The 144179-nt window shown below is 34.9% G+C and overlaps 3 protein-coding genes and 4 pseudogenes across 5 annotated transcripts in view; 6 read left to right on the top strand and 1 right to left on the bottom strand.

The window, feature by feature from the left end:
- Nucleotides 1–59975: 59975 nt before the first annotated feature.
- On the top strand, nucleotides 59976–61552 carry LOC105778088 (uncharacterized). 2 transcript variants are annotated; one of them, XM_052621832.1, is made up of 3 exons: nucleotides 59976–60216; nucleotides 60320–60365; nucleotides 60899–61552. In XM_052621832.1, exons 1-3 carry the CDS (start codon nucleotides 60076–60078, stop codon nucleotides 60961–60963), a joined length of 252 nt encoding a protein of 83 aa, XP_052477792.1. In that variant the 5' UTR covers nucleotides 59976–60075; the 3' UTR covers nucleotides 60964–61552. The 2 variants fall into 2 exon arrangements, with proteins under 2 accessions (XP_052477792.1, XP_012457134.1); XM_012601680.2 differs by lacking the exon at nucleotides 60899–61552 and adding an exon at nucleotides 60455–60666.
- Nucleotides 61553–61627: 75 nt separating this feature from the next.
- On the bottom strand, nucleotides 61628–74621 carry LOC105778087 (F-box protein At3g07870-like; annotated as a pseudogene).
- A 651-nt stretch (nucleotides 74622–75272) lies between these two features.
- On the top strand, nucleotides 75273–76280 carry LOC105775512 (F-box protein At3g07870-like). The gene has a single exon (XM_012598024.1). It carries the CDS (start codon nucleotides 75273–75275, stop codon nucleotides 76278–76280), a length of 1008 nt encoding a protein of 335 aa, XP_012453478.1.
- A 12712-nt stretch (nucleotides 76281–88992) lies between these two features.
- On the top strand, nucleotides 88993–96228 carry LOC128033979 (uncharacterized; annotated as a pseudogene).
- Nucleotides 96229–98141: 1913 nt separating this feature from the next.
- Nucleotides 98142–104777, top strand: LOC105778616 (F-box protein At3g07870-like; annotated as a pseudogene).
- Nucleotides 104778–123837: 19060 nt separating this feature from the next.
- LOC105774993 (F-box protein At3g07870-like) lies at nucleotides 123838–125929 on the top strand (annotated as a pseudogene).
- A 16142-nt stretch (nucleotides 125930–142071) lies between these two features.
- The window catches only part of LOC105775104 (probable LRR receptor-like serine/threonine-protein kinase At3g47570), a 3665-nt gene continuing 1557 nt past the window's right edge, over nucleotides 142072–144179 (top strand). For both annotated transcript variants that reach the window (XR_008190138.1, XM_052622748.1), the window contains exon 1: nucleotides 142072–144179. This exon is cut by the window's right edge and continues 679 nt beyond it. The gene's annotated coding sequence lies outside the window, so the exon portion shown is untranslated.

Raw genomic sequence — 144179 nt, 5'->3', positions numbered from 1 at the left:
AATATCACTAACGATTCTTCTATCCCAGATTCTCAAATACACAGTTGGACACTTACGACAACACATAGATGCAAACAAGTCTTATCAATGCAAAGTACAATTGAATCTGATCGTAAAAATACATGTATCATACCAGACACATCCTGACTTCTAGAATACATCTTTAATTCCGTTTTTGAGCTGAAGCTCATATTTGACTAAAAGAGTATAGTGAGCAGCCCCTAACTCAGTGCTCCTCGGATTCACATCTAAGACACACCCCTATTTAGCTCCAACAATCTCCCGGGTAACGCCTATCACAGTAATCGCAAATCGAAACTCGGTCAGTCTTCACAAGCCTGACTATTCTAACCCGCTTCCTAGGTCGTGGATTCAAATCAATAGGACTAGTACTCCAAACACAGACTTTTGACCCACATATCCAAATTGGGCCCCATTGACCCTTTGCAAATCCTTAAACACAACAGCGTCCCTAACTTTCTGATTACCGCTCTCAAATTCTAGCGTCTTAGCAGACTCGCAAATTTCCAAATTAGGCTAATTGCCACGAGAAGAGAATTCGACTTGAGTCACTCGACTATGTCTAGTATGCCTGTGTCAAACGCCCGAGTGATCTAAATTAGTGTCTCACATAGCCTGGGCACACGATCGTATGGCTTAACACAGTGCCACACATGGCTTGTCACACGGTCATGTGTCCCACACGTCCTACCACATGGCCTAGGACATGGCCGTTTGGTGTCGACAGCCCCATTTCTAGCTTTCACCGTTCGTTGATTCTTCCGATTTTCGTTACACATATTATATGGTTTTGATGTAGAAGCAACAACGATGATCTTGGAACCTAAAAATGACATTCAATTAACTATTCAGACAAAATAATCAAACCAAATCACTAACTAGCATTCAAACCTGAAACTACGTCAAAAATATTCGACACAAAACCCCAAATTAGACAACACACTTACTGATAACCAAATTGCAATTACGCAGATCTTAAGTCGTTGGCTAAAAAGCATTACTCTTGAGAACTTAGCATAACAAAGACTTACGCAAATCAGAGATCTACTCCATATGAAAAGAATATAACTCTGTTCATCAACAACTAAAACACCGAAAAACTTAACAAAGAACACTTACACAATTCAGTTGAAGAATTACAACACAATGAAACTTCAAGTAACAAATATGAAAGGATTCAGACAATAAATTACTAAGGTTAAAGGGAACAAGCAATTTAAAATGGAGGAAAGCAAAAAGAAAATGTAGAACGAAAAAGACGAGGAAAAAAAGTTAGGGAAACATGGGACCTTTTTGGGAAATAAATAAAATATAATTTAGTAAAAATATAAAGCTAATTTATAAAAATATCACAAAATTATTTCCTTATTACTTTCACAGAGACTCGAACACAAGACCAAAGGGTATACAAAAGTTTAACCATTGAACTAGCATGCTTATTCTTAACATTAGTTGGTCGAAAATAACTTATAACCCAAATGTTCAAATATAGGGGTTTAATTAACAATAACAAAAATTCCAAAAAAGGGATTTGAACATAGGACCTCAAACACACATCCAAAGCATCTAACCACTTAACCAAATTAAATCACTTTGCAAAAGTTTAAAATTTTAACTCAAAATCAAAAGGTGATCACTTTTGGTTTCACTAACTCAATTTATTTTAACCTAATTTTTGGCATGTTACACCAATTCACCCCCTTTTGACAAATTTAGTTTGATTATTTGAGTTAATAATTGGTATCAGAGCTAGTCTCTAAAAGATGGTCTAACAACGAAGAGAAAATCCTTGAGGTAGCTCAACCTTCATCAATTCAAACTACACAAGATGACATCTACTTCTGGGTCAATTTTCTATGGTGGATCTTAATCTATCTCTGAACCTCTATACTTAAATAGAGTCAATTACTCCTGTTAGAAGATGAGAATGATGTTCTTTCAAGCTAATGATCTTGTTGCTTGGAACATTATCATGGATGGTCCCTCTATCCCTAAAAGACAAGAATGAGGGCTTTTTGTGCCAAAAATAAGAAAGAGTGGAATAAAAAGGATAAAAGGAGCATTCAACTTAATGCCATGGCCATGCACACTTTATTTTGTGGACTTGGTCTAAAATAGTAGGGTATCATCATGTTCTAATGTCAAGGAAATTGGGGACTAGTTAGAAGCCACTCATTAGGGTCCTAGTCAAGTTAAGAAGTTTGAAGTAAGATTTTTCACACTCAACTACGAAACATTCAAGATAAAGACCGAGGAAGACATCAAGACTATGTTCGATCGATTTACAATTATCATCAATAGGCTCAAATATTATGGGAAATTTATCCCAATGAATAAGTTATGAGGAAAATGCTTTGAAGTTTGCCAAAGTCATGGGAAGCTAAAATGACTACTATAAAAGAAGCAAAGAATTTGGAAACACTTTCATTAGATAATCTTATTAGTTCTTTGCTCACTCATCAGATAAGAACTAAGGAGAGGTCGAAGAAAAAAAATTGAAAAGAAGAAGGTTGGTATTACCCTCAAATCCACAACAATTGAATAAAGTGATTCTAGTGACAATGTGGATGAAGATAAAGAGATGGAAATGTTTACTAGGAGATTCAAGAAGTTTGTAAGGTCCAATAGAGGGAGAAAGTTCCAAAAGAAGAAATGACTCAAGTTTGAATCTACTAAGGAGAAAAACCCTATCATATGCTATGAATGCAAGAAGCTAGGACACATCAAGTTTGATTGTCCCCAATGGAAGAAAAATGGGTCAAGCAAACAAAAGCTCAAGGGTCATGTTGCTACTTAGAGTGATGAGAATTCATCAGACAATGATGATCAAGAAGTAGCCAACTTTGCCTTATGGCCAATGATGATCCTAAGGTAACTTCTAACTCATCTATTTCAAATTCTTATTCTTTTGATGAGTTGCAAGATGTCTATGATGAATTAGGTTTGGATTTTGAATTAATGGTTTCAAAATATAGAAAAACTAATTCAAAAATAAAAGATGAAAATAATTCACTCTCTAAAGTCAAGCATGAACTTGAAACTAAAATAAATTATATGCAAGCTATTATAAATTATTTTGAGAAAAAAAATTGTGACTTGCATAATTTACTTTCTAAAATTCATGCTGATCATCAAAAGCAACTTGAGTTGCTTAAGAGAGCAAAAGCTCACTCTACTCACTCTAACAAAACAAAATTTTGTTAAAATTAGTTTTAATTTCTATAAAAATAGATGTCCCCGAAGTTTTTACAAAGGAAAATTTATTAAAAGTGTATGGGTCCTTAAAAGACTCATAACTACTCAAGATAAGGACATCCTTTCAAAATGGATACATAAATAGACTAAAATCATAGGAACTAATGCTTATGGACCCAAAAGAATTTGGGTACCAAAAATCAAAGTTTATTTTTATGTTTGTAAGAAGAGGGGCATTGCTTCAAGGTGGGGAATTCAAGCAAAAACTCATGGTACCTTGATAGTGGATACTTAAAGCACATGGCTACTGACAAGAGCCACTTTATCAGTTTGAAGACAAAAAGTAGAGGAGAAATTACATTTGGTGACAACTCCAAATGACAAATAGAAGGAATTGACTTTATTGGTAAAAACTCTTCAATTCTTATTGAAACTGTTTTGTATGTCAACGGTCTTCAGCATAATCTACTTAGTATTAGCCAATTGTGTGATAAAGGTCTCAATGCCAATTTTTTAGTCTAATGGATGTAAAGTAATTGAGATTGTATCTAATAAGATTATGCTTGTAGGACATAGGATAAGAAATAATTATATGGTGAATTTAGATGATTTACATTATTCATTCATATGCCTTGTTGCTAAAAATGAAAATAACTCTTTACTGTGGCATAGAAAACTAGGACATGCTAGCATGAGAGTTTGGTATAAATTAGCCAAAAATGACTTAGTTAGGGGTTTGCCTAAAATTGAATTTAACTTAGTTAAAGTTTGCGATGCTTGTGTTAAGGGTAAACATATAAGAGTTTCTTTTAAACCTATTCTCGTATTGATGATGATGATGTAGAAATTTTTAATAATAATGATAAAGTGGATCAATAATCAAGTGAGAAGATACAATGACAAACACCGAAGCTGAATATATTTCATGGTTTTCAAATAAATAAAATAGTGTTGCATTATCCACCATCGAAGCTGAATATATTTCTGTCGCTAGTTGTTGTGCTCAAGTTTTATGGATGAAACAACTTAAAGACTATGGAATTGATATATATATACTATTCCCATCCAGTGTGACAATGCTAGTGTTATTTGTCTCACTAAAACTCTCATCCAACATTGTAGGACTAAACACATTGAAATAAAGCATCATTTCATTTGACATCATGTCCAAAGAGGAGAAATAGTTCTAGAGTATGTAGATAATTTGCATCAATTAGCTGACATTTTTACAAAACCTTTAGACAATGAGAGATTTTGGACACTTAGGAGTGAACTAGGTTTGACTACCTTGCCTTAATTTTGTGTTGAATCTTTTCCATGCAGTTTAATTATTATTTTTTACTTTAATATTGTCTTTGTTTGCAAAAAAACATGATAATACGATATTTATGGCTCTTGTATGCAATATGATAGGGGGAGTTTTAATGTGGTTAATTGATCTATTTTGATTTTATTTGTCTAGCATGATTTACTTTTTATGCACATGAATCATATGCATCATGTTTACTTTGTGCATTTTCATGCATATGAAATCATTAGGATTTATCCTAGAGTCATTTTAGGACACTTAGAACACCTTAGGATTGAAAAATTACGTTATTGAAATTTTTCTGCACTTGGAAAACAGAATAGTGTTTTGGCATCAATACCATTTCAAAAATATCAATAATTTTACAAAAATATTGATACTCGTATAAAAATAATGATACCTACAAGGTTTTAAGGGCACCTACACCGTGTGTTTTCAAAATTAGTTTTAAAAACCTTTTTTCCCTTTCATCCCGAAATTCTTTTTCCCAAGTCTCAAATCTCTTCAAAAATTTCAAATTTTTCGTGAAACCTTGACATTCAAATCCTTCCTAGCACCTTAGCATCAATTTTTCTTCAACATTGCTTCAAGGTTGTCAATATTTCAACAATTTTGAGGTGAAACCTAAATTTTTCAATCTTTTGATTTTATGAAATATGGTTAGAAATATTGCCTTTTTGATGAATAATTGGGTTGATTCGGAATGTATATATTGTGTTCTGTTGTAGGGGGTATCCCCTTTCTAAAACTTTTCTTAACATTTTATTTCAAACCCCACACCAAATGTTTGTTAAAATTCCTAAACGAACTTTTTTATTGTCTCAATGCATTTTTAGTGCTTAGATCTCTAGTATGGCCCTTAAAAAGCATCCTAGAACCAATGTCTCATCGTCAAATCCTCCTAGTGGTTTTAGATCATCTTTCAATTAGTGTTTTCATTCCAATGATGAACGTGAACATTGTAATAGAGACATTGCCTCAAAATGGTTTTAGGTGTCAAGAAAGGTAGATATAGCCATGTTAGAAGGGATAAATTTGGCTTATCTTTCAATTTTGCAAAATTGGGGTTGGATGGATTTTCTCAAAATTTCCTTGCTGACCTTTTATAATCTTGTTCGAGCCTTTTTCTCTAGTGCCAAAATCAAACACGATGAGTTCGACGATACCGTTATTGCCATCACATCTTTTTTAATGAACATCCTCATTTTTCTAACATTGGAAGAGCTTAATTTTTTTTTATTTGCCTCTCGGAGGTAACTCGACGAAAAAGGACCATTCAATCTCACTCTTTTTATTTAGTCCAGATTCACATCCGAACTCAATATTCATGATTGTGTTCTTCATTTGATTATCACTTGAAATTTATGTCCTATTAAGAAACATGCCAAGCTTTGTAACATCGATCATTGGTGGCTCGATTCTTTCCATTCTCATAGGCATCCCAACTTAGCCCTTATTATGTCCAATAACATTACTAAGGCTATCGTAGGGTAATGAATACAAACCTCACCCTTCTCCGTGACACTTATTTGTCATATATTTTTAGGAGGTTAGGCATTAGTACACTTGGAGACACCCCCCATTTCTTCTAATCAACCTATTAGTTATGGGGAACTTCACCATGCCAGTTATCATTATGATGCCAACACCGGTGAAAGGGTCAAGAGTGGTCATCCGACTGCAAATGAAGATGATGACGTCAAAGGCGCATTTGAAGAAATTCCGGCATCCGAGCATGCTCCTTTACCCGAGCATGTTCCTTTTCTGGATACTTCATCTCAAGCTAATCAACCTTCGTCCAGTATTAATGTCGTCATCCTCGACGCTCTACACTCTTTGAGCAACAATGTTCGAGGACTTAGAGATGAGGTTAACTCTCGGCTTTCGACGTTAGAGATGTAAATGACATCTCTCCTCACTCATTTTCCATCAACATCTCCTTTTTCTACAAATAATGACGATTAGAGTAGATTTTTAAGTTTGCATCTTCATATCATTGTTCATAACATTTTCATTATTACTTTGCTTATTTCCTATAACTATGGCTTTTTGAATCTTAATGTTTTTATTAGTATTATAAGATACTTTCGTAATTTTTTTATATGTTTATTATTTCTTTATTTTTGTATATAATCTTGAACTAACCATCTTTTTCTCCTAAAGCTTTATTTGTCTTTTTGATATAACAAAAATGGGAGAAACGATAAATTGATTGATTGATATTATGCAAATTATGTGACCATTTTCTTCAAAGTAAAAATGAATGTCAAATTTTAAATTTATTTCAATTTTTTATTTAGGCCTTAAATTGAAAATGACTTTTATTAAGGGACAATTTATTCAAAAAAATTACCAAATGTTTTGTTATATCAAAAGGGGAGATTGTTAAACTAAACTTTATTTGATAATATGTTTTGATATAACAAATTGAAATGTTTTTGAATAAAATTTAAAATTGAACAAAATTGACAAAATGATTTTTCAAATGAAGTCTAAGAGATAAAATTTTGAATCTTTACTTTGAACTCTTAGAAATTTTTGAAACAACTTTAAAATCAAGTTAAAATGATTTTAATCAAGTACGAATTTTTTTCAACTAGTCAATTTTTTTTTTAAAATAAGTCAAAATAGCTCCAAGCCAAAATAGCTCATAAGTGTGTTACCGTCATAAGATATCCTTAATATTTTTGGGATAAATTCGTTCTCTCAATATAATCGTATTTTATCTCATGGTAACTATTATATCTTTATGAAAAGTCAATTACTATCAAATAGTAATCAAGTCATTCGTCACAAAGACAAATGACCCATGACCACGTTTACTTTTCATCAACCATGTAATGCCAATGAGAGGATATAACGACTCGATTTCCAGTGGTGTCAAAAATGGTGGTTTCGAAACCCCATTCTCTGATGGTAGAGTCCGTGAATATTATAAATTAATAATATTTATGAGATAGATATAGTGTTATTGTGAATTTTGATTTTATAGATTTTATTAATTGGTCAATTAGTCAACGTATGAGTTGTTTGTACCAAAATTCCGTGGTTTTGAAAAATGAGGTATCGAGACCTCGTTCGCATAAAAAAATAATTATTATTAAATATTTACGAGGTTATATTATAGGTGAATTGAATTTTTTATTTTTAATTTTATTGAATTACTAATTACTTAAGGTACAAGGACTAGATCGAAATAGTAATAAAAGAGAAATTACTATGTGCATTTTTAATTAGAACTCATGAAAGGGACTTATATAGTAAATATACCCTTAGTTTTTAAGATGTCTAGTTGAGGAATTGAAATTATGTATATTTTATATTAAAACTTTAGTTAAAATTTGATTATGAAATGAATTTTAGTAATTAAAAGAAAAGGGGAGTAATGGAATGCATGTTTGAGCATTGGTGGCCGGTTGAATTTAGAAGGGGGGAACTTTTCTATGGGTTACTTGGGAACACCACGGTAGGAAAAAAAAGGGGGGAAATGTCTTTTTCTTTCTCATTAGCAAACGGGAATGAAGAGGGGAGAAAAGGTCGAGAGCTCTTGATAGGAACCACTGTTGCATGATAAGTATGATTTTCTTTGCCATCAAGGAGTGGGAAGAAGCAATAATAGAGAAACACAATGGAGCAAGCCAAATAGGTAGTTTCCATCTTGGAGGAATTTTCGGTCAGTTCTTTGCAAATATTTTAAATTTCTTCCTAAGCTGTTCGGTTTTAAGTGTTGCGATGCTTGAGATTGTTGTTCCATGCGACATGCATGTAAGATTTTGATAGTTTTGTTTGGTGAGTGTGGATTAATTTGCTCCTGGAAACCGTGGCTAAATGATGAAAAATGGTTGTAAGTGTGTGTAATTACTGCTGCTGGAATGATGAAGAAAAATCATAAAAACTTGAGGTTATATTACTGCTGAAACCGCTACTTAAACAATTGTTTTCAGCATGTGAATGTAAAAAAATTATGGTGAAGTAAATGGTGTGGTATCGCTGCTCAAATATGTGTTGACGTGTGCAATTGTGACTATCTAATTATGCTGCCTTAATTTGCTTTTACATGCTGTCCAATGTTGTAAATTTTATGACAAATTCGGTTAAGTTTAATGCATGTCTCATTTGAAAATTCAATGCTGTCCAAAGCTGGACATTTCCACGTTGTTCGGGTGAGTCTTTCAAAGGTAACTTTGTTAAATTCTCACGTTTAATTTATGGGTACATATACAAGTAATGTTCGGCTATATGGAATGTTAAATCGAGTTTCAGCAGCTAGGATTGTATGTTATGTTTTTTTACTAATTTACTGTTGTTTGAGATGAAGAGAAATTTAGATTTGAATTTGCTACAATTGATGTTGTGCAGAAGTTAGATATATAGCATAAATGCTATGCTAATGTGTCCAAATCATGTTATTAATATGTTTTGTTTATGCCTGCATAGTTGATGTTTTATATAGTTCATGTGGACAAAGTAGTTATGCTATTAGCCGTTAAGTGCTCTGGATTTAGTGGATGATACATCTTGACCAAGGTAAGACGTATTTATTTCGCGCTGACGCTTAATGATCTACATTATTGTTGTTTGTAATGTCAGTGTTGAGTATTGGGGACCGAAACTCCCTCCTCTTTAAGTTTTATTGGAGTTTAAACATGATGACATTTATTTTAAATAAAGTGAATGCTACAAATTATGAGGTTTGAAAGTTGGAAATTTAGGTAATTAAATGCTGCAATTTATCATGTTTTGAAAGCTGAAATTTGATGTGCTAATGTTGTAACTTATAATGTCTTGGGGCTGTTACTTTGATGATTCAATGTAGTATTAATTTGTTGATTAATCTATGATTATTGTGGTACAAATGAATGAATTTTTAAGCTGTCTGAAATCAGTCAGCTGAATTAATTAAAATTTTCAAATTCTAGTCAATGTAGGCTAGAAAGTAAAATGTTCGAATGTTTTGCTTAAGTGGATTAAATGTGTCTGTAATGCCTCAAAATTTTAATTTTAGGTATTGTGAATGTGAGACACAAACATTTGTCAGCTTTATTGGTTATGTGTTTTGGGAGTGTTTGGGAGGTTCAAAGTTCAATCTAGGACTTTGGCAAATTTTGGTATTTTTATGAATAAACCCTATCTTTGGTCAGTAGGCTTTTAAGTAAAAGTTGGCAAATAATTAACAGAATGGGCCCGTTGGTCTGGTGGATAAATGGAGAGTTGGGGTGAGGGAGGTCATGGGTTTGAATCTTTGGGATAGCAAAGGTTGTATTCTTGCTCCTAATTTCAAGAAGAGTTGTGCTAACTGGGTTTCTGAGTGGTGGATGTGTAGTGAGAAGTGAGGGAACGATTTTAGGAGTGAATTAGGGGATTATGGGGGAGAATATTCAAAATCTAATCACTTTTTCCTTTATCGAAAAAAAAAGAGTCGTTTTTCTCTCCATCTTTCTGACGTTTTCTCTCCCCCATCTCTATCGATTTTTTTTCTTCTTTGCTTCTTACTCGATTATCTTTTCTTTTCTTTCATCTACTGTCGAAATTCCCTTATTCCCCCTAAACCATTCTTTCCTCTTGATTTCGTAGCGTTAAGCAGCACTTGTGCAAATTCAATAAGTCGTTGGGTATCATTTTAAGAGATTATTTTGTGTTCAATAGTCTAATTCCGGAGTGTTGGCAGCAGCATTTTGTGAGGATTAAGGATCTCCTCGTGATTTTCGTAAACGTACCGATTTGAGGTTTTTGCGGTAAGTGCTCATTGTTTTATGAGTAAGTATTTTGGTTTTGGGATTTTAAGTAATCGCAAGGTAAGACTGATTATGGTGTTATTTGTTCAATTATAGGCTTTGGAGTGCTCGGGGACTGTTTTAGCATCAAACAAAACCAAGTGTGTACCCGAAACATAAAAATAAGGGGTTCGGCAAAAAGCCAAAATTGCTTGTTGTTTGGACAGTAGCAGTAGACTAAATTTGAAAAATCACCATAAATTTTTTAAATCGAATTAGAGGATAAAAAAATATGGGATTAAATATTTTTGAGTCTAATATCTCATAGAAGAAACGAAGTAGCAAAAGAATCTCATATTGTGAGATATTTGAATTTTAGTGAGACAGGGTCAGAATGATTTCAGAATCCCCTATCCTAACTTTGGAAAACTATTAAAAATTGTATAAAAATAATTATGGGTTAAAATTTACATTTTTACAATCCTGAATGAGTCTACTTTCAAGAAAAACAAACGGGAACATCATCTGAATTCTGTATGAGAAGATAATTAATTTTTAGTGCAAAAAGGTCAAAACTGTCAGACAGCAAAATAGGGGAAAAGTTATAGAATAAACTGTACTTATTGGCTAAACCAATAATTCTAAAAATTTTATGTAAGAAGACATGTAAGTCTGGTTTTAAGAAAAATTTACGGATCTTAATTCAGAATTATGTATCTTAAGATACGAATAATTTAGTAACAGTAACTCAAGTAGACAACTTTGAAGGATCATATGAGTAAATAGTGGAAACACATATGAATAATTAACTAGCACGGGTTACATTAAAATGGATCACGAGGCCAAGACCAATTTGGGTCATGTAAGCCATATGGGCTTATAGGCTCATTTTTACTGTTTGACTGATAATGTTGCACGGGTCGCCCAAGTCGACTGTGAACCTACTGTAGGGTCGATAAGCTTACCTAGACCCTTAATTGACTGAAATGACTGTATGACTAATATGATTAAGCCTGATGATGTCCCACTGATTTGATATTATATGCCTTGTTTACATGCATGATATTATGTTATAGCATGTCATATATGTATATTGCATTGCATTGGGTTGGGGGATTATAATGTTGGGAGGAAGTGTACTGAAAGGTCTCAAGCCTAATTTACTGGCAGTTCAGCTGCAAATTACTATCTAGTGCCGCATTCAGTACTACTTCGAGTGTAGGGATGAGTGGGTTGATTATATCCCCACATGGTGTGTAGGGTTGGACGGAGATGGTGTGTAGAGACGGGATGGGTAGGATTTTTATGACTGCATATCTGTTACTGCTATTGATACTATGATGGGCTAAAGCCCTACTGTATGACTGTTTTTGTACTGAGATGGGCTAAGGCCCAAACTGGACTGATATTGATACTGAAAAGGGCTTAAGCCCAAAGCGTGATTATCTGTTTACTGTCTATTCATTTGTGTGGGGATTACACACTGAGTTTACGTAAACTCACCCATTCTATTTAATCTGTACAGGTAATTCTCATATTTAGGCGGATCGGTGCGGCAGAGGACTCAGTGGTGGCCACACGACTTCTTTTACAGTGTTTATTACCTATTTATGATTTTACTTCTATTTGGGAGTATTTTGCTGTAATTATGACCTTTACAGATTTTGGTTTAAATTTGGTTTTTATACTGTTTTATGATTTAAATCTGCTAGTGTTAGGTAAAACTCGGGTTTTTAAATGAAATTAATGTTTTATCAAAAATACCACGAAAATGTAATCTGTTTTAAAAGCTTCTGCAAACGAATAACGATTTGAACCTATCAATTAAATGAGCAACACAATTTTCGAACTAATAAGATATTAAGATAAGGAGTTCAATAGAAATGGTTTTAACGCGACGACACGGTTTTCAAACACCCTATCATGTGACATCGCTAGATATGGCCATAACATCAGGGCCGGGTCTAGGGTGTTACATTTAGTTGTATCAGAGCCAGGTTGCAAAACTCAGCTGTGGATGTGGCCTTTTAAGACGTGATATTTGAGAACTGATTTCTAAATGTTTTTACTGAAAGTGTGGTACACCAAGTCTCTAGTGCCGATCTAGTAAGTTTTCTGAAACTGTGAATTGTTTAAACTGAGACTAAAACTGTCTTTGCTAGTATATCTTGAAACTGTTATATGTAGTATATGCTGAGACTACTATAGATAGGCTATACTGAAAACACTTAGAATAGTGTATATTGAGACTGTAGTAAAACTGATAGACATTGATTGACACCGCTATGAATGAAACAAACTTTACACTTCTGATACTGCTTTCATAAAATATCTGTTAATAAACACTGGAATTGTAAACTGATGCATAAAACTGTTAATACTGATAAAATGCAATTAGACAATGAGCACCAGAGTTACTCGCAGACGGGGTACAAGAGACCGTGGTAGAGGCCGTAGAGGTGCTCGAGCTGGGTCTTCGTCATCTGGCAAATTTGGATACGAGTGAGACGTTAGTGTCGCCTGCTACTAAGACTGAGTCTCAAGGTCGCATGGTTGGGGACGATGCATTGTCCCAGGCTATGCTAAGGATTTTAGAGAGGGTCGCTGGGCCCAATACTAGATTTAGGGGCCGAGGGTCAGTTACGGAATGACTCTGGTCCAATGGAGCTGAGCTCTTCAGGGGTGTCACTAGTATCGCCCCTAGTGTGGCTGAGTACTGGATTGAGGCCACGGAGAGGATCATAAATGATCTAGATTACACCCCTAAGTAGAAACTAAAGGGTGCAGTCTCGCTGCTGCAGGACGAGGCTCATCAATGGTGGTTGACCGTTAAGGAGGGCACTCAGCCTGAACGTCTAACCTGAGAGTTCTTTAAGACCAACTTCTAGGGGAAATATGTCAGAGCTAGTTATGTGGATGCACATAGGAGAGAGTTTCTGAATCTTACACATGGGGATCGATCAGTGCCGAGTATGAGGCCGAGTTTCTAAGACTGAGCCGCTATGCGCGAGGTATGGTGGCATCTAAGTATGAGCGATGTGTCCACTTTAAGGATGGCTTTAGAGATGATTTGAGAGTTCTGATAGCCCCGCAGAGGGAGCTAGATCTTTTTGCCCTTGTCGAGAAGGCAAAAATCACTGAGGAGGATATGGAGGTAGTCATGATCAGAGAACGTCGGAACTACTTATCTAATATGATCCCTACACTAGTGGAGGAGAAGTTGGTTCGTAAGGGATGTAAGGTATTCTTGGCCTATGTAAGTGTTTTGGATTCTAGGGATTCTACAGTTAAGGATATCAGAATGATAGTCTTTCCTGATGAGCTATCGGGTTTACCTCTGAATCGTGAAGTGGAATTTGGGATAGAGATCCTTTCTGGTATAACTCCGGTGTCCATCGCTCCCTATAGAATGGCACCGAATAAGCTTGTGGAGCTTAAGGCCTAGATTCAAGAGCTTTTAGATCGTGGGTTCATCTGCCCTAGTGTGTCTCTATGGGGAGCACCGGTTCTGTTTGTAAAGAAAAAGGATGGATCCATGCGTATGTGCATCGACTACAGGTAACTGAATAAATTGACCATTAAGAATAAGTACCCCTACCGAGGATAGATGATTTGTTTGACTAGTTTCGAGGAGTTTTGATTTTCTCTATGATTGACCTTCAATCTATATATCATCAATTAAGGGTTAAGGAGGCTGATGTTCATAAGACGACGTTTAGGACTTGTTATGGTCACTACGAGTTCCTAGTGATGCCATTCGGACTGACTAATGTACCGGCAGCTTTCATAGATTTAATGAATCGAGTGTTCTAGCCTTATCAGGATCGATTTGTGGTGGTACTCATCGATGACATACTGGTTTACTTGAGGACTGGAGATGAGCATAATGAGCATATTTGAATCGTTCTTCAAACTTTGAGGGAAAAAATAGCTCTATGCTAAGTTTAGTGAGTATGAGTTCTGGCTGCGTGAGAAGACATTTCTTGGTCATGTAGTTTTGACTGAGGGGATTCAAGTTGATCCTCAAAAGATTGAGGCTGTGTTGGAGTGAAAGCAGCCTAGGACCGTGTCTAAGTTCCGCAGTTTTCTAGGACTGGCGGGATATTATCGATGATTTGTAGAGGGTTTTTTCATTGATTGCAGCACCCTTAACTAAGCTGCTACGTAAGGGTGTGTCGTTTAACTAGACTGATGCACAGCAAGAGAGCTTTGAGAAGCTCAAGACTGTACTGAATGATACCTCTGTTCTGCTACAGCCGGAGCTTGGAAAAAAGTTTATTATTTATAGTGATACATCACATGTCGGTTTGGGATGTGTGTTGATGTAGGATGGTAAAGTGGTAGCCTATGCATCTCGTCAGCTTAAGCCCATAAGGCGAATTATCTGACGCATGACTTGGAGTTGGCCGCTATGGTATTCACACTGAAAATCTGAAGGCATTATTTGTATGGTGAGAAGTGTATCATCTACACTGATCATAAGAGCCTCAAGTATCTCTTCACTCAGAAGGAGCTAAATCTTAGGCAGCGTAGAAGGATTGAGCTTCTTAAAGACTATGACTGCACTATTGAGTACCACTTTGGTAAGGCCAATGTGGTGGTTGATGCACTGAGCCGTAGGTCTATGACTGATTTAAGGGCGATATTTGCTCGCCTAAGTTTATTTGATGATGGTAGTCTGTTGCCAGAATTACAAGTTAAACCGACGTGGATAGAGCAGATTAAGGGTAAACAAAAAAAGGATGAGTCATTGGGACTTCGTTTCTGACAGGTTGAGAGTGGGAATACCAAGGATTTTGGACTGAATAGCAAAGGGGTACTCTATTTTCGTGAGAGAATCTGTGTACCGAAAGATACTGAATTTAGGCAATCTATACTGCGAGAGGTGCATAGTAGCTATGATGCTATGCATCCTGGCAGAAATAAGATATACCGAGACCTTCGTGAGTTATATTAGTAGTTAGGGTTGAAACGTGAGGTTACTGATTTTATGGGCAAACGTCTGACTGGCCAGCGAGATAAGGTTGAGCATTAGTTACCTTCGGGTTTGCTGCAGCCGGTTAATATTCCTCTTTGGAAATAGGAGTGTGTAACTATGGATTTAACTAATGGGTTGCATCTAACACCCACTAAGAAGGATTCAATATGGGTCATCGTGGATCGATTGACCAAGTCCTCTCACTCTATATTGGTTCATACTGATTATTCTCTGTACAAGCTGCCGAAGCTTTATATTTATGAGATAATGAGACTGCATGGAGTACCGGTTTCGATCACCTCTGATAGGGATCCTCATTTTGCATTCCAATTTTGGAGAAAGTTACATGAGGCTCTAGGTACAAGATTGGACTTCAGTACTGCGTTCCATCCTCACACTGACAGTCAGCCAGAGAGGGTGATTTAGATACTAGAGGTTATGTTGAAAAGTTGTGAGATTGATTTCTGAGGCAGCTGAGAGGATTACTTGCCGCTAGTAGATTTTGCTTATAACAACAGCTATCAGTCTAGCAGTCAAATGACACCTTACGAGGCTTTATATGGTCGTAGGTGTCGCACACCTTCATGTTGGACTGAGTTTGGCGAGCGGCGTGTTCTGGGCTCTGAACTAGTTTCTGATACCGAGGATAAAGTTAGACTGATTCGGGACTGATTGAAAGTGACATTTGATAGGCAGAAGTCCTACGCCGATCTGAAGCGTCGATAGATTGAGTATTCTGTGGGGTTTCGTTTTTCTCAAGGTCTCGCCATAGAAAAAGGTATTGAGGTTTGGTTGTAAGGGTAAGTTGAGCCTTAGGTTTATTGGGCTTTACAGCATACTGAAACATGTGGGACTGGTTGCCTAACAGTTGGAGTTACCTTCGGAATTAAATCGATTTTCAGGACATGTTCCACGTCTCTATGTTGAGGCGCTACCGCTCTGATCCCACACATATTGTTCCTGTTGAGGAGATCGAGGTTAGGTCAGATCTGACCTTTTTGGAGGAGCCAGTTCAGATTCTAGATCGCGACGTTAAGGTTCTGAGAAGGAAATCCATTCCATTGGTAAAGGTTCTATGGCGTAATCATAACACTAAGGAGGCCACATGGGAGCCTGAGAATGCGGTGTGTCAGCAGTGTCCTCATCTGTTCTTATCAGGTAAATTTCGAGGACGAAATTTTCTTTAGGGGGTAGAATTGTAATGCCGTAAAATTTTAATATTGGGTATTGTGAATGTGTGGCACAAACATCTGTCAGCTTTACCAGTTATATGTTCTAGGAGTGTTTGGGAGGTCCCAAGTTCAAGCTAGGACTTGGGTAAATTTTGGCATTTTTATGAATAAGCCCTATCTTTAGTCAGTAGGCTTTTAAGTAAAAGTTGTCAAATAATTATTAGAATGGGTCTGCTGGTCTGGTGGATAAGTGGAGTGTTGGTGTGAGGGAGGTCATGGGTTCGAATCTTTTGGATGGCAAAGGTTGTATTTTTGCTCCTAATTTTGGCAAGAGTTGTGCTGAACTGGGTTTCTGAGTGGTGGATGTGTAGTGGGAAGTAAGGGAGCGATTTTAGGAGTGAATTAGAGGATTATGGGGCAGAATATCCAAAATCTAATAAGTTTTTCCTTTTTCGAAAAAAAAGAGAGTAGTTTTTTTCTCCATATTTTTTACATTTTCTCTCCCCCATCTCTACCGAATTTTCTTCTTCTTTTCTTCTTACTCGATTATCTTTTCTTTTCTTTCTTCTACTGCTGAAATTCTCTTGTTCCCCTTAAACCGTTCTTTCCTCTTGATTTCGTAGCGTTAAGCAGCACTTGTGCAAATTTAGTAAGTTGTTGGGCATCATTTTAAGAGATTATTTTGTGTTCAATAATCTAATTCCAGGGTGTTGGCAACAGCATTTCGCGAGGACTAAGGCTCTCCTCGTGATTTTTTTAAACGTGACGATTTGAAGTTTTTGCGGTAAATGTTCATCGTTTTATGAGTAAGTATTTTAGTTTCGGGATTTTGATTAATAGCGACGTAATACTAATTATGGTGTTCTTTGTTCAATTATAGGCTTTGGAGTGCTCGGGGACTGTTTTAGCATCAAACAAAACCAAGTGTGTACCCAAAACATAAAAATAAGGGATTCGGCAAAAAGTCAAAATTACTTGCTGTTTGGACAGCAACAGTAGACTAATTTTGAAAAATCACCATAAATTGTCAAAATCGAGTTAGAGGATGAAAAAAATGAGATTAAAGATATTTGAGTCTAACTTCTCATAGAAGAAACGAAGTAAGAAAAAGAATTTCACATTATGGGATATTTGAATTTCAGTGAGACAGGGTCAGAATGATTTAGGAATCCCCTCTCCTGACTTTGGAAAATTATTAAAAAGTGTATAAAAATAATTAAGGGTTAGAATTTATATTTTAAAAATCTAAATGAGTCTACTTTCAAGGAAACAAACGGGAACATCATCTGAATTCTGCACGAGAAGATAATTAATTTTTAGTGCAAAAAGGTCAAAACTGTCAGACAGCAGAATAAGGGAAAATTTAAAGAATAAACTGTACTTATTGGCTAAACCAATAATACTGAAAATTTTTTGTTAAGAAGATATGTGAGTCTGATTTCACAGAAAATTTGCAGATATTAATTCAGAATTCTATAGCTTAAGATACAAATAATTTAGTAACAGTGACTCAAGTAGACAGCTTTGAAGGATCATATGAGTAAATAGTGGAAACACATATGAATAATTAACTAGCACGAGTTACATTAAAATAGATCACGAGGCCAAGGCCAATTTGGGTCATGTAGGCCACACAGGCGTGTGGGCCCACACTGGCGAACATCATTGGCTTATAGGCTCATTTTTACTGTTTGACTGATAATGTTGCACGAGTCGCCCAAGTCAACTGTGAACCTACTGTAAGGTCGGTAAGCTTACCTACACCCTTAATTGACTGAAATGACTATATGACTAATATGATTAAGCCTGATGATGTCCCACTGATTTGATATTGTTTGCCTTGTTTACATGCATGATATTATGTTATAGCATGTCATATCTGTATATTGCATTGCATTGGGATGGAGGATTATAATGTTCGGAGGAAGTGTACTGAAAGGCCTCGAGCCTAATTTAGGGGCAGCTCAGCTGCAAACTACTGTCTAGTGCCGCATTCGATACTACTTGGAGTGAAGGGATGGGTGAGTTGATTATATCCCCACATGCTGTGTAAGGTTGGATGGTGATGGTGTGTAGAGGTTGGATGGGTAGGATTTTTATGACTGCATATCTATTACTGCTACTGATACTGTGATAGGCTAAAGCCCTACTGCCTGAATGTTTTTGTAATGAGATGGGCTAAGGCCCAAACTGGACTGATACTGATATTGAAAAGGGCTTAAGCCCAAACTGTGATTATTGGCTTACTGTCTGTTCATTTGTATGGGGATTACACACTGAGTTTACGTAAACTCACCCCTGCTATTTAATCTGTACAGGTAATCCCTAGATTTAGACAGATTGGTGCGGCGGAGGACTCAGTGGTGGCCACACGACTTCTTTTACACTGTTTATTACCTATTTATGATTTTACTTTTATTTGGGAGTATTTTGCTGTAATTATGTCCTTTACGAATTTTGGTTTAAATTTGGTTTTTATACAGTTTTATGATTTAAATCTGCTAGTGTTAGGTAAAACTCGGGTTTTCAAATGAAATTAATGTTTTATCAAAAATACCATGAATACGTAATCTGTTTTAAAAGCTTCCGCAAAAGAATAACGTTTTGAAACTATCGATTAAATGAGCAACACAATTTTGGAACTATTAAGATATTAAGATAAGGAATTCAATGGAAATGGTTTTAATGCGACGACACGGTTGGACGTTACCTTTCGATTTGACTTGTTTTTTCTGGAATAAGTGGAATTATGCATATATCGCTATCTTCTTACTATTCAAACCACAGTTTTGAAAATGTCGTAACTTAGAAAATTTCGCTGCAAAAGACTAACCTTCATTCTAGGTACCATCAATTGAAAGTAAAGGAAGTTGATATGCATAAGACTGCTTTTAGGACTCATTATGGTCATTACGAGTTCTTTGTGATGCCATTCGGTTTGACGAATGCTCCGGCTACATTCATGGTATAACAACCCATTTTTCAATGGTTTCGAGGTCACAAATCCGACAAGTGTGTTCTTAAATTTTATCATTTAATATTTACAAGTCAAATATATTATTATATTGAATTTTCATTTGATAATTTTAGTTAATTGAACGAAGAGTTAAGTACAAGTGGTTTGTCCTTAAAGTTAAGTGGTTTTGGAAAATGAGGTATCGAGACCTCATTTCTGTAAACAGAGCCCGTAAATATTTTTATTTAAATTTGGTCCATAAAATTTGATGTTTGGATAATTAATTAAGGAAAAATGACTAAATCATAAAAGCTACAAAAATTAATCTCTATTAATTTATACGGGTTAAATGGGTATAAAATGAATAATTTGATGGTTTTAAATGTCAAATATGTCATAATTATTGATTGTGGATGGTTAGTAGTGGCGTTTAATGAATTATGTATTAAAAATTAAATTATTTTATTAAAATAAAAATGTTAAAACATGAAAATAAGCATGAATTGTCATAATCTTCTTTTTTCTTGTTTCTCTACCATCGAAACACCATTGTTGAAAGAACTTGGAGGTTCGGTCTTCTTGCATGTGAGTTGATTCTTTACTCGGTTTTAATAATTTTTATGTTTTTGAAATCATTATAACTTAATTTAGCTAACCCATGAACTAATTTGTAAACTATCAAATATTGTGAGTTATGCCATGAATGAATTTGTTATGATTATTAAGCTTGATAGTTAAATAGGACTATTTGGTAAAATGATTTTAGTTAATTTTAAGGTTTAAGGACTAATTTGTTAAAATAGTAAAATTACATGAAATTCTTGTGAAAAATTGATAAATATTGGCTATATAGGGACTATATAAAATTCTTCTAGCATTGATTTGGTTAAATTCGATAGATTCAAAAGTTTTGGGTTTAGGAACTAAATTGAATAAAAGTTAAAAGCTTAGGGTAAAAATATAAAATGCTGATTAAAATGTCAATTACATGAATTTTAGTATTTAAAAGTATTTGAACTGTATAATTGAATTAAGTTATTATATATATCAAGAAACAAATCAACTGGACACAAATTGTGGAAAAACGAAGTAAGCGAAATAGTCATCGGCATCGCGTTTGTAATTATTTTTTACTAGGTAAGTTTGTACATTGATTTAAATTATTAATTTCTATTTTTATTCATATGTTAATTATTATTCATGATAGAAATGAGTAAAATTTATTGATATATAATAATTAGAGAATTGAACTAAATTACAGTGTTAGCTAAATTGATAATTATATCTGAAAAACGGGATCTATATGGATGTGTACTTGTAATGGTATAATATGAATAAGATTATATTATTTGGATTTATAATGTGGCCCGTATGAACCTTGTGAATACTTAGGATACAAATGACATGTCATTAGGGTTATTTACCGTTTTGGGTGTTGGTTTTGGATGTCCTACCGATGGCTGAGGTTCTACATTTGTTGCGGATTCTCCACAGCTCATATGAGTAGCATTGTGTAGCCTAACATCCTAACCCACAGCTTGTGTGAACAGACCCATTTCGCAGCTTGTGTGAGCATTTACAGATATAGCTCTTGAGAGCAATTACAGTTACAGCTTGTATGAGCATCTTTCCCGTGTATCCGACTTTATTTCATTTGGTTCATTGGGTGTTAAATGTATAAAATGAAACGAAATATATGAAATGATTATATGAAATTAGAAATTGAATGGAGAAACTTATATGAATTATTGAAATGAAATGTGATATACATAATGATTCTGTGCTAAATGTGTAAATGAAATGATAAAATGAAATGTTTAGATGAAATGGTTATACAAAATGGTTATATGAAATGATTACATGAAATGTTATATGAATTGATTATAAGGAAATAGATGTATGAATTGAGACATTGGATATGAATGTTTGAAATGAAATGTGAGTTGTTAAAAGAATAGATGAATGTTGAATTAAGTTTTAAATGTGTTCACTTGTAATGTTCAATGACATGATAACAAAGTTTCATGTTATGTTTATATGAACTCACTAACCTTGTGAAACTTGTGATATCTATAGGTTAATAATGAACTATTGTTCTTGTTATGGTATTTAGTTGAGGAATGTTTAAGTTACAACCGTTACGGTAATTTAAAGTTTTTATTTAATACAAACTTACTAAGCTTTACGTAAGCTTACCTCGTGTTCGTTTTTCTTCCTTATAGATCGTGGAATTCAAGCTGTCGATTGGATTGATTTTGAAGATCACACTATTCGGTAATTTATTTGGTATCCAATTGTTCATTTTGGTCTGGTTATAAATGGCATGTAAATACGGTTTTGGTTATGTATGTTATAAGCACTATGGTTATATTTTGTTCCATTTGAAGTATGTAATATGTGTATTGATGATAATCCTAATTGGTATTTTGGTTGGTTGTGATGTGTGATGGTTAATGCATGATTAGGTATCTAAATGATTTGGACCTTTTTTTGGGCTTTTGGACTATAATTTGTTTTTGGACTTTACCTTTCGATTTGACTTGTTTTTCTGGAATAAGTGGTATTGTGCATATATTATAAAAACTATTTGTGTACTATTCAAACCACGATTTTCAAAATGTCATAACATAGAAAATTCTGCTGCAAAATGAGATGACCATTTAAATGGTTTCTCATAATAAAGTAAATGGTTTTTACGAGGATTATTCCCTAAAATTGGAAAATGATTTATCGAAGTTAGCATTGTTTTACCTCACGATCTCAAATTAAATTTTTGGGTTTTCAAATGAGCTAGTGTAATTCCTCAAGATTCAGCCATAACGTCCAGGCCGGGTGTGGGGTGTTACACGGATTCATGATTTATTCTTCTTGGGTCAAGTCCAATGTGCTACTAGTCCAATCACATCTATGTCTCTACCTTCTGGGAGTCAACCGCTCTGATTTCCACGACAAGACATCTCCCCAATTGGACTTGATAGACGGCATATTAGTCTTTCAATCATTTGCTCATTTTCGATTAGACTAAGGACATGTTTAGGTCGTCTACTATTATAAGCAGTCTTTTCGTATTACAATCCAACCACTTAATACTGGTTAGTATTAGTTTAAACATTAGACAACCAGTAAGCCAATATTTGCTTCTATTTTGCTTTGCATGCAAAAACCACATGAGGACAATTATATAAAGTATAATTAATATAATCCATGAATTATTTTATTAACCAATCTATTCAAAAAAATTACAAGTTTTCAAAAAAAAATATTACACTCAGGGCATTAGATCCAACACTAGAAACCTCTTACCATTTCTATCTTTGATTTTCCAAGCACTAACTCTGGAAAATCCAAATATTGTAAAAAATCACTGAAAGATATGAAGTAAGCCAATATTTACTTCTATTTTGCTTTGCATGCAAAAACCACATAAGGACAATTATATAAAGTATAATTAATGTAATCCATGAATTATTTTATTAATCAATATATTCAAAAAAATTACAAGTTTACAAACAAAAATACTACACTCAGGGCATCAGATCCAACATAGAAACTTCTTACCATTTCTATCTTTGATTTTCCAAGCACTAACTCTGCAAAATCCAAAGATTGTAAAAAATCACTGAAAGATATGAAATGATAGTTTTTTAGCTGAAGTTATCTCTTAAGTGGTTGGAGGGTAAGCATATTAGTGTAAAGCCAGCAGAGTAGGTAGGTGAAAAGGGTGCTAAACAGATATAACAAGCAGACCATAAAGCAATAGCTATTGAAAAGGAGGCTAAAGTGCCCACTCTCATTGGCCCTTCGAGCAATGATGTAGGATTCAATAAAAGAATGATTAATCATCTGACATCCTCTATTGAATCTCATAATCGAATGATAGTCAATATGAGGGTTGAGATAAAGATAATTCAACAGATTAGGGACAGAAAGGTTGCACTAAGGAAGGATCTGCAGAGCAAGTGATCCTTGCACAATTGTTTGCTCAATCTAGTGATCTTGTACTCCTAGTTAGATGATATTATTTCAATCCTCATATTCTTCAACATTTTTTTGTCTTGGTCCAGTCAAAAGAGTATGGATTTTTAACATTCTGATTGGCAAGTTTACTGAACAAAAAAAGGGACTGGAGTATAGATAATGGGGAGTAGAAGTAAATGATGGAAACTAGTTTTGAGTTATTGTTGTTCTCATGCTATATGGGAAGTATATGTCCTTTTGCTATTTTATGAAGCTGCTTAAATTTCTAGATGATGTTGATATTAAAGATGAATTAGACCTTGATATGGTGATGATTTCTTTTTCTTTTGAAATCTTATTCAAACCGGTCTATATAATTGAGATGATGATACTTATTTGTTGATACCGATATTAATGATGTTGTGGCATTGTGGTACAAATATGGGACTATGATATTATGCTATGGTGTATGTTTAATTTGTTGCACTTTAACTTATTCGATGCTTACTTAGTTATAATTTAGTATTTTGATTGTTGGTGAGAATTTTAGACATAACATTGATAGTTAGAATTATTATATTATGTATCAAGTTGAGCTAAGTAGAGTAAGGTTATACTGAGGGGGAGCTATTGTTGATTGTGGTAGTTAGCTTCCTAAATTGTTTGGTTACGTTCAATAAATAGCCAAAGGGGAGATTGTTGAGGCAAGATGAGCTAAGAGTTGCTAAGTGGCACTCGGTAATGCCAACTGCAGATTGCCACTGAGGTGGTTAAATATTTGCCTTATTTGGTTTGTCAATGTAATAAAAATAAATATTTGGACCTGTTAATGTGTTGTTTATTGAGGATATTATGCTCCATCTATGAAAACCAATCCTTAGCTTTTGAAGATTGGATTAGATTCAAGTGAATCAAATTAACCCTTGGAACTTGAAGGATCAATCAAGACTATGCATTATCTTGGAAATCATGTCTTCGATTGATTGTATTTCTATTTTCAAATAGTTACTTTATATTCACTTAGATTGTATGTTAGCAAGTCGAAAATTAAATATATGCTTTGAGGATTTTCTAGGTTCTATATAAGAGTTTACTGAATGCATTCTAATTTGTTCATTATGGAATTACTTTGTGAGAGAGTGAAAATTGTTGTTGTAAACATTGTTGAGTGTTTATTGCCCAAGTTTCCAGAGGGAGGATTTAGAGGTGAGTGTTCTAGTATTTAGGTACAAATGTGAGATCTCTATACTTTGAGAGTGGTAGAGACTGAATCACTTTTTTTATTGTTGATTAAAGAGAATAGAATTACTCACTGAGTTAGGCTTCGCAGACGTAAGGAAATTGAACTGCATAAACAATCCTTTTTGTTCTTTGAGTTTTTGTCTGTACAATTTTGGCAATGCCAAGCCTTAGTGGCAACTGCAGTCTGCCACTTCCATTGCAATCAAGCAACTTAAGGTAGCAAAAATTACTATAATATTGAAATTAATTAAATTAACTAATTTAATCTCCTTCTAACTTTTAAAATTTTATTTTATGTTTATAAATTATCCTTGATGAAATTAACTCAAATAACTCATATTTCTTTGTTTTCTATGAAACTTAAATTTATTTTGACTATATAATCTTGAATCTTCCATGCTAAGCAAAAAACAAAGAAAAAAATCCTTACAATTAATTAAACTAATTGATTGTTCTTTGTTTTGTAAATAAGTAATGAAATAATTTTTGAGTTTTGTTTGGCAAGGAATATGAAATTAATTTATTTAATTAATTGTAAGGATTTGTTCTTTTCTTCTAACTTAGCATGAAAGATTTAAGATCATATAATTAAAAAATCGGGTTTATAGAAAATTATTAAAGATGCGTCCTTTGATTTTATTTTAATTTGGGAACATAAAATAAAATTTTAAAATTTAGAAGGAGATTAAATTAATTAATTTTAATGTTGTCGTAACAAATTAGTTGACACTATTGAGAGATAAATAAAAATTCAACAATTTATTGAATTGATTTTGACGTTTTGAAATTTAAATTTTAATATTGAAAAAAAATTAAAACTCTCTCGAAGGGGTAAAAAGTACAATATGAAAATTTTATTAATGCATTATTTTAGCTTCTACCGTTTTTTTTACTTTAGTCCTTAATGTTTTTTAACCCTAATCAATACTTTAAAAAAATCTTTTTGAGTGAATAAAATAAAAACACTTTAAAAATTGAGTGACCAACTAAATAGTTGGGCAATTTACACAAAAAAGCCATTTTTTTAAAAAAATTACCGAAATGGGCCCATTATTTAATTATTTACCGGAATGGTTCATTTTCTGGCAAATCGTGTCCACATCAGCGCGATGTCAGGGGACGCGCCAGCAAGTCGCGTCCACGTCAGCGCGTTCCGGGGGACGCGATTTTGCCGTTTTTCCCACGTTAGGTTTTTTTGGGTTTTAGGGTTTAGGGTTCAGGCTTTTTAGGGTTTTTAGGTCCTGGAAGAAATAATTTCGAGTTGACGTTTGTGATCAAATAGTACAAAATCGCTTCTAGCAGGATTCTATTTGAGAAGAATTTGTGAAATCGCGCCCTCGTGGACGCGCTTTTGCTACAGTAGGTCATGGAAGAAATATTTTTTTTGACGTTTCTGAGAAAATAGTATAAAATCGCTTCTAGCAGGATGCTATTTGAGAAGAATTTGTGAAATCGCGCCCTCGTGGACGCGCTTTTGCTACAGTAGCATGTTTGGGCTGAGGCTATAAATTAGGCAAAAAATGTTCTCAAAATGCATAAGTCACAGGAGAAAAAATTTAGAGAGGATAAGAAGGTTAGAGTTTCAAATATGAGTGAACGTATTAGTGCTGTTATTTACTACGATGGTGAGGTTTGGCACACCGAGAATGGTGTTGTTTTTTTGTCGGAGAATACGGTGCGACTGGTTTTTAACCAGAACATAGATTTGACAGAACTTTGTAAAAGAATTAGGCGTAAAATTTTCGGAACGACGCCAATGAAAGTTCTGTCTATCACGTATCGATTTTGTTCTTCTGTTGATCTGGTGACATATGACTCGTTCGACATAAAAGGTGCTTGTAGCTTGGAGGCAATGGTGTAGACTTATCTTGCTAGTGGAGCACCTTATATTGAGTTATATGTACAATTTACATCACCAAATGATGTACTTACGGCCGGTGTTCGAGATGTATACACGACCTTTGGCCGACACTCGGTTAGCGGGTTACAAAATACGGAACAGCTCATGTTTGGTAGCGGTGTCGAATGCACATCCCCTGTAAGACACTCTGTCGGTGGATGGGACATGTACGTCGGTGACTCGATGTTTGATGCTGGAAATACGTACTGGGAAACGGCATCAAGTTCTAGTGGGTGGCAATCTACATCCAATTGGGGACGTTATCAAATGCCCAGAAGAAGGGATGATGTACTCCCTACGACATCAACCGGTGAGGGGACCTCCTACGCTGTAGATGATTGTGGGTTAGAAGATGACTCCGATGTGGATCCACCTCGAGAGCCTGGGTCGGATGGTGCAGAAGTTGGCTTATTTTCTGAATCGGAGCCTATTCCAACAGAACCTGTAGATGTTGAAAGGAGTTCAGATGAAGAAGAAAATCCACGATTCAGAGCATACTCACCTCCAGCCCACATGCATAATGTCGATCTGTCTGCAGATGATGCGTTAGAGTTTCCAGATCTACCACACCGGTTGCGTAATCGTACAAGTTTGGGGGTAGATTCCGGTGAATTTGAAGTTGGTAATCAGTTTACCAACAAAGATAGTTTTATTGGTTCTTTGAAACAACATAGCATCAAAAATGACGTTAACTACCACGTCGTTAAATCCAAATCTGATAAGTTTGAGGCGAAGTGTGTGGTCCAAGACGGCACATGTTCATGGAAAATCTACGCCTCGTTAAGAAAAAAGACAGGGTTGTGGGAGATTAAAAAGTACAAAGGTCCACATACATGTGCTGCAGGTATAGTATTGGCGGTTTCTGAATAATACTTTTATTATGCAATGTTGCATTATTTAATGTACTCGGTTTATAGGTGTTTCACAAGATCATCCCAAGATGGATTCAGCTATGTTAGCTAGCTTGATACTGCCCACGGTTAAAGCAAATCCCAGGACTTCAGTGCCGGTGTTAATTGCCAATATTCGTAGCCAAATGGGGTACACGCTCTCTTACCGCAAGGCTTGGATAGCTAAGCAAAAGGCGTTGGAGAAGATGCATAGTGGGTGGGACGTCTCATATAATGAAATATGGGTGGTCCACTCGAGGACGTAGAAATGGAAAGCGAAACCGTGCCCATGACTGCAGTAGTGACAGGCAACCTCCGATTTTTGCTCTCATTGGTCGCGTCACCCCGCACATCTCTCGATATAACGTTGCCAAGACGGCAGACCCCCAACTCAATTCACCGGCTGCTCTAAAATCAACGAGTTTTAGCAGCCATCTTAGATGTACACGGCTCCGTGACTTGTCGGGCATCAGATAACCTCCAATTAATTGAAGAATGTATGCCCGAACATATCGGATTCTTTTAATTTCGGTTGAATCTTCATCCGGATCAGGGAATGTGTCACGTAACCAGCCCATCTTGATCTTACCTCCCTCCATTTTCTCCGGAATAGCGCCCAAAAGCTCGTAGCACACCGCTCCCCAATCGCTAGATTGGGCAGACTCGGTGACTGGGTATTCGTCCACCGGCAATCCCAATTGCAGACTGACATCTTCTAGAGTGATAGTGCACTCTCCACATATAAGATGGAACGTGTGCGTCTCGGGTCTCCACCTCTCGATCAACGCACTGATTAGTTTCGGGTCCACCTTGCATCCCCGGCCTACCGTCGCCACGTGCCGAAAACCCGCTTCCCGCAGGTAGTTCTCTACCAACGGTGATGGAGGACCATGCATATTCCGGATATTGCATTCCAATACTCGATCTACAGACTTTTATAACAAATAATAAATTAATAATTATCTAAAAATGCATAAATAAAAAATTCTTAAATAATATTTAAAAATTAAATTTAATACTTACCATTTTCATTTGTTCCACCTATATGTGATGCTTATCAAGACGAGTCAATTCTCCGGCCATTGCTTAAATCGTACAAATTTTTACGGTTTAAAAAAAATTTAAAATTATTTTTAAAATTATTTAAAAAAAGGGAGTTAAGAGAAATTTAAGAGGAACTTGAGAGAAAATTGAAATTAAATATGGATTTGAGAGAATTTTAGAAGGAAATTGAGAGGAAATTGAGAAGAAATTTGAGAGAGGATTAGTTTGTGAAAAAAATGGGTGGGGGTATTTATATTTTTTTTTACCGTTGGGGGGGCAACGGTCAAATTTTTGACCGTTGCAGCACTGTTCATGCGCGAGACAAATCGCGGCCACGTCAACGCGCTTTGCTGACGTGGATGCGACTTGCTGGCTCATCCTCTGACATCGCACTGATGTGGACACGATTTGCCGGAAAATGGATAATTCCGGTAAATAATTAAATAATAGGTCCATTTTGATAATTTAAAAAAAAATGGGCTTTTTTGTGTAAATTGGCCTAAATAGTTTACCTTTTATTTTTCAAAGTTTATGTTCTAAATGGATGTTTTTTACTTAAATTTTATTAAAAATAAAAAAAATTATTGTTTTCTTCAATACTGAAATAATGAAAATAATATAATACAAGAAAAAAAAGGTATTTAATAAAATTTGATATTGTTTGTGAAGCTAAAAATCATGGGATAATTTCTTTTTGATAAGTGGTAGAGATGAGAATTGTAGAGGAATTGATCATAAATATTTTGTTATTCTGTGGTTCAACATACAATTATAGATATTATTTAGAAAAATCATATAACCATATATTTTAGGGTGAGTGTTTGGTATATTATTTAAGATGTGTTTTAAGAAATAAAATATAGCTTATAAATTAGACATTATATATAAATATATGTATACTAAAAATGAATTTGGTTATGATACATAATGAGAAATTATTTAGTACAGTTTTAAATTCTAAAATAAATTTAAAAGTTGCCAAGTGTTTTATATAATATAGTAAATTTTTTAAATACATGTCAATTTTTGACATTATTAATAAAATTAAAAATATACTACTCATCTTATAAATAATAAAGTAATGGGCCAATTGAGTATTAGCTTAATTGATATAAATATTATTATCAATATAGGAGGACATAGATTCGAATGTGTTAAAGATATTATCTTCATATTTAAAAGTTAGAGAGAACTTTAAACTAGTGATAATGAATTAACGAAGAATCATAATCAATATGAGTTACAAGTGGACTTTGTTTTTCCTTTTATATTTGTTTATGAAAATAAAACTTAAAATTTGATTTTTATGATTGAAATTAAATTTAGTACAAATCAACTCGAGTACTCCACTGATGCCTTTTGTTTTTCATTTCAATAGGCTCACACCACGTGGTTCAATCATAGACACACAAAAGTTTCTACCTTATCCTATTTTATATATAACCTCAAAATCAAAATATTTAATTATTAAAAATTAACAAATTTAAACTGAAACGAAAAACAAAACCATTAGAAAATGAATATAATTCAAACAAATTTAATTAAAAATTAGTTTAAATTAAATAAATTCAAACTTAATTTTATTGTGTTTTAAAATTTAAAAATATAATTTAAATAACACAAGTAAAATCGAAAATCTAAAAATATAAAATAGTATCCAATATCTACTAGGATGATAAAATATAAATCTAAACATATAACAACTATGTGTATATAAGTAATACTCAACTTCATCTAGCTAGACGCTTTTCACGCACTCTCTTTAAAAACGACTTATTTTTCTAAATTTTGAAAGGAAAAAAACCTATTTAGCCAATTAATTTTTTCCAGCATATTTAGCTAATTTAGTTTAAATATTAAGTAAAAATAGTTAAAAGAAAATATAAAATATACCAAAATTTTTATTTTCAAGTTTATTTTACTGTTTAGGTTCGAGGTTTGAAACTATTCCTCCGTATTTAACATTAGGTAATATACAAAGTTTTTATCAATGTCAAAAACTTGAAACAAAAGTATTTGTAGCATACAACTATGGTGACCGAAATCATGTTAGGCTCATAAAATTTTCAATTAGATTGTCATACTATTTTTCGGAAAGGTACTAAGGGTGGATTTGGATGGGCAATTGAGTGCGGTGCGGTGCATTTAGCTTACTTTTTGTCTCATGCTATAGTATCTCTACATTATCTAATCTCACCATCATTATTGTTTTTACATTAATCGCAGGTAAACGATGCGCCCATCCAAACTCACTCTAAGTGTTTAAAATTTTATTTTTTATTTTCTATTTTATTCTTAATACTTTTTAGCCTTAAGTGGTTTGAGAAAACATTTTATGTATTTATTTTTATTTTTAAAAAATAACTTCTAGGTCAAGAATTTGATGTAACACGGTCATGAGCAATCAATTTTTTTCCAAACCAATTTAAATCTATCAAAAAAATAATATAATATAAATCGATTTTTTTATTAGTTTGGTTTCGAAATTTAAAAATCGAGAACTAGCCGACCAAATAAAAAAAAATCGATGCTGAGACAGACAAGACCACCAAAACTGACAAAACCGAAATATAAAAAAAAAACCAAATGTATCCATTTTTTCGGTTAAAACTGACTTCTTCTCACCCCTACCTTGTGCCTAATTTGGAAACCCAGTCGAACAAAGAGCACCACATTGGTCACCAGGATGATCCGAATGATCAATCATACAATCAAAGTGCATTTAAACTTGAGTTATAAACATCAATTAAATAATTCCAAACATCCACAAATCATTACAAACAAAAATCAAGCTTAATCAAGACTTAAAACGTCAATTGTGAGTCTATTTTTTTTAAAATAGGAGTTAAGTCTGGATACTAAATCCAATGTATCGATACATAGTCTCATGTCTCAAGACACAAAATTGTAGAAAAATAAAACTTTAAGTCATGCAAACATGCTTCAAAAGGTTTTCCAAACACACTAGACATATTAGATATGTCAAATTTTGTCCTAATTAACCAAACATGGAAATGTAATCCAAATACACAGATATCCAACCAATTTTTCGAAAAGTGATGTATAAAGCACAATAATATGATATACGATAACAATACTTCACTGCATGTAAAATACAACTTAGCCAATTGATACCTTAAGAATGTGCAGAACACAATGATACAATGCTCCCAAGTGCATTAAGCTCATCCACATATACAACTATGTAAATGTTATGACATGTCAATTATACCTAAAAAGTTTCCAATGTTATTTAATAAGGCTACTTTTAACACAACATTAATCATCAAAACATCAACTAAGTTCTCGCATTTAACATATTTAATAATCATATAAAAAATTCAACATGTCAAATCATCACATACTTCAATCACCAATAAACAATTTAATCACAAAATTATCGAATCAGACCCTAAGCAGTTTATTTAGACAAAAGCATAGAGTATATCTAAAATTAAAGAGCACAAACTGAAAACCGACTACTCCTTTAACACCTTACCCTTTCCTTTTGCCTTTGAATTTTTGACACTTTTTTCACTTTAAAACCACAATCAAAGCAAAAGAAAAAAAAATCAAGTTAGATTATCAAGAATTAACTAACAAAAATCCTAAATCAACTAAAAACGGTACATTCAATGAAGTGAAACTAACTCTACTTTTCTAAGAACTCCATTAAAACCCTAGGACCGGAACCCAATATGAAACGCCTAAGCTCGTGAGATTGATAAGGGTCTTTATAATGAAACACCTGAGCTTGATAACATTCTCCAGATGGGCTTGTCATCATAGATTGAGAGTTTAGGCCCAAAAACAAAATTAACCCCTACTAATTCATCCTTGCTCCAAAATCCATCATCTTGAAGCTTCAACTCTTCTTATCGAATTTTTTTTGTGATAAAGTCTTGAACAAATAAGTTGAAGTGTGACTTTAGCTGATTGGATTTGGATCTTGCGATTGGGCATTGAGGAAACTAATCTCATCTCTATTATAACCTTTGAATTAGACCGAGTTGCTCGTATCAAAGAAGCATATCTGTGTGCTTATTTTTATATCACGGAAATAAATTTTGTAGTAAAAAATTGATGATTGGTTGGCGAGACACAAGCATGAAATAATGAGAAAAATGTCTATATCATCATCCAATATTTGGTGTGTACAATAAATTTCTCTCTTTCTCTTTTATATTTTTACTCATTCTTGTACATATAAGGTCTAAAATCTTATACAAAAATTTATCCACATTTGTTTTTAGACTATTTTGTCAACAAAATAATCTTATATGCCCTTTTTCTCTCTTTGGGTATGAGGTAAAACTGTAATGCCCTGAATAATTTATTTCTGTTTCTGTAAGTATCTGACACAACTGTTTGTCTACTTCAGTGGTTAAGTGTTCTGGGTGTGTGTTTGAGGTTTTGGATTCAAGTTCCACTTTTGATAATTTTGTTATTTTTGGTCCAAGTCTTACCCTTGTGGACTGGGCTTACATAAAATTTTCTATTAATTCATATCAGAATGAGCCTGCTGGTTCGAGTGGACAGGGAGTTAGTGTGTTGGAGGTTCTATGTTCGAATCCCTGAGCAAGCGTGGATGTTAATTTTTGCTTGGTTGTCTAATAGAGTTTCGGTAGAGTTAAAATTCTGAGGGAGTTATGAGTTAGTGGGTTAGTGGGAGTAAAATAAGAGATATGTGGGATATCTTTTATTTTTATTTCTTTTTGCTAAATATTTCTTTCTCCTCCAAAGAAAATCTGAAGTCTAATTTCTTTTGTTTTTCCCTTTCCTGACATTTCTTTTCTCTTTTTCAGCAACCCTCTATTTTATTTCTCTTTCGATTCAGCTCGTGAATCCATTGTTCGATCATGCTGTTGGAATTGTCGGGTTCTCCTTTTGGTTTGGTAAGTGGAACTCTATTGTCGTTAACTTTTGGTTTGGGATTTTAGCGATAACATTCTGTAGTGATTGATTAGTGGTAATTCGTATTTAGGAGTAGATTGTGGAGCAGGGAATTGCACTTCAACTGTTTAATACGCGTTAGAAGTGGTTTGTCATCGATGGTAAGTCAGTTTCGTGTTATTCTTATGTTGAATTCATTAATCAATCTGCTAAATCAATGTTGGGTACTCTGTTTTTAGGTTTCAGAAGGCTCAGGATTATATTTGCATTAAAATCGTACCAGGTGTGTACCCAAAACGCAGAAAATCAAGCTTCGATGAAAGTCGAAAAACCACACTGTCGATGCCACACGGGTGTGTGCCTAGCCGTGTGGTTGGCCGTGTGCGAGACACGACCGTGTGATCGATGAATGTGTGGTCGTGCGCAAGAGATGACAGTGTGATGGTGTGAGTGTGGCCATGTGGACTATACAGGCTAGGCCATGTTGGACATGTGGGCCACACGAGCGTGTGGGTCACATATGCTTGTGAGTCCACACGGGCAAGCCACACAGACATATGGGCTAATATTTCTGAAATTTTTGCTAGGGTCGCACGGGTCATTCTGATGACTATGGGCCTACCGTAAGGTCGATAAGGGCTAACCAAACCCTAGATTAAGTGATTTGTTATTCTGATTGTATGCTCTGAGTAAGACATTGTTATGCATGTCTTATTATTCTGCTATTTGTATATATGATATCTGTATGCGAGTAGGATAAGCATGATAATTCTGTATTTGTAACCTATAATTATGTTATGGGTGGGAATTATATATGTGGAAGAAGTATTCTATATAACGATCATCGCCTATATTCTAGCAGCTTGGCTGCACTTTATTTAATATGTGTCGTAATGGCACGATATGTTGTGTAGGGATGGATGGGTGTTTTTAACCCCATATGGTGTGATGAGATGGTCAAAGTTGGTGTGTAGAGGATAGGGGTAGGATTCTGTATATCTGATCTGCATATTTGTATCTATTATTTGTATCTGAAATGGACATGAGTCCAAATCTTTATCTGACTTTATATGAGATTTTTGTATGCTTTGCATGTCTATTTCTGTTGGGTTACACATTGAGTTTACAAAAACTCACGTCTGTTTTTCTGTTCTGTTCAGGTAATCCATAGACTTAGGCGGATCAGCGCAACGGAGTCTCGCAGTGACTACTAGACTTTGGACTGACTATAGATAATGATTTATTTTAAAATAAGGTTTATTTCTGGGATTTTTGTAATATTTGGACTCTCCAGACTGTTTGAATTAATTTTGGGATTTGGATTTTCGTTTAACACTTTGTTGGCAACGATTACCGAAAAATATGGTTTTTACTAAAATAAAGATTTTCTGAAACGGGATTTTCAAATATAACAATTTCATGAATTCCGTTGTAAAGTACGTTTTGGCAAAAAAATAAACTAAATAACACATTCAATAATAGATATAAACGAATATGAATTATAAAACTTGAATAATTTGACGAAACTACTCAATTTTCAAAACCCTTCTTGTTGACGCCTCTGGATTTGACCATAACATTTGGGCCGAGTTTGGGGTGTTACATTTAGTGGTATCAGAGCTAGGTTACAAAACTCAGGCTGTGAAATTTTGAGTTCCAAAATTTTGTTTCAAAAAGAACTGGTTTTCAAATAATTTGGATAATTTTTAGAAAGTACGTGGTACACTGAGTCTCCAGCGCCGATCTTGTAAGTATTTATGAACTTAGATAGTGTATTCTGAAAACACTATAGATAGTACTTTCTGAAACTGTACTAAAATAGCTAGAGACTGAAACATCTGAAAACATTTTTAAACTTCTGATAATTTTTCCATAAAATATCTGTTAATAAATACTTGAACTAATACAAAAAAATTATAATGTATATAAAATTTGAATTACGATGAGCGCTCATGGAACTCGTAGACGTGGTATTAGTTGTCGCGGTAAAGGCCGTAGGGGCCTCGAGCTGAGTCTTCCTCTCTGGGTAGTATGTCAAAGTTAGATACGAGTGAGACACCAAATTCGCTTGCTACTAAGACTAAGTATCAAAGCCATTCGACTGGGGACGACGCACTGTTCCAAGCCATGCTGAGGGTGTTGGAGAGGGTCGCTGGACCCCATTCTAGATCTGAGGGTCGTGGGTTGGTAACTGAACGACTCCGGTCCAATGGAATTGAGCTGTTTAAGGGTGTCACTGGATTCGCCCCTACTGTGGCTGAATACTAGTTGAAGGCCATTGAGAGGATTATGAATGATATAGACTGTACTCCCGAGCAGAAACTTAAATCTGTAGTCTCTTTGCTTCGTGACGAGGCTTATCAGTGGTGGTTATCGGTTGAGGAGGGTACTCAGCCGGATCGTTTAAACTGGGATTTCTTAAAGACGACTTTCTATGAGAAGTATGTGGGCGCGAGCTATGTAGATACTCGTAGACGTGACTTCATGAATCTCACACAATGTGATAGATCAGTGGCCGAGTATGAGGCCAAATTTTTTAGGTTAAGCTGCTACGCTTGAGGCATGGTGGCATATGAGTATGAGAAGTGCGTATGTTTTGAGGACGGGTTGAGAGACAGTTTGAGGGTTCTGATTGCTCCACAGAGGGAGCACGAGTTTTTTGTTCTTGTGGATAAGGCGAAGATCGTCGAGGAAGTTAAGCGCGTGGAGCGCCAGAATAGGGAAAGAGAGAGAGGCAAGAATAAGAGGGATTCAGAGCACTCTAGTGCTGTTCAGAGGCCCAGGAAATGGGTTAAACTTCATGGGCCGGTTAAAGTGGGAGTCCCTGTTGCTCCTATTGGGATTCAGCCTTGTGGAGATTGTGGTAGGCGCCATCCAGGCAAATTTTGAAGGAAGTTAGAGGCTTGTTTGAGGTGTGAGTCTTTAGAGCATCAGATTTAAGAGTGTCCACAGTAGGCTAATCAGATGCAAGCTTCGGGACCGGGTTTTGTACAGCCACAAAGGGCAGTTCAGCAGCCACTTAAGGGCTGCGGATCGGCTAGGGGTGGTAATGGTATGGGCCGAGGGCAGAGAGCACCGGGCAGAGGTGCTAGTCAGACAGAGGCGAGGTAGCTTACATTAGTTTATGCTACTCGACACCGAGAGGATAGAGATGCTCCTGATGTTATCACCGGTACATTCTTTATTTTTGATGTACTTTATATTGCTTTGATAGACATAGGTTCTACACACTCCTATGTAGCTAGTTCTGTTTCTGAAAACCTGGGATTTCGGTCGAGAGCAATTCTAGTGAGATTACTGTACTGAGTCCGTTAGGACAGTCTGTTCGGGTTAGTAAACTTTATAGAAATGTTTCGTTACTGGTGCAAGGGGATATATTTCTGGCAAATCTGATGGAGCTTCTATTTGGGGAGTTCGACTTAATTCTGGGTACGGACTGGTTGGTTGAGCACCGAGTTAGCTTGGATTGCACGACTAAGAGGGTTGTTCTAAAAATTAAGAATGATAAGGAGGTGGTTGTAATCAATGAACATCAAGGTTATCTATCTAATGTGATCTCCGCTCTTATGGCTGAAAAATTGGTTCGGAAAGAGTGTGAGGTGTTTATGGCCTACGTTAGTGTCTTTGGTTCTGGGGACTATTCCGTCGAAAATATCAGAACAGTGATGGATTTTCTGGATGTCTTTCCTGAGGAGTTACCGGGTTTACCTCCAAATCAAAAAGTTGAGTTTGGCATTGAGTTTCTCCGGGTACAGCTCCGGTGTCTATCGCTCCCTACCGAATGGCACCAAAGGAGCTTACAGAGCTTAAGGCTCAATTTCAAAAGCTTTTGGATTGTGGTTTTATCTGCCCTAGTGTGTCTCCGTGGAGGGCACTGGTTCTGTTTGTGAAGAAGAAGGATGGGACCATAAGGATGTGTATTGATTACCAGCAGTTGAATAAACTGACCGTAAAGAATAAGTATCCGCTTCCGTGGATCGATGATTTGTTTGATTAGTTTCAAGGGGCTTTTGTGTTCTTGAAAATGGAACTCCAATCTGGGTATCATCAGCTTAGATTTAAGGAAGTTGATGTCCATAAGATTGCATTTAGGACTCTTTATGAACATTATGAGTTCCTAGTTATGTCTGTTGGTCTGATGAATGCTCTAGCTGCATTCATAGATTTGATGAACCGAGTCTTTCAGCCATATTTGGATCAGTACATCATGGTCTTCATCAATGATATTTTGGTTTACTCTAAGACCGAGGATGAGCATGATGAACATCTTAGAGTAGTGCATCAAATACTCTGAGAGAAATAGCTTTACGCTAAGTTGAGCAAGTGTGAGTTTTGGTTGTGAGAGGTAGCTTTTCTGGGGCACGTGATTTCTACTGAGGGGGTCCGTGTTGATCCGAGGAAGATTGAGGCTGGGCTTGAGTGGAAATAGCCTAAGAATGTATCTGAGATCCACAGTTTTCTAAGTTTGGCGGGATATTATCTATGGTTTGTTGAGGGGTTCTTTCTAATTGTAGCTTTGTTGACTAAGCTTCTGCGCAAGGGAGTTCCTTTTGTCTAGACTAATGCACAGTAATCGAGTTTCGAGAAGCTCAAGTTTGTTCTGACTCAGGCTCTTGGCTTGATATAGCCTGAATCTGGTAAAGAGTTTGTGGTCTATAGCGATGCATCGCACGTCGGTTTGGGATTTGTACTGATGCAAGATGGTAAAGTTATGGCTTATGCGTCTCATCAGCTTAAGTCACATGAGGGGAACTATCCGACGCATGACCTCGAGTTAGCTGCTGTGGTTTTTACTTTAAAGATCTAGAGGCATTATCTGTACGGTGAGAGGTGTATCATCTACATTGATCACAAGAGCCTCAAGTACCTCCTTACTACGAAGGAGTTGAATCTTAGACAGCACCGATGGATTTAGCTGCTCAAAGATTATGACTGCACGATAGAGTATCATCCTGGTAAGGCCAATGTGGTGGCCGATACTCTCAGTCGTAGAGCGGTGACTAATTTGAGAGCGATGTTCGCTCATCTTAGTCTGTTTGATGGCAGAGGCCTGTTAGCCGAGTTGCAAGTTAAGCCAACTTGGATTAATCAGATTCAGGATAAGTAGGTTGGGGATGAGTCTCTGAGTTTACAGTTTCATCAGATTGAGAGTGGCAGTAATTCAGATTTTGGACTGAATAAGGATGGAGGTCTGTGTTTTCGAGGTCGGATCTGGGTGCCAAATGATTATGATCTAAGGCAGTCGATTCTGAAGGAGGCGTATAGTAGCCCTTATGATATGCATTCCAGTGGTAATAAGATATATCGGGATCTCTATGAAGTATATTAGTGGTCAGGTTTGAAACGTGAGGTTACAAATTTTATTGCTTGTTGTCTGACGTGGCACCAAGTTAAGGCTGAACACCAGTTGCCTTCGGGTTTGCTCCAACCCGTTAAGATTCTCTTATGGAAATTGGAAGAAGTGACGATAGACTTTATTAGTGGGTTGCCTTTGACACTCATTAAGAAAGATTATGTTTGGGTCATCGTGGGTCGATTGAGCAAGTTTGCTCATTTTATTCCGGTTCAGACGGACTACTCTCTACAAAAGTTAGTGAAGCTCTATATCTATGAGATTGTAAGACTGCATGGGGTTCCTGTTTTGATAATTTCTAATAGAGATACTCGCTTCACTTCTTAAGTCTAGAAGAAATTGCACGAGGCTTTGGGTTCGAGATTGGACTTCAGTACTGCGTTCCATCCTCAGACCGATGGTCAATCTGAGAGGGTGATTCAGATATTGGAGGATATGCTTCGGAGTTGTGTAATAGATTTTCGAAGTAGTTGGGAGGATTATCTGCCACTGGCTGAGTTCGCCTACAATAACAGTTTCTAGTCTAGCATCCAGATGGCACCTTATGAGGCTTTGTATGGTCGTAAGTGTTGTACTGCGCTATGTTGGATTGAGTTGGGTGAGCGTCAAGTTTTGGGTTCTGAGTTGGTTTCTGAGACCGAAGATAAGGTTAGACTGATTCAGAATCGTCTGAAAGCAACTTCTGATAGACAAAAATGTTATGATGATCTGAAAATGAGAGATATTAAGTACTCTGTAGGAGACTTCGTCTTTATTAAGGTTTTTCTGTGGAAGAAAGTTCTGAGATTCGGTCGTAAGGGCAAGTTGAGCTTAGGTTCTTTAGGTCGTATCAGATTTTGAAGTGTGTGAGACCGGTCACTTATCAGTTGAAGCTACCTCTAAAGCTGGACCGTATCCACGATGTGTTTCACGTCTCGATGTTGAGGCGGTACTGGTCTGATCCATCTCACGTTGTCTCTGTTGAGGAGGAGTTGGTTCAGATTTTGGATCGAGATGTTAAGATTTAAAGGAGGAAGTCCATTCCGTTAGTGAATATTCTGTGGCAGAATCATGACACTGAAGAAGCCACGTGGGAACCTGAGGATTCGATGCGTTAGAAGTATCCTCATCTGTTCTGATCAGGTAAATTTCGAGGTCGAAATTTCTTTTAGGGGGTAGAGTTGTAACGCCCTAAAAATTTATTTTTGTTTCTGTAAGTATCTGACACAGCTGTTAATTTTGTTATTTTTGGTAATTTTGTTAATTTTGTTATTTTTGGTTCAAGCCTTACACTTGTGGAGTAGGCTTACATAAAATTTTCTGTTAATTCATATCAGAATGAACCTGCTGGTTCGAGTGGAAAGGGAGTTAGTGTGTTTGAGGTTTTGTGTTCGAATCCCTAAGCAAGCGTGGATGTTAATTTTTGCTCGGTTGTCTGATAAAGTTTCAGTAGAGTTAAAATTCTAAGGGAGTTATGAGTTAGTGGGTTAGTGAGAGTAGAATAAAGGATATGTGGGATATCTTTTATTTTTATTTCTTTTTGGTAAATATTTCTCTCTCCTCCAAAGAAAATCTGACGTCTAATTTCTTTTCTTTTTCCCTTCCTGACATTTTTTCTCTTTTTTGGTAACCCTATGTTTTATTTCTCTTTCAATTCGGCTCGTGAATACGTTGTTCAATTGTGCTATTGGAATTGTCGGGTTCTCCTTTTGGTTTGGTAAGTGAAACTCAGTTGTCGTTAACTTTTGGTTTGGGATTTTAGCAATAACATTCTGTAGTGGTTGATTAGTGGTAATTCGTGTTTAGGAGCAGATTGTGGAGCAGGGAATTGCACTTCAACGGTTTAATACGCGTTAGAGCTGGTTTGTCGTCGGTGGTAAGTCAGTTCCGTGTTGATTCTTATGTCGAATTCGTTAATCAATTTGCTAAATCGGTGTTGTGTACCCAAAACGCAGAAAATTGAGCTTTGATCAAAGTCGAAAAACCACACTATCAAAGCCATACGGGAGTATGCCTAGCCGTGTGGTTGGCCGTATGCGAGACACAGTCGTGTGATCGACGAAGGTGTGACCGTGCGCAAGACACAACCATGTGATGGTGTGAGTATAGCCGTGTGGGCCACATGGGATAGGCCAAGTTAGGCGTGTGAGTTTTAGGCTAGGTCATTTAGGCCACATGGTAAGGCCAATCTGGGCATGTGGACCCACACGGGCAAGCCACACAAGCTTGTGGGCCCATATTTCTAAAATTTTTCCTAGAGTCGCACGGGTTATTCTGATCGACTGTGGGCCTACCATAGGGCCGGTAAGGGCTAACCAAACCCTAGATTAAGTGATCTGTTATTTTAATTGTATGCTCTGAGTAAGACACTGTTATGCATGTCTGATTATTCTGCTATTTGTATATCTGATATCTGTATGCGAGCAGGATAAGCATGATAATTCTGTATTTGTAATCTGTAATTATGTTTGGGGTGGGAATTGTATATGTGGAGGAAGTATTCTGTATAGCAACCATTGTCTATATTTTGGCAGCTTGGCTGCACTTTATTTGATATGTGTTGTAATGGCTCGATATGGTGTGTAAGGATGGATGGGTGTTTTTAACCCCACACGGTGTGATGGGATGGTCGGAGTTGGTGTGTAGGGGACGGGGGTAGGAATTTGTATATCTGATCTTCATATCTGTATCTGTTATCTGTATCTGAAATGGACATGAGTCTGAATTTGTATCTGACTGTATATGAGATTTCTGTATGCTTTGCATGTCTATTTCTGTTGGGTTACACACTGAGTTTACGAAAACTCACGCTTGTTTGTCTGTTCTGTTTAGGTAATCCACAGACTTAGACGGATCGATGCAACAGAGTCTCGCGGTGACCACTAGACTATGGACTGACTATAGATAATGGTTTATTTTAAAATAAGGTTTAATTCTGGGAGTTTTGTAATATTTGGACTCTCCGGAGTATTTGAATTAATTTTGGGATTTGGATTTTTGTTTAACACTTTATTTGCGACGATTACCGAAAAACATGGTTTTTACTAAAATAAAGATTTTCTGAAACGAGATTTTCAAATATAACGATTTCATGACTTCCGCTATAAATTACATTTTGGCAAAAAAATGAACTAAATAACACTTTCGATAATAGATATAAATAAATATGGAAACTACTCAGTTTTCAAAATCCTTCTTTGTGACACCTCCGGATTCGGCCATAACGTCTTAGCTAGGTTTGGGGTGTTACAAGAACTATTGAATAAGGTTTGTTCTAGTGTTTTTTTTTACTCTTCTTTGCCTAGTTGCATATGGCCATATTTGTGCATTGGAATGTTGCATTTCTTTATCTGTAAAAAAATTGTTGATTAAAAGGAAAAAAGTTATTTGTTTATATCATCCATTCATCCCCATTGTTAATAGTTAAACTGATGAAGGCTATTAAAATTTTTTAGCTTTGATTTTCAATTGTTTTGATATAACGAACTTAATTATAAAATCCCTTAATCATATTTGCATAAATTATTTCAATTTTATTCAAATATATTTTTAAGTGTTACAAACTCAAAAACAAATATTCTAAATTACTTAAACTTTCTACAAAAAAAATTGAGAACCTCTAAGTTTGTTAAATGTTGTAAGCCACAATTTTGAAGGTTCCCAACCTTGTCTCGAGACAAACCTACATTAAAGCTAAAATTGCTTCAAGGGAACCTTGTCTCGAGACTAGCCAACATCAAAGCTAAGGTTTGCTTTAAAGGATCATTGTCTCGAGACCTCAAGCTTTAACAATCATATTTGTTCTAGGCAAGAGTTATATGTCTCAAGACATATTGTTGCTGGATGCATTAAATACCGAAATAAATTTTTCCAATGGCTAGAAACACCCTCGAAATGACTCCAAACATCCAAAAATCAGTTAGAGGATATATATTCAAGTCAAGAACTCTTGAAGACACAAGAGAAGAACATCCAAGTATTGTAATCAAGAGAAAAGCTTCAAATTCTTTATTTCTCCATTTCTCTTGTACATATCTCTTTAGGTGCTTATTCTTAAATATATTTATCATTTTTATTTTACTTCTTTGAGAGAGCTTAACACTTGTAAACACACACCTTTGAGAGGTTTTCATTGTTTACATCCTTTCTTTGTACTCAAAAAAAATACTTAAAGGTTTTTTGAGGTATAAGGCCTTAGGTAATTTGTAAAGGACTATGGTTGAGTCTATTTAGCCACAAAAATTAAAGGAAAGGTTCTATCTTTGCCTTGTAAAAAAGATAGGGATTGTAAAAGTTATACCTTCATCTTGAAAGGTAATAATTCAAGTATAGTGATTTGGTAAATCCTTGGTTGAAGTATACCAAGGTAGTGGAGGTAGGCAATTGTGATCGAACCACTATAGATTAAGGCTCCGTTTGTTTCACTAAAAGTGGTTTTCAGAAAATGTTTTCTAGAAAATGACTTACTTTTCTAGAAAGACTAATATTTTATGGCGTTTGGATAAATATGTGAAAAATATTTTCGTTGTTTAACATATTTCCTAAAATATTTCATAAAAGTTGTTTTCAATGAAACAAACATACATTTGAGATTTATGATAAGAGTTTAAATGAAGTAGTGAATTGATTACAAAGTGATGTTAAAGTGAAATTATAGTAAAAATGAATCTTCATGATGTTAAGGATTAAATTGTAAACTTTGTGAAATTTATAATTGAAACAAGAGAAGTGATATGCATGAAAAATTAATGTGAAATAAGATATTATAATGAATTATTTGATTAAAGTGCTTATATGGTGAAAAATAAATTACATGGCAATAGGGACTAAACTGAAAAAATGTACAAAAGTTTAAGTTTGAAACAATTTAATACGTGAATAAGGAAATTATGATAAAATTTTAATGAATGTGTTATGAGATTATGAAATATGCATAAAGTATTGTAAAAGTGAAATTATGGAATTTTTATGATGACGAGGACTAAATTGTTAAACTTGAGAAAATATGTGAATGAAATAATAGAAGTGAAATACATAGAAATTTTATATGTGAAACAAGATATTGAGATAAATTACATGATTAAAGTGTAACACAAAAGAAAATTAATTTAATATTATTAATTAGTGAATATTGAATTTTTACGACAACAAAGGACTAAATTGAAAGCTATAAAATTTTATAAGAAAATATTTGATAAGTGAAGAATGTAGTAGAGAATGTAACATCCCAGTGCTTTAACCCGATGTTCGAGTCGAGTATGGGGGTATTACAGTGAACAAAATCTTATCAGTTTGGAAAATGTCTTACGGAAAAAATTTGGTAAGACATTTTACGGGAATAAAGGGGTAATTTTACGTTAATCAGAAAACCTTTTACGTTGACCATCCTATTTTACATGAAACAAACATAAAAAAAATGTTGAAAATATTTTTTTCGTAAAAACTTTTACGTTGAAACAAACGGAGCCTAAATTGTCCAAACTTTTCTTTTCTTCTCTCATTATTTAGAAAAGTTTGCAAAGAATTTTAAAATACCAAATAACCTTCCTCTTAGTACTTTTAGGCCTAAAAATTGAAGAAAACAAGTGTGCCACTACCATCTCCTCGGAAAATACATGAAACTTGTTTAATTAACATTTCTTTTTAGTTCCAACAATCATAATTGGTTAACTACTCTGCCTATACCCTCTTTTGTGCAAAGACTTATAACCTTAAATGCTTAAGTGCTAACTAAAATATGTTATCATCCTTTTAACTCTAAAAAAATCAAGTTTGTCCTTTTTGGGGTTTTATTGTTACTGTTTGAATGTGTAAATAAGTTCATAATTGATGATTGATGACATTTGATCAAAAGTTGTTCTAACTTTATAGGTGATTGCTTGATTTTGTCCTTGCATAATATTACGTGTTTTCAATCTTAATAAAATTTGCATGAAAAAAATATGTGTTAGCTTTTATGAAAGTTGTCGAAACCATTTTTTTGAAAAATAAAAGTTTTAGGTTGTCGACTTTTAAAAAATGAAAATTGGGAGTCGCCACCAATATTTTATTGAGGTGTAATTGGATCACCCTAAAAAACGGCTTTGGTCTATGAGTTTTAGAAAAACGGATCCGGGAGTCGGTTACGTACGAGGAAGGATTAGCACCCTCGTAACGCCCAAAATTGGTACCTAGTTAATTAATTAATGTCTTAATGTCGAAAATTTGAAAAATATAATCCTTAGCAAAAATTGAAAAACGTTACGTATTAAGACCCTTATCATTTCAGAGAAAGAAAATGTCACACCCAATGCATTAGGGCACGGCATTCTAATTTATTTAAAAATGAACTAGGCCAAAATACTCGTACAATAAAAATTTAAAAGAATATCCATTTATTCAAGATTTAAGAAATCGCGGCCCAATACGTTAGGTCACAATTCCTCCAAAATCTCAAACTCGGAATATTTCATTTATTATTATTTTTTAGAAAAAAATCTTCATTTCGAGAAATCAATGCGTCACATCCAATACGTTAGGACACAACGTGTTGAATTCCCAATAATGAGTTCTTATTTTTTAATTAAAGAGAAATGCTCGATTGTTAGATTTAACGAAGAAAATCGGAACCCAATACGTTAGGGCTCAATTTCCTTGAAAATCCTAAATATGAACATTATCTCAATTTTGAAAATTTTCTATTTTTAAATTCGAGTAAAAGATGATGTAACGTTATTTTATATGTGCAAATGTCATAATAACAATGATAACAAATACAATAATGACATAAAAATAATATAAATAAAAATAAAAGATATGAAAATATAAATCATCAAACAAATAAAAATAAAAAATAAATGAAGAAAGGAAAGTGCATAACATATACATTGGAATTATAAGAAATAAAATACACGATTTACATATAAAATTTGAATTATAAAATTTATATAAGTATACAATGTATTTATGAAAATAAAGAAAATGTATAAATATACATATATAAAGTTTAAAATATATGTGTGAAAAAATATAAATATGTATTTAAGCATTTTCAAAATATAAAAAATAAGTACGTATATGTATGAAAATATAATAGAATATTAAAAAAATGTATACATGTAAAACATATTAAAAATAATTTATTAATATCTACATTAAGAAAAAAATATGAATATATATATAAATATGAAAAAATAGTTGAAAGAAAATAAAGATGTTCATAAGAAAATAATAAATATACATATATAATTAAAAATAATTACATAAAAATAATTACATCCTAAAATTAACTAATTTTAAGAAAGATATAAAAGAACTAAATTGGATTGCAAATAAAAATTTGGGGCAAATCCAAAATAAATAAAGCCAAAAGGACCACATTTGAACACGCAAATAATGTAGAGGGGTTGGAAGGGCAATTTTCCCTTCTCCTTTTTTTAAAATCGTAGATAAGTAAAAATAATCGAAAAAGAAAAAAAACAGTAAGCCACCTTTAAAACTGCCAATCGTTCTCTCTTTTTTTTTATTGATTCTCCTCCCTCTTTAATGAATGGAGAGGCCTCTATTTATAGTTGAGCCTCCCCAAATCCAACGGTACAGATCAATTACATCAACGGCTAAGATTAAAGGGTATCTACAAATTAAATCTTTAAGATTACAAAATTATATCTTCTAAGATTGTATATATCATATCTAAGATTGCATATATCATATCTAAGATTGCATATCATATCTAAGATTGGATATTCTCGAAAATTATGTTTCTATATGTGAGCCCGGGCTAAAATTGGGTATTACAGCTGCCCCTCTTTGCTCGTTGTCGTGTAACAGGAATGGAGCAAAGACTTTAGAAATGACCAATTTTTGCCCGGTCACGCTGGATCTTGGTGCTCTTCTTCTTCAAGCAGCCACATCCATCCTACTGCACCTTCAGAGGTATAGGAATTGGTGTCTCAATCCACTCCACCGCAACATCGGAGAGATAGGATTGGTGACTCGTAACTTTTAATCTGCTTAACTGTAATTTCAGAGAGATAAAATCCATCACTCTAATCCACTCCACTACAACTTAGGGAGACAGGATTTGTTTATTTAGTCTGCCTCACTGCAACTTCAGGAGGATAAGAATTGTTTACTTAGTCTGCTCCACTGCAACTTCAGGGAGATAAGACTAGACACGATCTGCTCTCTGCAACTTCAGAGAGATAAGATCCAAGGTTTTAATCCGCTCCACTGCAACTTCAGGGAGATAAGATTATCGGCTCTAATCTACTCCACTGCAACTTCAGGGAGATAAGATTTTCCATCTTCAGTCTACCTCACTACAACTTCAGGAAGATAAGACTTGCTTGCTGAGTCTGCTCCACTGCAACTTCAGGGAGATAAGACTAGATGCGATCTGCTCTCTGCAACTTTAGAGAGATAAGATCCAAGGTTTTAATCCGCTCAACTGCAACTTCAAGAAGATAGGATTATCGGCTTTAATCTGCTCCACGGCAACTTCAGGGATATAAGATTTGCCATCTTCAGTCTGCCTCACTGCAACTTCAGGAGGATAAGACTTGCTTACTTAGTTTGCTCCACTGCAACTTCAGGGAGATAAGACTAGATGCGATTTGCTCTCTACAACTTCAGAGAGATAAGATCCAAAGTTTTAATCCGCTCCACTGCAACTTCAGGGAGATAGGATTATTGGCTTTAATCTGCTTCCCACTATCTTGGAAAGATAAGATTTGTCGTCTTCGATCTGCTCCATTACTGCTTAGGGAGATAAGATCTAAAATTTTCAAACTACTCCGCTGCTGCTCAGGGAGACAAGGCTTGGTGGCTTAAATCTGCTTCCTACTATCTTGGAAAGATAAGATTTGCCGTCTGTGATCTGCTCCACTACTGCTTAAGGAGATAAGATCTAAAATTTTCAACCTACTCCGCTGCTGTTCAGGGAGACAATGCTTGGTGGCTTAAATCTGCTTCCCACTATCTTGGAAAGATAAGATTTGGCATCATTGATCTACTCCACTACTGCTTAGGGAGATAAGATCTACAATTTTCAGCCTACTTCGCTGCTGCTCAGGGAGACAAGGCTTGGTGGCTTAAATCTGCTTCCCACTATCTTGGAAAGATAAGATTTGCCATCTTTGATCTGCTCCACTACTGCTTAGGGAGATAAGATCTACAATCTTCAGCCTACTCCGCGTCTGCTCAAGGAGACAAGGCTTAGTGTCTTAAATATGCTTCCCACTATCTTGGAAAGATAAGATTTGCCATCTTTGATCTGCTCCACTACTGCTTAGGGAGATAAGATCTATAATCTTCAGCCTACTCCGTTGCTGCTCAGGGAGACAAGGCTTAGTGTTTCACCAGTTTGTTCTCTGGGGGACATGACCTGTATAATTCATTTTATGAACCTAATTATGCCTAGTGATTATGATGTCATGATCAGAATGAGTCAAATGCTCCTAACTAAGTATGTATGAATGATGTTTGCATGAATGCAGAATGTCATTTTTTCATTTTTTTATATAACGATCTTTCTTTATCGCTTAAGTTATCATTGCTCGACATTTATTAAGGTTTTATCACTGACGCGCTATAACGTCTTCGCTCAGCTGACATCCTTATTTAGTCAGATTGCTCCCATTGTAAACCTCAAAGTTCAATCCACTAGGACACAAAATTTGTACCATCTAAATCTTTCTGGTCTCTTACACCATTCCCAGGGTGTCGTACCAAAGGCTCATGCGCAAATGAAAGCTCTCTTCCCCGAGGTAGCCTCTTTCTATTGCCTGGTGATCATTACTTGCTTGTTGATTTAAGCTTTGTCATCAACACGACATCTTATAATTTGGTTCAACCAATGTTTTTGACAACAAAATCCAAAGAGAAAGTCCTAGTTTAGACTCTTCCTTTTCAGATTTCCAACCTTTAAACCTGGTGCGTTCTAAATAATAGTCATGTTTCAGGCTCCTGTATTATTTAGAAACTTATAGAGTAATATGCAAAACTTCTCTTGTGAAAGTTTTATTAGTCTATTAATCATTATTCCAATGCAACATGCTTGTGAAAAAGGTCATAACAATGGATAAGGATAAAGTTAGTTCTGAGCATAGCTCGAAAGGAATAAATTATCAAAAATAGTAAAGAAGGATAAAGAAATAGATTGAGAATGTATCTTGGAAAAGAATGAAGTATTCCAAGAACAACAAATTCAAAATAAATATTATGGAGACGAGGTGCCCCAGATATCGCAGCTTGAACTTCTCTATACAAACTTTCTAAAGACCCTTCTGAGTTTGACATGTGTTTGAGAGATTTACAGTACTCTGTCGATGCCTCAACGTGTTGCCTACTCTTTCCTGATAATTCAGATATAGCAAGACTGCCACATGCCCCAATCTGGTTAAAATTTAAGTTGCTCTAATCACCTCGTGCCCCATTCCGATCAATATTTGAGCCGCTCTTTCCGAGTTTTCAACTCAAATCCCCTTTGGTCTCAAGGTGCCCTTTGCGGGTTTTCACTTTGGCCTCTCCATTTTCCTTTTCCTTTTCCTTTTCTTTTTCTTTTTATCACTTTTTCTTCTTTTTTTTATATTTTGATTTTGACCCCTTTTTTTTGAATCTAAACTCATAGGATTAGACAAGTCCTCGTTATCCCTTTCGATCAGAACCAAATTTCTTTCATAGAGCCTTTTGGAGTGAAATTTAACTATGACGAAAACTTTGGATCTTCCCCTTCAATTAAGATGAAATCCAACAATGGAGAAATGACAACTTGACTTCAACAGGCTAAACCATGATGAGCCAAAGAAGAAGGCATTGTACCGGCAAAGAATCCTAAATGCATCATTCATGATGTTAATCTTGAACATACTGTAAATTTTTTATATTGTATTGTTGTTCAGATTACAATGTCAGTGCTTACCCAAGCATATCCTGATATGACCATACAAAGACATCTTTGAACTCTTTGAAGTAACTCAACAAGGTTCTGCTTCATTTCTTCAGTTATGCACGTTCCCTTAAGGTCACAATCTCCATTGTCTCATCATGAGGTAAGATTTCATTCCTGTTCTACCATCCTCAACAAGTTTGAAAATAGGCTACAATCTATGTCATCTTTAAAGTCATGAGATCCCTCTAAACACAGATCCCACTCAAAAGAAACTTCTGAGTCTGTAACAGTATCACTCATGTCATTGGTATCTAGGGACCCATAGTAGGTACCAAAGAATATACAAAAGAATGTATGAATAATCATTTGTACAATTATGAATGAAATAAAAGAATAATATGGAAGAAGATTCGAAAGAATGAAAGTATAATTATTCGAAAAGAATGAAAGAATATTGGCTTAAAAAAATGAATGCAAAGATGTATTTTATTAGAATAACGACATTTAGACATGAGCCTATTTCATAAAGGAATTCTTATTGCCTCTAGGCTAAATGCAACAAGTGTGTTTTGAACATTACTCTGAGTAATCTCTAAATACTACAAGGGTTTCTTCTGCAGTCTAATTATTTAGAACACTCCTAAGTCTATAAGGGCAAAAATCTGACAAGGTCCCTTCTTCAGTTGTTTCATTGTGAACACTTCTCGACACCCCTTCATATATTGCATTCAATCATGACTGGGTACTAGATGAGCCATCCATCTTGACAATACCCATGTTGATGAATTTTTCAACTAGCTTTTTGAAGGTAATGCAATTCTCTATAGAGTGTCCTGTAATTCCCGCATGATAATCGCATTGTGCACTTGCGTCGTACCATTTGGGATACGGAGGCTGTGAAGGCTTCACATGTAAAAGAGAAACAACATGCGCATCGAATAAACTTTGATACAGCTCCTTGTATGACATTGGAATTGGCGTGAACTAGAGTTTTTCAGTACCCTGCTTCACATATGATTCTTATCTTGTATCAGATCTCTGCTTTGATGATCCTTGCTGGTTAACAGCCATTTTTCCCGACTGATTCACCGTAACTGTCTTCGAATATGAACTTGTGTTGTTGACCTCGTTCTCTTTCTTCTTTGAGGCCGCCCTTCTGCTACTTTCTCCAGCATCTATTTTCCCACTTCTGATAGCATTTTCTATCATCTCGCCATTCATAACATTGTCGGAAAAACTTTTAGTAGCACTTCCTAACATATGTGTAATAAATGGTGCCTTCAATGTGTTGACTAAAAGCATCATCATCTCTCTTTCTAGAAGAGACGGCTGAACTTGTACGGCAACCTCCCTCCATCTCTACGCGTATTGCCTAAAACTTTCGCCTGGTTTCTTTTCCATATTCTGCAGAGTGATCCTATCAGGTACCATGTCAGTCACATGGCTGTACTGCTTTATGAATGCCTGTGCCAAATCTCTCCATGAATTAATCTGGGTACAGTTCAATCGATTGTACCACTTGGATACTGCCCCTGTGAGGCTATCCTGGAAGCAATGAATCAAGAGTTGGTCATTATTGACATAACCGATCATCCGTCTGCAGAACATGGTAATATGAGCTTCGAGGCTACTGGTTCCATTATATTTCTCAAACTCTGGCATTTTGAATTTGTAAGGGAGCACTAAATCCGGAACCAGACTCAATTCTTTACCATCCATCCCATAGTAGCCTTCTGCACATTCCATCGCTCTAAATTTCTCTTCCAGCCATTTGTATTTTTCCTCTAGTTGTTTTGGCAATTCATCATTCATTTTCTCCTTTCCAACCATCTCATCGAAATTAAGAATAGCAAGATTAACAAAGTTGGCTCCGGGGTTAGAGCCTGATCCTGCCTGAAGATTCATTAGCGTTGCAGCATCACCCGGAGGATTAATGGTAACAGAGGACCTACGCGGGTATATCTCAACTTGTTGGGGGTATAGTCCAGAGGATAGACAGGTCCCTCATTGTCTCCTTCTTCAATATTGAGCACAGAGCCTCTTCCTTTATCAGTTCCTTTGTTGAACCATTGAGTTAACTGAGCCATCATACTCCCTTGAGATTCCATCATTTTGTCTATCATCTTTTGCTACTCATTCATTTGCTTTTGAAGCTGCTCTTGCATTTCCTTTTGGGATTGTTCTAGTCTTTCCATCCTTTGATCCATATCCTTAGTTTTTGATCGAGTACCGTAATGGTGTTTGGTAGGTTGGTTGGTTTCCAGATTAACTGCGGAGTGATTTAAATTAATTAGAATCCCTTGATGTATTTCTTAATGCATATGAAACAATGCAATGCATGAAATGAATGCAGAAATGCGTCAATTTTGATTCAATTCCATATAAGAAAACTTTACTAGAAATTAAATTCCTTTACATAAAGTGAATTACAAATAAGACTTTGCCTTAGTACCCAGAACTCTAATCTTTCTAAGTAACAAAGCTAATTCTTGCCCTCGATCCGATTCTAATTCATACTTCACACTCAAATGTCACTGCATCGCTAAAGTCTCAGATATGATCAGCTACTTCTCGAATCTAGACCACAGCTTCCTTGATAAGATGATCTCTGCTTCTAACTTGACTCTGAAAGTGGTGAAGCTGTTCATTAGTACGACTCTCGTTTGCTTTCAAGTGCTTGATCTGGATCTCACAATTTTGCAGCTCCGTTTCTAGCTCTTCGATTCTTTTCTTCATTTATTCAATCTTACTCAAGCTAGCTTTCAACTCTTTTGCCAAATTTCGATTTTGATACTGATGAAGACATCCTTCCAACACAACCACCCTATCCTTTAGCTCACCTTTTTCCTTTTGGCTTTCTGACAAACTCTTTTCTAAAACTTCGTTTCGTCTCTGCATCTCCTAAAATTTCTATTCCCTTCTATCGGCTTTGTCTTTTTCTTCTCGGATTTCTGCTCGCCACTGTTCTGAAGTCTTTCCCAGCCTAGCAGTTCTCATTGACAAACGCATTTTTTTTTATAATCCATCTTCAGACTACCCAGCTCCTCCTCAGCCTTGTTTTTCTCTTTCTTTAACTTCTCATTTTCAAGCTTCTGAACGTCTATATCCAATCTTAAATTCGTCTTTTCCGTCTCCATTTGCTATCCTTTTCTCTAAATTCGTATTTCTTCTCTCAAAATATTGCCTTATGATTTCCAACTCAGAAGGAATGACTCGCAAATGCTCTTCTATTGATTGGTTGTCTTCCTGATTTAGCTTAGGTGTATTATCATTAATCCTTCTAGCCCACCATTCATGATACTCAGGAGTTGTCATTGGACCCACAGCTAGCCTCTTCATTCGGCGAGTCTGTTTCCACGCACTAGACATCTTTTGAATCTTCTTTCTATAATCATCATCCTTGTACGAAAATTCACAATCAGCTATCCCTTGGGTCGTAGGTAAAAATTGCCTTGACTTATATTGCCTTAGCACCAATAATGGGGCATATCCAGCAGCTCCCCAAACCCCTAGCAAAGGAACCCAATCAAAACTACCACACCTATACAGGATCTCATCTGGAAGTAACCAAGGAGCTCTCCACTCAACGTCCTCCTCTCGAAGATTTTAAAGAATTGCCATCCACTTCTCCTTCGAAATGTCGTCTCTCCTTGGCGTAGCGACTATCTCCTTTAGTGGTGAATAATTTTCAGAGAAAACCCAATACGAAACTTTATCCACATTCCAAAAATGACTATGAAACCATGCGAGTAGAAGTTGTGCACATCCAATAAATCTACCTTCGCCCGTCTTCTGGCATTCACTCAATGACCTAAAAGTTTCTGCCAAAATTGCTGGAATCGGTGTAACCTTCTTATCGAGCCGGTCGAATAAATCAGTGACCGCTTCATCCACATACCCCAAGGCTTTAGGGAAGACAACCAAACCGTATATACTTAAAGCAAAAACATCTAACCTTTTCCTTACATCTGGGTGTGTGAGAATTGCATCTTTCAAGCTTCTCCAAGGAACGCACTTACTATCCCCCTTTTGCTTAATTCGTGCGACAACCCACTGCTCACTCATTCCTGTTACACTCATCAGCTTCTTTGAAAAGGTTGGCACATTTACTGCTCTCGAATAGACCTTGTCCACTTGAAACTTTGAACATCGGAGTAAAGCCATATATTCCTCTATCGTAGGCACCAAATCGACCTTCCCAAACGTAAAGAAGCTGTAAGCAGGATTCTAGAACTGGGCGAGGGCTTGAAACAAATGCTTGTCTACCTTTACATCAAGCAAATAAGGTAAATCCCCATAATTATTATAAAATAACCGTCTAACCTCATCACTCCATCGACCCTGCATTTCCTTCAATTCCTCGCAAATTGTTTTGAGTTACACTAATGTGCGTGAAGTCCCATAACTCCGACATGCCCGTCACCAAACTATCCCTTTTCTTGTCAAGTTGTTTGCACCAAGTTCGACACCCACATTGTCCTCTACTTTATCAAGAAACCCTCTTTCCATGATAAGTCTTCTATCTAGCAACTGAATATGGACTGACGCCTTTTATGATGAAATGAAATGCCATGTCATGCAAATAAAACACCAAAAGTCAGTATCACATAGAAACATAAGATATAATCAAGAAATAGTAAAAATCCCTAATTGGATACCTACTGGGTTTAGTATAGTTCTACCTAGGGTGGATTCCTAAGGTTCATTATATGAAGTTCGACTTCTAAGGTAAAGGTACCGGAACCAGCAGATTCCTCAATCCTCACCCATTATAGGCTCATATGGATCGAGTTCGGTTCAGGGGAATACATTTCCCTATGGCTGAACGGAGATGAAAATCTCACGAAGACATAGATACGGATGTATCCCGGAAGCAATCCACTACCCTATACAGAGGTGAAAACCTCACGAAGGCATAGCTTCTCACTCCCACTTAAGAGGGTAAAATTGTTCAACTCATGAAATGTATAATGCAAACAATATTTAAGCAATAAGATAATGAATGCGAAAGGATGTTATGAGTTTTTTTTAAAATATTTTTCTCGACCATAAGACAAAAATTAATCAACTTTGTGGCTCAACTCTCTTTTTTTTTTAAAAAAAAATGTCCCTAGTGGAGTCGCCAAGCTGTCGAAACCATTTTTTTGAAAAATAAAAGTTTTAGGTTGTCGACTTTTAAAAAATGAAAATTGGGAGTCGCCACCAATCTTTTATTGAGGTGTGATTGGATCACCCTAAAAAATGGCTTTGGTCTACGAGTTTTAGAAAAATGGATCCGGGAGTCGGTTATGTACGAGGAAGGATTAGCACCCTCGTAATGCCCAAAATTGGTACCTAGTTAATTAATTAATGTCTTAATGTCGAAAATTTGAAAAATATAATCCTTAGCAAAAACTGAAAAACGTTACGTATTAAGACCCTTATCATTTCAGAGAAAGAAAATGCCACACCCAATGCGTTAGGGCACGACATTCTAATTTCCTTAAAAATGAACTAGGCCAAAATACTTGTACAAAAAAATTTAAAAGAATATCCATTTATTCAAGATTTAAGAAATCGCGGCCCAATACGTTAGGGCACAATTCCTCCAAAATCCCAAACTCGGAATATTTCCTTCATTTCGAGAAATCAATGCATCACATCCAATACGTTAGGACACAACGTGTTGAATTCCCAATAATGAGTTCTTATTTTTTGATTAAAGAGAAATGTTTGATTGTTAGATTTAACGAAGAAAATCGGAACCCAATACGTTAGGGCTCAATTTCCTTGAAAATCCTAAATACGAACATTATCTCAATTTTGAAAATTTTCTATTTTTAAATTCGAATAAAAGATGATGTAACGTTATTTTATATGTGAAAATGTCGTAATAACAATGATAACAATACAATAATGGCATAAAAATAATATAAACAAATAAATAAAATATAAATCATCAAACAAATAAAAAATAAAAATAAATGAAGAAAGGAAACGCATAACATATACATTGGAATTATAAGAAATAAAATACAAGATTTACATATAAAATTTGAATTATAAATTTTATATAAGTATACAATGCATTTATGAAAATAAAGAAAATGTATAAATGTACATATATAAAGTTTAAAATATATGTGTGAAAAAATATAAATATGTATTTAAGCATTTTCGAAAATATAAAAAATAAGTACGATATGTATGAAAATATAATAGAATATTCAAAAAATATGTATACATGTAAAACATATTAAAAATAATTTATTAATATCTACATTAAGAAAAAATATGAATATATATATAAATATGAAAAAATAGTTGAAAGAAAATAAAGATGTTCATAAGAAAATAATAAATATACATATATAATTAAAAATAATTACATAAAAAAAATAATTACATCCTAAAAATTAACTAATTTTAAGAAAGATATAAAAAGAACTAAATTGAATTGCAAATAAAAAATTTGGGGCAAATCCGCAAATAAATAAAGCCAAAAGGACCACATTTGAACACGCAAATAATGTAGAGGGGTTGGAAGGGCAATTTTCCCTTCTCCTTTTTTAAAATCGTAGATAAGTAAAGAATAATCGAAAAAGAAAAAAAGAAAACAGTAAGCCACCTTTAAAAAACTGCCAATCGTTCTCCCCTTTTTTTATTGACTCTCCTCCCTCTTTAATGAATGGAGAGGCCTCTATTTATAGCTGAGCCTCCCCAAATCCAACGGTACAGATCAATTACATCAACGGCTAAGATTAAAGGGTATCTACAAATTAAATCTTTAAGATTACAAAATCATATCTTCTAAGATTGTATATGTTATATCTAAGATTGCATATATCAAATCTAAGATTGCATATATCATATCTAAGATTGCATATCATATCTAAGATTGAATATTCTCGAAAATTATGTTTCTATATGTGAGTCCGGCTAAAATTGGGTATTACAAAAGTATTATCACTTTTTTTGGTATTATATTTTCATGATTTATACAGATGTTTTCATGGATTTTCCCATCTATTTATTCCTTTTTATTCTCTCCTTACATTTGAACAAACAATAAAATTGAGTTCAAAATTCTAATATGCAAATGTTATTATTATGAGACTGCATTAGTACCAAAATTAAACTTAATAAATTTAATATTTTGTATGTAGATAGATCAAAATTCTATCAAAGCTATAATTATAGGGTTGTAGCTTCAATATGCTTTTGAAATGATTTTAATTAAAAGATTAAGATCTAAAAAGCAATAGCTTATCAATCTCATATGAATTGAGATTATAAGAGATAAATTTATATTAATAGTATTTTATATGAAGGAATTTATGTTAGTATTTTATATGAAGGTGATCAAAATTGTGTTAATCTCATAAGAATGCGATCAATAGCAATTTTTAATTTGTGTGTCCTTCTTACTATGAATAATTTGTTAGAATCAAGTAGATCAATGAATGTTAGGGAGTAAGTGCTAATTTTTTTTTTTACATATTATTGGTCAAAATGTAAGGTTCCAAGTGATTGGTTCAAGATATTATAGATCAACTAGAGACAGTCCACTGCTACTTTAAAATTGTGTTAAGAGCTATTTTGAAATTACATCAACTTGTCATTAGATTACCTGATGAGTCGACTCCTCCCAAAATTATAAACAATCCAAGGTTTTACCCATACTTCAAAGATTGTGTAGGAGTATAAGATGGAACTCATGTTTATTCATATGTTCCACCTAGAATTAAAGGGAAATTTTGTAGTCATAAAGGGGAACAACATAGAACATATTAGCTTCCATCATCTTTTATTTGAAATTTTACTATGCATTAGTTGGTTGGGAAGATATTGCACATGATTCTTGTATTTTAAGTGATGCACTTGCACATCTAAGAGGTTTTAAAATTTCAGAAGGTAACAATTATTATTAATAATTCATAATACTTTAAATAAATTAATAAAGTATTTAACTGTAATTACATCTTATAAACTTGTAGATAAATATTATCTTGTTGATGCTAGATGTGACATACAAAATGAAATTGTTTCTCTATATCATGGTGTTAAATATCATTTGAAAGAATTTACCGATCATCATCCAAAAATCTTAAGGAACTATTTAATCTTCATCATTCATCATTAAGAACTACTATTGAGTGAGCCTTTGGGATTTTGAAGAAATGTTTTCATGTGTTAGATATTGAGCCATTTTAGGATTTTCAAACACAAGTAATATATTGTTAGCTTGTTGTATAATTCATAATCATGTAATGAGAGTTTATCCTAATGATTCAATCAATCAAGGATTATTTGAGGAGGCCGAGTCTAATTTCATAATACCAACTCTTACATAGCGAAAAGAGAGAAGAAATTAGAGGATGGGCTATCAAAAGGGAGGAAATTGCACAAGTTATGTAGAATGATTATATGGCTAGAAGTGTTAGTTCAGTTTAGAAATTAGGTTGACTATTTTTATGTAAAATTTTTGTGGATATTGAAAATTTTATGTTTTAAGTTTGTTGGATTGTTATGAGATTTTAGTTAACTGTTCAATTAAAAATGATTTATCAAGACTTTTTATGGCTTACTTTGTTGTTGATTATTTTTATATCATTTTTAATGTAGCAATTGGCAAGGGTAAGTCAAACCATGAAGGGGGCACATTAAAACAATTTAGGTGGATAATGCCGATGGAACACATTTTCCTTGAAATACTTGTAGAGAAGGCTCAAAAAGGAATTAAACCATCTAATACTTTTAAAAATGTTAAGAATCATCTTAAGACGGTAAAAAACACTTGACAAATTATATGCAAAACTCAAGAAGATAGTGGATTCGGGTGCATAACATGAAGATAATAACATGTGACAATAGAACATATGAGGAAGCTGTGATGGTAAACTTTATATACTATTCTTTTAATATATTAAATTTTCATTTTACTTCTTATTATAATTATGTATTATTTCAAATAGGAAAACCTAAGGTATGCCCCATTTCTGAATAAAAAAAATTGAGTATTATGATGAGATGGTTGTAGTTGTTGGGAAAGACATGGCAACAGGGAGATTCGCTAGAACTTTCGCTTATATAAATTTGGATGATATTAATGATGCTTCTCCGAATTTTGAGATTGAAGAAAATGAAAAGGTTAGAACAAAAGTTTCTTCATTTGCTAGAGGATCAAAGCATAAAAGGAAAAATATACAAGAAAGTGTCGATGATGAGAACATTCAACTTATGACAAAACAACTTGGTGAGATTGCTAGTGCCATTAAAATAATTAATGAGGATAAAATCATTTCACATCTTTTTGGGGAAGTAATGTCAATCGAGAGATTTGACGAGGAATCTCTTTCTAATACTTTTGATTATCTCATGGAACACAAGCAACAAGCCAAAGCATTCTTAGCTAAAATTAAGAATCTTAAAAAAACTAAGCTTGAAAAATTCATTCAAAGTTAGATTATTTTAGCTGTGGGTTCTGAAAAATGTCTATGCTAGAGATTTGGATTCCAAATTTCTTTTGTATTGAGTACAATATCATCTCATTACATTCTAGGATTTGTTAAAACCTTTGTTGATGGGAGATTTAGGTCATGAACTTCTTTTGACCTTTGTTATAGGCTTTTAGAATTTGTTCAATTATGAATTATAATGGTATTTCTCATTACATTTGAGCATTTTAACTATGTGATTAAGTTATTTTATTCATAATTTGTATGCTTTATATGAAAACTCGGTGAAGATTTTTGTCTTTTGGGCTTTGTAAAGAGAAAATAAACAAATGATATTTTAAGAGATTTCAAAAACCCATTTTCAAAAAATAATTTTAGGAAATTTACTAAATAGTAGAAAATGTTTTGCACAAATTTAATCAAATATTAGAAAACATCATGTTTTCGAAAAATCTATCTATTTTAAGAATTCAATTTTTGAAAGTTATTTTCAATGAATCAAATAGGCCCTTATTTACTTAAATCTCACAATTTCCCATCAAAGACAATATTTAATAGCTTGCTAACCAGTATTACTCCAACTTTCTATTTGAATGAGTCGTAAGAATATGTGTGCTACTATTTAATAAACTAGGTTCAAATAGAAAGAACAAAAGGAAGGTTTTTTTTTTTTTTTTGGAGGGAGAGGGTCGAGGTGGAGGCAACTAGGGAGAAACAGAAGTGGAAAGTAAATTTTGAGGATCAAATTGAGATTATTAGTAAATTTTGAAGGTTAATTTTTTAAAATTATGATTAAATCTATATAATATGTATAAATTGAGAGCTAAATTTGTTATTATATTAATTTTTTAACTATCACATCACCCTCCCATAAGATATTTAATGGCACTTAACAAAAATGTACCAAAAAAAACACTCTTGATTAGTAGGGTGAGTGGGTGACAAAATTAAAAAAAATTGATAGTTGGGTAACCAAAAAAGAAAAGAGCAATAGTTAGGTGACCTGTGATGTTGTTTTTCCTATTTTATAATATATAAATAGTGGAAAACTGAGACCTATTTTTTTCTTTTTCAGATAGATCGCGGCCCGGTCCGATCATGCCCAGGTGAACTAATAACCCCAAAGCCACAAAGCCAGAACTAAAAGAAGCCCCCACAGATAAAAATGGACAAAGCAACGCCAACACCAGAATCTCCGCCAGTGTCGCCACCACAGCAGGCGGCGCTTCACCAAGACGACGCAGCTGATGACGATGAGAACGTGAAGCAATTGAAGGAATGCTCTGCTCTCTACTTATCCTTGCAAGTTAATAAAATATCCCTTCTCTTTCCATCGTTAAACCATAATCTAAAACCTTAGTTAAACCCTTTTCTATTTTCACTGCAATTTATTTATTTTGTTTTGGCAGGATTGTCTTATTAAGAGCAACAGGAATTGGAAATCTTGTCAAATGGGTATGCTTTAAATTCTTTGATTTTCTTGTTTCTATTAAAACCCAGTTAATATACTTGGCTCTTTGACCATTTTCTTTTTTTAAAAATAGAGGTTCAAGCTTTGAAGGCATGCAATGAAAGGAGGAAAAAATAGCTGTGGGAAATGAAATTTTTAAGTTGTAAGGATGATGAAATTACTTCAAAAATTCACAAATTCAGAACTTTTTTTTTAATGTTGATTTGGCTGAGAAATGTAATGCAACAACCCTTAATAGACTTCATTTTTCTTGATCTTGAACAAAAGATCCTATTGAATGCTTAATTCTTCCATAGTCATTGTCTTGCATTAAATCTTAAAAATTTTCAATTAAAATCAACATTTGAAAGATATATGCACAACATGAACTCTATATATCCGTTGTAGTGGAATCATTTGACATATGCAATGAGGATACTACTGCATATACTGTATTATCTCTAGTTTTCTATGTGCAAACTTATATTTTTGTTTAACTGTGATTCTTCTTCTTTCCTTCATATGAGCTTTATCATAGACAATGTCAATGGATCAACCTCGTCCTCGCTCCAAAGAAAAACTATCTTCTCTTTTAAAAGTTAAAAGCTGCAACAACGTTACTCTAGCCAGTGAGGAAATGTTCTTCTTGCCACTCTCTCATGTTGCACTTCTTGTATATGAAAAAGTTAAAATGATCAAGAGATCTAATGATCAATGAGAAAATTGTCATACTAGGAGGGGGAAGATACAAATATCAGAATCATGATGCAAGTGACATGGATGGTGGCCTTTTATTGTTTAGATAGGCCTTGTTCCATGGAGAAATGCAAACAACTACTCATGCAGCATGATAAATGGTCCAATGGTTTGCATTAAATGCCTAAAAATCATGGCCAATTGAGCTTCTTTCAGAGTCTGTTAGGTGAAACGTCGGAATCTTCTGATTTGTGATGCTAGAAGCGTGATGAATGCTAATGTTCATTTGCTGCATAAGTATGATGGACATGCAGAGGATAAGGCAAGTACTAAGTACGTGTGGAAACTCGAAGAAATGGCTTAGGTTACTGGAAGAAAAATTAAGAGATTATTGTAAACTGTTATCTGTCATCGAAGTAAATATTGCAAATCGAAGTCTTTATTGTTGCCCGGACCAAGTCCAATGATTAATTTCATTCACACCCTTTGCTCTGAATCTGTAAATTTTTTGCTCATCTTCTATTTGCCTCAGCTGATAGGTGATGAGGTATACTGATACTCTTACTTGAAGTGACACAAACAATACGTTTATTATTAAGTTCACCTTCTCTAAAATTTCACTAAGCATAAAGCAAGCACCTTAAGGGGATTAAGTGGTTGGTTTTTCCTTTAATTGGCCTCAAATATTACTAAAATGACAGAGCAATGCACCAAATGCACCAGTCTCAGTTTACATGGACGCCTAAGACTGACAAATCTACCAATTAGCTTGCTGATCTTAAGCTGATTCAACATGAAGATGTTTGATTACAAGCAACAAAAGCATAACATCTGAATGACTTCATAGGCTCCGCAAAGTCAGAAATGATTTCTAAGGAACAGCTTGGTTACCGGTTGCGTGACAAGCTGCTCATCAGATCTCCGAGCTTATTTCATATAAGTCTGCCTGAAAATTTTACTTTTCATGTATCATTAAATCATAAACAGATGCATATTGAAAGGGGGACTCGTACACTCGAGAACAATAAAAACTCACATGGTAATTTACAGCTCCATGGGGAACCCCAAAAACAGGAAAACTAGCCTGATCTCCACAACCAGTACAGTCTTGGAACTCTTGTTGACAGATCTTGTCATAGACTCTGGTGCTTTGCATCCTGTATAAACTTTTTCAACTTATTAATTAACAAGTATGATCCATCCAAGTAGAACAGAGTAAATTGTACATGGAAACAGAGATCTAAAGTTCATGTCTCAGTCTAACAACTCAAGCATCAAGCAAGCATGTCATCCAATCATCCACAAACAGCAGTTTATAGCTCTAGCTTCAAATGGCAAAGCTCTATCTATCATTAAAAAGGCATGAAAGAGATTACCATCAGATCAGCACTTTTAATTTTACACCAAAAGCAGTGATTCAAGCTTGCAGATGATGAAAGAAAATTCGCAAAATCACACTAAGTCTAATCAAAGTAAAAATTCATTGCTATGTTGATTTTTGTCGTATATGGTGCAAACTCCATGCTATATTCATGAATCAACAGAACATTGTATCATTAAATATACTATAGCACCAAGGAACTAAATAGTAAATAAAACCTCAGAGAAAGAAAAGATTCATTGCCAGTTTGCACTCATTTTGTACAAAGCAAATGCATGAGTATTCTGTACCCGCAAAAATGAAAAAAGAAAAAGAAAAACGGGTTGTTACTTGAGGTCTAAGCTATCACTTCATTGGCTGCAATCTTTAAATTGATGAAGCATATACTAGTTTCAGGATGATATTACAGTACCTGGAAATTCGCTTTCCTTTTGCAACAGTATAGAGAGAAATAAAGCACCGGGTATAAGCGATTGCATTGAAACTTGCGCGAGTCTGGCTTAATCTAGTTTCTTCAAGACGTTTAACTTTCTGGTTGTTAAAATCTATTACCTTCTTGGTCAAATACAATATTTGTCCACTGCTCAAAAGAGCCTTTGGTAGATACGAATTGGTTACAACTATTACCTCATTGTACAACATCAATATTTCTCCATTGCTCAAAACAACCATTGGTTGATAGGAATCGTAGCCAAATCCCTATGGGTACAACAAATATTGAACAACAAACTGTTTGGTCCAAGACTCCTTGACACCATACTCCTTCATAACCCAAATCTCAAATAGCTCCGAAATCACGAGGTGAATTATAAACAGACAACCTCCTAGCACTCCAGTCGTTGTGTCTCCAGATTCTTTATCCAATTTGATGAAGTTGGTTCAGCATGCAGCAAACTCGACAACATGCAGGCCATGAAGACCAAGACATGCAGGAGCTGCTGATGCAAGCTTATTTTGTTTATTTTGTAATTTCTAGTCAATGAAATGTAATCTTAGTTCATTTCTAACTAAGTTAGATTGTTGACTGATGTAATTAGCTTATGTATGAGCTGTAAACACAACTTTGTATAGGTTTACAAGCTAAAATTTCAAGTTTCCATGTAATTAGTGGGAGTAGGTGATGTTTAGGTAATTACTTGCTGTTTTTGACAAGCTTAGTGCTTGTTTTATGTATTGGCATTATGCCATTATTCAATTAGATGAATGAAGTTCAGTTTGTTCATCATTTTTTTCCTCTTCATTTTTTCTTAGCTTTTCTTCCTTTCTTCTGCTCGAATTCTCTTGTTTGCTCAGCAAGTCTCGAGACTTGCTCGACAAGTCTGTGCTGAGTCTGTTAGTTTCAGTTACAGCACCAACAATTGGTATCTAGAGCCTATTTCTTAAGGGATCAGTTATACAAATACATGGCTTCATCAAGCTTTTCACCAGCTGCACCTCAAGTCTTCAATGGAGAAGGCTATCACATATGGGTGGTCAAAATGAAGACATACCTGCAGGCATACGATCTGTGGGAGGTGGTCAACTCAGATGTTGAACCAGAACCACTTAGAGGCAATCCAACAAAGGGCTCGGATCAGCAAAGATGTCGATGAGAGGACCAAGAGGCACAAAGCCATGTCTTGCATCCAGAACTCAGTGTCTGATGTGATTTTCACAAGGATTATGGCCTGTGAATCACCAAAATAGGCCTGGGACAAGTTGCAGGAAGAGTTTCAAGGGACAGAGAGGACAAGGCAGCAACAGTTGTTGAACTTGAGGAGAGATTTCGAGAATTTGAAGATGAAGGAAGAAGAAACTGTCAAGCAATATTCTGACAGGATTATGGCTGTGGTTAACAGCATCAGGCTCCTTGGAGAGCAGTTCAATGAAGCTAGGATAGTGGAGAAGGTTATAGCAACTCTGCCTGAGAGGTATGAGGCAAAAATCTCATCTCTCGAGGACTCAAGGGATCTATCCACCATCTCCCTGACAGAGTTGATCAATGCTCTATATGCTCAAGAGCAGAGGAGGGCAAGCAGACTGGAGGAGCACCAAGAAGGTGCCTTTCAGGCAAGAACAAATACTGCCTACAAAGGCAAGAAGGCTTGGAGAGACAAACCTAAGAATGATGCTGCAAGGAGAGATGGTCAGACTTGCAAGCACTGCAGAAGGGTTGGTCATCCAGAAGAAAAGTGATGGTTTAATCCAGAAACTGTATGTCAGCATTGTAAGAAGAAGGGTCATGTTGAGAGAGTCTGCAAGAGTAAGACCAAATCGAGGCAGAATCAGTTTCAACAGATGAAAGCTGAGGCTCGAGTAGCTAAAGAGGACAGTGACCAAGAGGAGCAAGTCTTTACTGTGTCATGCTCAGCTGCTCAGGAAAGGTCCTCATCTGGTTGGCTCCTAGACAGTGGATGCACCAACCACATGACACCTGATGCTGCAATCTTCAAGTCTTTAGACGTAAGCTGCAGAACTAAAGTCAAGATAGGAAATGGTCATTTTATTCAAGTCAAGGCAAGGGTGATGTCGATATGCACCCTTACAGTACCAAAGTGATTTCAAATGTGTTGTTGGTGCTCAAATTGATGAAAACCCGCTTTCAAGATAGCTCGCTTGTTGGAAAAAGGTTATTCATTGTGTTTAAAGACCACCAGTGCCAAATCAGTGATCCAAGTGGATCCAAACTGATGGCAGTCCCTATGGCTGATAAGAGCTTTGTGGTTGATCGACAAAGAAGTCGACATCGCCTACACAACCACATCGATGAATCCAAGTCAGGCATCAAAGATCGACATGCCAACTTCGGATCGATGGTCTGAATGGTCGAGAGGACTGGCTGAAAATTTCATCAACTCAGTGGACCATGATGATGTATGTAAAGTATGTCAACTAGGAAAGCAGGCCAGACTCCCATTTTCCTCGAATCAAGCCTGGAGAACCTCTGAAAAACTCCAACTGGTGCATACTGATGTGTGTGGCCCTATGAAGACTGAGTCATTAAGTGGAAACAGGTATTTTATACTGTTCATTGATGATTTTTCAAGATATTAATGGATTTACTTCTTAAAACAAAAATCAGAGGTGGCCTCAGTGTTTTGGAAGTTCAAGACTGCTTCTGAGACTGAAACAGGCTGCAAGCTGAAGACCATAAGGTCTGATAATGGGACTGAGTACACCTCAGCTCAGTTCCAAGCCTTCTGTGATAAGGCAGGCATCAAACATCAACTTACCAACACATATACACCTCAGCAGAATGGTGTAAGTGAAAGGAAGAATAGGAGTTTGATGGATATGGCCAGATGCTTGATGATTCAGAAGAATCTGCCTAAAGCACTATGGGCAGAAGCAGTTAACACTGCAACATACATTCAAAATAGACTTCCAACCAAGGCTTTGGTTCAGCAGACTCCATTCGAGGCCTGGTTTGGCTTCAAGCCATCACTGGTTCATCTGAAGGTCTTTGGATGCATCTGTTATGCACATGTACCTGCTGTTAAAAGGGACAAATTGTCTGAAAAAGCTCAACCTGGTGTACTGATGGGCTACAGCACTGTTAAGAAAGGCTATAGGATCTTGGATCCTTCAACAAACAAGGTGTCAGTTAGCAGGGATGTGGTTTTTGATGAAAGGTCATGTTGGAACTGGGAAAGACATGAACCTGAAGAAGTTTCTGAAGAACTAGCAATGCACCAAGCCGAGCTGCACTAAAATGTTCCAGAAATGGACATTGATGATGAACCAGTCAGAGGAACAAGGCCATTGACTGAGATTTATGAAAGGGCTCATGTAGCCATAGCTGAACCAAGCAACTTTGAAGAGGCTGAGGCTCAGCAAGGGTGGAAGCAGGTAATGGCCGAGGAGATCAAGATGATTGAGAAGAACCGCACTGGAATTGGTTGAAAGGCCACCAAAAGGAAGGTGATTGGGGTGAAATGGGTGTACAAAGTCAAGCACAATGCTGATGGAACCTTGAACAAACTGAAAGCAAGGCTAGTTGTCAAGGGGTTCAGTCAGAAGTATGGCTTGGACTACCTGGAGACCTTTGCACCAGTGGCCAGGCTCGACACCATCAGACTAGTGATTGCCTTAGCAGTACAGCTCGAATGGAAAATCCATCAACTTGATGTGAAATCAGCCTTTCTGAATGGTTTCTTAGATGAAGACATCTATGTTGAACAACCACAAGGGTTTGAAATAGCTAGTAGAGAGCATATGGTCTACAAACTGAAGAAGGCCCTATATGGATTAAAACAGGCTCCAAGGGCCTGGTACAGCAGAATCGATGGCTACTTGACTGATCTGGGATTTGATCGAAGCAAGAGTGAGCCAACACTGTATGTCAAGAAACAAGGGACACAAACACAACTCATTGTGTCCCTGTATGTTGATGACCTTCTGGTGACAGGAGGAGATCGAGCAGTGCTAGCTGAGTTCAAGATCAAGATGCAGGAAGTGTTTGAAATGTCTGATCTTGGGGAGATGTCCTATTTTCTTGGAATAGAGGTGTCTCAAGTACAGAATGAGATATTTCTAAGCCAGAGAAGCTTTGCCACAAAGATTCTGACCAAGTTCTCCATGCAAAATAGCAAGGCAACTAAAACACCTGTTGCTGTTGGAGAAAAACTATCGAGCCAAGGTGATTTTGAGAAGGTATGTGAAACAACCTACAAGAGTCTAGTTGGTTGCTTGCTATACTTGACTGCCACTAGACCAGACATCATGTATGCTGTGGGATTGCTCTCAAGGTTCTTGCATTGCTGCAATGAGAAGCATTTCCAAGCTGCAAAGAGAGTGCTGAGATATGTCAAAGGCACTTTAAACTATGGTTTGAAGTATAGCAAAGAAGGAAATCTGAAGCTGGTTGGGTACACTGATAGTGACTGGGCTGGCTCGATAGATGACATGAAAAGCACCTCAGGGTATGCTTTTAACCTTGGTTCAGCCATGTTTTGCTTGGAGCTCAAGAAGCAAAGTCTAGTGGCTCAATCCATCAAGCAGCGAGTATGTGGCAGCAGAAGTGTCATCAACCAAGCCATATGGCTAAGGAAAATCTTGGTGACTTGAATGTGCATCAAGAGGAAGCTACCGAGATCTTCTGTGACAACCAATCATAGTAGCAATTGCTAGAAATCCAGTGTTCCATGGAAGAACAAAGCATTTCAGCATCAAGTTACATGTTGTTCGAGAAATGGAGCAAGCTTAGGAAGTAAAGCTGATCCACTGTAATTCAGAGGATCAACTTGCAGACATTTTAACCAAAGCCCTTAGTGTCACAAGGTTCGAATGTCTAAGAAAGAAACTAGGTGTTCGCTCCATGCAAACCAAGGAGGAGTGATGAAGTTGGTTCAGCATGCAGCAAACTCGACAACATGTAGGCCATGAAGACCAAGACATGCAGGAGCTGCTGATGCAAGCTTATTTTGTTTATTTTGTAATTTCTAGTCAATGAAATGTAATCTTAGTTCATTTCTAACTAAGTTAGATTGTTGACTGATGTAATTAGCTTATGTATGAGCTGTAAACACAACTTTGTATAGGTTTACAAGCTAAAATTTCAAGTTTCCATGTAATTAGTGGGAGTAGGTGATGTTTAGGTAATTACTTGCTGTTTTTGACAAGCTTAGTGCTTGTTTTATGTATTGGCATTATGCCATTATTCAATTAGATGAATGAAGTTCAGTTTGTTCATCATTTTTTTCCTCTTCATTTTTTCTTAGCTTTTCTTCCTTTCTTCTGCTCGAATTCTCTTGTTTGCTCAGCAAGTCTCGAGACTTGCTTGACAAGTCTGTGTTGAGTCTGTTAGTTTCAGTTACAGCACCAACACAATTCTTAAAAATGATCAGGGGGTGGAACTATCCGAAACCGCTCAGTATCAAAGTCAAAAGAATTTATGAATTCACCACCAAGAGAAGATTTCGACCAGTGAAGGGCTCCATTCAAGAAAGCATTGAAAGGTAAAGAAACAGAGCCAGTAGGTGTATTTCCTATGCTTCTCCATGAACCACTCCCAATGGTGTATATTTCAGCCGTTGGGTAATTCAATTCAAGTGTAGGATAATAGCTTTGCAAAAGTTTGTATTGATTTGTGGCAATTGAATAACCAAGCCCCCAAAAATGACTCATGCACCTATCCTTATAAGTTGTTGAATAGTGATAAATTCACCCAAAATTGGGTTACACACATAGAAAGGGTCATCTTTTTTGGGTCCAACTAAACAAAGCAAACCATTGCAAGCACTCACATCAGAAATATTCCAAGTCAGTTAATTAGATTTGGGTGTAAATTTGAGTCTGGAGACCTGGAAATGTGCACCATCGACATCAATGTGGGATAAGTGTGTAAGTACAAATCTCCGGTGAAAAAAATCTCGAACACATGAACGAAACTCGAACAGAAAAAGAAGAAACAGGACAAAACTCCAAGGCGTATATCAAGTCACTATATTTAAGGTTATATTCGCCCCCACCTATTTTCGGTGTGCAAATGAGTTCCAAGCAAATTAATCTCGAGGATACAATGAAGCCAATGACTATTTGCGTTTTGCACTGACGAGAATAGCCCACTACACATTGAATAATGTATGACAAGAAACTCAATTTCTATAAAAGATTTCTGTAGTAATACTTTATAAAATAATCTAAATATTATAACTATTCATAGAAACATCTTTCAATAGGTGTTTTTCTAAATAATAATGTCTTTAAAATAAACACATAATTATTCATTTAATATTATAACTATTCAAATGATATTATTTAAATAGTTATAATTCTTTTTCAAAAAATCAAATAATATAACTTTTGATTAATTACATCCATTCATTTATAATTATTGGAACACTATAAATATTTGAAAATGTTCCAACAATCTCCCATCACTTTCAAAATATTTTGAATTTTAATACTCTTGGAAATCAATTTGCATAAATGAAGGTATCTTACGATTGAACCTTCACTTAGTGAAAACATGTTAAAGTTAATCGAAATTGTATGGTAGACTAAGCTTTGAACCAACTATTCCATTTGATTAACCAAACACATCTCACACAATGATTTCAACATCGGTCAATGCATAGTATCTAGGGACACTATTATGGACATGTGTCTATGTCCTATTTTCATGAGTGTTGTTAGAGCCAAGCCCTTGAGCTCCTAGAAGCGACCATACTTCCATTCACATAGGTAGATCCCATCAAGAGTGTTCCCGTAATTATAACGCTTTAACATATTTATGTTATGGGTCCATTAAGAATACATTACTCATCATTCCCTTATCATTACGGGTACCTAGCACTTTAATCTTAGGATGGATTTATTTATAGTGCTAACAGTCACATACTAATGATGTACTTTGTCTCATCCTTCCCTTATCATTAAGCGTTGAGTCGAGTTTCCATCATGGGTGACTCTAATTAATGGGCTTGAGTCTCATCCCTTTTGAAGTCCTTTTTACTGCATCTCTAGCAAGACTTTTTGTCAAAGGATCCACCAAATTTTCACTTGACCTCACATAATTAATAGTGATCACTCCATTAAAAATTAATTGTCGGACATAACTATGTCTTAATCCAATGTGTTTAGACTTTCCATTATATACTTGACTATATGCTTTTGCTAGAGTAGTCTCACTATCACAACGGATATAAATAGGTGAAATTGGCTTAGGCCATAAAGGTACATCATAAAGCAAATTTCTTAATCAGTCTGCTTCTTTAGATGCAGCAGCTAATGCAATAAATTCTGCTGCCATGGTGGAATCAATAATACATGTTTGTTTCTTGAAACCCCAAGAAATGACTCCTCCACCAAGAATGAAGATCCATCCACTAATAGATGCATGATCGTCAAACTTGCAATCCAACTAGTATCTGAATACCCTTCTAAAACTGGAGGACATCCATTATAACACAATCCATAGTTAATAGTTTTCTTTAAGTACCTAAGTACTCTATTCAAAGCTTGCCATTGCAAACTACTTGGATTACTTGTGTACCTACTCAATTTTCCAACTGCATATGCAATATCTGGTCTTGTACAAGTCATGTACATAAGACAACCAATTAAACTTACATATTTCTATTGATCAATTTTCCTACCAGCATTAGATACTAATTTTATTTGAGGATCCATGGGTGTAGATGCTAGTATACAGTTGAAAAGATCAAACTTTTTAAGCACATTTTCAATGTAATGTAATTGTAATAAAGCTATAGTGATTTCATCTCGTGTTATTTTAATCCCAAGAATAACATCTGCTATACTCATATCCTTCATAGCAAAGTTGTTTGACAAGAATTTCTTTGTGTTTTCTATTTGTTCCAAATCTGTGCCAAAAATGAGCATGTCATCTACATATAAGCAAATTATGACACCTTTTCCATTTTCAAATTTGTTATATATGCATTTATAGGATTCATTTATTTTATAACCATTAGCGAAAACAACCTTGTCAAACTTTTGGTGCCATTGTTTTGGTGCTTGTTTAAGTCCATATAAAGATTTAACAAGCTTACATACCTTATGCTCTTGTCCTGGAACAACAAATCCTTCCAGTTGTTCCATGTACACTTTCTCTTCCAATTCACCATTTAAAAATGTAGTTTTAACATCCATTTGGTGAACAACCAAATTATATATAGAGGTACATGATGTTAAGAGTCTAATTGTAACAATTCTTGCTACTGGAGCATAGGTATCAAAGTAATCAATACCTTGTTTTTCTGTAAAACCTTTGGCTACCAACCTTGCTTTAAATTTATCAATGGTTCCATCGACCTTCAATTTTTTTTTAAAGATCCATTTACAACCTATTGGTTTGGAACCTAGTGGAAGATCAACTAAGATCCAAGTTTGATTTCTCATTATTAATCCATCTCATCATTTATTGCTTCTTTCCAAAAAGCAGAGTCTTGAGATTTGATTGCCTCTTCAAATGTAATAGGATCAGACTTTGTATTATAACAATAAGGTATCTTATTGCATATACTTTCACCTTTTCCTTCTACAAGAAACACAATGAAATCTGGTTCAAAATCTTTGACCTTTTTAATCCTCTTACATCTTCTTAATTCTTGACAAGATTCATCATTATTATCAATTTGTTCCAATGGAATTTCATTCTCATTTGAAGAATGAATCAATTGTTGTGGCTATAATTGTCTTGATATAGAATTAAATCTATTTTCATCAAAAATAGCATCTCTTAATTCAATAACAATATTAATTGAAATTGAATCATTTGGTTCAATTACCATGAACCTATATGCCTTACTATTATGTGCATAACCTATAAATATGCATTCAATTCCTCTTTCACCTAACTTTTTACGTTTAGGTGTTGGAACTTTGACAATAGTTCTACAACCCCAAACCTTCAAATAATTAAGGTTTAGTTTCTTTTTCTTTCGTTGTTCATAAAGGGTTATTTTAGTTTCCATATTAGGAACTCTATTCAATATATGACAAGCTGTTAGAACAGCTTCTCCTCAAGAACCTTATCCAAGACCTGAATATGATAACATTGAATTTACCATTTCAGTCAAGACTCTATTTTTTCTTTCAGCTACACCATTTTGTTGTGGTGTGTAAGGGGCTGAAACTTGATGGACAATTCCAGTGAATTCAAAATAACTTGGATTATAGTATTATCCACATTTATCCGATCTTAAGCACTTGATAAATGATTCACACTGAAGTTCAACTTCAGATTTATAAACTTTAAATTTATCAAGCGCTTCATCTTTTGAATACAATAAATATACATAACAATATCTAGAACAATCATCAATAAAAGAAACAAAATATTTCTTTCCACCTAATGTAGGAGTATTATGCATGTCACATAAATCACTATGTATCCAATCAAGCAATTTTGTTTTCTCTTTAACCTTAGGGAAAAGGGTTTCTTGTAATTTTAGTCAACATACATGTATTGCATTTTTCAATATTATTATTAAAAACAGAATTAAATCTAACTTATACATGTTATTCAATTTTCTATAATTCAAATGACCTAATCTATAATGACACAAACAAAAGATTCAACCATATAAGTAGAAGTAGTATTTTATTCTTATTAATAATATTGAGTTTGAACATACTCTCATACATATACCCTTCCCCACAAAAATTCCTCCCTTAAACAAAATAAACTTATCTGCCTCAAAAAAAAGTTTGAAACCAAACTTATTCAACAGACTTCCAAACACTAAATTATTCCTAACTTCTGGTACATAATATACATCATTTAAGGTTAAAACCTTTCCAGAAGTTAATTGTAGTTCAACAGACCTTTTGCCTTTCATTGCTGCGGTGGAAGAATTTCCCATGTACAAGACATTGTCATTTTCACATTGTGTGAACTTTGTGAACATGCTTTTGTCTTTGCACACATGTTTGGTTGCTCCGGTATCAATCCACCATGTATTATCATCTTGTGCCATATTAATTTCACATATCATTGCTACGAACTTTTCGTTATTATCAACCTTAGAAGATGATTTATTCTTTAAACATTGACATTCATTCTTGAAATGTCCTGGCTTTTCACAATGATAGCATGAGTCCTTTTGTTTCTTTTTGAACTTAGGTGCTCTATCAGTCTGTTTGAACTTTCTCTTGAATGGTTTAGTAGTCTGTACTTCCACCGTAACATGCACTTTGGCATTTTCAGAATTTAGCTTCTGATATTGTTTTTGATATTCTTCTTCAATACGAATATGATTTGCCAAAGCCTTAAGAGATATTTCCTCTTTCTTATGTTTTAGACTTCTTTTAAAGTCTTTCCAAGATGGAGGAAGTTTGTCTATTATGGAGGATACGATAATCATTTCATCCATTTTCATAACATATTGCTTGAATTGATTTAACATCTTTTCAATATCACAGAATTGTTCCATAACAAAACGACCATCAACCATTTGATAATTATTGAAACAAATGACAATAAATTTTTTACTTGTAACATCTTCGGTCATGTATCTTGTCTCCAATTTGTTCCATAATTCTTTAGCAGTGACCTCATTTTGGTAGGTGTCGAACAAACCATCAGATAAACTATTAAATATGTGGCCCATGCACATGTAATCAGCAATGTCCCATTTTTGTCTTTCTCGGGTTGCAGCAACAGATTCGTTATCATTCTCTTCAAGTCTTAGAGTATCCAAAACATAAATAATCTTCAAAGTTGATAATAAGAAGTGCCTCATTTTCTGCCATCATCGAAAATTTCCACCATCAAACCGATCAAGTTTGACAAAGTTGGAAGCCAACTCCCTTAGTGTTCCACTTTCATGTGTTATGGTAGCCATCATGAATTATATAACCTTAAAATTTTTAGTACAAATCTCCGGTGAAGAAAATCTCGAACACACGAACGAAACTCGAATAATAAAAGAAGAAATAGGACAAGGCTCCAAGGCGTGTATCAAGTCACTATCTTTAAGGTTATATTCACCCCCACCTATTTTTGGTGTGAAAATGAGTTCCAAGCAAATTAACCTCGAGGATACAATGAAGCCAATGACTATTTGCGTTTTGCACTGACAAGAATAGCCCACTACACACTGAACAATGTATGACAAGAAACTCAATTTCTATAAAAGATTTCTGCAGTAATACTTTATAAAATAATCTAATAATATTAGAAAATGAAGGAAGGAAAGAAAAAAATATTAGAATTTGTTGGTGTGATTTCCAAATGAAATCTCATTCCTATTTATAGGAATTTTCATGTCTCTTCATAGAGACATCTTTCAATATGTGTCTTTCTCAATAATAATGTCTTTAAAATAAACACATAATTATTCATTTAATATTATAACTATTCAAATAATATTATTTAAATAGTTATAATTCTTTTTCAAAAAATCAAATAATATAACTTTTGATTAATTACACCTATTCATTTATAGTTAATTGGAACACTATAAATATTTGAAAATGTTCCAACAAAGTGGATCCTCTTTCAAGATTTTTGGGGTGGCATAATGTTGATTAAAATGTAAAGGGGTGATGTTGAAAGGTGGAGCCATGCAAATTCAGGATAAAAAATGAAAGAGATGAACCTATTTCAAACATACCTGCAATGGAGAAGGGAATTGATGGGAAGCCTTGAGAGAATGTCTAAGATTAGATGGTGTGGGAGTTGAAACAATCTGTAAATCTTTGTTGTAGGTTCATGTCTGTAGCTTGTTGGTCCCATTGCTCCTTTCTTTCAGCCTCACATTTTCTTATATTTTCTTTCGACTTGAAATGTTTTGAACTTTAATCTTAAGACACTGACTATCAAGTAAGAAGCTTGAAATGGTTTTGTTACATAATATTTCTCCTCTCTTCTTGATAGGAATATTGGGGTACTTATACATATGGTTACAAGCACAATTACAGCTCACAGCAGAGCCCCACTACTTTTTCTTGATTCCATTACCTCCAATACTGACATTTTCTGTCCTTAGTATTGACATTCTTTGTGAACTTCAGACCTGCTGGGCACGTGTCTACGAGAGCACGCAGTCCTTTCTGTTTCAAGGACTAACATCCTGAGTGGGCTCCATACCTGTTGAACATGTGTCAGGGTGACCTGCAGGGCATGTGGTCATATCTGCGCACTCCTTAGGTGTGTGTTAACTGAGGCCGTGGCTTTCCCTAGGCTCCTGCATGCTCAAACAACGAGCTGTGCTCGCAGACCTCTCTTTTGTGAGTCGTGTCCACGAGCTCTCCTTTCGAGCCATATTTGCGAACCTGCCTTGCTATCTTCTCGTGATTCGTCTTATACTTAGCCTTCGAGTGGGATCTATTAGGGTCGTGGGTCGAAAACCCGAATTCTTTCTAGGGCTCAGGTCGTTGGCTATTGATGTATAATAATCTTGAAAAATCTCGAAAGAGGCTTCATTTATCCTATGTTTATGCTTATGGTGCAAGTGTCCAGGTCTCCAAACTCAACTTTACACCCAAATTTAAAGTACCCACTTGGGATATTTCTGATATTAGTGCATGTAATGGTTTGCTTTGTTTAGTTGGACCCAAAAGAGATGACCCTTTCTATGTGTTCTACGTGTGTAACCCAATTTTGGGTGAATTTATCACAATTCAACCACCTTATAAGGATAGGTGTAGGGGTGATTTTTGGGGGCTTAGTTATTCAACTGTCACTAATCAATACAAACTTTTGCAAAGCTATTATCCTACAGATGAATTGAATTGCCCAATGGTTGAAATATACACCATTGGGAGTGGTACATGGAGAAGCATAGTAAATGCACCTACTGACTTTGTTTCTTTACGTTTCAAAGCTTTCTTGAATGGAGCCCTTCACTGGTCGAAATCTTCTCTTCGTGGTGAATTCATAAATTCTTTTGACTTTGATACTGAGCAGTTTGGGATAGTTCCACCGCCTCATCATTTTCAAGAATTGGATAAGAGTTCTTCAGAATGCACAAAGACTGGAGTGCTAGGAGGTTGTCTGTTTATATGTCACTATCCAGATTTCATGCAATTTGACATTTGGGCTATGAAGGAATATGGTGTCAAGGAGTCTTGGACCAAACAATTTGTCGTTAAACATGTTTACTCGGGTTCCTATCAACCAATACTTGTTTTGAGCAATGGAGAAATATTCATGTTGTCAAATTACCCGAAAAGAACTTGTTACAACCAGAAGGGGAGATATTTACGAGGAGCTAAATCCTTCTGGATTCCCTCAAAATTTGATGCAATTTCTTATGCCCCATGCTTTGTTTCTCTCTACAATGTTGCAAAAGGAGAGCAAATATCCAGTTATTATATCATAATCGTAGCGATGCACCTTATTAATAGGATTAGAGTGCGAGTTCAAAGTTTTCTTTCATCACCTACAGCTTGAAGATAATGCTTTTGATGCCATTTTAGTGAACTTTTGATTTCCGTTTCCATGTACAAATTACTGAGTTCTGTTTCATTGTATCATGGTTTTTATTTAATAAGCTGAAAATGTTTATGTAGGATGTAGAGGACCAGAGTCTATGACAAATCTGTAAATGAACATGCGAGTTTTTATTCTTTGTTCGAGTTTATACATGTCTCCCATTCAATATGCATCGGTTTGTGATTTAATAATACATGAAAAGTAAAGTTTTCATGTAGATTTATATGCAAGAATCTCGACGATCTGATACATGAAAAGTAAAAAGGAGTTTATGAAGTCGAATATGGTAATTTGTAAACGAGGCCATGGAACCAACTAAATCCTTAGGGAGTTATATTATGAGTTCCAGGACCCAACTATTATGCCTAAATTGTAATGTATGTAGTGATTCAGATATGACTGCTTTTGTTACTTGTAAATTTTGAGACATCATGCTAATTAGTAGATTTGTTAGGCTTAGGAGTCCATGTAAACTGGAACTGGTATTTTGGTGCGTGGCTTGGTCATTTGAAGTAATATTTGAGTCCTTTCATCCCTAGAAATGAACCTCACAGAGCCATGAATCATTTATACCTTAGACACCACATAAAGCAGCATCCATGACATCCAATTGTTTGCTAAATTCGTGATTAAAGAAATATTTAATTTGATTTATTTCTTGTACTATTTTGAAATTTAAACTTAGTCCCTATACTTTATTTTTGAGATATTGAGTCTCCATACCTTTTTTTATTTAAAAATTTTGGTCCTTCAATCTAATTTTTTGTTAAAGTTAATGATGTCAACCGTAAAATAATATTTTTAGTCTTCAACATTTATAGTTCTTTTTGTCAATTTGATTTTTACCTTTTAAAAAGTACATGAAAATTATAAAATTATTTTTTTAAATAAAAAATTTATGAAAGAAAATAGAACTCTTTAAAAATAAAAAGATTTAAAATTTTTAAAAAAAAATTAAAAGTCAAAGTTATCCAAATTGGATTGCACTGACTAGTTTGGTCAGTTTGACCGGGAATTGGATAGAGTGTTGGTCTAGTGAGAAGTAAAAAATTGATTAAATTAAGCTAAAAAAGGGTTAAACCAAATCGATTTCAAACTGATCTGATCAATTGGTTCTCAAAATAATTGGTCTAACCAATTTAAAGTAAATAATTTATTAAAAAAAATATTAAAAAATAATAAAAATTTAGCTCAAATCAACCATATCGTATTAGTTTACGGATCAATCAATTTTTTATCTCTCATCGGATTGATACTTTAATAGATTTCTAGTTTAATTGGTCCGATTTAGATAACATTGAATTTTAATTTTATTTTTGGAGTTGTAAGTGGCCGAATGATCCACAATTAGAAACTCGACCATCTTTGTGACTATGTGCCTGTCGTCGCCGAATGTTACCTACAGGATGATGAAGCCTTTCACTGCAATCGTCTGGTTGAAGCTATAGACCAGACTAGCTTTCTATAGGGCTGATCTTTGAGGCCCATCTAGCAAAAAGCCTTAGCCATGAGAATGTTGATTGAATTCCCTGTGTCCATGAGGATTCTTTTCACCTTGTTTCTGGCCTAAAAAATATAATATTGTAATTCTTTATTTTTTTCACCACAATCATAATACATGCTCTAGATTCATTTATATATTTATAAAATGATTTACATAACTAAACTAATATCATAATAGTCAAGAAAACCATTTAAAAAATCATTTGATGTTAAGCTATTAAGTTGATAAAGCATCCAAAATTGTTAAAAGGAAAAGTAATACATAAGTAATTTGTTCACTTAATGTTTTTTCTATCATTTCTTTTATTTAGTTTAATTAGTTGCAAGCTTTTAATTAATTATAATCGAGTCATTATAATATGACATATAATCAATTATATTCATAGCTATCAAATATATATAATTGACAACTTGTGAAAAATGGTTTCTTTTATAAATAAAATATTATAAATTTTAATAAATTATTTTCCTAAAATTATAATTATGTTTATAATTATAATTTATTATATTTAAGAAATGATCTACTCACTCTAATATAAAACTACACTTTTATATTTTTTATAAAATATTTCGATAACTTTATCTTTTTATGATCATATCTAGTTTTTAATAATAATAATAATAATAATAATAATAATAATAATAATATATTTAAATGAATTAGTCCATATAGACATTGAAATAGTCAATTTATTATCCTATTTGAACTATTCCTTTAAAAATAGAATTTTCTTTTCATTTGGTCTGATTTGGATAAAATGAAATTCATGCGAAAAAACAAAACTTGAATCGAATTGTGCAATTTGGGTGATAACATCAACTCGAAATCAAATTAAATAATAAAAATCCTGAACCGAATCGAATACATTGGCTTGAATCAATTTTTCAATTTTCTCGATTTCTGTGCTCAACCCTAGTTCAAGGTGGCCCAATTTGCAGTACCACCTATTAGTACATTTATAATCATCCGCACGAGCTATTTTCCATTATCATCTTTTTGTCCGTCGGATGGTCCTGCTTCTTTGTCATAGGACTTGTTCCTTTGATGTAGCTTGTGAGCCACGAATTGCTTTAAGTGACCTTGCCAGAGGGTCGACTTTGTAACACTCATTGCCCGTCCTGGCTTATGGCACGACTGGGAGCCATTACTGGAAAACTTTCAAGCTTTGTACAAAATTTTCTTTTATAAAAAAAATATATTTTCCATGGTGTTTAAAACTTGACCACATCCCTTTTTCTTTCATTTGACAATACATTTAAACTTATTTGAATCGTAAAACAAATATTTAGGTATTTTTGGCTTAAAACATGATTTTTCGGTTGAAAGAATCAAGGGGTTTCAACAATAATCAAACTTTAGAACATTTAATTTAAAAACTTTAAAATATTTTTCAAACATTCTAAAGGTTTTAAAATCAATTGAAAATCATTTAGAAATATTTTTCTATTGATTGAAGGTGTTCGGGGTTATGTACAAGTTTCAGAAGGCTCAAAACGGTCAAAATAATGTAATGGGCATGTCCAGGAGGCTAGGTATTGGTATCTAACCTCTAGGGTGTGGTACCTAGACCTGAAACAATTCATTTTTGACATTTTGTCAGGTGAGGTGGGGTACCTTAGGTAAGGGTATTAAACCTTAAGCCCTTGAAGTTGAAAATCCCCAATCATCCCCATATCATACCATTAGGTTCCGAATAATTTTAAACACATTTGAATGACTCATAAACTCTCTTTTAAGTATGAAAACATATACAACACTTTTATGAAAACAACCACAACTTATCATTCATTAAATTAAAACCAAATCATACAAACTTATCATTGAATATAATCATCCTATGTACATGCCATGCTACAGGATATCCTATTACAAAATTTTCAACCATGCAAAGGTGATAGAAACTCCCAAATGATCATGACTTCTCAAAATCCTTGAACGAACCTTCGTGCAAGAAACAACGGTGTGTTAAGCATAAATGCTTAGTAAGTAATCAAGGAAAATACTCAACTTACCTTAAGGGCTTGTGAGTGGTTAATTTACTTTATCATTACAATTAGAATGATCCTAATGACCATGCCCCAGCGTGCATGTGTCGGGGCTTAGAAAACTACAATTGGACATAGAAGTGTAGTATCTGTAAGTGAACAGATCAAATTGTAATATAGTTTTTATTTACAATAAAATACGCAAGTTTTTCAAGAATCGTACCCAATGGAGGTTTGTTTAAACTGTAACGCCCCGATTCTGGTGGGTACAAGGTCTGGCGTAGCCCTTAAGCAGTATGATTGGCAAAGTGGTATTCGCTTAAGTGCCCCTTCTTGGCGCATAGAGTGGGCGAATACAGTTATGTGTTTAAGATGATAAGGGATTTACACCAATTTGGTATGATTTGTTGGAATAAATATGTGATCAAGTGAATTGGTATTGAAAGTTGAGTCCATGTCAAAGGTATGGTACGCCCTTTTTCCGTGGAACTGTACAAGTTAAATTACAAGGTAGGCTGGTTATAAGCTAACTAAATGTGAACTAGGATAGTTAAAGATAAGGGGAAATACTCAATTAGTGTTCGTGGAAGTTGTGTGCTTGGATAAGACAATTCGGTAGTGATATAACATTTATTAAGTTCCAATAAAGACATAGATTATATTAATAGGTCTTCAAGTTTGAATAAAGGGTGTTTTCTTCTTCTCTCTTCATAAACATTGAAAACTAAGGTCGAAGGAAATAGAAGCATTCCTTTAAGATGGATTTGAAAACCTTGAATTTTATCAGTTATTTCTCCATGTTAAGGTAAGTCTTATGGCTCTGCAAGTAGAATTGTTTGGGTGTATGAAAAAGTAAGGCTCTGTTTGGGGAATTATCTCAGTATAAGTTGTTCGTATAAGTTGTTCAAATAGGTTTTAAAATTAATCACTATACTTTAATTTTAAAACACTGAATTTTTTATTTTTATTTAAAAATTTTGATTTTTTATCTAATTTTTCATTAAAATTAATGACGTCAAAGGTAAAATTGTTATAAAATAAAGAGAGATTGAGAGAATAAGGAACAAAGAAAATATGAAAGCAATAGAGAATCTACTTTATTGATTAAAAGGAATGATTACAATGCTTTATCAGAGTCTTTATTTATAGGCATAAGAAGTATAAAAGAAGTAGAGATCTAATTCTAATAACTATTAGAATTTAAAGTACATTAAAACTTTATCTTGATCATGATGGACATCCACTTAAAAAGATATTCATAACACTCCCCCTTGGATGTCCATTGGTAGGTAATGTGCCTCGCTAAAATCTTATTAGGAAAAATCCTGTGGGATGAAAACCTAACGAAGGAAAAAGAGTACATAATCTGTAATACGCATAATATGTTGCCTCATTAAAAACCTTACCAGAAAAACCCAATGGGACAAAACCTCGATTAAGGGAAAAAGAGTGTAATACATATTTACTCCCCCTCATGAAAACATATCATATTTTCTCATATTTTACGTATTCAATCTTGAATACTAGTTTTTCAAATGACTATTTGTATGAATTTGCTAAGCATTTATATTACCATTCTTTTAAAAGTCACGAGTGAGGGAAATTTGGGGAAATATATTTTGATCTCTTCAGGAGATTCAACAATAATCATAACAAACTTTAATCATGGTTTTTTTTATAAAAACACAAATAGGTATTTTGGATCATTTTATAATCCTCCTTCAACTACTATTCACTAAGTCAAATTTACCACATATATTCAAATTATTTCAATTCATATTAGAGGTGATCATGGGCCGGGCCAGGTCCAGACAAAATTTTAGGCCCATTTTCTAGGCCCGGGCTCGGCCAAGCCCGAAATATGGGCCTAAAAATTTGTCCAAGCCCAGCCCGAAAGAAAATTTCTAAGCCCGAGCCCGGCTCAGCCCATATTTGATTAAAAATAAAAACTAAAAAATAAAAAATAAAAATATTTAATATTTAATTTGGATTAAAAGTCCAAAATATATATATTTAATAAAAATTATATTTGATTAAAAATAAAAATAAAAAAATATATATTTAATATATAATTTGGGTCGGGTTGCGCCTTGTTTTTTTGGCCAAACCCATATTTCGGGCCTATATTTTTACTCGAACCTTCTATTTTTCGGGTGGGCCATCGAGCCGGGCCGGGTAGCCCAACCCATGATCACCTCTAATTCATATAAATGAACAATTTCTTGAGAATTTCAATATGCTTCTAGCATCCTAAATCCTTCAACGATTTTAATATAACTTTTACTATATAGTGATTCATAAAAGGTTGTAACAATAACCATTAAACGCAAGTTAAATGTTTTATGAATTGTCAATTTAATAATATATCTAAAGGTTATTGCATCCACCGCAAAATAATATCATATCTTTTCATAATCAATGACAGGACTTAGCGAAAAACTTCATGTTTTTATTCCGCATTTGCAAAACTACTTCAATTGCACCCTCACTGGCTTTATACCTTTAGATATTTGGACTACTAGTCCAAAAACTCCAAAATTTTCATTGTACTTGAGTTGCGTCTTTCTATTTTGATCAATTTATTTCATATTTATATTTCGCAATTGATTTACTCAAGATCCTCCTTTTATTTCATTATTTCAATAATAATATTGCATGTAAAATCATTGTCGACCACTTTTATTATTCGGTTCCACATTTTCTCGAATTGACATAACTTATCGAGATCTCTTATTTTCATTATTTTAAAATTCAGTTTCAGTTACCTGAATATCTTTTGAATTTTTACTTATTAGTTATGTCTTGGGTCTCTTCTGGAGCACCCGACTCTACTATATGACCATCTAGAAGAATTTTCATCTTTGGAACTAATCAATCTATTATTTATTCTAACTGATTATCCTCTCGTTACTTTTATTCAAATTAAAATATTAGATGATATATAAGACTTGGTTATTCTTATTAATTTTGTAAATACATCTAACAATTAAGTTGTAATGAGTTATCCTTATTGAAATTCTGGTTCAAATTGCTCTCCCCTAACTCATTACAAGTTATTATTTCTCTCCCCCTAATGTCGGGAAAACTATCGAATCAAAATTGTAATCACAAGTCATATCATAATTAAATCTCGAATACATTCAAAACATCTAATAGTATAAAGAAACTTGTAATTAATATATATTCTCAACTTTCTTTGAGGATTCACTCATCTTTGTGCGTTGTGGTGGAGCAATTGGAGCATATACGCACATACAAAAATTTGAAGATGAGAAATATTTAGCTCTTGATCAAAAACCAATTGTAATGGGGAGTATTTATAACTTATTGGCTTTATGCGTACAACACGTAAATCAACATAATCTCATGTTGAAATAGGAAGTTTAGTTCTCATAAGTAATGGTTTAGACATTAATTAGAGGTGTTTAATTAATAATTTCTCTAAACCATTATGTGCAAACTTTTACAAAATTTTTGCAAACTTAATCAATAAAAGATTGAGATGTAAACTCGTCAGTATTAGCAAGATGAATTGTCTTAATTGTATGATCTGAAATTAATTATTTACACAAGCAATCTTGCAAATGACAGGTTGCAAATTAATAACATATATGTGATTATTTTGTAGATGCATCTACCAAGACTATATAATATCAAAACCATCAACATGGTGGATGAATGGACCTATATTCATTTCAGAAATGCAAGACATTGAATCTCAACTTTAGCTAGTGAGTTTCTAATAATCAATTTTCATTGAGAACAAGCAACATATGAGAATTCTTTTAAATTAAAGAATCTTTTGGTTCTTTAATGAATGTCCATGTGAATTCTTAATTAATTTCTGTATCATATATGATCCATGATGGTCTAACTGGTCACGCCAAGTAGTAAATGCATTTGTATCAGTAAACTTCTGGTTTACTTTAACATGTGTTTCAACTGTACTAAATTGTAACAAATTAATAATTCTACTATTGTTCATTTTACTTTGTATCCACATATAAGTGCTATTATGACATACTACTTGAAATGTCTAAATCAATGTGAATATTATAATGTCACTAAGTCAACAAAATAAATATAATTTCTAAACAATTATATGCAATATTCACTTTAGGAAATATGCCAAAATATTTAAATATCTAAAAAATTTGTAACTTCAAGTGCATCCAACCATAACGAGCTTTAGATAGAATTATCATATTTTATTGCTCATAAATAGATCTTTTACAGTCATATTTTGCTTCCAACCCTTAATAGGGATGATGACAAAAGAAGATCACAAATATTATAAAATAAATATAAATTAATAACCCAATCCTCTCTTTTCATTCTTTCGAATAGATATTTATAGCAATAGTGATTCATATGAAATATAATATTTTCCTCATTCACAATCTCAATATAAGATCCATTATAAATATCTTTTAAAACCAATGGATTAATCATCACTAGATATTAATATATTAGCTTTTCTCGAGCTTTCGACTAATTTTGTACTATCAAATATTGGAATAATATTTTTTAGTACCAAATAAGATAAATACTTTCTATCTATAATGATAGAATTTATTACTATATTCTCATATCCTTCCTCAAAGAATATTAACAAAAACAAAATTTTTAGGCATATGCCACATATGTGGCCAATAATCTTTCATACCACATTGATAACATAAGTTATCTACCCTTTGAAGAGTTATCTTGAGAACTCTCATTGTTCTCTTATTTATTACTATGTTCCCACTTTTAGTGGTCCATGATTATATCTTTTATTTTCTTTATATTTGCATTCACTTCAAGGAATGCAATAAATCTAGTAGGATAGAGTTCTAAACGCCTCTATTGATTCTTTATTTCATAATCACCATCGCAAAACATGCGTGGATTTCAAATCAAAATCTATCTATTCATGTTGTCATGATTAGTCTCCAATCAAATCCTCAATTACAACAACAATCATGATCTCTATATTTTCATTTTGCATAATTGTTATGTACTGCTACATTCACTTCAGGAAATGAAGCAAAACTAGTGGGAAAAATTTCATAGTTTTTCATTAGTAACTTATTATTTTGTTTAGCCACTAGAAAGTATGAGATCGCTCGAAAATATTGTTAAAGTCATTTTCACAATATTGCTACTGCAGAAGGACATTAGATATTTCAATCATATAGCGTAATGTATTCCTTCGGGGAATACATATAATACAAATACATAAGTATATCATGTTATTTATATATATGGTTTTAATGTAAAACACATGAAGGTTTTATTCAACATATATCTTCTTGATCTGAAAAATAATATTATATTTTATAAAATTTTGAATCACAAGGAGCTAAAATATAAGCTCTTAAAGAGCTTTTTACGCTTTGTGCAATATTAGCTCTTCAAAAGCATATAATCATTTTATTGTATAACTTTAACAAATGCTTAATTTATTTTAAATAAAATTTTATCTATTCATATAAAAAGAAACTGAATAGGTATAAATAAAACATATATTAAACGTAACAAATAATAAATTCATATCACTAATAAATCATTGTGGTTAGATAATATATATTTTATATATCATACCACAACAAAATACAAAATATTATAATGTCAAATTAAAATAACTTTACAACAATAAAAGTTTAAACATAAACATTTTCTAACTTCCACCTCTTATGACATAATTTTATTTCAAATTTTACAATGATATGAAATTATCACAGATAGGGTGAATATCCCAAAGTTCATGACAAGTAAGTATTTTACTCACATTCCATAATCAATTCTATTAAAATGAAAAATATTTATCTCCACATAAAATCCCAATCACTAAATGCGTGAAGGGTTTAATAAATTTATAGAGATACGAATAGTGAATTATATAAATTGAACTTTTAATAGAAATCAAATAAAATTTCAAAAGAATTTGATTAGATTGACTTACATTACCATGGATGAGAAGTAGTGATTACAAACATCCTTTGTAATGAAGAAAAGAGATCATCTGTAAGTAAATATCAAAAAGCAAACTTTAAGAGTGAATCTTATTTCTTGATTTCATATAGATAACAAGATCAAATCTTTCACCGTCCTTAAGAACAAAAAGCAAAACAAGTTAATCAAAACAATGATAATGTATAATGAAATAAAATGAAAAATAATAATAAGATATGAAATATTAAATAAAAGAAACTTCCTCAAACACTTTGCATCTTGCCGTCAAAGATATAGAAAATCATGATGGATAAATTTGATCGTCAATAAAAGGAACTATCACTTTGAGCAAGATCGTCGATAATGTGTTATAAAATAAAGAGATGGATAGAATAAAGAATAAAGAACAAAGAAAATATGAAAGCAATAGAGAATGTACTTTATTTATCAAAAGGGTGATTACAATACTTCATCGAGTCTCTATTTAAAAGCATAAGAAGTATAAAAGAAGTAGAGATCTAATTCTAATAACTATTAGAATTTAAAGTACATTAAAACTTTATCTTGATCATGATGGACATTCACTTAATAAGATATTCATAACAAAAAAAAATTTAGCCTTTAATATTTATAATTTTTTGTCAATTTGGTCTTTATTTTTAACATTACATAAAAAATTAAAAGGTTTTAAAATTAATTTATCATATTCTAATAAAACATAAATTTTTAAAAAATTATAATTTTGTTAAAAATATTTTGAAAAATAAAATTAAGTAAAATAAACTCTTTAAAATTAAAAAATGAAAAATAAAAATGATTTTAAAATTATCATAAATTCCAAAATTCAATGTTATTTAAATTGGACTGGGCTGGCCAGTTAGATCGAGAAATGATTGGAGTATCGATCTAATGAGAGGTAAAAAAATTGATTGATTTACGAACTGGTACAAATTGGTTGAATTGAGCTAAAAAAACGGTTGAATTGATAGTTGAATCGATTTCGAACAAGTATAACCAACTGGTTCCCAAACCGACCTGTCCAAAGTAAATAAATTATTAAAAAATTAAAAATTAAAAAAGCTGTTTCAATTGCGAGTAACTGGTTTTTATAGACCGATTCAACTAGTTCAAGAGTCAATCGATTTTTAAAATTTTTAAAATATTTTAGCCTACTACATTTATAAGATTTTGTCAATTTGATTCATACACTTTAAAAATATGTATTATTTTAACAAAATTAAAATTTTTTATATTTAAAAATAAAATTTTAAAAAATATATAGTTTTTTAAAAAGTAAAAAACTATTTAAAATTCAAAAATAAAAACCATTTTAAAAATATAAAAAATCCAAAATTCAATGTTTTTTAAACCAGACCGAACTTATTGGACTAGGAATCGGTCGAGGTATAGGTTTTATGAGGTAAAAAATTGGGTGACTCAATTGGTCAAATTTGATAATTTTTAATAATTTAATTTTTTTAAACCGGTCAAACCAGTCGTTTTAAGAATCAGTTGGTCAAATTCGTTTGAAATCAGTTCAACTATCAATTCAATCATTTTTTTTATCTCGATTCAACTAGTCTATATCGATTAATGGGTTAACCTGTTTTTTACCTCTCACTAGACCGATACCTCAGTGGGTTCCTAGTCAAACTAGTCAGTTGGGTCCAGTTTAGATAACATTGAATTTTGTAATTTTTTTATATTTTTAAAATCATTTTTATGTTTATTTTTAAATTTTAAAGAGTTTTTATTTTTTTCATAATTTTTTTAAAAGTACAATTTTTTATTTTTTTAAATATTACATTTTTTTAGATTTTTATGTTTTTATTTATAATAGAAAAATAAATTTAATTTTAAATTTTTCTATATTTTAAAGGGTATAATCAAATTGATAAAATATCGTAAATAATTTGAGCTAAAAAATTATTTTACCTTTGGCATCATTAATTTTAACGCAAAATTAGATGGAGTACCTAAAATATTTAAATAAAAATACAAAAACTCAATGTATTTAAAATTAAAGGGTAAATTAAACCAACAGTCACTCAACTTTAGGGTAACTAACAAAACAGTCACTCAGATTTCATTTCAGTAACTCAACTTTAGAAAAATAACAAAACAGTCACTAACGTTATCAAAAAGTGACAAATCAGACACTCATTAACATTTTTCATTACTATCTTAACAGGACTACTGATGTGGCAAGTTAACTAGTTGATGCGGCCAATTAACTTGTCATGTTGGTGAAGCAATGGAAGGGCCAAGGTTTGATATTGGTTTAGGGAAAAAATCTGAAGAGTTGGGTTGGTTTAGGGCAAAAAAACATAAATTGATTGTGACTAAAGGAAGGAGGAAAAGAAAATCGATTTGGAAAAAAAATTAACAGGGATGTGGGTTAGAAATCAATTTAAGAATCAATTAACAATGTTGGTTTAGGGTTAGAAAATCGATTCGATAATCGAAAAAAGACAAAACGAGAAACCAAGCAATGTATAGCTGCTAACTATTGTATGTATCTCCATGTTATGCTTTCTTTGGTTATTGGATGCTTTATTCCATTTGGATCAATGTAAAATCTTGCAATAAGCATTGGATATCATTGAATATTAGGGAAATCTTCCAGTTTGTCCTTCATTTTCCTTTAAATGATGTTCCACCACCTTATCTCCCTATTTATCAGCTTACCCAGATCTATCTTTAAACAATGTTCCTTCATTTTCCAGTTTTCCATTTCTTAAAATTCCTCTCAAATCTATCTTTATAAAAATCATAGAAATCTAAATCCTCCACAGCCACAATTTCCACGTCCTTACTCTTGGAACCATAACTTTTCTCAATGTCTGAACCCACTCTCTTCCTAGAAGTCCCTTGCTTGGTAAGCTTTGGACTTTGATTCTTCTTCCCATTCTTTTGATTCTTAGCTTCGAAATCTACATTTCTTTCCTTAGTTGAATGTGTCATAATACTCAAATTTACACTTGCCTATGAATGTCCCTGATTCTCAATCTCAAAATCCTTTCTCATTCTTTGTGAGGCTGCTTTATTTATGTTCATCTCTCTCACTTTCCTTTTCCTTTTTACCCGCATCATTCACCTTTTCTTTTTTATTCAACTTTTCCTTTCCTTGATTAGCCTTTCACTTCATTTTCAACTGCATTTTCGTAAGTGTCATTGTCTCTTCTGTAACTTTTACTCTTTTCAACTGCATTTCTACATCTGGTATGACAGAATCGATACATATATGTCTAGTCTTGAGTTTGAGAAGAGTATCAGTGAGCCTACTATCTATGTGAAGAAATCAGAGAATGAAACTTTACTAATTGTGTCACTATATGTAGATGATCTGTTGGTAACTGGTAGCAAAAGGAAGCTGATTGAAGAGTTCAAAAGGCAGATGCAGGATGTGCTCGAAATGACTAACTTAAGGGAGATGACTTACTTCCTTGGCATAGAAGTAAAATACTCTGATCATGCTATCTTCATAAGTTAGCAAGCCTTTTCTTGAAGATTTTAAACAAATTTTGAATGACAAATTGAAAAATTGTTAGCACACCAGTGGCTCAAGGTGAAAAGCTAACAAACAATGGCAACTATGAAAAGGTTAATGAAAAAGGGTATAGAAGCCTTGTAGGTTGTCTACTCTATTTTACAGCTACAAGGCCTGATATCATGTTTGTTGTTAGCCTTCTGTCTAGGTTCATGCATTGTTACAATGTTGTTCACTTTAAGGCAGCCAAAAAAGTCATTAGATATGTAAAAGGAACTTTGGGCTATGGGGGTAAAATTTTTGAAGGCTGAAGAACTCAAGTTGATAGGCTACTCTGATAGTCACTAGGTAGGGTCCATTGATGATATGAAGAGCACATCAGGCAACTTTTTCACTCTAGGCTCAGGGGTCTTCTGTTGGAGTTCAAAGAAACAACACACTGTGGCTCAATCAACAGTAGAAGCAGAGTACATTACAGCAGCTACTGTTATCAATCAAGCCATTTGGCTAAGAAAGCTCTTATGTGATTTAAATGAGAACCAAGAAGAAGCTACTGAAATCAAAGTTGACAATCAGTTAGCTATTGCAATAGCAAAAAACCTTGAGTTTCATGGCAAAACAAAGCACTTTAAGATTAAATATCATTTTGTTAGAGAGGCTGAACAATCAAAGGAAGTTAATTTGATCCATTGCAACTCTAAAAAGCAGTTTGCTGATATCTTGACTAAGCCTCTTAGTACTTCAAAGTTTGACAATTTAAGAAGAAATATTAGTGTTTGTTGCATACAGTCCAAGGAGGAGTGTGGAACTTTGGCCTGCAATGCAACAACAGAGAAGTTTTGAAGCTCAACCAATGCAACAACTATGTTTGTTTAATATGTAACTAGCTTAGTTCATTTTGTAATGTGTTTATTTGAAACACTAAGAGTAGTTTGCTGATTTGAGTGATGTTTAAGTGATGTTTTGGCTGATAAGTCAGCTTTACTTTGTGTACAAGATAAGTTATGTATTTTCTCAATGTAATTAGTGGGAGTAGTTATACATTAGGAAACTGCTTAAGAAACTTATATTTGACTTACTGAAATCAGTAATGCAATTCAATTTTTTTGATCATTTTTTTTGCATTTGTTTCTCTTTGCTTCATTTTTCTTTCTTGCTTTGGCTGATATCCCCAACACTTATCCCACATAAATGTCAATGGTTCAAGTTTCCAGGTCTCCAAACTCAAATTTACACCCAAATCTAGTGTACCCACTTGGGATATTTCTAATATGAGTGCATGCAATGGTTTGCTTTATTTAGTTGGATCCAAAAATCATGACCCTTTCTATGTGTGTATCCTAATTTTGGGTGAATTTATCACAATTCAACCACCTTATAAGGATAGGTTGAGAGGTCATTTTTGAAGGCTTGGTTATTCAGATGTCACTATTGGAACTAAGAAAACAGAATGAGAAATTTGATAGAAACTTAAGTAAGAAGCATCGATATCTTGCTGATCAAACAAGAAAATCGTCTAGAGTTTTGTGAACAAAAAATGCTTAAGTAAAACCAAATGAAGAATAATTTTTGTGAAATATTTTCATTACAATGAATAATGGCACAATGCCATTACATATACCAAGCATTCAGCTGGTCAAAAGAAGAAAATGTTACCTAAACACATACCTAACTCCACCAAGTAGCCTAGAAACTTGATAAACATAACTTGTACACTTGGTAAAGCTAGTTTATCAATCTATCAGCACCTAATTACATCAAGCATTCTAACAACTTAGTTCATACCTAACTAAGTAATAAAACATCCACTTGAAAGTAACAAAACATCAGCATGAGCTTCAGCAGCAACTTGCATGGCTCGAGCAGCTTGGTCTGCTTCATGATCTGTATGGAAGCCAACTTCAACACTCCTCCTTGGCTTGCATGCTGCAAACTCCTAATTTGGCTCTCAAATATTTGAATCTTGACACACAAAGAGGCTTTGTCAAGATGTTTGCCAGTTGATCTTTAGAATTACAATGAATCAATTTAGTTTCTTGAGATTGTTCCATTTTCCTAACAAAGTGAAACTTGATCTTAAAATGTTTTGGTTTCCCATGAAACACTGGATTTTTTGTAATTGCAATAGTAGATTGATTGTCACATCTAATCTCTGTTTCTTCTCTTCGGTGTAAGTTCAAGTCAGCCATGATATTCCTTAACCAAATTGCTTGGTTAACAGCTCCTGCAGTTGTTACATACTCTGCCTCAGCTATTGATTGAGCAACATCAGTTTTCTTCTTTGAGCTCCAATAAAAAATGGTTGAACCAAAGGTAAACAGATACCCTGAGGTGCTTTTCATGTCATCTATCGGTCCTACCCAGTCATTTTCTGCACAACCAAGAAGCTTCATGTGTTCAGCTTTGGTGAACAAGACTCCAAAGCACAAAGTCCCTTTGATGTACCTTAGTACTCTCTTTGCAGCTTGAAAATGGTTAATGTTGTAGCAATGCATGAACCTGGATAAGAGACTAACATCATACATTATATCTGGCCTTGTAGCTATTAAGTAGAGTAAACATCCCACCAAGCTTCTATAGGTTGTCTCACATACTTTCTCGAAATCACCTTAGCTTGATAGTTTTTCTCCAACAGCAACTGAAGTGCTAGTTGCCTTGCAATTTTCCATAGAAAACTTGTTCAAATTTTCAAGGCAAATGCCTTTTGACTCAAGAAAATTCCTTGCTGAGTCTAAGACACTTCCATGCCAAGGAAGTAGGACATTTCACCCAAATCTGACATTTCAAACTTATTTTCCATCTTGCCTTTGAAGTCAGTTAGCATAGCCTTGTTTCCTCCTATCACTAGCAGGTCATCCACATACAAAGAGACTATGAGTTGCGTTTCATCACCTTCCTTTTTCACATGCAAAGTTGGCTCACTGATACTTCTCTTGAAACCCAAGCTTGCTAGATAGGTGTCTATTCTATCATACCAGGCCCTTGATGCCTATTTTAAGCCATAGAATGCTTTTCTCAGCTTGTACAGACTATCTTCTTTACCTGAAACTTTGAAACCTTCAAGCTGTTCAACATAAATCTCCTCATCAAGAAAACCATTGAGGAAGGTAGATTTTACATCAAGTTGATGTATCTTCTACTACCTTTGTGCAGCCGATGCAACTAGTAGTCTAATTGTATCAAGCCTTGCCACAGGTGCAAATGTTCCAAGGTAGTCAATTTCATACTTCTGACTAAATCCCTTCACAACCAACCTTGTTTTTAGTTTGTTCAAGCTTCCATCAGCATTATGTTTGGCTCGAAACACTCATTTTACTCCTATAACTTTCTTGTGAGTTGGTCTAGCAACTAACTCACAGGTCTGATTTTTGTGGATCATGGTCATCTTATCCATCATGGCTTGCTTCCATCCTTGTTGAGTTTGAGCTTCTTCAAAATAGGTTGGTTCAATAGCGCCACATCATCCCTCTCATATATTTCACTCAAAAGTCTGGTTCCCCTAACTGGCTCATGATCAATGTCTATTTCAGGATCATTTTTGTCTCCTTCAATCTAATATGTCACCAAGTTTACAGCAATGCATTATGGTTCATTTTTATCCCAATTCCAGCTTGACTTCTCATCAAATACAACATCTCTACTCACAAAGACCCTTTTGGTTGTAGGATCCAAAATCCTATAGCCTTTCTTGACATTGTTGTATCCCACCAAAATCCAAGATGAGCCTTCTTGGCTAACTTATCCCTTTTGACTGTAGGAATATGAGCATAACAAATGTAGCAAAAGATCTTTAATGAGTAACTGATGGCTTGAACCTAAACCAAGCTTCAAATGGTTTTTTTTCAAACAATGCTTCAGTTAGCAGCCTGTTTTGAAGATATATTGCAGTATTGACTACCTCAGCCCAAACAGTCATAGGCAAATTTCTTTAAAACATCAAACATCTAGCCATATCCATCAAGCTTCTATTATTCTTCTCGCTGACACCATTCTACTGAGGTGTATAGGTGTTGGTGAGCTGGTGTTTTATGCCTGATTCTTCACAAAAAGTTTGAAACACTGCCGAGGTGTATTATGTTCCATTGTCAGACCTTAGTGTTTTAAGCTTGCATCCTGACTGATTTTTTGCTTCAGCCTTGAACTTCCAAAACACTAATGCTATTTCTGATTTGTGGTTGAGAAAGTAGCCCTAACAAAATCTTGAGTAATCATCAATGAAGAGGATAAATTACTTACTTCCATTTAAAGATTCAGTTCTCATGGGGCCACACACATCAGTGTGGACTAATTGCAACTTCTCAGAGGCTCTCTAGGCCTTGTTAAAAGGAAATGGCAGTTTAGCTTGCTTTCCTAGCTGACACACTTCACAAACATCTTTCTTTTTTTACTGATTTTGTGAAGTTTTCAACCAAGTCTCTTTTGGTCAACTGATCTAGAGACTTGTAGTTAACATGGCCCAACCTTTTATGCCACAGCTTAGATTCATCTAAAGTTGTTGTGTAGGCACAAACTAAGTTTTTATCGACAACAAAGATTCTGTAAGTCATGCTTACTAACATGAGCTTGGATCCACTTGGATCACTAATTAGGCACTCTTTATCCTTAAAAACCACAGAGTAACCATTTTCAAGCAGCTCAGCTATACTAAGCAGATTTCTATCAATTTCAGGTACTAACAAGACATTAGAAACAAGTTTGGTACCTGTAGGAGTGTCAATCAACACATTTCCCTTGCCTTCTGCTTTAATGTAATGTCCATTGCCCACTTTTACTCTTATGTTGAAGGATCTATCAATGCTTTTGAAAATGGTCTCATTAGGTGTCATGTGGTTTGTGCAACCACTATCAATCAGCCACTATTTTGTAGTTTTTCTTCTGGTGGCTAAACAAGAAACAAAAAGAACTTGTTCTTCTTGATCACAGCCTTCTTCTGCCACTTAAGCTTCAGCTCTAGGCTATTGAGGCTGATTTTGTTTCTGCTTACCTTTAGTTTTGTAAACTTTCTTAACATGACTCATTTGTTTGTAGATTTTGCACTGTACATCAGGTCTGAAACAGCAATTTGCCTCTAAATGGCTAAGCCTTTTACAATGTGAGAAAGGTGGATATCTTCTTCTTGCTCCATCTCTTCTAGGCTTATCTAACCAAGTCTTCTTCCCTTTGTAGCCAGAGGAGCTAAAGGTTGGTCTGCTCTTGGCTTGGAAGGCACTTTCTTGATGCTCTTCCTGTCTGCTAGCTCTTCCTTGTTCCTGAGCATAAAGAGCATTGATTAGATCAGTCAAAGAGATGCTTGATAGTTCTCTTGAGTCTTCTAGGAAGGAGATTTTGACTTCATATATTTCAAGTAAGGTTTAAATAACCTTTTCCACTATTCTTGCTTCACTGAATTGGTCCTTAAGCAATTTAATGTTGTTCGTAACATACATGATCCTGTCTGACTATTGTTTAACTGTTTCTGCTTCCTTCATCTTCAAAATTTCAAAATCCCTTCTCAAATTAAAGAGTTGTTGCTGCCTTGTTCTTTCAGTTCCTTGAAACTCCTCCTTAAGCCTTTCCCAAGCCTGTTTTGGAGACACACAGGCCATAATCCTTGTGAAAATCAAGTCTGACACACTGTTTTGAATGCCGGACATTGCCTTGTATCTCTTGGCTCTGCCATCAGAGTGTTGTCTGATTTAAGCCACCGTGGGGTTGGCTCTCAAGGGTGGTGGTTCGACATCAACATTTACAACCTCCTACAAGTCAAATGCCTATAGGTAGGTCTTTATTTTCACTACCCAGATGTGGTAGCCTTCACCATTGAACACTGGTGGTGGAGCTAGAGAGAAACCAGATGAGAATATTGGTTTTAAGGATTGAAAAGAGAAAGGTCCACTAAGAAATCAGCTTTTGATACCAATTATTGGAACTAAGAAAACAAAATGAGAAATTTGACAGAAACTTAAGCAAGAAGCATCTATATCTTGTTGATTAAACAAGAAAATCGGCTAGAGTTTTGTGAACAAAAAATGCTTAAGTAAAACCAAATGAAGAAGAATTTTTGTGAAATATTTTCATTACAATTGAATAAAGGCACAATGGCATTACATATACCAAGCATTCAGCTGGTCAAAAGAAGAAAATGTTACCTAAACACATACCTAACTCCACTAAGTAGCCTAAAAACTTGATAAACATAACTTGTACACTTGGTAAAGCTGATTTATCAATCTATCAGCACCTAATTACATCAAGCATACTAATACCTAACTAAGTAACAAAACATCCACTTGAAAGTAACAAAACATCAGCATGAGCTTCAGCAGCAACTTGCATGGCTCGGGCAGCTTGGTCTGCTTCATGATCTGCATGGAAGCCAACTTCAACAGTCTCTAATCAATACAAACTTTTGGAAAGATATTATACTACATTTGGATTGAAATATCTAATGACTGAAATATACACCATTGGGAGTGGACATGGAGAAGCATAGGAAATGCACCAACTAACTTTGTTTCTTTACCTTTCAATGCTTTTTTGAATGCAATTTGGGATAGTTCCACCGCCTCATCACTTTCAAGAATTGGATAAGTATTCTTCAGAATGCACAAAGACTGGAGTGTTAGGAGGTTGCCTGTTTATAATTCACTTCACGATTTCACTGAAATTTGTCATTTGGGATATGAAAGAGTATGGTGCAAAGGAGTCTTGGACCAAACAGTTTGTTATTGAATATTTAGAGCACTCGAAGAGAAACAGCTACTATTCCTATCAACCAATGGTTGTTTTGAGCAATGGAGATATATCGATGTTGTACAATAATGGGGTATTTGTTTGTTGCAACCAGAAGAGGAAACATCTTCGACGAACTAAATTAATCCAGACGCGCTCATGTTTCAATACAATCGCTTATACCCGTGCTTTGTTTCTCTCTATAATGTTGCAAAAGGAGAGTTAATTTCCAGGTACTATAATATAATCCTGAAACTAGCACATCCTTCAACAATTTAGAAATTGCAGCCAATGAAGTGATAGCTTAGACCTCAAGTAACAAACCATTTTATCTTTCATTTTTTTCCGGTACAGAATACTCATGCATTTGCTTTGTACAAAATGATTGCAAACTGGTAATGAATCTTTTCTTCTGAGGTTTTATTTACTATTTAGTTCCTTGGTCCTAATGCTATAGTAATTCATGAATATAGCATGAAGTTTGTACCATACACGAAAAAAATCAACATAGCAACGAATCTTTACTCTGATTAGAGTTTGATTTTGGGAATTTTCTTTCATCATCTGCAAACTTGAATCACTGCTTTTGGTGTAAAATTAAAACTGCTGATCTGATGATAATTTCTTTCATGCCATTTTAATGATAGATAGAGGTTTGATTAATATTGTTCCAGGGAAGCCATAAAATCAGGAAAGAATCTTTATATCAAAACCATGACATACCACAGGCAGGCATTTTCCTTAATTTCACTAGACTTGCAATACCTCTCCTAATATTGAAAGCTTGAGTGGATGATTCTACTCCTCCATAACTTTTTGTAGGACATGATTATATAATACCCAAAAGGGTTATTTAATCAGTAATCTATGAATAGGAAACTAATCGAAATTTGACACAAGAAAGATTGAATTTAGAAGAAAAAGCTTTAAAATCAATACCCAAAAGGGTTAAATACACATAGAACTTACCATTTCCTGTAGGGCATTCACCATTCACATAAACATAATAGGATAGTTATATTTGTTGGAACATTTTCAAATATTTATAGTATCCCAATAACTATAAATGAATGGGTGTAATTAATTAAAAGATAAATCTTTTGGTCATTGGTCAAAAGTTATATCATTTGATTTTTTAAAAGAATTATAATTATTCAAAAATATTATTTGAATAGTTACAAAATTAAATAAATAATTATTATTATTTATTTATTCATAAAGACACCTATTGAAAGATGTCTCTATGAAGAGACAAGAAAATTCCTATAAATAGGAATGAGTTTTCATTTGGAAATCTATCAACAAATTCTAATATTATTTCTTCTCTTCCTTCATTTTCTAATATTATTAGATTATTCTATAAAGTATTACTTGAGAAACCCTTTGTAGAAATTGAGTTTTTGTTATACATTACTCGATGCATAGTGGACTATTCTCGTCGATTACAAAAGCAAATAGTCATTGGCTTCATTGTATCCTCGAGGTTAATTTGCTTGGAACTCATTTGCACACTGAAGATAAGTGGGGGCGAATATAACCTTATAGATAATGCCTTGATACACGCCTTGGAGCCTTGTCCTATTTCTTCTTTTCTTTTCGAGTTCTGATCGTGTGTTCGAGATTTTCCTTACCGGAGTTTTGTACTAACAATATTAGGGGTAAGTGAACTATTGATGCTCGTAAGCTAATCGAGTCTGATTTAAAAAAATTGAACTTTATTCGATAATTGTCAAGTTGAGCTATCAATTGAGCCGAATTCGTTCTTTGTAATACTTGACTCGAACAATTTGTGAGTCTTACCAAAATTTTTTGTATTATTATATTATTAAATTACATTATTGCCTTTAGTATATATTATTAACTCTAAGCATAATTATTGAGTAGAGCTCAAATATTAAAATTGATAAACGAATTTAATCGAGCTTGAGTTTAAAAATAAATATTCAATAAACTCGAATTGAATAATAAATTCAAACTTAATAGTATCCGAGCTTAGCTCTACTCGTCTCGATTAAACCCTAAGTTATATGTTATATGGTACATAAATGAATAAACACAGTAGAAAAATCTTCTGTTTTAGGGTTCCACAACGAAATAAAAAAAGAAACATTTACGATTTAAACCATTTCAAGCTTCTTACTTGATAGTGTCCTAAGCTTATAGAGTTCAAACCCATTTCAAGTGGAAAGAAAATGAGGGGCCGAAAGAAAGGAGCAATGGAACCATCAAGCAACTGACATGAACCAACAGCAAACAGTTGCATATTGTTTCAACTCCCACACCCTCTAATCTTAGACATTCTCTCAAGGTTTCCCATCCGTGACCTTCTCCATTGCAGGTGCATTTGCAAGAGATTCATCTCTTTCATTTCTGATCCTGAATTTGCTAGCCTCCACCTTTCAATATCACCCCTCTGCATTTTAACCAACACTAAGCCACTCCAAAAATGTCGAAAGAGGCTCCAATTATCCCACGTTTATGCTGGTGGTGCAAGTTTCCAGGTCTCCAAACTCAACTTTGCACCTAAATCTAATGTACCCACTTGGGATATTTCTGATATCAGTGCATGCAATGGTTTGCTTTGTTTACTTGGACCAAAAAAAGGTGACCCTTTCTATGTGTTCTATGTGTGTAACCCAATTTTGGGTGAATTTATCACAATTCAACCACCTTGTAAGGGTAGGCATAGGAGTCCTTTTTGGGGGCTTGGTTATTCAACTGTCACTAATCAATGCAAACTTTTGCAAAGCTATTATCCTACAGTAAAATTGAATTACCCAATGGCTGAAATATACACCATTGGTAGTGGTACATGGAGAAGCATCGGAAATGCACCTGTTGGAACAAAGAGACAATAACAGGCTGTTTTGTATCTTGCTTGAATAGCAAGCCTCGAGCCTTGGTGAAGAAACAAACTCAGAAGCAAAAACAGAAAATGAAACTAGCAAGCGAATAACAGAAAAGAGAGAAGAAGAATGAATGAAAAATGAGCTGATATTTTTCATTAACACACAACAAGGCATTAAGCCATTACATATTTCAGTCAACAAGTAAAACAAACAAGTAATCACCTAATCAACTACCTAACTCCACTAATTTGCATTGAAACTTACAAGATTAGCTTGTACAACTTGCATTGCTGACTTTTCAGTCAATCAATATCAAAACATTTACCTACCTAGTTCAACATGAACTAGATTACAAAACAATCAAAATGGAACCAAAACGGCAAGTGGATTGGCGACTTCAAACTTGATTCTTTGCACACAATGGCACCAACGCTTGTCGCTATTTCTTCGAGCATGACCACCTTTGCATGTCGTGCATGGCCACCTTTGCATGGGAACTAAACTTAACACTCCTCCTTAGTTTCCATGCTAGTAACACCTAATTCCTTTTGAATTTAACAAATTTAGACACATTGAGTGCCTTTGTGAAGATATCGACAATTTGCACTTCGAATCGCAATGAATCACTTCGATTTCATGAGCTTGTTCCATCTCCTTATAACATGCAACTTAATATTGAAGTGCTTGGTTCTACCATGAAAATGGGATTTTTGCAATTGCAACAATGATTTGTTGTCACAATAAATCTCTGTTGCCTCTTTTGTTATGGTTTAAATCACCCAAGATTTTTCTAAGCCATATGGCTTGATTCACAATGATGCAAGACAACATATTCAACCTGCATTGATTGTGCCACGACTTTGTTTCTTAGAACTCCAAAAAACATGCACGAGCCAAGACTAAATGCATATCCGGATGTGCTCCTCATGTCATCACTCGATCCAAATTCCACTATCAACATAGCCTATCGACTTCATGTTTTCAAATTTTTTTGAACAATACACCATGATCAATGGTGCCTTTGATGTATCTTAGCACTCTTTTAGTCGCTTGAAAGTGCCGATCATTGCGACAATTCATGTATCTCGATAGCACACTAACAAAGAAACATGATATCGGGTCTTGTTGCGATCAAATACAACAGACTACCAATGAGACTCTTGTACATAGTCTCGCAAATTGGTTCACCACTCCCTTGCCTCGAAAGCTTCACTCCAACGACCATTGGTGTGCTTGTTGGCTTGCGATTCTTCATAGAGAACTTATCCGGGATCTTCATAGTAAAAGAACTCGACTTAGAAAGATTCCCTTTTCATTTGCTTCACTTCCATTCCAAGGAAGTAGTTCATTCCTAAATCGGACATTTCAAACATTTCCATCATTTTCTTTTGAAATCTTGAGCATTCTTCTATCTCCTCCGATTACCAATAAATCATCAACATAGAGTGACAGGATAGTGAGTTTCACTTGGTTCTTCTTCACATACGATGTTGGTTCATTGGGACTTCTCTCAAATTCCAAACCGAAAGGTAAGAGTCAATTCGAGCATACCGGGCTCGAGGAGCTGTTGCACCATATAAAGCCTTTTTCATCAGTACACCATGTGTTCTTTGCCGTGATCACAAATCCTTGAGGTCGCTCGATGTAGATCTCTTCTTCCGAAACCATTGAGAAATGCGACTTAACATCAAGTCGATGAATGGTCCATCGATGTTGAGCGACCAAGGCAACTATCATTCTAAGCGTGTCAAGCACTGCTCTTGGTGCAAATGTTTCGGTAGTCCGGACCATACCTTTGGCTAAATCCTTTGACAACAAGCACGGCTTTTAGCTTGTTCAGATCGCCATCGCATTCTGTTTTACTCGATAGACCCATTTTACTCCAATGGTCTTCTTTCCAAAGCGAGTTTATCAACTAGCTCCCATGTCCGGTTCTTCTTAATCATGTTGATTTCATTGACCATAGCTAGTTTCCGACCTTCATCATCTCGACCTCTTCAAAGCGCTAGGGTTACGCTATTGCAACTGTGCCCTTTCATAAATATCATCTAGGGGCCTTGTGCCTCTCACGAGCACATCATCAACATCCATTTCGGTCCTAGTTGCTCAAGTTCAACTTGATTAGGCACTAGGTCTTCAAACCGCTTCGCTCATTTTTCTCCCAATTCCAGAGGCTTTTCATCAAAGATGACATCTCGCTCACTGGACTTTGTTTGTCAAGGGATCCGAACCTGTAGCCCTTCTTGGTAGTGTAGCCTACTAGAACACTGGTTGAGCCCTTTTAGAGAGCTTGTCTCTCTTTCTTCTGTATTTGTGCATAACACGAGCAACCAAACACCTTCAGATGTGCCAAAGAAGGCTTGAAATCGAACCAAGCCTCGAAAGTCGCCTCGGATGCAAGAGCTTTGGTAGGAAGCACATTACGAAGGTAAACAAAGAAGTTCTTCGCCTCACCCACATGGTTTTGGGCAGTTTCTTTTCAAACAGGAGACATCTGGCCATATCCATTAGGCTTCTATTCTTTCTTTCAGCTACCCCATTCTGCTGAGGTGTGTAGACATTTGTAAGCTGATGTTTGATACCAGCATCATTGCAAATGGCTTGAAACCGAGTCAAGTGTACTCGATGCCATTATGCATCCTTATCGATTTGACTTGCAACTTTGTTTCTTTCTCTCTGAGCTTTAAACTTCACAAACACTTGAGCTACCTCGGACTTGTGTTTTAAGAAGAAAATCCAGCAAAACCTTGTAAGATCATCAATGAAGAGGATGAAATACCTGTTTTTGCTGAGTGATTCAGTCCTCATCGGGCCACATACATCGAGTGCACTAGTGCAGGTCTTTCATTAGCTCTCAAGTGAATTTGTAGGAAATGGCGGTCTTGCTGTTTCCCCATCCGCAAACTTCACATACATCCTCATGCTCCATCGGTGGTGAAGTTCTCTGCCAAACCCTCTTTGGCCATTCGAGCCATTGATCTGAAGTTGGCATGTCCAAGCCTTTGATGCCAAAGCTTGGAGTCATCAACAGAGGTGTGTATCTTTGAGTTTGAGTCATTTGCCCAGTGAACCTCAAAGCATTTATCGGTCATTGTGGTCGTCATAAGGCTTGATCCACTTGGATCGATAATGTGGCATTGTTTGTCCTTGAACACAACAGAATAACCTTTCTCGGCGGTTGAGCTATCTTTGAGAAGGTTTCATCAATCTCGCACCAACAAAGACATTTGGAATGATCTTGTTGCTGTGGGAGTACATATCAAGACTTCTCCTCTTCCTTCATCCTTATAAATGACCATTTCCAACCTTGACCTTGGTTTTATAACTTCATCCAAGGTTTTAAACAAGGAGGCATCTGGTGACATGTGGTTAGTGCAACCACCGTCCGACAACCAAACCTTTTGAGCATTTCTTACGAGCGACTAAGCGAGAAACAAAGAAAGACACATTCTTCTTGGTCACTCTGTCCTCGGCTACTCGAGCTTCAACCTTTGATGCTGAAATTGATTACGCCTTGGCTTACTCCTGTTTTCTGCACCCTTTCAACATGGCCCTTCTTCTTGCGGTGTTGGCATCTTGCATCCGCCTAAACCAACATCTGTCTTCTGGATGACTGGCCTCTTGCAATGTCTGCGGGGCTGGTCATTACTCCTTCTGATGTCGTCTTAGGCTGTTTTTCCAAGGCCTTTTGCCTCTTGGAGCTTTGAGGCTCGAGGCTTCTCGCCTTGGCATTGAATGCACCTTCCGGTGATCTTCACTCTGCTAGCTCTCCTTTGTTCTGAGCATAGAAAGTGTTGATTAGCTCACCAAAGAGATGGTAGCAAGGTCTCTTGAGTCCTCTAAGGAGGATATCTTGGCCTCATATCTCTCGGGCAAAGTGGAGAGGACCTTTTCCACAATTCTTGCCTCATCAAAGTGCTCACCAAGGAGCCTTATCTTGTTAACCACTTGCTATGATTACATCAGCATCTTGCTTCTTGTTTCTTCTTCCTTCATCTTTAGATTCTCAAATCCCTTCTCAAATTTAATAGCTGCTTTGTTGCCTTGTTCTCTCGGTGCCTTGAAACTCCTCCTTAAGCTTATCCCAGGCTGTTTTGGAGTCTCACAGCCATAATTCAGTGAAGATGACATCGATACGATTACGGATGCGAGGACATGGCTTTATGCCTTTTGGTCCTCTCATCGACATCTTGCCTTATCTCGAGCTCTTGTGGGATTAGCCCTCGGTGGTCTTGGCTCGACATCTGTGTTAACAACTTCCCACAGATCAAAGGCTGCGGTAAGTCTTCATCTTGACCACCATATGTGGAAGCCATCTCCATTGAAGACCGGTGGGGTTGCTTTGGTGAAAAACTTGAGGAAGACATTCACTTTCTTAGTTTAATACAACAGTCCACTAAGAATGAAGCTCTAGATACCAATTGTTGGAACAAAGAGACAATAACAGGCTGTTTTGTATCTTGCTTGAATAGCAAGCCTCGAGCCTTGGTGAAGAAACAAACTCAGAAGCAAAAACAGAAAATGAAACTAGCAAGCGAATAACAGAAAAGAGAGAAGAAGAATGAATGAAAAATGAGCTGATATTTTTCATTAACACACAACAAGGCATTAAGCCATTACATATTTCACCAACAAGTAAAACAAACAAGTAATCACCTAATCAACTACCTAACTCCACTAATTTGCATTGAAACTTACAAGATTAGCTTGTACAACTTGCATTGTTGACTTTTCACCAATCAATATCAAAACATTTACCTACTTAGTTCAACATGAACTAGATTACAAAACAATCAAAATGGAACCAAAAGCGACAAGTGGATTGGCGACTTCAAACTTGATTCTTTGCACACAATGGCACCAATTGCTTGCTCGCTATTTCTTCGAGCATGACCACCTTTGCATGTCGTGCATGGCCGCCTTTGCATGGGAACTAAACTTAACAGCACCTACTGACTATGTTTCTTTACCTTTCAATGCTTTCTTGAATGGAGCCCATCACTGGTCGAAATCTTTTCTTCGTGGTGAATTCATAAATTCTTTTGACTTTGATACTGAGCAGTTTGGGATAGTTCCACCACCTCATCATTTTCAAGAATTGGATAAGTATTCTTCAGGATGCACAAAGACTGGAGTGCTAGGAGGTTGTCTGTTTATATGTCCTGTCCAGATTTCATGCAATTTGACATTTGGGTTATGAAAGAGTATGGTGTCAAGGAGTCTTGGACCAAACAATTTGTCATTAAACATGTGTACTCGGGTTCCTATCAACCAATGCTTGTTTTGAGCAATGGAGAAATATTCATGTTGTCAAATTATCCGAAAATAACTTGTTACAACCAAACGGGGAGATATATGCGAGGAGCTAAATCCTTCCGCATTCGCTCAAAATTTGATGCAATTGCTTATACCCCATGCTTTGTTTCTCTCTACAATGTTGCAAAAGGAGAGCAAATTTCCAGGTATTACATCATAATCCTGAAACTGGCATATGCTTCATCAAGTGAAAGTTCAGACTTCAAGTCACAAATCCTTTTCTCAATTTTCTCCAGTATGGAATATTCATGCATTTGCTTTTGTATAAAATGTGCACAAACTAGAAATGAATCTTTTCTCTGAGGTTAATTTTATTTAGTCCCTTGGTGATATAGTAGATTTCATGGTACAGAGTTGTATTGATTCATGAATATATAAATGCATGGGAATCTTGATGTAGGTGTAGCATGAAGTTAGCACCACATACAAGAAATCGTAGCAATGCACCATATTAATAGGATTAGAGTGTGAGTTCAAAGTTTTCTTTCATCACCTACAGCTTGAAGATAATGCTTTTGATGCCATTTTAATGAACTTTTGTTTTCCGTTTCCATGTACAAATTACACAGTTCTGTTTCATTGTATCATGGTTGTTAATTAATAAGCTGAAAAAGTTAATGTAGGATGCAGGGAACCAGAGTCTATGACAAGATCTGTAAATGAACATGTGAGTTTTTATTCTTTTCTTGAGTTTATACACGTCTCCCATTCAATATGCATCCGTTTGTGATTTAATGATACATGAAAAGTAAAGTTTTCATGCAGATTTACATGCAAGAAACTCGGAGATCTGATACATGAAACGTACAAAGGAGTTTATAAAGTCAAATCTGGTAATTGGTAAGCGAGGCCATGGAACCAACTCAATCCTTAAGGAATTATATTATGAGTTCCAGGACCCAACTATTACGCGTAAATTGTAAAGTATGTAGTGATTCAGATATTACTGCTTTTGTTGCTTGTAAATTTTGAGACATCTAGATGTTGAATTGGCATGCTAATTAGTAGATTTGTTAGGCTTAGGCGTCCATGTAAACTGGAACTGGCATTTTGGTGCATGGCTTGGTCATTTGAAGTAATGTTTGAGTCTTGTCATCCCCAGAAACGAACCTCTCAGAGCCATGAATCATTTATAGCTTAGACACCACATAAAGCAGCATTCATGACATTCAATTGTTTGCTAAATTCGTGATTAAAGAAATATTTAATTTGGTTTAAATATGCTAAAGTTTCTTGCACTATTTTAAAATTTAAAATTTAGTGTTTATACTTTAATTTTGAGACATTGAGACCTATATTTCTTTTCGTTTTTTTTAAATCTTGGTTCTTCCGTTTAATTTAATGAATTTATGATGTCAAGCTGTAAAATAATTTTTTAGCCTCTAAATTTATTGTTCTTTTTGTCAATTTAGTCTTTATCCTTTAAAATTACATAGAAATTTTAATTTTTTTATATTTTAAATAAAAGTATAAAATTTTTAAAAAATATATTTTAAAAAAAATAAAAAAATTTAAAATTTAAAATTCTAAAATTCAAAGTTATTCAAATTTTGTTGCACTAATTAGGATTTAGGGCCAGTGCTTCGGTGCTGTGGAAAAGTGCTTTTAAAAAGTGCTGTGGAAAAGTACTTTTGAGAAGTGCTTTTGAAAAGTTTAGTTTAAAATTTTAGTGTTTAGCATTGCTGTCAAAAAGTGCTTTTGAGAAATAAAATTTCCATTTTAGACATGTTATTATCAAGTAACAAATATGTATTTAAATAATATTTAAATTAGTTAATATTATTATATTTTAGTAATAATATAAAAAATTATTATAACTTGTTGTTAATATTTTAATATATAAAATATAAATTGTAAATATTTTTAAGCAATAAATATTAATTATTTATAAAATTTAATTAGAATATATAAACTATATTTTAAACATTTAAATATTTGTAATTAGTATTTTAAAAAATATTTTTTTTATTTTTAATTAATGATTTTAACACAATTGTAATTAAACACCAAGAAAAAAAAAGAAAAATACTATGTTATTGGAGGGGTGAAAAAGTAATTAAGCAGTAAAAGTGTTTTTGTGAGAGGAAAAGCTAAAATTTTTGGCTTCTCCTTTTTAGCTTTTTTTCAGAAGTGCTTACTTCTGAAAAGCTAAATATTTCAGCCAAAAGCAGCTTATTCTTCACAGCTTTTCTTTCAAAAGTGCTTTTGGAGTCAGAAGTACTTTTTTTAAGCAATGAAGAACTGGCCTTTAATCGGTTAGGATTGAGCTAAAACAGGTTGAATGAATAGTTAAATCAATTTCAAATTAGTCTCAATCAACCAAATAGTAGTTTATGAATTAATCAGTTTTTGATATAACAAATTAGAAAAAAAAAGTTAAAGCTGTATTTAAGTAGTTTAGAAAAAAACCCCGATTTAACTTCATTTAAAAGAAAGAAAAAACTAACAAAACCATGGGCAATTCACCAAAAAAAGCTATTTTTTTTCAAAATTTACCGAAATGGGTCGATTTTTTGATTATTTACCGGAATGGGTCATTTTTTGGGAAATCGCGTCCACGTCGTAGCGATGTCGAGTGCGATGTCGGGACATCGCATCCGTCGTCGGTAGCGACTGCCGCGTGGAAGGAAATCGCGTCCTTGAGGGAGCGATTTCCTTCCACGCCGGCAGTCGCTACCGACGAGGACGCTGATGTAGGCATGCAGCGTGAAACGATACTAACGGTCAAAATTTTGACCGTTGCCCCCTCAACAAAAAAAAAAAACTATAAATACCCCCACCCTTTATTTTTTCACAAACAAATCCTATCTAATAATTCCTCTCTAATCCTCTCAATTTCCTTCCAAAAATCTTTCAAACTCATATTTAATTTCAATTTTCTCTCAATTTCCTTCCAAAATTCTCTCAAATTCATATTTAATTTCAATTTCCCCTCAATTTCATTTTTTAAAATAATTTTAAATTTTTTTATATTTTCATCAATGACCGGATCATTAATTCGTCTTGATAGGAATCACATATCGATGGAGCAAATGAAAATGGTAAGTATTAAATTTAATTTTTAAATATTATTTAAGATTTTTTTATTTATGTATTTTTAGATAATTATTAATTTATTATTTGTTATAAAAGTCTGAAGATCGGGTATTGGAATGCAATATCCGGAATAAGCATGCTCATCCATCACCGTTAGTAGAGAACTACCTGCGGAAGCGGGTTTTTGGCACGTGGCGATTGTAGGCCGACGATGCAAGTTCCATGTGGAGAGTGCACTATCACTTTAGAAGATGTCCATCTGCAATTGGGATTGCCGGTGGACGGGCACCCAGTCACCGGGTCTGCCTAATCTAGCAATTGGGAGGCGGTGTGCTACGAGCTTTTGGGCTCTATTCCGGATAAAATGGATGGAGGTAAGGTCGAGATGGGCTGGTTAAGTGTCACCTTCCCTGATCCGAATGCAAATTCAACCGAATTTGAAAGAATCCGATATGCTCGATCATACATTCTTCAAATAATTGGAGGTTATCTGATGCCCGACACGTCACGGAGCTGTGTACATCTAAGGTGGCTGCTAAAACTCGTTGATTTTAGAGGCCGGTGAATTTAGTTGAAGTCTGCCGTCTTGGCAACATTATATCGGGAGATGTCGGGCGACGCGACCGAGAAGAGTAAACATCGGAGGTTGCCTGTCACTACTGCAATCATGGGCACGATTTCGCTTTCCATTTCTACGTCCTCGAGTGAACCACCCATATACATTCTCACTCGTAACGAGGTAAATTTTATATTACATTTTAGAATTATTATGTAGATTTTGTAAGAATAAAAGTATGCTAAAATTTTATTTAATTAGGTGGAACCATCTGGCAAGTTATCGTGGATTACCGTCGAACTTGAAGATATACGGCTTCTATTGGAGCAGCGATTGGGAGGTATAAGTATTATTGCAAATAGATATTTCCATACATTCGCTAGTCGATTGATATTTAGTATTTAGTATTTAGTATTATGTATATAACTAATATTTCTATCATGTTCATATAGTTTCAATGGACACCATACGAGGATCCGAAACAACTCGGGCAAGAATCCGGAAGAGTTTTACAAAATCCGAGCGCTGGCAGCGCGAAAGTAGTGTTGATCAACTATGCAACCGTGGAGCCCCACCGACATGCAGCAGTGCTACGGCGGTTTGGATGTAGACAACCGATTCTGCGGACCTTGAGGTGTTTGACGATCACCACAAAATCGACCTTCTGCTATTAGGTGCGGATCGGCCTGAATCTTTGGTCCGAGTACACGGAAATGTGGGAAAATCGGCATGAATATCTACCTCTTGGGAACAAATCATCGTTCGGAGTTAGCGTGCGTTCCAGAATACATGCCATGGTTTAGGATCCATGGCAAGTCGATTACTTACGCCAGAGGAGAGGCAGCGGCAAATACGTGTCGGAAGGGAAAGGCGCGGACCTCTAAATAAAAGACGAGAAGACTACGAAGGCAGCCCCTCAACGAGGCCTAGATGGTCACCCGGCTCAACATCAGCGGCCATGCAATCACCGTCCCCAACGAGAGCACCGACGCAGTCACCTGACGCAACAATTCAACAGATGATACCCACGCAACCGCCTTTCCCTATGATGCTAGGTAGGGGTGAGCATTCGATCGAATCGAATCGAATCGAATCGAAAATTTTCGAGTTAATCGAGTTTTCGAATCTCATTTTATCATCCTAACTTTATTTGAAGTTTTCTCGAATCGAGTCGAGTGAGATGGAATTCGAATCGAATCGAATCGAATATATTTGTTCAAGTTAAATTTTAAAAAATAATTTTGGGTCCTTGTAACCATTGTCACCCATCGTAATAAAATTTGTCCACCTTAATCAAATTTTTTATTAACTTTCATCACCTCATAATTTATTTATTAATTTTTATATCTTGGTTAGCTTATTTGTTTGCTTAGTTGTTTCAATTATCTTGATTCTTGTCACTATGTATTTTGGAATTAAAAATATATTAAATATAAAAATATGATTTTTAATAAAATTTATTTTAAAAATAAAATTTGAAATTGATACCAATATAAAATTTTAACGCTAATATTTTATGGCATAATTAAGAATTCAATTTTAATATAAATATTCAATATGACTAAACAATTCAATAATATAAATAATATAAAATGTGAAATTTAATTTAATAATATAAATAGTATATATAAATAAAATTATTACTATTTATGTTTAGTGATTTTTTTTGGATAATTTTGATTTTTTATTTGAGAGTAAAGGGTGAGAAGTAAAAGTTTAGGGGAAAATAAAAAGTTTTGGGGAATAAAAGTTTGAGGAAAGTAAATAGGGGAGTAAAATTTTGGAGGGAAAATATTAAAAAAAATTGGAGGGGGGTGGGTTTGGGGTAGATGGGAGGTGGGATGGGAAGAGAATAAAAGTTTTAGGGGAAAAGTGGGAGGGAGTAAAAATTTTGGGGGAAAATAAAAAGTTTTGAGGGTTTTTGAGAGTAAAATTTTGAAAAAAAAAAATGAATGGAAGAGTAAAATTTTGGTGGGAAATGGATTTTGGGTAGATTGGGGGGTTGGGAGGGGAGGGGAGTAAAAGTTTTTAGGGAAAAGTAAAAAAGTTTGGGAGTTTAGGGTAAAATTGTAAAATATTATAGTTTGATATTCGAATTATTCGAATTATTCAAGTTATTCGAATTCGAAAACTCAACTCGATTCGAACTCGAAATTCGAAAAAAAAATTCGAGTTGATTCAAATAACTCGATTAACTCGAATAACTCGATTCGTTTAACTCGAAATTCGAATTTTTTTTCGATTTTTTCGAGTCGAATCGAATTTTGCTCACCCCTAATGCCAGGTGTGTTTCCTAGCCCTTATATGTACCCTAACCCTTACATGTATCCTTTTTCGAATCTTATGGCAGGTTGGAGCCAAATGCCCGGTTCAGCTCCATTTCCTGTTATGCTGAGCGGACCGCCAATATCTAGGCCAGCGGCGCAGGAGGGATCGCAAGGGGGGCCGTCGGGGAGCTCTCCTTTTTACCACTCGCCACCAACGTATGGCTTTCAAACACCGTCGCCGTTCATGATGCAAACACCTCCACATACACTATTCTTTGAAGGTGGATCATCGTCCCAAGCCCGACAACCAGATGTTAAACAGGAAGAACTACAATCACCACCAGAGGAAGAACAACCGCCGCCGGAAGCGTAACCGTCGACGGCCGCCATGTGGAACCGAATTCCCCAGGCATAGACATTGATCGCCGTATTTAAATTTATTATCTGATGTAATAAAATAGAAGTTTATTTAATATAATAAAATAGAGGTTCTATTTGATGTAATAAAAATCTAATTTAATTAAAAACCTAACAATTAAAAACCTAACCTAACCTAATTTAATTAAAAACCCTAACCTAACCTAATTTAATTAAAAACCCTAACTTAATTAAAAACCTAACCTAACCTAACAATTAAAAACCTAACCTAACCTAATTTAATTAAAAACCTTAACTTAATTAAAACCTAACCTAACCTAATTTAATTAAAACCCTAACTTAATTAAAACCCTAACCTAACCTAATTTAATTAAAACCCTAACTTAATTAAAAACCCTAACCTAACCTAACCTAACAATTAAAAACCTAACAATTAAAAACCTAACCCTAATCTAATTTAATTAAAACCCTAACTTAATTAAAACCCTAACCTAAACCCTAACTTAATTAAAACCCTAACCCTAACCTAACAATTAAAACCCTAACCTAACCTAATTTTACATAATTTGATAATTTTACTAACAGTTAACACAATTGTTAGAATTAATAATTTTACATAATTTGATAATTTTACTAACCATTAACACAATTTTTGGACTTAATAATTTTACATAATTTGATAATTTTACCTAATTTAATTAAAATTTTTTGGCTTAATAATTTTACATAATTTTACATAATTTGATAATTTTACTAACCATTAACAAAATATTGGGACTTAATAATTTTACATAATGTTAGATTTGGTAAAATGTTTTGACTGGTACTAACAATTAAGAAATTAAACTAATTTGATAATTTTACTAACAACTAATACAATTATCAATTAATAATTGAATGAAATAAATTTTTTTCTAAAATTACATTCAACTATTGCGATTAGGGCATGATCGACTTGTATGGCCTGGGTTCCTACACCATCCGCACAACTTCTGTTGACTGGCTGTTTTTTTCTGTATTCTAGTGGAGCAAGGTCGACCCTTTGGTTTGTGACGCAATTCTCTATCTGGTAACAGCTTAAAAGGAGCAAGAGATACGGGCGGCCACTTACGTTCATCTGGGACCGGTGGGAAAATGTGTCTCCATACGTTGTACATGTTTTCTAATTTGTACACTTTGTCCACATAACTCATCAGATCCAGACGGAGTTTCTGACAAGCTGTAATAACATGAGCGCATGGATAACAAAGTGCATCAAACTTTCCACAGTCACAAGTCCTGTTTCGCAAGTGTACACGATATTGCCCGCCAACAACACCTTGGTACGGTCAGTCAAACTCCGTCACGCTGAAACCATAAATTGTCTCGATCGTGACACCTTGTGTGCATGATGTTTGCCCTCGCCGCCTTGTTAATTTCTTGAACTACCTTCTTGCACCATACATGGCCACCACGCATCGCTCGCATAAGTTCTTTCGCTTTGGAAATAGCGCCGTAAGCGGAAATATGTCTCTCGACAACCGATGTTATCGGTAGATGGCGCGTTCCTTTAAGAATGAAATTTATGCATTACGCCAGTTCGACGTCATATGGCTATATCGTAGGCCTCTGTCGTATGCTTGTGCCTTGTTCAAACGTATGTTACAAAGGTAGTCCGCCCCTTCTCCGTTTTGGGATCGTAAAATTGCCAACATCTCGGCAAAACGATATTTATTTATTTCATACCATGCCAATATAAGATCATAGCGAATATTTTATACCACTTCTACCAATAAAACTAATTCAAATTGACAAACGAAATAATACAATTATAGACTAAATACCCATGTTGGTCACTTGTCGTCGTTCGCTCTTAGATGGATATTGCTGTAGTAGTTCAAGCAACGTGTCTTAGGCAATATCCATGGTGTGTCTTGTTGCCACAAGCTTCCCTCTCGATCAAATGCAGCTAGTATACCGGTGCCCCGATCTGAAATAACACAGATATCAGGTTGGGGGCACACATGCCTCCTTAACCTCGAGAGAAAGAAATCCCAGTCATCAGACGACTCCCCCGGTGTTATTGCAAATGCAATTGGAAGAATTCTCCCACCGCCGTCCTGTGCCACTGCAACCAATAGCCGATGAGTATACCTACCGAACATGAAGGTACCGTCAATTTGTACCAACGGCTTGCAGTATGGAAATGCGTCTCGGCATTACTTAAAGGTCTAAAATAGGCGTTTGAACACTTGGCATCCACGTAGCAATTAGCCGTTGTAGTACGCATGTTCCATTTCAAGGTCTGTGATGGCACCTGGGACGTATCTCTCTAGCACCTGACACCACTGCCATATTTCATTATTTGAGGCGTCCCACCCACTATGCATCTTCTCCAACACCTTCTGCTTAGCTATCCAAGCCTTGCGGTAGAGGCGTGTACCCCATTTGGCTCTTGATATTGGCAATTATCACCGCAAGATCTTTGAAGTCTCGAGTTTGCTTTTATCGTGGGCGGTATCAAGCTAGCGTCCCACCCACTATGCATCTTCTCCAGCATATACGCTTAGCTATCCAAGCCTTGCGGTGAGGCGTGTACCCCATTTGGCTACGGATATTGCCAATTATCACCGGCACTGAAGTCCTAGGATTTACTTTTATCGTGGGTAGTATCAAGCTAGCTAACATAGCTGAATCCATTTTGGGATGATCTTGTGAAACACCTACAGAGGGAGTACATTAAATAATGCAACATTGCAAAATAAAATTATTATTCAGATACATTCAATCTTGTACCTGCAGCACATGTATGTGGACCTTTGTACTTTTTTATCTCCCACAGCCCTGTCTTTTTCCTTAACGAGGCGATGATTTTCCATGAACATGTGCCGTCTTGCACCGCACACTTCGCCTCAAACTTATCAGATTTTGATTTAACGACGTGGTAATTAATGCCGTTTTTGATGCTATGCTATTTCAAAGCACCAATAAAACTATCCTTGTTGGTAAACTGATTACCAACTTCAAGTTCACCGAAATCTACCCCCTTACTTGTACGATCGTGCAACCAGTGTGGTAGATCTGGAAACTCTAACGCATCATCTGCTGACAGATCGACATTATGCATGTGGGCTGGAGGTGAGTATGCTCTGAATCGTAGATTTTCTTCTTCATCTGAACTCCTTTCAGCATCTTCAACTTCTGTTGGAATCGGCTCCGGTTCAGAAAATAATCTCACTTCTACACTATCCGGCCTGGGCTCTCGAGGTGGATCACATCGGAGTCATCTTCTAACCCACAATCATCTGCAGGGTACGATGTCCCCTCACCGGTTGACGTCATAGGTAGTACGTCATCCCTTCTTCTAGGCATTTGATAACGTCCCCAATTGGATGTAGATTGTCATCCACTAGAACTTGATGCAGTTCCCAATACGTATTTCCAGCATTAAATGTCGAGCCACCGACGTACATGTCCCATCCACCGACATAGTGTCTTACGGGGGATGTGCATTCGACACCGCTACCGAACATGGCTGTTCCGTATTTTGTAACCCGCTAACCGAGTGTCGGCCAGGGGTCGTGTATACAACTCGAACACCGGATGGAAGTACATCAGTTGGCGACGTAAATTGTACATATAAGTCAATATAAGTTGCTCCACTAGCAAGATGAGTCTGCACCATTGCCTCCAAGCTACGAGCACATTTTATGTCGAATGAGTCATTTGTCACCGGATCAACACAAGAACAAAATCGATACGTGATTGACAGAACTTTCATTGGCGTCGTTTCAAAGATTTTACGCCTAATTCTTTTACGAAGTTCTGTCAAATCTATGTTCTGGTTAAATGACAGTCGCACCGTATTCTCTGACAAAAAAAACCATTCTCGGTGTGGCAAACCTCACCATCGTAGTAAATAACAGCACTAATACGTTTACTCATTTTGAAACTCTAACTTTCTTAGCCTCTCTAAATTGTTTCTGCTATGACTTATGCATTCTAAGAACATTTTCTGCCTAATTTATAACCTCAGCCCAAACTTGCAACTGTAGCAAAATCGCGTCCACGAGGGTGCGATTTCACAATTTATTCTCAAATAGCATCCTGGTAAAAGCGATTTTATACTATTTGCTCAGAAACGTCAAAAACAAATATTTCTTACATGACCTACTATAGCAAAATCGCGTCCACGAGGGCGCGATTTCACAATTTCTTCTCAAATAGCATCCTGGTAGAGGCGATTTTATACTATTTGCTCAGAAACGTCAAAAAAATTATTTCTTACATGACCTACTGTAGCAAAAACGCGTCCACGAGAGCGCGATTTCACAATTTCTTCTCAAACAGCATCCTGGTAGAGGCGATTTTATACTATTTGACCAGAAACGTCAACTCGAAATAATTTATTCCGGAACCTAAAAACCCTAAAAAGCTTGAACCCTAAACCCTAAAAGCCAAAAAAACCAAACATGAAAAAAACGTCAAAATCACGTCCCCAGGAACACGCTACGTGTCAGGACATCGCGTCTACGTCAGCGCGACCTGCTGACGTGGAAGGAAATCGCTCCCTCAAGGACGTGATTTCTTTCCACGTCGGCGAGTCGTCGGCGACGTGAACACAATGTCCTCGACATCGCACTCGACATCATACCGACGTGGACGTGATTTCTCGGAAAATGGCTCATTCAAGTAAATAATCAAAAAATCGGCCCATTTCAATAAATTTTGAAAAAAACGGCTTTTTTTTGGTAAATTGCCCCAAAACCACTCCATTTATATAAAAAGTTGATGAATTTAGATTAAAAACCCACCTCCAGAAGTGAAAGTAGATTGTTACGCTAATCAGCTTGGAAGTCAATCTAATTGTTGATGAAAAGACAAGTCCATGCACAACTTAGTTTACGAAGAATTTAAATTTATTATTCAATTTTTTATTATTTATATAATATAAATGAATAAAAATAAATTTTCAAAATTTATATAATATTAATTAAGTTTAAAATTGATTTTATTTTGAAATTTAAATCTCCTTCTTTTATTTAGAAATTTTGATTTTTGTCTAATTTTGTCATTAAAATTAATAAAAATACTCTATCATGATAAGATTATTCGATAATAATTTTAATAGATTTAATAATATCCTTACCTTAACAAATCCCCCATATATATATTTAAAACGCAACTAAAAAACTAAAATTTAAAACCATCACTATTTTGAAAAAAAATAAAAAATCAGCATAGACAATATTTAGTGTTTTTGAATCGAACTAAATTGATCGGTCGATAAAATATTGACAATTATCAGTTCAAAAATAATTTTAAATTAATTAAATCGATAATTAAATTAATTAAACTCATTTTTTTAAATTTTTAATAATTTCCTAATCGAAATGACTGAATTGATAAAACACTTATCTGAATTAAAAAACTTAAACAAGAATCATCAAAAATTTGGCTATTTTACCTAAAAAGGTCGTTTTTTTCAAAATTTATCGAAATGGGCCGATTTTTTGATTATTTACCGGAATGGTCCATTTTCTGGGAAATCGCGTCCACGTCAGCACGATGTCAGGGTATGTGTCAGGACATCGCGTCCACGTCGTAGCGACCTCTGGCGTGGGCGCGATGTCCTCGCCACGTAGCGTTCTCGGGCGTGATTTTGACATTGATTTCACGTTTCCATTTTCTGGCTTTTAGGGTTTAGGGTGCAGGCTTTTTAGGGTTTAGGGGTCCCGGAATAAATTATTTCGAGTTGACGTTTCTGGTCAAATAGTATAAAATCGCACCCTTGAGGATGCTAATTGAGAAGAAATTGTGAAATCGTGCCCTCGTGGACTCGATTTCGCTACAGTTGGTCATGTAAGAAATAATTTTTTTTTGACGTTTCTGAGTAAATAGTATAAAATCGCCCTCGTGGACGCGATTTTGCTCTGATAACAAGTTTGGGCTGAGCTATAAATTAGGCGAAAATGTTCTCGAATGCATAAGTCATAGCGAAACATTTTAGAGAGGCTAAGAAAGTAAGAGTTTCAAAATGAGTGAACGTATTAGTGCTGTTATTTACTACGATGGTGAGGTTTGCCACACCGAGAATGGTTTTTTTTTGTCGGAGAATACGATGCGACTGTCATTTAACCAGAACATAGATTTGACAGAACTTCGTAAAAGAATTAGGCGTAAAATCTTCAGAACGACGCCAATGAAAGTTCTGTCAATCACGTATCGATTTTGTTCTTGTGTTGATCCGGTGACATATGACTCGTTCGACAAAAAATGTGCTCGTAGCTTGGAGGCAATGGTGCAGACTCATCTTGCTAGCGGAGCAACTTATATTGAGTTATATGTACAATTTACGTCGCCAACTGATGTACTTCCGTCCAGTGTTCGAGATGTATACATGACCCCTGGCTGACACTCGGTTAGCGGGTTACAAAATACGGAACAGCCATGTTCGGTAGCGGTGTCGAATGCACATCCTCCGCAAGGCACTCTGTCGGTGGATGGGACATGTACGTCGGTGGCTCGACGTTTGACGCTGAAAATACGTACTGGGGAACTGCATCAAGTTCTAGTGGATGGCAATCTACATCCAATTGGGGACGTTATCAAATGCCAAGAAGAAGGGATGACGTACTACCTACGACATCAACCGGTGAGGGGACATCGTACACTGCAGATGATTGTGGGTTAGAAGATGACTCCGATGTGGATCCACCTTGAGAGCCCGGGCTGGATGGTGCAAATGTGGGATTATTTTCTGAACCGGAGCCTATTCCAACAGAAGGTGAAGATGGTGAAAGGAGTTCAGATGATTAAGAAAATCCACGATTCAGAGCATACTCATCTCCAACCCATATGCATAATGTCGATCTGGCTGCAGATGATGCATTAGAGTTTCCAGATCTACCACACCGGTTGCGCGATCGTACAAGTTCGGGGGTAGATTTCGGTGAACTTGAAGTTGGTAATCAGTTTACCAATAAGGATTGTTTTATTGGTGCTTTGAAACAGCATAGCATCAAAAACGGCGTTAATTACCATGTCGTTAAATCAAAATCTGATAAGTTTGAGGCGAAGTGTGCGGTGCAAGACGGCACATGTTCATGGAAAATCGTCGCCTCGTTAAGGAAAAGGACAGGGTTGTGGGAGATAAAAAAGTACAAAGGTCCACATACATGTGCTGTAGGTACAGTATTGAATGCATCTGAATAATAATTTATTTTTCCATGTTGCATTATTTAATGTACTCCCTCTGTAGGTGTTTCACAAGATCATCCCAAAATGGATTCAGCTATGTTGGCTAGCTTGATACTGCCCACGATAAAAGCAGATCCTAGGACTTCAGTGCCGGTAATAATTGCCAATATCCGTAGCCAAATGGGGTACACGCCCTCTTACCGCAAGGCGTGGATAACTAAGCAAAAGGCGTTGGAGAAGATGCATAGTGGGTGGGACGCCTCATATAATGAAATATGGCAGTGGTGTCAAGTGTTAGAGAGATACGTTCTAGGTGCCATCACAGACCTTGAAACGGAACATGCGTACTACAACGGTCGATTGCTACGTGGATGCCAAGTGTTCAAACGCCTATTTTGGACCTTTAAGCAATGTCGAGATGCATTTCCATACTGCAAGCCGTTGGTGCAAATTGACGGTACCTTCATGTTCGGTTGGTACACTCATCGGCTATTGGTTGCAGTGGCACAGGACGGCGGTGGGAGAATTCTTCATATTACATTTGCAATAACACCGGGGGAGTCGTCTGATGACCGGGATTTCTTCCTCTCTAGGTTAAGGAGGCATGTGTGCCCCCAACCTGATATTTGCATTATTTCAAACCGGGCCGCCGGTATACTAGCTACATTTGATTGAGAGGGAAGCTTGTGGCAGCGCACACACCATAGATATTGCCTAAGACACGTTGCTTCGAACTACTACAGGCAATATCCATCTAAGAGCGAACGACAACAAGTGACCAACATGGGTATTTACTCTATAACTGTATTATTTCGTTTGTCAATTTACCTTAGTTTTATTGGTAGAAGTGGTATAAAATATTCGCTATGAACTTATATTGCCAGGGTATGAAATAAATAAAGATCGTTTTCACGAGATGTTGGGAATTTTACGATCCCAAAACGAAGAAGGGGCAGACTACCTTTGTAACATACGTTTCGAACAGTGGGCACAAGCATACGACGGAGGCCTACGATATGGCCATATGACATCGAACCTGGCAGAATGCATAAATTAGGTTAAGGTTAGGGTTTTTAATTAAATTAGGTTAAGGTTAGGGTTTTTAATTAAATTAGGTTAAGGTTAGGGTTTTTAAATAAATTAGGTTAAGGTTAGGGTTTTTAAATAAATTAGGGTAGGGTTAGGGTTTTTAATTAAATTATGTTAAGGTTAGGGTTTTTAATTAAATTAGGGTAGGGTTAGGGTTTTTAATTAAATTAGGTTAAGGTTAGGGTTTTTAATTAAATTAGGTTAAGGTTAGGGTTTTTAATTAAATAAGGTTAAGGTTAGGGTTTTTAATTAAATTAGGGTAGGGTTAGGGTTTTAATTAAATTAGGCACGCAGTTAGGGTTTTTAATTAAATTAGGTTAATGTTAGGGTTTTTAATTAAATTAGGTTAGGGTTAGGGTTTTTAATTAAATTAGGATAGGGTTAGGGTTTTTAATTAAATTAGGTTAAGGTTAGGGTTTTTAATTAAATTAGGGTAGGGTTAAGGTTTTTAATTAAATTAGGGTAGGGTTAGGTTTTTAATTAAATTAGGTTAAGGTTAGGGTTTTTAATTAAATTAGGGTAGGGTTAGGGTTTTAAATTAAATTAGGGTAGGGTTAGGGTTTTTAATTAAATTAGGGTAGGGTTAGGGTTTTTAATTACGATTTTTATTACATCAAATAGAACTTCTATTTTATTATATCAAATAATATCAAAATAACTCGGGAAAATTTCTATGCGTATTACATCGTGTACACTTCTATTTCATTACATCAAATTAAAATTTTAATACGGTAATCAATGTCTATGACCGGGGATTCGGTTCCACATGGCGGCGGTCGACAGTTACGCGCTGGATTCCTCCTTCCTTTAGCTTCTGGCGGCGGTTGTTCTTCCTCCGGTGGTGATTGTTGTTCTTCCAGTTCGGCGTCTGGTTGTCGAACTTGGGACGATGATCCACCTTCAAAGAATAGTGTATGTGGAGGTGTTTGCATCATGAACGGCGACGATGTTTGAAAGCCATGCATTGCTTGCGATTGGTAAAAAGGAGAGCTCCCCGACGGCCCCCCTTGCGACCCCTCCTACGCCGCTGCCCTAGTTATCGGTGGTCCGCTCGGCATAATAGGAAATGGAGCTGATCTGGGCATTTGGCTCCAACCTGCCATAGGATTCGGAAAAGGATACATGTATGGGTTAGGGTACATATAAGGGCTAGGAAACACACCTGGCATCATAGGGACCGGCGATTGCATCGGTATCATCTGTTGAATCGCTGCGTCAGGTGACTGCGTCGGTGCTCTCGTTGGGGCCGGTGATTGCATGCCCGCTGATGATACGTCGGGTGACTGTCTGGGCCTCGTTGAGGAGCTGCCTTCGAAGTCTTCTCCTCTTGGATTTAGAGGCCCGCGCCTTCCCCTTCTGAGACGTAATTGCCGTTGCCTCTCCTCTGGCGTAAATAATCTGGCTTCCATGGATCCTAAACCATGGCATGTATTCGAACGCACGCTAACTCCGAACGATGATTTCTTCCGAGTAGGTAGATATTCATGCCGATTTTCCCACATTTCCGTGTACTCTGACCAGTATCTAGGCCAATCCGTACCTAACAGCCGAAGGTCGATTTTGTGGTGATCGTCAAACACCTCAGGGTCCGCAGGAATCGGTTGTCTACATCCAAACTGTCGTAGGATTCTGTCTGTCTAGTGGGGCTCCACGGTTGCATAGTTGATCAACACCACTTTCGCGTACCAAGCGTTCGGATTTTGTAAAAACTCTTCCGGGATTACTGCCCGGATTGCCGGATCCTCGTATGGTGTCCATTGAAACTACATGAACATGATAGAAATATCAGTTACATACATAATACTAAATACTAAATACTATATACCGGTCCCACTAGCGAATGTATGGAAATATCTATTTGCAATAATACTTACTTCTGCTTCCGACCGTTGCTCCAATAGAAGCCGTATATCTTTAAGTTCAGACGGTAATCCACGATAACTTGCCGGATGGTTCCACCTAATTAAATAAATTTTTAGCATACTTTTATTCTTACAAAATCTACATAACAATTCCAAAATGTAATATAAAATTTACCTCGTTACGAGTGGGAATGTATGTGGGTGGTTCACTCGAGGACATAGAAATGGAAAGCGAAACCGTGCCCATGAATGCAATAATGACAGACAACCTCCAATGTTTGCTCTCCTCGGTCGCGTCGCCCCGCACATCTCCCGATATAATGTTGCCAAGACGGCAGACCCCCAACTAAATTCACCGGCTCCTCTAAAATTAACGAGTTTTAGCAGCCACCTTAGATGTACACGGCTCCGTGACTTGTCGGGCATCAGATAACCTCCAATGATTTGAAGAATGTATGATCGAGCATATCGGATTCTTTCAATTTCAGTTGAATTTGCATTCGGATCGGGGAAGGTGGCACGTAACCACCCATCTCCACCTTACCTCCATCCATTTTATCCGAGCAGTAGCCCAAAGCTCGTAGCACACCGCCTCCCAATTGCTAGATTGGGCAGACCCGGTGACTGGGTGCCCGTCCACCGGCAATCCCAATTGCAGATGGACATCTTTTAGAGTGATAGTACACTCACCACATGGAAGATGAAATGTGTGCGTCTCGGGTCTCCACCTCTCGATCAACGCACTGATCAGTTTCGGCTCCAACTTGCATCCTCGGCCTACCGTCGCCACGTGCCAAAAACCCGCTTCCCACAGGTAGTTCTCTACTAACGGTGATGGAGGACCATGCATATTCCGGATAGTGCATTCCAATACCCGATCTTCAGACTTTTATAACAAATAATAAATTAATAATTTTCTAAAAATACATAAATAAAAATATCTTAAATAATATTTAAAATTTAAATTTAATACTTACCATTTTCAATTGCTCCACCGATATGTGATTCTTATCAAGACGAATCAATGATCCGGCCATTGATGAAAATATAAAAAAAATTTAAAATTATTTTTAAAAAATATAAAAAAATTTGAAATTATTTAAAAAAATGAAATTGAGGGGAAATTGAAATTTAATATGGATTTGAGAGATTTTTGGAATGAAATTGAGAGGATTTTGAAAGGAAATTGAGAGTTTAAGAGAAGTTTGGAAGGAAATTGAGAGGATTTTGGAAGGAAATTGAGATAGGATTTGTTTGTGAAAAATAAAAGGGGTGGGGGGTTTTATAGTTTTTTATTTTTGACCGTTGGGGGGGCAACGGTAAAAAATTTGACCGTGGGGTACTGTTCACGCGCGAGGGACATCGCGTCCACGTCAGCAGGTCGCGCTAACGTAGACGCGATGTCCTGACACATACGTTGACATCGCGCTGACGTGGACGCGATTTCCCGAAAAATGGATAATTTCGATAAATAATAAAAAAATCAGCCCATTTCGATAAATTTAAAAAAAAAACAGCTATTTTAGGTAAATTACCCCAAAAATTTTATAAAAATAAAATAAAATGGATTAAGACTAAAATCTAAAGTGACTTTTACTTAAAGAAAATATAGTGTGATCAAATTTTTACGCGGAGCCCGATGAAATTAATTATGACGAAACAAGGAAAGAGAATAGTCGGTGAGAAAAAGATGAGCATTTAACCTCTTATGACATTAAGCCATCTAAAAAGATTTTACGCGGAGCCCTATGAAATTAATTATGTCAAAGATTTTATGTGAATTTGATCTTTACTTTTAAATTTTATATAAAAATTTTTAAAAATAAGTTGTTCATAGTTTTAAATATAAAATAAAATTTTAAACATCATAATTTCGCTAAAAATAAAAACTACTTTTTAAAAATATATATAAAATTTATGTAAAAGTAAACTTTTAAAATTCAAAAACTAAAATATAGAAATGATTTTTAAAATATAATAAATTTTAAAATTTAATATTATTTAAATCGGGCTGAACTGACCAGTCAGATTGAGTATCGATTTGGTGAAAGTTAAAAATTGATTAACCGGTAAATTGATATAAACTGGTTGAACCGAGCTAAAAAATCAATTGAAGCGATAGTTGAATTAATTTTAAACTAGTCTGATTAATTGGTTTCCAGAACCACTTGTCCAAAATAAATAAATTATTAAAAATTAAAAAATTTGGTTTAACTACGAGTTCAACTTATTTTTTAGACCGATTCGACTATTACGTACTAGTTTGCGAGTATGTTAATTTTAAAATTTTAAAATTTTAAAATTTTTAACCTTCAATATTTATAGATTTTTAACAATTTGGTTTATACCCTTTACAAATATGCAATATTTTTAAAATTAAAATTATTTTTCATGTTTTAAACAAAAAAACATAAAATTTTAAAATTATAAATTTTAAAATAAAAAAACTCTTTAAAAAAAAAAAATAAAGACATTTTAAAAATATAAAAAATAAAAAATTCAATGTTTTTAAATAAGATCAAACCAAATAGACCAGAAATTCTTCGAAATATAAGTGTGATAAGAGTAGACGGCCCGCTCGAAATATGGGAGGGTTCGGGTAAAAATATAGACCCGAAATATGGGCTTGGGCAAAAAATGAGGCCCGTTTAGAAAACGGGCCAGGTCTCGGGCAAAATTTTTTTGGCCTAGGCCCGGCCCGGCCCGAAAATATATTAAATATATATATATTTTATTTTTAAAATATACTAGTTTTAGTTTTATTTTAAGTTTTAAGTTACAAAATGTTAGATTTTGTTACAACAATTAATACAATTAACAATTAATAATTTGATATAATTTGATAATTTTAGTAACAATTAATAATTTTAAGAACAAAATGCTAAATTTTACAAAATGTTGACTAGTACAAAAAAAAAATAATTTGATACAATTTTAATAACAATTAATTTTGATAACAATTAATTTTAATAACAAGTAGTTTTAATTTTAATAAAAATATAATTTTAATTTTAATTAAAAAACGGGTCGGGCCGGGCAGGGCCGGGCTCAGGTTTCATATTTTTTCCCCGGGCCGGGCTTGGACAAAATCTCAGGCCCATATTTCGAGCTAGGCCCGGGCCTAAGAAGCGGGCTGAAAAATTTTTTGGGCCCGGCCTGGCCCGTCCCATGGACAGCTCTAGATAAGAGGTAAAAAAATTAATTGACTCAATTAATAAAAAAGAATGAATCAAATTTTAAACTTAAAAATATATATTTGAATAAACTCCAACGTAAGTATAAGTTAACTCCACTGGATTACCCCTAACTTATATGGTACATAAATGAATAAACACAGTAGAAAAATATTCCATTTTAGGGTTCCAGAACGAAAAATTCAAAGAAACATTTACAATTTAAACTATTTCAAGCTTCTTACTTGGTAGTGTCTTACGCGTATAGAGTTCAATCCCATTTCAAGTGGAAAGAAAATTATCAGAAAATGAGAGGCTGAAAGCAAGGAGCAATGGAACCATCAAGCAACAGACATGAACCAACAGCAAACAGTTGCAGATTGTTTCAACTCCCACAGCCTTTAATCTTAGGCATTCTCTCAAGGCTTCCCATCCATGACCTTCTCCATTGCAGGTGCGTTTGCAAGAGATTCATCTCTCTCATTTCTGATCCTGAATTTGCAGGCCTCCACCTTTCAATATCACCTCTCTGCATTTTAATCAAAACTAAGCCACTCCAAAAATCTCGAAAAGGGCTCCACTTATCCCACATTTATGCTGTTGGTGCAAGTTTCCAGGTCTCCAAACTCAACTTACACCCAAATCTAATGTACCCACTTGGGATATTTCTGATATCAGTGCATGCAATGGTTTGCTTTGTTTACTTGGACCAAAAAAAGATACCCTTTCTATGTGTGTAACCCAATTTTGGGTGAATTTATCACAATTCAACCACCTTATAAGGAAAGGTGTAGGAGTCGTTTTTGGGGACTTGGTTATTCAACTGTCACTAATCAATACAAACTTTTGCACAGCTATTATCCTATAGTTGAATCGAATTATCCAATGGCTGAAATATACACCATTGGGAGTCGTACATGGAGAAGCATCGGGTTCGGAAATGCACCTACTGACCTTGTTTCTTTACCTTTCAACGCTTTCTTGAATGGAGCCCTTCATTGATATAACATTTCTTTTGGTGGTGCTGGTGAATTCATAAATTCTTTTGACATTGATACTGAGCAGTTTGGTATAGCTCCACCCCCTGATCATTTTCAGGAATTGGATAAGGTATTTACAGAATACACAACGACTGGAGTGCTAGGAGGTTGTCTGTTTATATGTTATTTTCCAGATTTCGTGGAATTTGACATTTGGGTTATGAAAGAATATGGTGTCAAGGAGTCTTGGACCAAACAATTTGTCATTAAAGATATGTACCCAAAGGGATATGGCTGGGATATCTATCAACCAATGCTTGTTTTGAGCAATGGAGAAATATTTATGTTGCTAAATAATGAGGAAATAACTTGTTACAACCAAAAGAGGAGACATATGCGAGGAGCTAAATCCTTCCGGATTCGCTCACAATTTGATGCAATTGCTTATACCCCATGCTTGGTTTCTCTCTACAATGTTGCAAAAGGAGAGCAAATTTCCAGGTATTATGTCATAATCCTGAAACTAACATATGCTTCATCCAGTGAAAGTTTAGACTTCAAGCCACAAATCCTTTTCTCATTTTTCTCCGGTATGGAATATTCATGCATTTGCTTTTGTATAAAATGTGCACAAACTAGAAATGAATCTTTTTCTCTGAGGTTTTATTTAGTTTCTTGGTGCTATAGTAGATTTCATGGTACAGAGTTGTATTGATTCATGAATATATAAATGCACCTTATTAATAGGATTAGAGTGTGAGTTCCAAAATTTTTTCCATTACCTACAGCTTGAAGATAATGCTTTTGATGCCATTTTAATGAACTTTTGTTTTCCGTTTCCATGTACAAATTACACACTTCTGTTTCATTGTATCATGGTTGTTAACTAATAAGCTGAAAAAGTTTATATAGGATGGACCAGAGTCTATGACAAGATCCTTAAATGAACATGTGAGTTTTTATTCTTTTCTTGAGTTTATACACGTCTCCCATTCAATATGCAGCCGTTTGTGATTTAGTGATACATGAAAAGTAAAGCTTTCATGCAGATTTATATGCAAGAAACGCGGAGATATGCTACATGGAAAGTAAAAAGGAGTTTATGAAGTCAAATATGGTAATTGGTAAACGAGGCCATGGAACCAACTAAATCCTTAGGGAATTATATTATGAGTGTTGACACTATTTTTTTGATAAAACGGGTCGACTTGGATTTTGAAAACGAAAATTAAAATGGGAGTCGCCACCGATCCTTTTTGATGAGGTGTGATCGGGTCATCTTGTAAAGTGGTTGTTTCTAATAAACAATTTAATTTTATTAAAACAACGATTTTGGTCCACGAAATTCAGAAAAATGGGTTCGTGAGTCGGTTACGTACAAGAAAGGATTAGCACCCTCGTAACGCCCAAAATTGGTACCTAGTTGATTAATTAATGTCTTAGTTTCGAAGATTGAAAACTTTAAAGAAATTTAAAATACGATCCTTTATTGAAATGTTGAAAATCTACGGGAAAAGGGCATATCTCACGTTAATCGAGAAAGAGAATTATATCCAATAAGTTAGGACACAATGTCTTGAATTCCCGATGTGCGAATGAATGTCGAAAATTTACTTATTTTAAAGATATTTAGCTATCTCGGATTAAAAAAGGGATTATGCCCAGTAAGTTAGGACACGATCTTTTCTTAATTCCCGAGATCGTTTAAAACTTGAGTTTGAAAAGATTCGTGTATTTAGATTTATTGCGAAAATCGAAACCTAGTAAGTTAGGGTACGACTTTCTCAAATCTAAACACGAAATTTTGTTTATTCAAAAGTCATAATTTATACATTGAATAAAAACAATTTAACGCGAAATAGTAGAAATCAAACACAATGTTAATACACGTAACAAAACAAAAATGAATTCGTAATGTAAGTATGAAAGATACGAACAATCATCAAAAATGAAATAAATAAATTTAAGATACAAACCAATCATATTATAACAAGTAAATAAACGAATAGAATTAAAACTTTCTTTTAAAAATAATAGTGAGCATGTAAATAACAATAAAGAAAATGAATAAGGTTAAAATGTAAAGAGATAAATATGTATGTATATATGTATAAATAAAAATATGTATGTATATGTGTAAATATATATATGTACATATAAGGTATAAAGTGTAAAGCATAAATAATATATAAGTATGTATATATATATAAATAAATAAATAAAATTTATGTGCGTACATGTATTTAAAAAATGTATGCATATATATTTTAAAATATAAAAACATATGTATGTACATATACATTTTGAAATTATCAAATATAAAAGGTATATGTATGTATATATATATATATATATGATAAAGTTTGGAATAAAAGAATATGTATAAGCAAATAATAATAATCAATATACAATAGGATAAATGTATTTCAAATTTAAATAAGTGAATATCGGAATATAATAAATAATAATGATACAATGCTAATGATATAATACTAATGCAATATAACAATATTAATAATGCTAAAAACTAATTAATTTAACAGGAAAATAACTAAAATAGCAAGTTGAGGATTAAATTGAAAATAAACAAGATTTTAAGGACGAAATTAGAAATGAAAAAGCACAAGAAGGACTAAAATATAAGGCGCGAAAGTGCTCAAGGGCTAAATAAGAAAATATCCCAATTATTGGGACACGTGTCCCTTCAGAGGACGCGGGACTAAATTGAAAATATTAAAAAATTTTAGGGTAAAATTTATAAACTATAAAAAGTACAAATAGGACTAGATTAAAACACCCCAAAAAGGCGGAAGGACCAAATAGGTAAATAACCTAATTATCAAAACACGTGGATCCTCTCTGTGCAGGTCGGGTCGATTCTGGTCTTGAAGCAAAACGGCGCCGTTTTGGCTATTGGTGCCCAAGCCCAAAACGATGCCGTTTCAAGGCTCTATTTAAGTTAATTTTTTTAAAAAAAATTCATTCTTCACCATTCATTTAAAAAAAACTCTCTCAAGCCCTCTTCCTCTCCCCAGAAACCGGTCAGTGATCCGACCATTCGTTATCGTGACCGGCGACCGGCGCCGCCGTCCACGGTGTTCGGAAAAACCAAACTCCCCCTTTTTGTTCCTTTTCTCGAGTAGAGCCAAGATTTGGGGTTAAAATGGCCCTAAGGATCCCCAAAATTCGAAGAACGAAGAAAAGAAAGGAAAGAAAAACTAGGGAACCCTTCGTGTTCCACCACTGCCGGAAATAAGTAAAACCTCTTCTCTTTTTCCTTTTTTATTTTGTTTTATTTTCGTATGTAAAAACTATATAAAAAGTATAATAAAATAAAAATAAAAATAAATGGTAGAAGTAAACCTTCGGGATCTTTTTTATTGATATTTTTGTTCTTTTTTTTCATTCCAAAAATCCCCCCTTTTACAATAATTTTTCATGGCTTATATAGCCATTTTACAGAGTTTTCTTTCTTTATTTTTCTATGTTGTCTTTTCTTCTTTTGTAGGTGCAAGTGGGTGGTGGAGCAGGTGGAGTTGGTGTGCTGTAGGCGACGGTGGCAGGCATGGCAGAGGCTAAAGCAACGGCTAGGGTTATGGCGGCTAGGTTTTTTTTTTCTGTTATGGTTTGGGCTAGGGCTTTTACTGTTGGGCTGATTTTGGGTTAGGTCTAGTTGGGTATTGGGTTGGTTTTATTTGGACCATATTGGGCCCCGGGTAAATTTGGGCTTGTACAGCTGCCCCTCTTTGCTCGTTGTTGTGTAACGAGAACAAGGTAAAGACCAAGAAAAACCAAATTTTCCCGGTCTCGCTGAGTCTTGACTTCTTGGTGCCTTTCTTCTTCAGATATCCTTATCGCAGTCCACTGTATCTTGTTGCTTCGATCCACTACATTGCACTTCAGAGAGATCTGACTTATAACTTTAATCTTCTTCGCAGGAACTTCAGGGGATGAGATTCGTAGTTTTAGTCTGCTCCAATGCAACGTCAGGGAGATAAGACTTGTATCTTCAACTTGCTCCACTGCAACTTCAGGGTGATAAGGTTTGAGGTATCTTCAACCTGCTCCACTGTAACTTCAAGGAGATAAGGTTTGCTATCTTCAGTCTGCTTCACTGCAACTTTAGGGAGATAAGACTTGTTATGGTGTGATCTGCTCTACTGCAACTTCAGAGAGATAAGATCTGGTATCTTTAGTCTAGTCTACTGCAACCTCAGTGAGATAAGACTTGTAGCTTTAACTTGCTTTACTGCATAAAGTCTGATGCGATCTGCTCTACTACAACTTCAGATAGATAAGATCCATCATTTTAATCCGCTCCACTGCAACTTCAGAGAGATAGGACTAGTAACTTCAATCTACTCCACTGCAACTTCAAGGAGATAATATTGATTTATTTTTAACCTATTCCACTGCAACTTCAGGGAGATAAGGTTTACTATCTTCAGTTTTAATTAACTGCAATGTCGAGGAAGTAAGATTCACTGTTGTAGCTTCAATCTATTCCACTGCACCGCCAGGGAAGTAAGATTCGCCGTTGTGGTTTCAATCTTTTCAACTGTAATGTCGGGGAAGCAAGATTCGTTGTTGTAGCTTCAATCTATTCCACTACACTGCCAGGGAAGTAAGATTCACTGTTGTGGCTTCAATCTTTTAATTATAATGTCGTGGAAGCAAGATTCGCCGTTGTAGCTTCAATATGTTCCAATGCACCGCTAGGGAAGTAAGATTCGCCGTTGTGGCCTCAATCTTTTAATTGCAATGTCGGGGAAGCAAGATTCGTCGTTGTAGCTTCAATCTGTTCCACTGCACCGCCTGAAAAAGTAAGATTCACTGTTGTAGCTTCAATTTTTTCAACTGCAATGTTGAGGAAGCAAGATTCGTCGTTGTAGCTTCAATCTGTTCCACTACACCACCAGGGAAGTAAGATTCGTTGTTGTGGCTTCAATCTTTTTAATTGCAATGTCAGGGAAGTAAGATTCACCGTTGTAGTTTCAATCTGTTCCACTGGACCGCCAGGGAAGTAAGATTCGCTGTCTTCGATCTGCTCCAGTACTGCTTAGGGAGATAGGATTTACAATCTTCGACCTACTCCACTACTGCTTAGGGAGATAGGACTGATGGTTTAAATCTGTTTCCCTACTACCTTGGGAAGATAAGATTCACCGTCTTTGATCTGCTCCACTACTGCTTAGGGAGACAGGATTTACAATCTTCGACCTACTCCACTACTGCTTAAGAAGATAGGAGTGGTGGTTTAAATCTATTTCCCTACTACCTTGGGAAGATAAGATTCATTGTCTTCGATTTGCTCTACTACTGCTTAGGGAGACAGGATCTACAATCTTTGACCTACTCCACTGCTGCTCAGGGAGATAGGACTGGTGGTTTCACCGATCTGTTCTGGGGAACATAACCTGTAGAATCCATTTCATGGGCCTATTTATGCCTAGTGATTAGAATATTATGATCGGAATGAATCAAAATCTTCTAACTAAATGTGCGTACATAAATGAAAAATGTCATGAAAGTGACTCCTTAATGTTTGAGTTGTTATTGTTCATTATTCAATAAGGCTTTATTGCCAACACGTCAGATTGGTAATACTCATATCTTACTTAACTGGATTGCCCCCACTGTAATCTTCAAGGTTCGATCCACTGTACCTTTAAGAAAAAATATTTGAACCATCTTCCTCCCACTGAGTATAAAATATGGCTCTTTCCCAATCCTCTCCCACTGCAATTCAGGGATACAGGATCTAGATCTCTTTGGTCTCCTACACCATTCCCAGGGTGTCGTACTAAATATTTATGCACAATTGCAGAATTTTATTCTCCGAGAAAACCTCTTCTTATCACTCAGTAATCCTTACTTGTTTGTTCATTGAAGCTTTGTCACCAACACGACATCTTGTCATTTTGTTCAATCAATGTTTGGACAACAAAATCCGAGAGGATAGTCTTAACTTAGACTCTTTCTTCTTAGATATTTCACCCTTTAAACTTGGTGTTTTCTAAACAATAGTCATGTTTCAGGTTCCTATATTATTTAAAAACTTCTAGAGTAATATCCAAAACTTCTATTGTGAAAGTATTATTAGTCCATTAATCATTATTCCAATGCAACATGCTTGCAAAAGATCATAACGATGGATAAAATAGAATTGATTCGGGAGCATAGCTTGAAATAAATTATCAATGATAGCAAGAATAAGAGGAATTGATTGGAACACGTATCTTGAAAAAGAAAGAAGTATTCCAAGAACAACAAATTCAATATATAAATAGTATGAAAGTTAGGTGCCCTAGATATCGTAGCTTAAACTTCTCTGTACAAACTTTCTGAAGACCTTTCTGAGTTTGACATGTGTTTAGGAGATCTACAGTACTTTGTCGATGCCCCAAGACTTCGCCTTCCCTTTTCTATTGATTCAGGTATAGCAAGATCACCACATGCCCTAATCTGATCAAAATTTGAGCTGCTCTGATCACCTTATGCCCCATTTTGATCAATTTTTGAGCTGCCCTTTTTAAGTTTTTAACTTAAATCCCCTTTGTCTCAAGGCGCCCTTTGCGGGTTTTCATCTTGGCCTCTCATTTTTTCTTTTCTTCTTCTTATGTCTTTTTTACTTTTTCCTTCTTTCTCTTCTTTTTTTTTTAAATTTTTATTGAATATGAACTCATAGGATTAGACATGTCCTCGTTATCCATTTCGATCAAAATTGACGCTTTTCCAGATAAGACCTTCCACATAAGGTCCTTTCTAGCTTGGCATGAAGTTCTTTTTGTGTGGGAAGGATATTCTTCAATACCCGATCCTTCTCATGGAATTCTCTAGGGCGAAATTTTTTGTGAGTTCGCATTATTTACTTTTGGCGCATTTGACCATGATGGATAACTTTGAACATTCCTCTTCAATTGGGATTGGATCTAAAAACTCAGAGAGAAGAAACTGCGATAAGCCAAAAAGAAAGGCGTTGCCCCGATAGAGTTTTTTTTTTGCCATCTTTTTTTGGGTGATATGGCATTAATCGTGAACATACTGCAAACTTTTGATATTGTTCTGTTGTTTAAATTTAGTGCATTGTCGGATATGATCCTTTTTACATTCCATACCGACATATAATTTTTCAAAAATTTACTGGCTGTCGACTTTGTGAAATTGGCATATGAAGCGGCTTTTACCTACGAAGATAAATCGATGACCGCTAGAAACTTTTGGCAAGATCGACCTAATGACCTTTATGCGCCACATCATGGATTCCATTGATTCTTTGTAGGGTAGGATCTGTTTTCCATCTTGTTATACCATCCTCAATAAGTCCAGAAATAGGCTACAATCTATGTCATCTTCAAAGTCATAAGATCCCTCTAGACACATGTCTCGCTCAAAAGGAGATTCTGAGTCTGTGGCAGTGTCACTCATGTCATTGATATCTAAGGACTTATTATAGGTACAAAAGAATGTATAAAGAATATATGAACTTATGAGTAATTATTTGTTCCGTATGATTATGAATGACTTGGAAGAAAGAATGAAAAAATAATTATTCATAAAGAATGAAAGAATATTGGCTCAAAAATGATCGCAAAGATATATTTCATTAAAATAATGACGTTCAGACATGAGCCTATTTCACAAAAGAGTTTTTATTACCTCTAGGCTGAAAGCAACAAGTGTGTTCTGAATATTACTCTAAGTAGGCTCTAAATAGTACAAAGATTTCTTTTACAGTCTGATTTATTTAGAACACTTCCAAGTTTATAAGGGTGGATATCTAATAACGTCCCTTTTCAGTTGCCTTCATGTATTGCATTGATGTGAACGCTTCCCAACACTTATTCATACATCGCATTCACCCTATTATCAATCTAATTTGACAATGCCCATACTGATAAGCCTTTCAACCACTTTTTTAAAGACAATACAATTTTCTATGGAATGCCCCGTAATTCCCGCATGATAATCGCATTGTGCGTTCGAATCGTACCATTTGGGGTATGGAGGTTTTGGGGGTTTTGAGTAGAAAGGGGCTACTACATGCACATCAAACAGATTCTGATATAACTCCTTATACGTTACCAAGATGGGTGTGAACTGGAGTCTTTCTGTGTTTGGCCTCGAGTTGGATTCTTGCTTTGAGGGGCCTTGATAGCTAGCTGCTACCGTCTTTGGCTGGCCTACAGTGACTGATTTTGAATACCCTTTATTATACAAGCTCAGGTTGCTCACTTCATTTTCTTTGTGCTTGGGGTTGATCTTTTGGCACTTTCCCCCGCATCTATCTTCCCACTTCTTATGGCGTTTTCAATCATCTCGCCAGACATTACCATATCTGAGAAGCTCATAGTAGCGCTTCCCAACATGTGGTTAATGAATGGGGCTTTCAGAGTGTTGATGAAAAGCATCGTGGTTTCTTTCTCCGGAAGAGGTGACTGGACTTGTGTCGCTACCTCTCTCCATCTTTGGGCATATTGCCTAAAGCTCTCACTTTGTTTCTTTTCCATGTTCTACAATGTGATTCTATTGGGTGTCATGTCTGTTACATGGTTGTATTGCTTTATGAAAGCCTGCGCCAAGTCCTTCCATGAATGGATGTTGGCACGGCTCAGCTGGTTATACCATTTGGCAGCCGATCCAATCAGACTATCTTGGAAACAATGAATTAACAGTTGCTCGTTATTAACGTATCCCATCATTCTTCGGCAGAACATCGTGATGTGAGCTTCAAGACAACTAGTCCCATTATACTTTTCAAACTCCGACATCTTAAACTTTGGAGGGAGCACTAAATCAGGGACCAAACTCAGATCCTTGGCGTCAACTCCACAATGGTAGTCGGTGTTCTCCATGGCTATAAATTTTTCCTCTATCCATCTACATCGATCCTCTAGTTGCTTCGGTAGATCCACTTTTGCTTTTTCCACTTCTGCCATGCCGTCAGATCAGGAACAACGGGGTTGGTTGGATTATCTCCCAGATTAGAACCCGAGCCTGTTTAAAAGTTTATTGGTGCCTCGGCACCAGCCTGATATTGAGGTCAGATAGTGACAGGTATTCTTTGCGGGCACATCTCTGGTTGCGCCAGGGAACTTATCAGGGTGAAACCTGGAGGATAAACGGGGCCCTCAACCCCAGAATCAACTACAGGGCTTTTTCCTTTATCATTCCCTCCAGCCAATAACTGTGCCAATTGACTCATCATAGTTCTTTGGGACTGTTGCATGTCTTGTTGGATTTCATCCAACCGTTCCTGCATCTGATCTTGCATCTTCTTTTACAATTGTTCCAATCTTTCTAACCTCTGATCCATTGCTTTTGTTTGGCGACGGGTACCGTAGTGATATTTGGTTGGTGGATTCTTGTTGGTTTCCAGATTAACTAAAATAATCTCGTTTAATTAGGGTTCTTTCGTGAATTTTAATACAAATGATGCAATGAAATGTAATGCAGATGAATGGAATGAATGCAAAAAGAGACGTTGATTCTAATTCAATTCTATTAGTACAACTTTACTAGAAAACAAATCTCTTTACATAAAACGGATATATATACAGTTTTGCCCTCATAGGTGGAGACATTCGATCTTCTTCTCCATTCGAGCGTTAAGATAAATTTCACGAACTCTTCAAAAGGAACGTCTCTTCTATCTCCTTTTTGCTTGATCTGGGCCGCGACTCGTTGCTCACTCATCCTTGTGATGCTCGTTGGCTTTTTTTTTTATGAAAGTTCAACGGCTCTCGAATAATCTTTGTCATATTAAATCCTCGGGCAATGAAGCAAAGTTGTGTAGTCCTCCACTAAACTATCATCCTTCTCTTATCATGTTTTCTTGGACCATATTTGGACAACCGTATTGTCATCCACTTTATCAAGAAACCCATTTTCTTATGACAAGCTCTCTATTTAGCAACTGAACTTGAATCAACACCTCCTTTTTATGATGAAAATATAATGCAATCATAACCAAAACAAAAGAAAACAGGTTAGTATAAAGAAAAAGCATGCAAGAATAAATAAAACACCTATTCGGGTGACCACTAGGGGTTTGAAGTGGTTCTACCTGGGGTAGGCTCTTAAGGTCTTCTACATGCGGTTTGGTTCTAAAGTAAAGGTACCTAAACCAGCAGATTCCTCAATCCTCACCCATTATAGGCTCATACGGGCCGAGTTCGGTTCAGGGGAATACATTTCCCTATGGCTGCACGGAGATGAAAATCTCACGAAGACATAGGTACGGATGTATCCCGAAAGCAATCCACTATCCTGCACGGAGGTGAAAATCTCACGAACGACTAGCTTCTCACTCTCACTTCAAAGGGTGTGGCCAACGGTCATGCAATGCAATGCAGAAAGATACCAAAACTTAAACTAACACAGCAATTATAAACCTCAACGATGAAAATTGTAATAAAGACCGATGAAATGCAATGAAAGGATCGTACATTTAAACTAAGTTTTCAATTTCGACAAAAAGACAAAAAAAATCAACTCATGGCTTAACTCTCTTATTTTGGGTCCCCAGTGGAGTCGCCAAGCTATTGACACCATTTTTTTGATAAAACGAGGTCAACTTGGATTTTGAAAACGAAAATTAAAATGGGAGTCGCCACCGATCCTTTTTGATGAGGTGTGATCAGGTCACCTCGTAAAGTGGTTGTTTCTAATAAACAATTTAATTTTATTAAAACAACGATTTTGGTTCACGAAATTTAGAAAAATGGGTTCGGGAGTCGGTTACGTACAAGGAAGGATTAGCACCCTCGTAACGCCCAAAATTGGTACCTAGTTGATTAATTAATGTCTTAGTGTCGAAGATTGAAAACTTTAAAGAAATTTAAAATACGATCCTTTATTGAAATGTTGAAAATTTGCGGGAAAAGAGCATATTTCACGTTAATCGAGAAAGAGAATTATATCTAGCAAGTTAGGACATAATGTCTTGAATTCCCGATGTGCGAATGAATGTCGAAAATTTACTTATTTTAAAGATATTTAGCTATCTCAGATTAAAAAAGGGGATCATTCCCAGTAAGTTAGGACACGATCTTTTCTTTATTCCGGAGATCGTTTAAAACTTGAGTTTGAAAAGATTCGTGTTTTTAGATTTATTGCGAAAATCAAAACCTAGTAAGTTAGGGTACGACTTTCCCAAATCTAAACACGAAATTTTGTTTATTCAAAAGTCATAATTTATACATTGAATAAAAACAATTTAATGTGAAATAGTAGAAATAAAACACGATGTTAATACACGTGACAAAAAAAATGAATTAGATTAATGTAAGTATGAATAATACGAACAATCATCAAAAATGAAATAAATAAATTTAAGATACAAACCAATCATATTATAACAAGTAAATAAACGAATAGAATTAAAACATTCTTTTAAAATAATAACGAGCATGTAAATAACAAGAAAGAAAATGAATAAGGTTAAAAATGTAAAGAGATAAATATGTATGTATATATGTATAAATAAAATATGTATGTATATGTGTATATATATATGTACATATATAAGGTATAAAGTGTAAAGCATAAATAATATATAAGTATGTATATATATATAAATAAATAAAAAATTTATGTGCGTACATGTATTTAAAAAATGTATGCATATATATTTTAAAATATAAAAAACATATGTATGTACATATACATTTTGAAATTATCAAATATAAAAGGTATATGTATGTATATATATATGATAAAGTTTGAAATAAAAGAATATGTATAAGCAAATAATAATAATCAATATACAATAGGATAAATGTATTTCAAATTTAAATAAGTGAATATAGGAATATAATAAATAATAATGATACAATGCTAATGATATAATACTAATGCAATATAACAATATTAATAATGCTAAAAACTAATTAATTTAACAGGAAAATAACTAAAATAGCAAGTTGAGGATTAAATTGAAAATAAACAAGATTTTAAGGACGAAATTAGAAATGAAAAAGCACAAGAAGGACTAAAATATAAGGCACGAAAGTGCTCAAGGGCTAAATAAGAAAATATCCCAATTATTGAGACACGTGTCCCTTCAGATGACGCGGGACTAAATTGAAAATATTAAAAAATTTTAGGGCAAAATTTATAAAATATAAAAAGTGCAAATAGGACTAGATTAAAACACCCCAAAAAGGCGGAAGGACCAAATGGGTAAATAACCCAATTATCAAAACACGCGGATCCTCTCTGTGCGGGTCAGGTCGATCCTGGTCTTGAAGCAAAACGGCTCCATTTTAGCTATTGGTGCCCAAGCCCAAAACGATGCTGTTTCAAGGCTCTATTTAAGTTAATTTTTTTTAAAAAATTTCATTCTTCACCATTCATTTAAAAAAAAACTCTAAAAAAACTCTCTCAAGCTCTCTCTCTCTCCCGTAAACCGGCCAGGATTCGACTGTTCACCATGGCAGCATGGTCACCGGCGGCAGCCGCCGTCCATGATGTCTGAAAAAACCTAACTGCCCCTTTTGTTCCTCTTCTCGAGTAGAGCCAATATTTGGGGTTAAAATGGCCCTAAGGATCCCCAAAATTCGAAGAACGAAGAAAAGAAAGAAAGAAAAAACTAGCGAACCCTTCGTGTTCCACCACCGCCGAAAATAGGTAAAACCTCTTCTTTTTCTGCTTTTTTTTGTTTTATTTTCGTTTGTAAAAACTATATAAAAAGTAGAATAAAATAAAAATAAAAATAAATGGTAGAAGTAAACCTTCGGGATCTTTTTTATTGATATATTTGTTCTTTTTTTTTCATTCCAAAAATCCTCCATTTTACAATAATTTTTCATGGCTTATATAACCATTTTACAGAGTTTTCTTTCTTTATTTTTCTATGCTGTCTTTTCTTCTTTTGCAGGTGCAAGTGGGTGGTGAAGCAGGTGGAGTTGGTGTGCTGTAGGCAACAGTGGTAGGCATGACAGAGGCTAGAGCGGCGGCTAGGGTTATGGAGGCTAGGTTTTTTTTTGTTTTTTTTTTCTATTATGGTTTGGGCTAGGGTTTTTACTATTGGGCTGATTTTGGGTTAGGTCTAGGTGGGTATTGGGTTGGTTTTATTTGGACCATATTGGGCCCCGAGTAAATTTGGGCTTGTACAATGAGTTCCAGGACCGAACTATTATGCGTAAATTGTAATGTATGTAGTGATTTAGATATTACTGCTTTTGTTGCTTGTAAATTTTGAGACATCTACATGTTGAATTAGCATGCTAATTAGTAGATTTGTTAGGCTTAGGCGTCCATGTAAACTGAAACTGGCATTTTGGTGCCTGGCTTGGTCATTTGAAGTAATATTTGAGTCCTGTCATCCCCAGAAATGAACCTCTCAGAGCCATGAATCATTTATAGCTTAGACACCACATAAAGCAGCATTCATGATATTCAATTGTTTGCTAAATTCGTGATTAAAGAAATATTTAATTTGGTTTAAATATGCTAAAGTTTCTTGTACTATTTTGAAATTTAAAATTTAGTCCCTATTATTTAATTTTGAGACATTAGGACCTTGTATTTTTTTTATTTAAAAATCTTTGTCCTTCCATTTAATTTTATCGATAAAGTTAATGATGTCATGATGTCAAATGTAAAATAAATTTTTAGCCTTTAAAATTTAGGTTTTTTTTGTCAATTTGGTCATTACCCTTTAAAACTTTAAAAAGTAGATAAAAATTTTAATTTTTTTCATATTGTAAATAAAAGCATAAAAATTTAAATAATATATATTTTAAAAATTTTATGAAAAAAGAGAACTCCTAAAAAATAAAAAAAATATTTAAAAACTTTAAAAATAATTAAAACTCAAAGTTATCCAAATTGGACTGCACGGACCAGTTGGGTTGATTTGATCAAGAAATGGTTAGGGTAGAAATGGTTAAGGTAAAGGTTGAATCGACTTCGAAATAATCTTATCAATTGGTTCTAATTGATTTAAAGTAAATTAAAATAAAAATGATAAAAATTGGTTCAACTGATTTTTTTTGTTTGAATTAAACAGATTGTATTGGTTTGCGAATCAATCAGTGTTTTACCTCTTATTGGATCGATACTCTAATTCGTTTGTAGTCCAATTGGCTCGATTTAGATAACCTTGGATTTAATTTATTTTTAATGTATTGTTTTTGCTTGCCAAAGATAGGGATGTAACTGGTTGAATGATCCACAATTAGAAACTCGATCATCTTTGTGACTATGTGCTTGTCGTCACCCAATGTTTTCGACAGGATGATCAAGCCTTTCACTACAATCGTTTGGTTGAAGCTATAGATCAGGTTAGGTTTTTTAAGTGCTGATCTTTTAGGCCCATCTAGCAAAAAGCCTTAGCCGCTAGAATGTCGATTGAACTCCCTGTGCTCATGAGGATTCTCTTCATCTGGAACGAGGCTATGATGGCTGAGACTACGAGAAGGTCATCACCCTTAGCATCTATGACTTCCTTCTCATCTGCTTCTTTAATGGAGCAGCAATAGACATGATGCTCCGAAGGTGTGCTTTCCGTTTAAAGTTCAAGGTAGGGGTGTATTTGGTTCAGTTTGATTTTTGGACAAAAATTGAATTGCATCGTTCCATTTAGTTTTAAAATTTTAAAATCGAAACTATATTGAATAAAAATCGAAATATCTGAAATCATAAATTACGATTCGGTTTAATTCGATAATTTTAGCAAATTTGGGTTTGTAATAAACTATATCATTTTGGGCCCAAAAATATAATATTGCAATTCTTTATTTTTTCACAACAATAATAGTACATGCTTTAGATCCATTTATATATTTATAAAATGAATTAAATAATTAAATTAATATCATAATTATCAATAAAACAATTTAAAAGATCATTTTAAGTTAAGCTATTAAATTGATAAATAATTCAAAGTTGTTAAAAGAAAAGCTAATACATAAATCATTCATACAACTACTGATTTTCTATGTCATTTCATTTAATTAGTTTAATTAGTTGCTAGCTTTTAATTTGTTATAACAGACTCATAATAATATGACATATAATCAATTATATTCATAGCTATCAAATATATATAATTGACAACTTGTGAAAAATGATTTCTTTTATAAATAAAATATTATAAAATTTAATAAATTATTTTCCTAAAATTAGAATTATGTTTCAATTTATTATTCTATTGGAGCTATTTCTTTAAAGATAGATTTTTCTTTTCATTTGGTCTGATTTGAATAAAATGATACCTATCTAGAAAAACAAAACCTGAATCAAATTGTGCAGTTTGAATGATAACATATCTTGAAATCGAATCGAATCCAATAATACAAATCTCGAACCAAACCAAATAGTTCGAATCGGTTTTACGATTTTCTCGATTTCTATGCTCAACCCTAGTTTGAGGTGGCCTAGTTTGCATTACCACCGAGTAGTACATCTATAATCCCCCGCACAGGCTATTTTCCCTTATCATCTCGTCAATGTTTGGATGGTCCTGCTTCTTTTTTATAAGACTTGTTCCTTTAACGTGGCTTACGAGTCCAAAATTTAATTAATAGAACCTCATATGATGGCCTGATAGTTAAGGGTGTTCATTGCTCCAAATGGAACCTGAATTCGAGTTGTACTAGTCACGTTTATTGTTCGAGCTTTATCCTATTATTGTGATTTACTAGTTCACAAAAAAAAAAATTAATAACTCATCAAACCACCCTTCCTTTCCTTTCTTAAATATTAACTTTCCCCAATTTCATTCTTTGACTAGCCCTTTTGTCCCACCTACCACTTTATAAGCGATGGACAACCTATTTCCCAATGCTCCAAATTCATATCAGCCCTAAATACTTATTTTCATCCTTTCAGCTTTATAAAAAACAAATTATTTTAATCATTCATTTAATATTTTATTTTTTAATTTGTATTATTTATTAAATCAATAATAAATAAAATTTTATTTATGTGGATGTCATGCCAACAATTAATTATTTTTTAAATATTAAAATTCAAAAGAAAGAATTTTAAAAATATTAAAATTAAAGTTTTAAATTTTTTAAAAATTAATTGCTATTGTAACATACATATAGATCGCCATGTGAATACTACGTAAATAAAATTAACAAACATTAATTTTTCTATCTATTTTGAAATAATTTGATAAAATATAAATTTAAAAATAAAAATAAAATAAAAATAAAAATAATTTTTATTGAAATTAAAATTAGAAATAAATCGTGATATTATTCACAATAACACACCTATCAATTTGAAAAATAAGCCTCTTTGTTTTGACGTACCAAATTAGGCCTTCATTTCAAGGTTAACTTTGATTTCCCTCGTTACCAAAAATCTCATATAGTCATATATTATTATATTATAAAAATATTAAAACTGTTGTGAGAACTTTCCCAATTTCCATTTTTCCAAAAGTTTCTTAATTTGGTTTTAACTTCAATAATTAGCTTTTGCTTTACATTTCATTTTGAAATGGTAAGTAAATTGATTATCTCTATTAACAATTTTATTAATTTGTATTGTTAAAAATTAACGTGATTGACGGGTAACTAAATAATGATACGTGACATGTCACGTATAGCTCATCTTGATATGCAATGAACAATTTATAACCATAGAAATTGATGAAAATTTAAACAAAAGTCTATTTTACTTTTGGATCTAGCATATATGAACTAATTTACATTTTTTTAGTAAATGAGGCAAAATACAATTTGAAAAGATCTCTAACTTATTTTGATTGATGTAATTATAGATAAATGGATTTTAACACTATTATGTTTGATTTATTGCTTGAAAAATGGCATTGTGACTTTAGAAATCAAAACTTAAATTTTTTCCCACAAAGAATTGTCACTGTGGGGCTCCAAATATAATTATTTCCTCCATAGAATCCAGCGTTTACTTCAAGTCGCCTTCTATCATTTTCTACACAAGAAAGATTGATAAAAGTTAAACGTAGAAGGTGGAGGGGAAGTGCATCAATTATTGCTTAGTAAAATTAAGCTTTAAATTACAGCTAAATGATAAAACAAGAAAAACAATCACTGCTTAATGAACATTCAGCTTTGAATTACTATCTTTCACTGAAGGGGTGAAAACATATCTATGTCTTACGTTTCGTCTTCTCATATGGCTTAGTCATTGAGGTAATATGACTTTCTTTATGGAACAATCCTTGGTGTCTATTAAAACTTCACAGCTTAAGCTTAGTCATTGGGGCAATATGTCTAATGTCTTCCTTTTACAACGTTTCCTTCACGTTGATTGATGGCATTTAGAAAATAGCAAATACGACTTATTTATTGATTAAAGTATTGACCATAGTAGACGCATCTAAAGCAGGCCCACGCAAATTGTAGCCACATGACTTTCAAAGTTACAAAACTTAAACCAATTAACGGGAGATGGAACAGGATAATATCAAAGTTCAAAAACTGCATATATTGCACTCTAGTTGTTGTTGATGAACAAACTACTCTCAAATACAAACCAATCTCATCAAATAAGAAACTGATTCAAGTTGATGGAGCTATCAAGAAAGCATATGGTAGCGTCCAACTCTCGTTTCCTTGTTTACATTGAAGTCATAATTCTTCTGTCATTCTTCAGCTTGCCGGGTCTTAACTTGCTTGGTTTAGCAAGCCCTGTAGTTAGAGGAAATGACATTGATCGACAAGCTTTACTCCATTTCAAATCAAAGATAATCGGAGATCAACTTAAAGTTATGGAGTCCTGGAATAGTTCCATTCACTTTTGCCACTGGCATGGTGTTACTTGCGGTCGCAGGCATCAAAGAGTCACCAAGTTGGAATTGGAATACCTGAAACTCACAGGATCTTTATCACCATATATAGGAAATTTGAGCTTTCTCAGGGAGTTCAGTCTTGCGGGCAACAACTTCTACAACCAGATTCCTAGAGAAATTGATCGTTTGAGAAGATTGGAAATATTAATACTCACCAATAACTCCATTAGTGGTGAAATTCCTTCCAATTTATCTGGTTGTTTTAAGCTCACATAAGTTGAAATAGAAGGCAACCAGTTAACAGGAGAAATACCTACTTTCCTGGGTCTCTTGTCAAACTTGAAATACTTGAGTTTTGCCTACAATAGTTTGAGAGGGAGTATCCCACCATCGTTGGGAAACTTGTCATCTCTGGAGACACTTGCTTTGACAAGAAATTCATTAAGTGGGATTATACCTGAAGCTCTTGAACAACTGACAGATCTTTCATATTTCTCAATAGATGATAATGCAATATCTGGTACTGTTCCTGTCGCAATGTTCAACCTATCCAATATTATAATCTTTTCCATAGGGGGAAACAAGATTCAAGGTACTCTGCCTTCTGACTTAGCAATTACTATGCCATATGTTAATTTCTTTTCTGTAAGAGAAAACCAAATATCTGGAAAAATCCCTGTTTCAATATCCAACGCCTCAAATCTGAATATACTACAATTTGAGGGTAATAGACTAGATGGAGATGTGCCTTCTTTAGAAAAGTTGGATAAACTCTTTGCAATGCTCCTAGATGCAAACCATTTGGGACATGGGGGAGAAGGTGACTTGCACTTTCTTTGCACTTTAGTCAATAATACCAAACTAGAAGTGCTAGTTCTAAGTGAAAATAATTTTGGAGGGGTATTTCCGGAATGCATTAGCAATTTTTCTACCACCCTCTTACATTTAGTAATGGAAGAGAACAAAATATGGGGAAGAATTCCTAATGGCATTGGAAATCTCATCAATTTGGAGGTGCTAGGTATAAGTCAAAATCAACTATCAGGTCCCATTCCTATTGATATTGGGAGGCTTCAAAAGCTAACGATATTTGATGCTCGTTTAAATTTTCTCAATGGGACTATTCCTTATTCTATTGGAAACTTAACAATGTTAACCCTTGCTTTAGATTTTAACAATCTTCAGGGCAACCTTCCTTCAAGTTTAGGTGAATGCCAAAATTTGCTTGAAATGGGTCTTTCTCATAACAACCTTGGTGGACCAATACCCCCACAAATACTTGGACTACCATCAATGTCCATTTCACTAGACTTATCGTCAAGCAATTTGACTGGTGACCTTCCTGTGGCAGTAGAACAACTAAAACATCTAAGTGAATTCCATGTTTCCCAAAACAGGTTATCTGGTTTACTTCCAAACAAACTTGGTAACTGTGTAAGCCTAGAGAAGTTGTTCTTGGATGGCAACTTGTTTGAAGGGCCCATTCCTTTGTCTTTGAGTTCATTGAGAGGTCTTGAGGCACTGGACGTATCTAACAATAATCTTTCAGGTCGGGTTCCGGAATTTCTTGTGAGTTTTAGGGCATTAAAGTACTTAAATCTTTCTTTCAATGATTTTGAGGGAGTGATACTAAGTGAAGGAGTCTTTAAGAATGCAAGTGCTACATTTGTTGAGGGAAACAATAAGCTTTGTGGAGGCATCCCTGAGTTACACTTGCTAAGATGTAACTCGAAAACATCTTCAAACACTTCCCTTAGATTAATAATTGCAGTTGTTGTTGTGGTTTTAGGAGTGAGTTCGATACCGTTTTT

The sequence above is a fragment of the Gossypium raimondii genome, chromosome 10 (assembly GCF_025698545.1).
Source record: "Gossypium raimondii isolate GPD5lz chromosome 10, ASM2569854v1, whole genome shotgun sequence".
In the NCBI taxonomy this organism is placed as follows: domain Eukaryota; kingdom Viridiplantae; phylum Streptophyta; class Magnoliopsida; order Malvales; family Malvaceae; genus Gossypium; species Gossypium raimondii.
Note: the sequence above shows the minus strand (reverse complement) of the source record. Positions and strands in the feature narration are given on the sequence as shown.

Excerpts from the sequence above, each read along its gene's own strand:
- LOC105778088 (XM_052621832.1), top strand. The coding sequence starts at position 60,076 with ATGGACAAAGCAACGCCAACACCAGAATCTCCGCCAGTGTCGCCACCA. Across the intron at positions 60,217-60,319 it reads CTCTCTACTTATCCTTGCAA|GATTGTCTTATTAAGAGCAA; the intron begins GTTAATAAAATA and ends TTGTTTTGGCAG. Across the intron at positions 60,366-60,898 it reads TTGGAAATCTTGTCAAATGG|ACAATGTCAATGGATCAACC; the intron begins GTATGCTTTAAA and ends GCTTTATCATAG.
- LOC105775512 (XM_012598024.1), top strand. The coding sequence starts at position 75,273 with ATGTATAATAATCTTGAAAAATCTCGAAAGAGGCTTCATTTATCCTAT.